This window comes from Ochotona curzoniae, unplaced genomic scaffold (genome assembly GCF_017591425.1).
Source record: "Ochotona curzoniae isolate NIBS_2020 unplaced genomic scaffold, NIBS_Ocur_1.0 scaffold_3208, whole genome shotgun sequence".
In the NCBI taxonomy this organism is placed as follows: domain Eukaryota; kingdom Metazoa; phylum Chordata; class Mammalia; order Lagomorpha; family Ochotonidae; genus Ochotona; species Ochotona curzoniae.
In genome coordinates, this window is record NW_024467106.1 from 30,772,026 (window position 1) to 30,914,779 (window position 142,754).

At 46.8% G+C, this 142,754-nt stretch overlaps 5 protein-coding genes and 1 pseudogene across 7 annotated transcripts; 1 reads left to right on the forward strand and 5 right to left on the reverse strand.

The window, feature by feature from the left end:
- Positions 1 to 1,593: 1,593 nt before the first annotated feature.
- Positions 1,594 to 3,595, reverse strand: CCIN (calicin). The gene has a single exon (XM_040962784.1). It carries the CDS (start codon positions 3,427 to 3,429, stop codon positions 1,663 to 1,665), a length of 1,767 nt encoding a protein of 588 aa, XP_040818718.1. The 5' UTR covers positions 3,430 to 3,595; the 3' UTR covers positions 1,594 to 1,662.
- A 3,955-nt stretch (positions 3,596 to 7,550) lies between these two features.
- GLIPR2 (GLI pathogenesis related 2) lies at positions 7,551 to 27,206 on the reverse strand. Of its 3 annotated transcripts, XM_041004627.1 has the most exons (5): positions 27,114 to 27,206; positions 17,587 to 17,695; positions 17,160 to 17,263; positions 15,261 to 15,338; positions 7,551 to 8,083 (listed from the first exon to the last, which is right to left on the reverse strand). In XM_041004627.1, exons 1-5 carry the CDS (start codon positions 27,124 to 27,126, stop codon positions 7,923 to 7,925), a joined length of 465 nt encoding a protein of 154 aa, XP_040860561.1. In that variant the 5' UTR covers positions 27,127 to 27,206; the 3' UTR covers positions 7,551 to 7,922. The 3 variants fall into 3 exon arrangements, with proteins under 3 accessions (XP_040860561.1, XP_040860562.1, XP_040860563.1); XM_041004628.1 differs by lacking the exon at positions 15,261 to 15,338; XM_041004629.1 differs by lacking the exons at positions 15,261 to 15,338; positions 17,160 to 17,263 and having other exon boundaries at positions 27,114 to 27,196.
- Positions 27,207 to 41,627: 14,421 nt separating this feature from the next.
- RECK (reversion inducing cysteine rich protein with kazal motifs) lies at positions 41,628 to 112,664 on the reverse strand. Its single transcript, XM_040963022.1, has 21 exons — positions 112,463 to 112,664; positions 99,813 to 99,871; positions 95,779 to 95,853; positions 94,770 to 94,806; positions 92,863 to 92,948; positions 91,296 to 91,343; positions 77,233 to 77,266; positions 74,836 to 75,033; positions 70,659 to 70,926; positions 69,356 to 69,535; positions 64,499 to 64,711; positions 62,594 to 62,730; positions 60,274 to 60,414; positions 54,548 to 54,736; positions 52,030 to 52,152; positions 48,931 to 49,102; positions 47,874 to 48,066; positions 46,614 to 46,824; positions 45,007 to 45,080; positions 44,019 to 44,174; positions 41,628 to 43,131 (listed from the first exon to the last, which is right to left on the reverse strand). Exons 1-21 carry the CDS (start codon positions 112,560 to 112,562, stop codon positions 42,907 to 42,909), a joined length of 2,919 nt encoding a protein of 972 aa, XP_040818956.1. The 5' UTR covers positions 112,563 to 112,664; the 3' UTR covers positions 41,628 to 42,906.
- Positions 112,665 to 114,977: 2,313 nt separating this feature from the next.
- On the reverse strand, positions 114,978 to 116,909 carry LOC121144934 (annotated as a pseudogene).
- Positions 116,910 to 128,785: 11,876 nt separating this feature from the next.
- On the reverse strand, positions 128,786 to 129,745 carry LOC121144704 (olfactory receptor 13C7-like). Its single transcript, XM_040963147.1, has one exon. The coding sequence runs from the start codon at positions 129,743 to 129,745 to the stop codon at positions 128,786 to 128,788; it is 960 nt and encodes a 319-aa protein (XP_040819081.1).
- Positions 129,746 to 139,818: 10,073 nt separating this feature from the next.
- Positions 139,819 to 140,940, forward strand: LOC121144605 (olfactory receptor 13C7-like). The gene is made up of 2 exons (XM_040962908.1): positions 139,819 to 140,654; positions 140,817 to 140,940. The coding sequence occupies exons 1-2, from the start codon at positions 139,819 to 139,821 to the stop codon at positions 140,938 to 140,940; spliced, it is 960 nt and encodes a 319-aa protein (XP_040818842.1).
- Positions 140,941 to 142,754: the final 1,814 nt, after the last annotated feature.

Sequence of the window (142,754 nt, forward strand, 5' to 3'; positions counted from 1 at the left end):
CTTGCCCAGAGCACCTGCTCTCTCTCCGACTCCTGTGATGCCTTTTCCAGCCCTGGGATGGATCCTGGAAACCCTAAGGGAAGTGGTGTGATTGGAGCCTGCAGCTTCAAACACGAGCAAAGGGTTCACTTGTCATTGCAGCAGACACCTGAGTGGTGACGACAGGGTTACGGAGCGTGGAACTTTTCACCCATCACTTGGCCAGTGCCCAGGAGATGCCTTGATCCCACCAACCAGAGATTTCTACCCGCTGGCACCAATGTGGACTGGATAGTGGGGCTGCTTGGGATGAACTGGGCTTCAGCGCCCATTGACATGTACAAGAGGTGAATGTGATGTGGGACAGATGGGACCAGTCTGCTGTACATACTGGCAAGCACAGGAACCAGGGCAGGGGCAGGCCTGATGGGGTTTTTTGTGGGTTGCTCCAACTAGATTGCAGCTCCCACTGGTTTATGTGAAGGCCGAGTATGTGGTGGGCAGGATTGGGCTGGGCTCCAGCACCTACTGAATTGCGTAAAATATGGAGCTGGAGACAGAACTGACCCAGCAGTTGCAACTTCCAGCGTGTATGTAGGCTGATTAGGATGACAGACTGTGCTGGACCCTGTACCGGCAAATACACAAGAATCAGGTCTGGGATGGCCTCAGATGAGGTTTCTTTGGCTATTCCCTCCCACCTGAACCACTGGATTCAGAACCCTAACCATGGAGAGAATTGCAGGTTCCATAGGCTGACCATGGAGTGCATATGTCAGAGCTCGGCCTCCTCAGAGGCTCAGAGCAAAGGACAGCATATCCAAATGTACATGGAGAATATGGCAGCACATTGGAGCCTCCAGAGAATACCTGGTACCATGGTAGAGCACAGAGGACAGACCAATTTGATCAACTACCCCAGCTGATCGTTGGCAGTGAAGATCTGGGCAGATGGAGACACTAAGGTGGACTATAGCAGCCAGTGGATTCGGGGGAGATTTCATTGTGATTGGAGTGGCAGGATCGCCAGCAATTCAGGACTGTTGAACTATCAAAACCTCTTGAGAAATTTATGGCGTTGTAAATTTCTGTTTTTCTTCCTGTTGTTGATTTTGTATTGTGGCTTTTCATTTAAGAGGGATGTGTGGTGACTGTGTAATGAGATTATCATGTCCAGATGTGAGGATGCAGTGCAGTGTGCATCTCTACTTCCAGGCCAAAGATGGACTACTAATGACTATTAGCTGTATCTTGACAATAAGAAGCTGGACTCTCTGCCATTGTCCATGCCTGCAATGATGAACATGTGATTGTTTATGAAGAGCCATGCTATAGTAATAATATAGGGGAATTTGGTGGGGGGTGGAGGGGATTTGAGGAGGGAGAATGGGAAATCCCAGGGCCTATGGAACTTTATCATAGAATGATGATAATAATTTTGAAAGAAGTTAAAATAAAACCAAGGCTGGAAAAAAAACCCCAGAGATTTCTTATGTACCTCCACTAGGTACCCTGGAGCTTCCACCTACCAGGGGCCGACCTCGTCTAGCACCTTTCACCTTCGGGACCCAGCGTGGAAACTGAAACACTAGAAGGAATCAACAGGCCACCTTTCTTTCTTTCTCTCTCTTATTAAATTGTGAATAATAATGCATTTACTTATTCTCCCACTTAAAAAGTTGTTTAAATCCTTTGAAGAATCTTGCAAGGAAGCTTGGCTAGACAGCAGGCAGGACAGTCCAGTGCCTCTGGTGGGGGTGCCAGGGTCTTCCACTCGCCTATCTTTTGGTCCAGCAAGTAGGCATTGGGATTGATGGTGTAGTCCTTTGTCTGGACATCATTGGCCGTGGTGACACCCCCGCACACGAACACCTTGTTGTCTCCAATGGAGCAGATAGCATGGGACACATCCAAGGGGCAGTTGTTGGGCAAGAGAGGCACTGAGGTGGTGGTCTTGTTGGCCTTGACCTTCTGCAGGTTGATTTCCACACTCTGCCGGTGGCTATGCACACAGAGGATGTTGTCCTGCTGGAAAGAGAGCAGGGGCCGGTGGTTGAACTCAATGGGAAAGGTGATACACTGGACTACGTCCCCAGTGTTGGTGTCAAAGCAATCTACCACGCCGACCCGGGAGATGTAGCCCTTCACCAAGCACCGCCCGGTGACGATGTACAGGTGCCGGTCACCCCTGGCAATCACGGCGGTGCCGTCCATAGGGATGCTCATCTTCCCTGCCAGGCACCATGCCTCCTTGCGCTCATCATAGCGATAGATGTTGGAGACATACCGCCTTGGGGCAATGCTTCCACCGACAGAGTACACTGTGCCCCCACAGGTCACCATGGTGTGGAAGACAAGCCCTATAGGCAGATCGGGCAGCTTGGTCCAGGAATTGTCATCCATGTCGTATCGCCAGGCTGTTTTCAGCCCCGAAATCTGCTCCGTGGTGCCACCAGAGATGTAGATGTAACGTCCCGCTGCTGTGGCACTCAGGGCCGCCGCCCGATACGGCATCTCTGAGAGCTTCAGCCACAGGTTCTCTTGGATGATGTAGGCAAACACTCCATCGTTGAACTTGCCATGGGCCTTCTGACCCCCGAGGATGACCACCGAATCCAGCAGGGCCCCCTTCCGCTGGTAGCTCAGCAGGCTGCACGGCCGCTCCTGCTTGCGGTCAATCAGGACACTCTCAATCAGCGTGGTGTGGGCTGAGCTGTTGTCCATGCACGTCAGCTTGTTACTGGCGAACATCAGTGTCTTGTTGGAGACAGCATTGAGGTTGATGTAGTTGAAGAACTTCTTGAAATACTTCTCACGTTTGTCCTTCCGGAAGTGCACCCAGTTGATGAGTGCACTGAGGGCCTGGTCTTCGTTGAGTACGTGCAGATTCTCATCCCGCAGCAGCCGGCCGAAGATGACAGGCGGGCAGCGCATGAATTGCATGGAGCCCTCGGGGCTGGCCCAGTAGTGGAAGTTGTCACGAATGCCCGAGTAGGCCAAGTCCGACACCTCCTTGAGCTCAAACAACTCAGCCAAGAAGAGGTAGCGCAAGCAGTTGGCCCGTGAGATGGACTTAATCAGGAAATCATTGCAGTGGATCCGGAGGCGAGGGGTGTTGAAATACTGGGCCCCCCGCAGCAGCTCCTCCACGTTCTGCTCTGAGATGACCACCTTGCCACTGTAGAAATAGTCCAGGAGCTGGTCCACTGTGGATGGGCTCAGGTAGTTGGGGTCGATGGTGATAAAGAGCTCATCGGTGGTCTTCATGTCGTTGCTGGAGATAAGGTTCTTCACCAGCGGGGAGACAGCAGCCAGCACATTGCGATGCGCAAAGAAGACATGGTGGTCCACGGTCAGGGCCATGTCCCAGTACTCTTTGCGTTTCCTCTGTTTGTTCAGATTCTGCAGCACGAAGCTGTTGTAGTTTTTCTCAGTAAATTCCAATTTCATGGTGCTTCTTGCTGGCTGAGACAGATCACCAGCAGGTTCTGGAGAAGAAATGATCTCAGGCCTTTGGGATCCAGATTGATGGGTGTTTGTAGAGTAGCTGACTTAGGGAGGAGTGGGACTGGGGTGGGGTGGGAGAGAGGCTGATGTCATAGAGTGGACAAGGTCATCACAATGTAGGCCCCTGCCCTGAGGCCTTCCTCCTCCTCTGTGCTCACACCATCCTGCCAAGGGCCAGATGCCCTACTGGCATCTGTGGATGGGCTCAGATCCCAGGATCCCAGGAGGGAACCCTGGGGCAGGCTGCAGATCCCACCTCAGACTAACAAACTTCAGTTCTGTTTGGGTGGGGCTGTGGGGACAAGGCACATTGTAGTGGGAGCGAATGGAGTGAGGGGAGGAAAGAGACAGATCATCTAGAAGAATCCACCCAGTTTATAGCAGGGAAACCAGGACCCTGGGGCGAGAAGGGACACACCCAAGGCCACACAGTGAGCTGGGAGCAAAGAAAGGGCCCAGAACCCAAACCTTGTGTGACTTAGAACTTTTCCATCCCTCCAAGAAACTCCTTGGCTCTCCTGGAGTCTCTGGTTCTCAGGCCTTGAACTTGGCTTTCTCTTTCAAGGCTCCTGGACAGCAGAGAGGAAAGGCAATGTCCTTCAGCTCCTGGCCTTTGTGAAGGACACCACTCTCCTTCAGAGTAAAGGGAGATTCTGAGGCAGCTGGCTGCAGTGGGGCTGCCATGAGGCAGCCACACCCTGGGGCATGCAAAGCAGCCTGACTTCTCTGGGTTCCCTCACCGACTGGGGCAGGCTCGGCACACTCCCGAGTTCCTAGTTGTAGAATTTTGGGGGCCAAGTGTGGTCCTAGAGGGGCCGGCAGCTGCGATTCTGTAAGCTTTCAGGTTCCTCATCTGCGAGACTGCAATGATAGTACCCGCTTCGAAGAGAACTGATTCTGGGGCGTGGTGTTTGCCCTAACCATCAAGATGTCAGCATCCCATATCTAGGTTTGACTGCCAGCTCTGCTTCCAATCTCACCTTCCTGTTAATGTGCACCCTGGGAGAGCAGCAGGTGATGGCTCAAGCAGCTGGGTCCCTGCCCCACACATGGGAAACATTGATGGAGCTCCTGGCCCAGCTCCAGCTGTTTGTGAACATCTGGGGGGTTGTGAATCAGAGATGGAAGCTCAAATAAATGAAGATGGAAAGTATCCTGAGAAAATGATAGAATGGTAAGCACGGCTTTTGGCTCGTGGTAAACGTCCACAAATGCTGGCTGCAGATCGCTTGTCAATATTCCTAGGTCGCCCAGCGCCCCAGGGAAGAGTGGATCTCGGTTAGCTGCAGTTTGGTTGTGGGGTTTGTGGACTCCTGGTGAGCAGCTTCTGAGCCAGCTGCGGCCACACGGTGGGGCTAGAGGGTCATTCGCAGCCCCTGGAGTCGGTTCGCTTCGCCAGAACTGTCCCAACCCCGACGGGGGGCGTCTCTTTCAGCTGTGGTTCCGAGCTGCTGCGGGTTCCACCGTGCCAGGGCGACAGTGCAACTCCTCCGCGGAGACCCTGCAATGCAGTCTGCAGGTTCGACGGTGCACAGCCTGCGGGCACGCTCCTGTCTCACCAATGGGGCGCTGAGCCTCAGCGGGGCACGCGCGCCGCCAGAGGGCAGTCTTCTCCGACTCGGGGTGTCCTCTGGGAAGGTTCTGCAATCCCGGCTTCGTGGCCCTGGCCCGGGTCAGGGTCCGCGGGCGTTCCCGGAGTTCCTGGGGGTACATATGTGCAGATGCTGCCCTTGCCAGGAGCGGGAATGGGGCCGGCTGGATCGTCGGCCCCTAACGACCAGGGCAGCCTTTGGGCGGTGGGGAGGGAGCCGGGCGGTTCCACCAGCTCCATAGATGAGCTGGTGCAGAGGGGACCTGGACTTAGGCTCTGTCCCGCCTCCCGGAGTTCTGAGTCCTTAGCCCCGCATGACCCTCAAGCTAATGGCAGTGCCTCTTCCCAGAAAATTCCAGTTTGGGGGCATTCCATGCAGGAGGTGACCACACCCCCTTTGGCTCCAAAGCAACAAGACAGCAAGGAGCTTTCTCGTTAGATGCTTCCAGTCTGATGGGGCCTGGGAATGTGTCATTGTGGAGACCTGAGGGGCCATGACAATACAAATGCATGCCCAATTTCCTCTGGCTGCAGCAAGGACAAGGGGTTTACTCACATTAAAGTTGACAGGGTGAGCGCTTAGGACCTGGGCTCACCCTCAAGCTCTCTGGTTCCCAGAAGGCTGGCAAGGGGTCGGTGCCCTAGTGCAGCTGCTAAAGCCAGCACAACATCCATCCTACAGGGTGCCTGCTTAATAAGTCCCTGCTCCATTTTCAATCCAGTTTCGTGCTAATGTGCCTGGGAAGGCAGTGGAGGATGGCCCAAGTGCTTGAACCCCGTGTCCACATGGGTGACTCAGATGAAGTCCTTGGCTTCAGATGGGTCCTGCTCTGGTTGTCGCAGCCATCTGGAGAGTCAACTAGTGGTTGGAAGTTCAATCTCTAACTCTGCCTTTCAGATAAGCAAATCTTGAAAATAAAAGCTGGTGAGCTGTAGGGTTTGCTACCTCGAAACACTCAAAGTGAAATTAGTGCTGAGTGAGTGAGTGTGTGTGTGTGTGTTGGGGCGGGGAGTCCCCAGGAAGTTCGTTGCCTTGGAACCTTGCCAGGGGAGCCAGGCAGGAACCTCAGCCATGTCACAGCCTCAGCTGTGGACTAGACTCTTCCCATCCTCAGGCCCGACCATGGGGTGGGGGCGGGCATGTTGGGAGCTTTGCCTGGTACTGGAAATCCCATTTCTTTCTCTGTTTCCCCTCTTCCTGTGCAGCTGTAACACCTGGCTTACTCCCATCTGTATTTCCCGTTTGCCACTCAGCTCAGCTCTGGCTTGCTGGGGCCCTGACTGGCACGCATGCTAGTGTGTGTGTGTACTTCCACCCTTACATTCTGTCTCCAGAACTCTTAGTTAAAATTCCCAGTCCACTGCCACTGGAGGGGCTGCTCTTGCATCGCTGCACCCCCTCTCATCAGCTGTGTGCACCTGGGCTCCAAAACTTGGCCCGATGAGCAAGCAGTCTTCAGGGGGATGGGCGGAGGTGGGGTGCGGCTTGAGCTACTCCAGCCAGGCAGTCAGCCTGACAGTCTCAGCCACCCACGGCAAGGGGCAGGAATCACATCGGGGAAGACACGACAGCAAAGATTTCATCTTGGTCGGTATCCCGGATGGAATGAGGGGTGCGGCGTGAGGCTGTGTTCACAGCGCAACCCTGACGTCAAGAGGCTGTTTCCAAGTGTGCCTGCTGGGACTCCTCCTTCCCCTCCCCCGCCTGGCACTGACAAATGGGGAGGCCCTGGTTCAGGGATGCTGAGCTTGGCATCCCGGTTGGTTCTGCCTTCCCCCACCACCAGCTGGGGAGCCTTTGTCTAGTTTGAAGCAAAACACAACCAAATTAGCGTCGCTAAGCCTCCGGTGCAAGACTGGAACACTTGGATCTGTCATACATTCCGGGAGACAGGGAGCCATCACACAGCTGCAGCCACAGCTGCCAGGAACAGGCCTGGGGCCCCGCCTTGTGTGGGAAGGCTGGAGGCCGGGTGGGGGGTGCAGTGAGCTCACCCGGAACCCCTATCCACACTCAGTGACTTCATGCAGCCAAGACCACTTGGCCAGGAGCCCAGACAGCATGGAGGGGCTCTCCCGGAACAGGGGGTGGTCTGAGCCATCCAGCCTAGGGGGAGGAGAATCTCCAGGCCTGACCGGGCTCTCCACAAAGCAGGCACAACACAGTGAGCTCTGAAAAGCTGGAAGGAGGGGAAGCAAGGGTCAGGGCATGCTACTGAAATGTAAAAAGAGGCAAGGGAGTTGAGTGGCTTTCCCTCCCCTTTCTGTCGGGAACCACCCTCCCATGTAGGATGACATCATGTCTTACAGCTGAGCAGTCTCCACTATCGATGGGTGAAGCCCTCGCAGAGGCCAAGGCTCTATGGGAAGGTGCTTCACAGCCAGGTGCTTCCCCACCCCATTTGATGTCACGCTTCAGGGCAGGTTTAAGAGTCAAAAGCATTTCCCAAGAATAGAGGGCAACACAGGAAGATCACATGACATGAATTTCCTTTCTTGGTGTCACAAACAGTTGGAGCACAAAACTTCCAAGGATGGACAGGAGGGGAAAGAAGCTTGTTTACAAGAGCACCAAAGAGGGTTATAAGTTGACCTCCCCTCCCATCCTCCATCCCAGAAAACTGTGGTCTAGCCCTGCCACCAGGGTACATGCGCTTTCTGCTCATTGCTGCAGTAGGAGTGAGCTGGTGCAGGACTGAGTGTCCGGAGGTGTGTACCAGGGATGTGGGCAACGCATCACCCGTGCACACAAACACCCCTGCAGGGACAGACACACAGCTGGGTTTTACGGTTCGAGGCACTTCATGTTCTCAAGTCTCCTGCCTTCCCGGCACTTGGGGTGCAGTTATTTCTTGGGGGGCAGGACATTTTCCTCGAAGAAGCCCTGGTTGACAACATTGCCGGCTGGGAAGTATCTGGCCACCACGAAGGAGGACCCATCGCTCGCCGATGCCTTCCCCACACCCATCTTCTTAGTATTCTTCCACACCATGGCCGTAAAGTGCCCTGTAAAGAGTAAAATGGCCAAATCAGCAGCAGCGTGTGTGCCCTGGTACCATCCTGCCAGGCTTGGCACTGCTTGAGCCACGCCGACCCTGGCCAAGGCCAGGAAGCTGCCCCACCTGCTAAGACGATGACAAAGCCAGGGATCCCGCCAGCTCAGGTGCTGCCACCCGGCCTGGCATCGGCCTCTAGTTCCATTCCCCATCTGCTCTCAGGAGCGGGTATCACGGTAGACTGAACCCACCTCCTTTCTGCAAAGTGTGCTTTCAGTTCCTCTTGCCACCGTGTCTTCTTTCCTCCTGTTCCTCCACCTCACCTGTAAACCTGGGAAGGCTTGAGTGTCCCAGGGCTCAACCCTGGCCTCTCTTTTCCTCTCTCTTTAGACAAGTTCATCTTATCCTGGCTTCCAGTTTTATTCCTATAAGGCAACTTCCAGTTCTGTGTTCCCAACAGTAATGTACTGAACACTTCACTCAGACTGACTCACGGCCCTTGCAAATCTAACTTGGTCCCCTAGAAACCAGCCCTGATTGGACCCTCCCCATTTCCATCAATGATACCCCAGGGCACATCCTCCGAAAGGCAGTCTGCCTTCCTTACTTTCCTTCATGTCCCCCACAACAGCCCACCACCCAACTAGAAGATACACCTTAAGGGCATCTACCCTCACAAGTGCACGCTGGCCACCAACCCCTCGTATGAGCCATCCCAGTAGCCAACTGATGGGTCCTCAGCCTCCACACTCATCCCCTCCAATTCATTTTCTATATAAAGAGCCGGAGTGATCCTACAGGAGCATATGCCACAGCTGTTGATTTCCCTTTGTTCATTTCCAACTGCACCTAGAATGGAAATGAATGTTTTGGCCTATTTGCCAGATCATTTGCCAGTGGTCTGCCAGGTTACAATGCTCTTCTGATGACTGGCAGCTTCTTATCCTTTGGTGTCGACCTATATGTCACTTGTCAAAGATGCCTTTTGCAAACACTCTTATTTAATGAACAACTTCCCCCTAGGCATTCTTAAAAAAACTCGATTATTTATTGTTTATTGGTTGGAGAGACAGAGATCAGTAGAGAGAGTGTCTGTCCACTGGTTCATTCCCCAAAGGTCCGTGTTGGCTAGCACTGGGTCAGGCTGAGGCCAGGAGTCCAAGTCTCCATCCAGACCCCCTGTGTGCACAACAGCAACCGATCCCTTGAGCCATCACCACTCCCCCACAGGGTCTGTATTAGCAGAAGGCTGGAACCAAGGGGTAGAAACCAGGAAGGGACCCTGATTCTCAGCTGGGGGGTCATGAGCACCTCAACCAGCATCTTCACTGCTTCACATGCCAAGCACCCATCTAAGATGTTCCTCCATACAGCCTGTGTCCCCTTTCTAGTGTTCTTACCCTTGACAGTGATACATCTGCTTGGCTACTTAGTATTTCTTAGCTCTTTCAGCAGGCTATGAGTCCCACACTGGCAGAAACCAAGTTTGTTTTGTTCATTAAGGTATACCCAGCAGCTTGGCATTGGCTGCACACGAACAGGACAAAACAAGCTTGCTGAACGAATGAATGCATGGATGGATGGAATAAATGATTAAAAGTCATTAGGTAGACCATTTGAGACTGAGCATCTATCTCCCAATAGCAGTACAGGCCTTCCATAGTGACAGGTTTTTGAGACCTACACCAGGGGACGGCCATGTTCAAAGTCCCCTCCTTGGAGCTGAACAGCTCTGTTCCTTTGCAAGCTACCGCTGTGCTCTCCACACACCTCAGGTGCTTCACGGAAATGTCTTCCCCCCCAGGCTCCCACATCTCAAGCTGCGTGCCCTTCATCAGCAAGCCTAGCCTCCCACTCTCCTCTCACCAGACGCCGTGAGGGATTCTTTGCTTGACACAAAGCCGCTGGATTTAATGGGAGTAGAGGTGGGTGTTCCTCCTTCCTGTCTCTCCATGTGCTTCTATGGCCCTGTAGTGCATTCACTCACCCACACCGCCCTGTCTTCTGCTAAGTACCTGGTCAGTTACTGGGCCAGTGACGTGAGCTCAGGCATCACATCAGAGGTGAGTGAGCATGAAAAAAATGGGGTAGCTGTGGTGGAAGACAGGATAATCATTGTTCAAAAATTAAGCATAATTACAACTGGGTGATGTAGCATAATAATTCTGTGCCTGCAGTGCCAGCATCCCGTTTGGGTGCTGTTTTGTGTCTTAGCTGTTCTACTTCCCATCCAGCTGTCTGCTTATGTCCTAGGAAAGCAGCGGAGGATGACACAAGTCTTGGGCCCCTGTACCCATGTGGCAGACAGGGGAAGAAAGCTCCTGGCTCCCAGCTTCAGCTCAACTCAGCTCTGGCCATTTTGGCCATTTGGGGAGTGAACCAGTGGATGAAAGATCTCTCTCTCTCTCTGTCTCTCCTTCTTTCTCTGTAAAACTGTCTTTCAGATAAAAATAGAAAAGTATTAAAGCAAATAAATTAATAAATCTTAAACAAATAAAGAAGATCAAGAATTGCAAATGATTCAGCAATTCTGCTTCTGGGTGTAGCTCCAAAGTACTGAAAGCAGAGAGTCACCTATTTCTATATCCATATGCATATAGAGAGGTGAACCAGTTGATCCAAAGCCACATACTCAAATACCTATCAACAAAGGAAGGGGTGGGGCTCGGCATGGTAGCCTAGGGGTTAAAGTCCTCACCTTGACCACACTAGGATCCCATATGGTCACCAGTTTTAATCCCAGTAGCCCCACTTCCCAACCAGCTTCCTGGTTGTGGCCTGGGAAAGCAGTTGAGGACCACCGAAAGCCTTGGGACCCTGCACGTGCGTGGGAGACCCAGAAGAGGTCACTGGCTCCTGGCTTTGGATCGGTGCAGTTCTGGCCATTGTAGTTACTTGGGGAATGAATCAATGGACAGAAGCTCTTCCTTCTTTCTTTGCTCCTCTCTGTGTATCTGTCTTTCCAATAAAAATAATCTTAAAAAAACAAAAGAAGTGAACAGAGTGGATGATGATGCAGATTTCAAAGGGAATTCTGATACATGTGGTGAACCTTGGAAACATGCTGTGTGAAACAGGCCAGACATCATGAATAGTGGATGGCTTCCTCTAAGTGAGGTGCATGCAGCAGTCAAATCCATCCAGGCCGGAGATGGAGGAGGGACTGCCGAGGCTGTGATTGGGAGCAGGTGGGCAATGGGTGCAGGTGTCAATCTGAGAAGGTGAAAAGGCTCTGGGGATGGGGGATGCTGATGGTTGTTACAACCAACTCTAGTAAGTACATGGCAGTGTACTCAGTGCTGGTACCTACACCTAAAGATGGTTAGAAGGGGGAACTCACACACACAGCGAGAGTGAGACTGGCATCCACATTCTTCTAACCCTTCAGGGAAGAGCAAAACAGACACTCCCCACCGTGTCTTTCTTGTACACAGTAAAGACTGAGAAAAAAAATGTCCATTGACTAAATTTTGTGTCATTCCTCAAGCCCCATTGAACTCTATTGTTATAATTTTAAAAATCTCAATATGCTGTATTTCTTTGTCTACGTCCACAAAAGATTTATGGAAGTTATTAACTGCAGACACCCATCCCCACAGGTGCTGTCACTGAAATAAGAATGAGAAGAAAAGAGCCCTTAGGGTCCACTCCTTCCCCCACGGGCCTAAAGCTGCATGAGCATCTGTCAGTAAGTGTACCACAAAGAGGCCACGCTGGCTGCCCACCCTCCCTGGGCTCCTGGCCATTAGCAGCCCTGGCAGGTGCCACGGAGGCCAGGGACCCAGTCTCTCCATCTCCGAGAGGGGGGAAGAAGCTCCTGCATGAATCTCTCTCTGGCTGGCAAAACGACGCACACAGTGGTGGGAACGCATGAGGCAGTTTCCCAAAAGATGAGACTAAGCAGTTTCTCCTTTAGCTAGGGAGGCTGTGAGCTGCACAGAGATAATTAAGTTACAAGTATTTACAGATTAATTAAAGGACACAACTTCCTTAGCCACCATCAGATACACACTGGTTTCTAAATCTGATTTACTAATAAGAGCTCTAATTTTTCCCCTTCCTTTCTTCCTTCCTTCCTCCCAGGGCTAGAATCTACACTCATACGTGATACCACTGCCACATGTGGCAGCTTTAGCTATTATGCTACAATGCTGGCTTCCTTTTTTAAAAAACATTTTTTTTAAAGACATTGGGTTCGTTGCAGTAGCCTAGTGGCTAAAGTCCTTGTCTTGCACATGTCAGGATCCTATAAGGCACTGGTTCTAATCCTGGCAGCTACTCTTCCTATCTAGCTCCCTGCTTGTAGCCTGGGAAAGCAGCAGAGGATGACCCAAAGGCCTGGGACTCTGTACCCACGTGGGAGATCCGTAAGAGGCTCCTGCCTCCTGGCTTTGGATTGGCTCAGCTTCAGCCATAGCAGCCACTTGGGGTGTGGATCAGTGGATGGAAAGTCTTCCTTTCTGTCTTTCCTCCTCTCTATATATCTGCCTTTCCAATAAAAATAAATCTTTTTTTAAAAAAGACATCACATTCTCCATCTTGCCCAGGACATAAACTTACTAGAATATATCTTTGGAAGACATACTAAGCAAGTCACAGTATATTCTTGCAAGAGAGGAAAAGATGCAATGATAAAAAGCACGAGTGATGCTTTGTGCATTGCTAAGGAAGAACTGACTGCAGCACAGGTCACAGCAAGACGCCGGCAAGGAGGGAAAGTGAGGATGCAGGTTCACAGATGCCGGCCTAAGCTCAATGGCTCTCCTGGACATCCAAACACTGTTGTCACCAGTGAGAAGGAAGGGTGTCAGAGAGCCCTGCTACAGCGCTGGCATCCCCTCAGAGCACCAGTGCCAGCCCTAGCTACCGGGCTTGCTGGCATTCTTTCTTTTCAGATTCATTTATTTTCATGAGAAAGGGAGAATTACAGAGAGAAGGAAAGACAGAGAGAAAGATCTTCCATCTGCTGGTCTACTCTCCAAATGACCATGCAGGTGTAGGGTCTCAAGGCTTTGGGTCATCTCGCTCTGCCTTCCCAGGACACAAACGAGGAGCTGGATGAGAAATGGAGGAACTGGGCACAATCTGGTGTACATATGTGTACTACTGCTTGCAAGGGGGAAAATCAGCCAATTGAGCCATTGGCTAATGTGCTTTCAGTCCAGCTAATGTGCTTGGGAAACTGGCAGAGGCTGGCCCAAGTTACAGGGAAACCTGGATGAAGTTTCTAAAACCTGGCCTTGCCTCGGCCCAGCCTTGGCTCCTGTGGGTGTTAGGAAGTGAACCAGTGGATGGATGATCTCTCTCTCTTTCCCTTTCTCTCTCTGTGTTGCTATGTCTTTCAAGCAAACAAATCTTGAAAGAGAAGGAGGAGGAGGGGAAAGAAGACTAGAAGTTAGAGCTTGAATGAAAACTTTTCACTCTAAAAAAAAAGAAAGAAAAAATGTTTCACCTTATAGAACTTTCAAGTTTCCTCTCATGTAAAAGTGTTACTCCTTCAGAATAAGCATGGAAACACATTTCAGCAGAATACAGCAAAGGAAGGAGAAGAAACCACTCATTTGGTACAGTGGTTAGGACACCTACGCGTCCCATACGGAAGTGCCCGAGGTGGGAGTCCTGGTTCCTCCGGCTAGCTCAGCTTTCTGCCCATGCACATCCTGGGAACAACAGGTGATGTGGCTCAAGAGTCCAGGTCCCTGATGTCCACTGAGTTCTGGGCTCCTGACTTTGCTCTGATCCAGCCCCAGCTACTGCAGGCATTTAAGCAGATGAACTTGGGAATGGAGGCTATCTGTTGGCCATTCAAATTACACATATTGTCACCGTCACCCAGCAGTGGCAACACTAGAACGACGAGGCATGCTCACTGCCAAAAGCGGCTGCGTTTAAATCCTTATCTCCGCTGCTCCTGTCCCCATTGGTCTAAGCTTTCCTCCCCGCCTCTTTGGCCATCTTTCTGCACCCTTCCTCCTGTTCTTCTTCCTGTACTTTCCCCGTCTCCCTTCTGCCACCCTTCTTCCTGCCCCCCAGTCTTTCTCGTCCGTCTTTGTCTATCTATCTTTCTGTTGTCTGTCACAGTTGTCCATCCGTCCGTCCCGTCCTTCCTTCGTTGTCTGCCTAGCTTTTACTGGCTACTTTTATATCGTTCTCCACCAATCACTTATCCCCGTGGGTCCACTTGGCGCTATCTGATAGGCCAGTAGCAATGACATTGTCATGGGGGGGGCATTAGCCTATCCCTGTGACTTCCTGCTTACCTGCTGGAGAGACCAACCCCACCTCCTGGCCCTGGGCCAGTCGCCATATTGCAATGGCCCCTCTCAATCCCTGAGCGGCTTCAGCATCCCGTTCCCCATGACATATAAACAAGGAAGGGCCTGGGGTGGGAGCAGCTGGCAGTGTGCTTCAGCACCCCTCCCACCCCCATGCAGTCAGATCCCTGAGCAATGGGGGAGTGGGGTGCGCAGATTGAGGGTCTCGGGGAGGCTGAGGCATGGTGGGCCCCGAGGACCTTCAAGGGTACAGCAAACCCCGTTTATAGCAACCTAAGCCCTATCCCCTTGCACACAAGGGGCTATGGTATCTGCTTCGAACCTGGGACTGCCAGCTTAGGAAAAGCCTCATTTCCTTCATAGACTTCAGCATCCCTTAAGCTCAAATGGGCAGAATAAAGCTACAGGCGTGATGGCACTGGTAACCAGTAAGTGGTGTGGAAGTGCATCACCAGGTGCCCACAACCTGCCTACAAGCGGATACTACGGCTGGAGGTTTGTTGGAACCAGAAAACTGGAGACAAGGCGAGTCCCTCCCCATCTCCCCTCCCACCCCACCTCACCACCTCAGCCTCCCGCTGCCTGCTCTGGCATCCTGTGTGGCAGGAAAGCCAGGGCAGATGGTGCTACTTTTGTCCCGGGTCTCACCCATGCAGGCTTTGCAGGAGCCCCTGCCCCAAGGGCCAGCAGCAGGAAAGAGTGAGTGTCTCTTAGAGGTATCACTCCCTCCTACTACTGGAGAAAACCCACCAGAGGTGGAGACCGCAAGTGGCTCCTCCCCTGGCACGGGTGACGGCAAGAGGGAGGGTGGGGTGGCCATGGACTCCCCTCTTCAGTCTCCCTGGTGTACCCTTCTGGAGTCTGCAAGGGTTCTGGGAAAAGCCCAGGAGCCTGCTGGGACCGTGCACTCACCTGTGCCCGAGGTGAAACCAGGCTGCTGGAAATTGTAATTCTTGATCTCACTGTACCATCTGTCGGCCACCTCCTTTCCTGTATAGGAAAGACACCCTCAGAGCTTGCACCCAGAGCCACGCCCGCCCCACCACCGAGGGCCACAATCTGGGGTCTGAGAGAACATCCAGTGCTGAGGCTCCCGGGTGCTTCATCCTGGCATCCAGGCTAAGGACAGGAAGGATTGCTGGCCTGCATCCAGCAGACCTGAGTTTGTGTGTCCAGCCTGCTGTGGACTCGCTGTGCAGTCCTTCCAAGGCCACGCCCGCTCTGGGCCTCTATACCAGAAAGCTGAACAGAGTCCTCCTGGGACCTCCTAATGGTGCTCCCAGGTTCTAGGAGGCTCTGGCCTCTTCTCATCCCACATGTACTCCTGCAGAGTGAAAACAAATGGCTGGAAAGCCAGCCACGGGCCCCACAGGTGGAGATGCGAATTAATTCCCTGGGGGCTGGTGCTGTGACACAGCTGGTAAAGCCACGGTCTACAATGCTGGCATCCCAGATAGGCACCAGTTCTAGTCCCAGCTGCTACACTTTTGATCTAGCTCCCTGCTAATGTGCCTGGGAAAGCAGTTGATAGTTCAAGTGGTTGGGCCCCTGCACCCATGGGAAATCTGCAAGACGCTCCTGGCTTCAACTGGCCCAGCCTCAGACACTGCTGCCACCTGGGAAATAAAGCACTGGATGGAGGATCTTGGTCTCTCCCTCTCTGTAATTCTGCCTTTCCAATTAAAAAAAAAAAGTAATTAAAAAATAAATAAAGGGGGAGAGGGTACACAGCTGATCCCAGGCCTAGAGCTCAGGGCCTTCGACCATAAAGCAGTGAGTCTTGGCTGTCACATGGCAGGCAGGCGTGGCTAGGGACCCTGTCCAAACCCTGAGGTCAGCTGGACCAGGGAGGGTTGCGAGTCTGCATCTCTGGCCCAACCCCGGCTGCTCCTCTGGTCCATGAGCCACACCTGGGCCTGCCTTGTTCCGGAAGCATTTAGGACAGCTGGATGCCTGCTTCCTTGCTCAGACCTCCTGGAAAAGACACGTGGATGACGGCATTTTTCAAAAAGCTCAGCCAAAGATCCTGGCATGCAGGATAGGGAGCCAGGGCTTTGGAGGTCCCTGACTTACCCCCTCTTTCCATGTCTCCCTCTGGCCCTCCTGCGTCTGCTCCAGGCTCCGGGGAGCTACAGCCTGTGCCTGGCCATGGGCTGCAGGCAGAAGGGGGTACAGCTGGGTGGGGAGCCCAGGGCGAATGGTGCTGGAGGTCTCAGGGATGTTCCTGGGGACTCCCAGGAATGCGAGGCCAGCAAGGAGGGAGTGAGTCATGCTTTCTCCCCACTGGGGCTTACAGGAAGTTCTGTGGAACGGGAAAGCTCACGCTGCTCTTGTTCCTGAAAAGCCCTGCAGGAAGGGGAGCCAGCGAGCTCAGGAATGTCTGGTCAGCATGGAGGATCACTCCACCACTACAAAGCCAGAGACCAGGGTTTGTGTTTCCAAAGTGAAAATAGCCCTGTTGTTTATCACCAGCATTGTTAAAAATTAAATTCAGAAAATTGTGAGGAAAGGAGGATGAGTGGAGAGTGAGGAGGTTTTGTGGCAGCAGCACGGGAGGAAGGCTGGTCTCCCTCCACTTCTCCACTCCCGTCCCCGCCCCCGCCAGGCCCAAGCAGATGGCACGTCTGACTCATCTAGCTGACCCTGAGCTGGCTGGCCCTGAGCCAGCCAGCGAAACACTTAGGGAGTTGAAGTCAGCTTGCAGCCCATTCCAGGAATTCAGAGTTTCTCCTGTTCCCATGGAGGGTGTGGGGGACAGAAGGGTGGTCGTAGGAAATCCCACCCAGGCCCAGGGCTGGGGTCGCAACCCACCTGTCTGATCGTAGGATGCCCATGCCAGGTTCTCCCCACATTGACCGCGACTGGATTCTGGGCTGTGTTTGAGGATCCTTGTGCTGGCCAGGGCTTCGGAGTACCTGCCAGAGTCCATGGGGCTAGATCAGAGAGGGCCCCCCTTGGCCAAGCCTAAAGGAGGGGTTGCAAGGCCGAGCCTCCATCCCCTTCTGCTTTCATAGAGGAAACAGGGGAGCATCCCGCCTGTATGTGTGGCCTCCAGCAGACCCTTTTACAGAGGCACAAACTGAGGCTCCAAGGGAGCTGCCCTGGGGCAGGTGGCAGAATGGTGTGATTCAAGCCTGGGTTGGATCCAACACCAAAACCCACACTCCAGGGAGCAGTCCTGGCATTTTCCCCATTGGTGACAGCAGTGGCATCCCCGGGTAGGGCTGGGGGCACTCACTGCTGAGCCTCTCGGTTGAGCTTCTTGCAGAGCTTTAGCGGAGGGACACCGTGCTGCTGCCGGTACTCATTGTGCGCTTTCAGGACCTCATTATTGAACTGTTTTGAAGCTGAAACGATAGCAATGCGGGAGGGGCTCAGTGCAGTGAAAAGACCCTCGTAGATGAGGTAAATGGTATACGTCCATGCAGCTCCTAGTTCGAGGCCAGCCAGAAGGCCCCACCCTACATGCTGTTCGTCTTGTGTCTGTCCTTTGCCACCCACATCTCCACATAGGGAGACCCTGTGATGCTGTGAGCTCTCCCCGGCCATGCTGGAGAGCTGGGTCTTTATCCAAGGTGATGGTGAACCTCGGGCAGGGCTATGGTGGGGTGATGATGTGGTTTATGCTTCTGCAAGACTCTGCCAGTGGCTGAGTACAAGGCGCACAGGAGGTGCTGTGTTGATGTTGAAGGGCTGGATGGTCAGCCCTAGGACCCCTGAAGGAAAACACCTGGGAAAGCTGGGGTATCTCAGGCCAGCCCCATAGTGAGGGAGGGAACCTGGAAAGGCCTGTTGTAGGAAACTGTGCTAAGCTGGGGAAGAAGGACGCCCATCCCGGCCTGGAGAAATCAAGGCAGTGAAGGACAATCAAGGAAGAGAGCTTGAGGGAAGGGCAGCACTGAGGAAGCAGGGGCAGGGAGCAACATGGGAAAGAATGTGGTGCTGATTGGGGTGGGGCCATTAACTGGGTCCACAGCTGCAGTGGGCTAAGAGGTGGAGGTTTTGCCCAAATTGGTCATGATCTCAGAAAAAACAAGGTCAAAGGGGGCTAGGATTAGGGAGAGAAGAAATAGGTAAAGACAGGGCAGGCAAGGTCAGTAGTGGAAAGAAGCTATACCAACTTGGTTCTGAAACAAAACCCTATTGATTAGTTATTCCCTGTTTATCCATCCAACACCTATTCAAATCACCCATTCGTCCGTTCATCCATCCATGCATCCATCCATCCATCCATCCAGCATTTAACAAATAACATCCACTCATTCAATATCTCCTTTCTATCCATACAATACCCATTCAGAATAACTGGCCCATCTGCCAACTATCATTCATCAAATATCATCTCCTATCTGTCCATTCAACATCCATCCCCAAACCACCCATGTACCCATCCATCCTTCAACAAACATCATCCATCCATCATCTAACAAATAGCATCCATCATCTGCAATCTAGCCATCCAACACTCATCCAAAACCAATCAACCAACCACCCACCCTTCAAATACCACCCTTTCATCATCCAATACTGTCTATCCATCCCTCCAGTCTTCATCTAATACTCATCCATCCACTGATCCACCCTGTGGCCAGCATCACCACCCACCCATCCTTCCATCTCACATCCACCCCATTCCAGCCTACCCATCTACCCATCTGCTCTGTGAGCATCTCCCCTGGGCCAGGCCCTATGGTTGTATTCTAGAGGTCCAGAGACAACCCAGCCATGTCCTGCCCCCGAAAAGCTCACACACAGAAGGGACACAGCCTTGTCAACAGCCAGCAGCATTGTGACAAAAGCCAAGATGAGTGTAGGTACAAGAGGAAGTTGGAGGAAGAACAACCTAACCCAGTCTGCAGGTAACCCCTGATGTGAGCGCTCTGTCCTGGGTGGGCAGGATTAGCTAGGCTGAGACAGAGAGGCACCTAGCACTGGCCTTAACAGTCTAAGGGCACTCCTCCAGGGAGGTGGGATGAGGCCCATCTAGAGGCACTGAGCCTGTGCCCTGAGGGTTGGCTGTGGGTGGTGGCCGGAAGGGTGTGAAGCTGAGTGTGAAGGAAGGGGAATACTCAGTGCCCTGCTGGGGTCACATCACCATCTTGTTAACCTTTCCCTCAAGGCTAAGGACAAGACCTGATAGAAAACCTCTTCCCCCTTCTTGGGGCCAGATACTTGGGGACTGATGGCTTTCAAAGAGCCTCTGAGGGGACAGGAAGGGCCACTCCTCATCTCACCCTTAGGGAGAGCCCTCAGAGAGGGAGACTGTCAAGCCTGCATGTGGAGGAAGTGGTGGTTCAAGTGTCTGGTGTGTGTGTGTGTGTTGGTAAAGAGGGAGTGGTAAAAAAAAGCTGGGGCTCAGCAGCCTTGTCACTGGGGTGAGAGTAATATGGGCTGGGGGAACTGAAACCCCAGATTCCTGAGGTTTTGGTTGACAGAGATGAGACATGAACAAAAGCTGCAGGTGTTGACTAAGCTGGGGCAGAGGGCAGAGAGAAGCCTTCAGCTTGTGTGTAATCAAGAGGTGGGGCAAGCCTGTGTTCCTAGGAAAGACAGAGACGTCAGATGTAGCGGGAGAAAGAGGAAGATATTGTTGGATGAGGGCCAAGTTTCAGATCCTGCAGGCAGCTGAGGCTTGACCTGCTTCACAGCAGCATGAGCACCTGTAACATGACCAACTGAGCTTTCCAATGGTTAAGGTGGCACCTTTTCTGTGATGTGTTTTTGAACCACAAAGAGATGTCAAGGTCAACAAGTGATGCAGCTGCAGTCACAGGAACATTGGAAAGAACACTTTAGGAGGACATGGTGGATGGGAACGGGTGGGCATCTCATGAGTGACAGGGTCAGGAGTCAGCAGGGTGGGGGATGGCAGAGTCCACGGGACCCCCAGGCGGGACTGCTTCAACCAGTCTATGTGAGAGACAGTGCCCATCTGAATTTGTGTTCCTATGTGAGAGAGGAGTCTTAGTAGCGGTACCAGGGTCATGCATCCTGACGAAGACCAGACCTTGGAGGATACTGGTGAGGCCTCTGATGAATTCTGGGGTGTCCTAGGGAGAAGCAGGGGGTGGTGGTGCAAAAGGCAAGCTGAGAGATTTCTAGGCAGCCTAAATAAGGCCTTTCTGAGCAGTGCTAGGGGCTGGCACCCCAGGTAACGAGCTAGATGGAGACCACATGGTCCGTTCCCTTCCAAGTCGAAACTCCCTTAAAGTCTCATGTGAGAGGAGGCAGAATGAACAAAGAGCTTCCTGAGTTTCTCTAAGGAGATGGAAGGATTACAACAATCATATATCCGGGCAATGGCATGGGACAGCACTGAGTGACAGGCTTGACAAGGACCACCCTAAAGTTCTGTCCAGGTCCAGTGTCTCAAGCAGGACATGCAGGAACTAGCCCAACACCAAGAGACGCATGAGACTGTGGGATGTATACCAGAGTGAACCAGGGAAGGCTGCCTGGAGGAGTTGTTCCTAGTTCAACAGGCATAAGTTAAGGAGGCAAAGGGCATGGAAGCGGCCAGAGGAAAAGAGACCCAGGCATATCCTGGAGCACTGAGTGAGAGGGGGAAATTATGGGAGCAGGTGGATAGCTAAGGTGAGCCCAGTTTTTAAAAAATTAATTATTTTTTATGTATTTGAAAGGCAGAGACACACAGACATAGAAATCTCCCATCTGTTGGTTCTCTCCTCTCAAATGCCTGCATTAACTGTGATTGGGGCCAGGAACCCAGAACTCAATCTGGGCGCAAGTAGTTGGACCATCACCCAGTACCTCCCAGGGTGTGCATGAGCAGGAAGCTAGACAGGGAATGCCACTGGGACTCAAACCTAGATACTATGACATGAGATGGGTGTGGCCCCGATGGTGTCTTTACCACCATACTAGACACCTGGCCAGGGGTGCCAGCTTCAAGGCAGACTCTGTGTGGGCGTCCATGTGCCCTGGACCCCACAGTGCTACAGGTGCTGCGGGCTCCCTGGCAGCAAGGACATAAAACGCTGGTACAAACTGGTCACTGCACTCCCAGGAAGTGGGAAGTGACCAGAAACAAAAGTGAAAGTGCCTGGGTTCGCTTGGAACCCAAGCCAGGCCTGAGTTCCTGGAAGCAATGGCAGGGTGTCCTGGCTGGAAAGCGGGGGTGGTGGGGGAGGACAGCTGGACCCACAGTCACACCAGTCACACCATGGGCAGTCACAGGAGTCCTTTCTCACCCTGGCAGGCGTCATAGGCCAGGTAGCTCCTCCAAGATCATCCAGCAAGTTATCAGGGGTGACCACACCCAACAAGAGGCACACCCAGCTTCTGCAGACAAACCTGAGAACACTGATAAACAAAAGAAAGAAAAGGAAAATCGGCCCAGCCCCTGGACAGGCAGGGAGAGTCCAAGCAGCCATCCATGATGGAGAAGGGCGGGGATTACATCCTTGTTTCTTTGCAGGAGGGCAGGGGGAACTGAGCAGGCAGGCGAGACAGGCCCAGGTGCCCTACTGGCCAGCCAGTCCTTCCTAGGTGAGATCTTAGCAACCTTGGCCTTGCCCATCTTTCTGACTAGGAAACTGAGGCTTGAGAAGGGAACTTGCCTAAATTTCCACAACTCCTCCAGGAGTGGACCCATCACATCCAGGGGGACTGATGGAATGTGGAGCCTGTGGTCTGACCCGCTAACCCAGGGGACAGAAGACAGACGAGGATGCAGATGGTAACCTAGGAAACAAAGCAACACACAGACCCTGGGAGGCAGGCGCAGCATAGCCTTGGGGTTTCTGGAGGAGAGAAGCGGAAGAGGCTGATTTCTCAAGAGCCAGTGGGGGAGGGAGGAGGCGTGCAGTGAGGGCACACCCGTAGCGACAGATGCTGCAGGAGTTACAGGGGGCAAGTACGGGGCTGCAGCTAAAGGTCAGAGCTGTGGAGGGGCTCCCTGGGGCTGAGGGAGGAGGCCACGTGGGCTCTCTGCCAGAGTGCAGGCAGCCACCAGAGAAGCCCAGGGCAGTCAGGGGTCAGCGCAGGAAGTGAGAACAGCTTCCCCCAACCCCCAACCTTGGCAAGAGGCTGTGTGGTCTCGCCTTTTGGGCAAAGCTGGTTCTGCCTGTTTCTAGTGAAGAAAGTATCAAGTTGATCATTGGGGTTAAAAAAAAAATGTATTCCAGATGGGCAGCTCCTATAAAGTGGAAATTCAAGAGGCAAGTCCCAGCCCTTCCCAAGCCAAGTGACCTACTACAAGTGGCTGGAATACACTGTGCCACATTTTCCCCATAAATGAGCCCGGGGTGGCCAGGACCCACCTCGCAGGGCTATTGTGAGGGCTGAAGGCACTGATGCACACCGCTCCGCTCCCCCCCCCCCCCCCGCCCCGCAACACACTCTCACTTCTGCTGTGCTGGTGGCAGGAGATAGGGGCAGAGGCATGCTGTATTTCTTAGAGATGATTAAGAGGGCTTGGGGGAGGGCCCAGCTCAGCCAAGGTCAGTGGCCAGGGTGGCAGATAGGAAAGTAGGCAGCTGGGGAAGCAGAGAGCCAGAGTATAATCTAGGCTTGCTCACTTGGCTGGTGGGGTGTGAGCTTGGACTAGGTCTGTCGAGGTATTAATCCTCCCACCATCTAGAAAGCCGGATGGATTGCAGTCGCCTTGCACACAGTTAAAACAGCTGGCAGCACCTAGCGGTCTCTTTATCTGACGTGCAGGAGGCAGATGATGGACCATCACTGTTACTAGGGCAAAAGGCTTCCTTTCTCTGCCTGGTGTAACTGTTGAGTATCCAGGCTTCTCAGAGAGACCAGGGCTGGGAGCAGGCTCTAGGAGTTTGGACTCTAGACTCCCTACAGAATAGTCAGTGGTGTGAGAAGTTTCAAGTCATGGCCTTTACCCCAAGCAGCTGTGGGTGTGACAGAGGCTAAAGATGAAAGGAGTGCTGAATGGCTGGACTGCAACACCCATTGGTTCCAGTGGAAGTCGGGGCTGGAAACAGAACCTACCCAGCAATTGCAACCACCAGCTGATCGGAGCAATGGACTGTGCCAGGCCCTGTACTTGCTAGTACATACAAGAATCTGGGTCTGGGAACACCTCAGACAAAGTCTCTTTGGGGATCTCCCCAATCGAACTGCTGGACTCAGAACCCTAACTAAGAAAAGAGAGAAAACAGAACAAGTCAACCAACCACCTCAGCTATATGTTGGCAGTGAAATACTGGGCAAACAGAGACTCTATGATGGACTATGCCAATCAGTGGATTTTTCAATGACCTCATCGTGCTTGGAATGGCGAGATTGGCAGCAATTCATAACTACTGAACTATCAAAACCACTTGAGCAAGACCCTCGGAGCATTCCCCACATCAGGGACCTGGAGTGGGTGGGAGACTGGGTGGGGCTTCTCCCTTAATATCCCCCTTTACCTCAGATACATGAAGGAAACAGTATGGAAATAATAGTCTTACCCACTTTCCTATAGCCCTTGAGCCTTTTTACCCTAATTAACTATGTAAAGATTGTAAAAAACATAATTTAAAAAATGGAAATGAAAAAGAAAGGAGTGCTGAGTAAACTGAGTCTCAGTAGAGGCAGGGACTGATCCCTTTAAAAAATTATTTATCAAAAAAAATATATATTTATCTGAAAGGCAGAAGAGCAGAGATCTTCCACCCTCTGGTTTACCCGTCAAATGCCCACAGCAGCTAGGGGTAAGCCAGGGAGAAGCTAGGAGCCAGAAACTCCATTTAGTCTCCCATGTGGGTGGTGGGGACCCAAGTTTGTACTCCTCTTACGCATTAGCAGAAAGCTGGACTGGAAGCACCGGTAGCTAGGATTCGAACTGAGCATTCTTGTGATGGCTGCGGGCATCCCAAGTGGTGGCTTAACACACTGCTCCACAGCATCTACTGGCTTACAGTGGTCTCTATGAATCCCATGGAGCCCTGTGCAGAAGCATCTCTGTGGGTGCCACCTGCCACATGGATGCAGCCAGCAGCCCCAGGCTGAAGGGCTTACTGGGCCTGGGTCACTTATTTTCTCTTAGGGACACTTGGGAGAGCTTATATGTGGGGGAAGACAATTAAAATGCATGTTACAAGGGAGCTAGCCCTGGGCTAGCAATCTGTGAGGCTCTTGTGTGTGTGTATTGAGGGGACGGTGGTAGCATTTAATCCAACTGGCTCTAACCTGCTTCCTGCCACCAACCCCGGGCGCTTGCTAGAAGTCATCCTCCTCTGAGAGAAGCCTCCTGTCTAGTCTCCAGTCCTACATCACTGCCATTTCACACCTCTGACCCTGACTTGTCAGCAAATCTGCCCCTCTTCCTCTGCAGTCAGCTCACCAGCAGCCTGGTCCTGCTGCTTTTCCATCTAGCCCTGCCTCTCTACGGTACCCCAGGTTCCAGCTGACAGAGCCAGGGTTCCCTAGACACGCTGGGCTGGCCCTCCAGCCCCTTTAGGAACCTGCGCTGAGCTCCCTTGCAGATCTCCCACTAACCCCGTACTGCTGTCACCTGAACCACCTTGCAGCTGGAATCACTTCCCACCTCTTCTAGAGCCATATGGTGCCTCTTATCCCCTTATGAGCTCATTCATTCATTTTCCCATCCCAGGGAACACTGCTGATGGGATAAGGGCTATGCCCTCCCCAGCATGGGCTTCACACCGCTAGGTACACAACTGGAAGATGGTGAGAGGGAGGGATGAACAGACAGGACCATGAGGCACAACTGAATATGAGCAGCTCAAAGGACTGAGAAGCTGGGGCGAGTGCAGGCCTGTTGAGGCACAGCCACACAGCCTCCACCTGTGGTGCTGCTGTCCATTTCAGTGCTGATTTAAGTCCCAGGTGCTCTACTTTCACTCCAGCTCCCTGCTAGTACACCTGGAAAAGCAGCAGAAGATGGCCCAAGACCTTGGGCTTGTACACCCCCTCAGGAGACCCAAATGAAGCTCCTGGATCTTGGTTTTGGCTTGGCTCAGCTCTCTAGCTATTGAGACCATCTGTGGAGTGAACCAACAGATGGAAGTTGTATCTCTCCAATAAATAAATCTTTTTTTTAAATGCAACTTTACATACTTCATTCCCCAAGAAGAGATTCCCAAGTGCTTTCCCATCCATCCTAGGTGGCCTCATCTCTGTATACACACACCTATGATTCTACCCTGTTCTAACTATAATAGCCCCCTCTTACCTGCAGTGTCGCCTCCTATGGTTTCATGGCCATCCCTGGTTTGAAAATATCCAAATCGAAAGTTCCAGGAATAAGCAGTTCATAAATGTTAGATTCCTCACTCCAACCCACTCGTGGTGAGTCATCCATCCCTCCGGCACTTCCACACTCTATGCACTACCTTCCTCCCCGCCCCACCATCACTCAGCAGCCACTTGGCTATCGCATGGACTGCTGCAGTATTGCATGGCCTGCGTTCAGATCACCCTTATTCTACTGAAGGTGCAAGCGAAACCCCAAAGCGCTTTCTCTAAGGGTGGCTTCACAGCATCACAAGAAGGGTGAGCAGGGGGAATCCGGCATTTCGAGACCACATTCACGTAATTTTATTATCTACCTTGTTGTCACTGTTCTTAGTTATTGTTAATCTCTTATTGTCTTTACAAAGTTCATCATAGGTGTGTGTATACAGAGAAAGCAGCCGACAGAGTTCTGCTAAGACCATCCCTCGGACATCTTCTCCTACTGTGAAAGAACCTGGGCATTCCCCAGGGCCACCGTCATTGTCCGGGAGGGCAAGGAGGCACAGAGCAGCAGAGTTACCAGGGTCAGGGCTAGCCCCGAGCCCCAGGCTCACTGGTTAGGAGCACTGCCAGGGAAGGCAGCAGCTCTCAGCGCTGGCATCTCCAGGACCTGGAGGCGGGACGCAAGAAGGGTCTTAAAGCTCCCCCAGGAGGCTGAGGACCCCAAGGAAGCGGGACGCGTGAGCCCCTTCAATAGCTGCACCGAAGAACTGAGCGGGGCTCGGCGAGGCCCAGACCGCCACAGGGAGGCCTATTAGGAATAGGCAGAATAGCACGCGGCTGGGCCGCTCCTCCGGGAGAGCCAGCTTAGGAACAGTGGAAGTGCTGAGTGCAAGTCAAAAACCAACTAACCAACCAACCAAACAAAAAACTCCGGGGGAGCAGAGTGGGGGTGGGTGGGTTAGGGCGGGAGGCACCCCGGTGCTAGCCTCCGACAGAACGGCCAGAGTGGAGAGCGCAAAGAAGCGGGGCTGGCCAACTCCCAGATGACCAGCAGGGAGGCTGGGGGCTGTGACCTTACACCCAACGACACCAGGAAGGGACCAAGCGTAGCCTGGCACGGCGGGGGCACTGGGCGCGGCCGTGGGGAGGCTGAGCGGAGTCGGGGGGCGAGGGGGGGGTGCGGCGCAGGATGCTGTCACTTTGGGGACTTTCCCCTCTCACTCCATCCTCCTCCCGAAACAAAGCAGGGGCAGGACTCACCCACGCCTCGGAAGCCCTCCCTGACGCCATCTCTGGCCGACTGCCAGGGGGACCCTCCCTGGGGCTGCCTTCGCTCCTTCTCTCCCGGCCAGACCGCCACCCGCCTTCCTGGCTGCCCCGGAAACTGCCCGTCCGGCGCCTCTGGGCATCTCTATCATAGCGTGCCTGTATCCCGCGCTCTGGGTCCCGCATCGCAGCCGGAACCGGGTCAGGCGCGCCCGGGGCCGCCTAGCTCCTGGGACCCTGGTCCGCCGCGGGGCATTGCCCGCCAGAGTTGCCGACCTGGAGATCCTGGGTCCCCCCTGCCCGGCCCGCCGGGGCCCCTCCTGGACTCACCTGACTTGCCCATGGCCGGCTAGGCGCACTCCTCGCTGGGTGTCCGCTGCGCTCCGGGCCGGCCCGCGCTTTACTGGCCCAGAGGGGCCGGGCAGCTGCAGTCCCTCCCTCGGCACCGCCCGGCCCCTGCCTTTTAAGGAAGGCAGAGACAGCTGCGGGCGGAGGCGCTCCGGGCGGATTTGAGGGTCGCTGGCGCTCGCCCTCCCCCCCAGTGGACCCCTCTCCTGATGCCGATTGCCGGGCGTGGAGAGAAGCCCACGCATCTGTCACTCGTGGGGCTCCCGGTGAGTCTTCGACGGCTGCCACGCCTCGAGGACCGCGAAATTCACGGCTGCAGCATGACTGGGGGGTGAGGATTCATGCTACCCCTGGCTACACTGGCCCCTGGCATTCAGTTCAGATCCGGGGGTGTCCCCTTCCCCTGTGCAGTGGCCTTCGGCTGGCAGGTCGTCCGGTTTTAGGGGCGGGAAGGGGGGTGGTGATGAGCACCAGCCGACATGGAGCTGGACCCCATTGACCTCTGGGATGGGGGCACACCACAGCTGGGACCTTGTTGACCCTGTCCCATTGACCCTTGTCGCTCCCCAGACTAAGTCCAGTTCCCCACTCCTGAAGTGTGGCTCTGCAGTCTGGGATTCCCCAGTTCCTGCCTTTGCCTCCGGCTATTCCCTTAGCTGGTTGGCACAAAGCCCCATCCCTACCCATGCCTTGGAGCTTCCAAAGGTCCAGCCTTTTCTGGCCTTGGTCCTGGGTCAAGGCCCTGGCCACTGTGTGCAAAAAGCACTTGGGTGAAGATGCAGGCTGGGTCTCCTCAGAGAAAGTCCTTCCTGGGCAAGGAACCCCTCCTCCACTCTTGCTAAAGGGGCCACCTTAAGACTGCTCATGAAGATCCCCCGTGAGCTGGTCTTCCAGGGGGTGGGTTTGCAGATGTGCAGTAAAGCAGCATCAGGGCTGGCACTGCCTTCTCTGCTCCTTCCTTCACTGCCAAGTCAACACCCTCGGCTGCGTTTCAGCACTTGTCCTGTTCAGAGTTGCTCAAGTGGCTTCCAGATGGAAGGAACATCCGGTGCCGGGTATTGAGCGAACCCGCTGTGACATTCAGCGTCCTTCCTGTTTTGCCCACAAAGCCCCGTGGAACTGATCAGAAGGACTCCCAGATCGGTCTCTAGAAAGTGCCTTCCGTGTAACCCAAACTCTGAGATCACAGTGGAGGCAGACAGCTCTTGTCTGCATGCAGAGACCCTGCAGGGACTGTTTCTTGGTTCAGAGGTGAGGCCTGAGAGGTGGGAGGGCTGACAAGGGAGGGGCCAGAGTCCCAGCATGGGGTCATCTGTGGAGTCTACAAAAGGGGTACTGCTGGGTGCTCTCAGGGTAGCCTAAGCACCAGGCATGTGGTGGGGACAGCACTGAAATGTATCTAGTGCTGTAAAACAATTGGAGCTGGCTCAGACCAAAGCCGGAGCAGGGTGTATCTTCCAGGTCTTCCCACATGGATGCAGGGGTCCAAGGACCTGGGCCATCCTTTGCTGCTTTCCCAGGTGCATTAGCAGGGAGCTGGATTGGAAGTGGAGCAACTGGGACTAGAACTGGTGACCATATGGGATGCCAGCACCACTGGTGGCAGCTTAGCTCACTATGCCACAACATCACCCCAGTTTTAGCTCTTCCATTAATTTTTATCGAACATTTAACAACCCTTAGATTAGGGTGGGAATCTTAAAAAGAAAAAAAAAAGGGAAAAAGAGAGAGAGAGAGAGAGATCCCCTGTCTACTGGTTCACTCTGCAAATGGCTCCAATGGCCAGTAGCAAACCTTAAGCTGCTTAGATGCAGGGACCCAAACACTCAAGCCGTCCTTCACTGCTTTCTCAGGCCCCAGCAGGGAGCGCGATGGGAAGTGGAGCTGCCGGGACATGAACTGGAACTCATATGGGATGCTGACTTCGCAGACAGGGCTTTGCTTGCCACTATATGGGTCCTAACAATTGGCTTTTTAATGTTTTGAGTTGGCTGATCCATCAGCCTGTTATACATTTCTGTTTATTCTCTCATTTCTCTTAGTTATATGGTGGGAGATATTAGTCTGTGATTAATTCTCTACTTGGTCATGTATTGGTTTTGATGTTTTTGGTTTGTTTTTTCCTGCAGACTTTGGGGTCAGGATAACTGGTCTTGTAAAATAGTTTGAAAAGGAGTCTGTTTTATGTTCCTGAAGAATAGTGTAGCATGAATATTATTCCTTTTTCTTTTTTTGAGCTTTATTTTTATTGGAAAGGCAGATTTTACAGAGAAAAGGAGAGACAGAGATTTTCCATCTGCTGATTCAGCAATGGCTGGAGCTGAGCCAAGCTGAAGCCAGAGCTTCTTCCGGGTCTCCCACGCAGGTGCAGGGTCCCAAGGCTTTGGGCCATCCTCGACTATTTCCCAGGCCACAAGCAGGGATCTGGGAGGGAAGTGGAGCAGCGGGACATGAACTAACCACCCATGTGGGATCCTAGTGCTTGCAGGCTCTGCTTCCCTAAGGGGCCCTGCCGTGTGGCTCCTGGAGGACGCGTGCAGAGAGGTGAAACCCCTGAATGGGGACGTACAGGTTCTTGTCTGAGGGTCAGTAAGGTGCTGCTGTCTTCTGGATTCCGCCCTCCTGCTGAAAACGAGTAGTTTTTTGCAGTCTATTCAGTGTCACTTTTTCTTTTCTTTTTTTTTTCTTTGCATTTTCATCCTTTTTATTGGTGATTTTGTTGTTTAAAATATTTCCTGGGGGGCTTGTCATAGCAGCCTAGTGGCTAGAGTCCTTGCTTTGCACGTGCCAGGATCCCATATGGGCACTGGTTCATGTCCTGGTGGCCTTGCTTCCCATCTAGCTCCTTGCTTATGGCCTGGGAAAGCAGTTGAGAGCAGCCCAAAGACTTGGGATCCTGCGCCCACTTGGTAGACCTAGAAGAGGCTCCTGGCTCCTGGCTTCAGATCAGCTCCGCTCCGGCCATTGCAGCTATCTGGGGTGTAAATCAACGGACGGAAGATCCTCTCTGTCTCTCCTCCTCTGTATATCTGACTTTCCAATAAAAGTAAAATCGCTTAAAAAAAAAGTTTCCTGGGGCCAGTGTTTTGATGCAGTGGGGGTAAGATGCTGTCTCTGAGCCCCAGTTTGAATCCTGGATGCTGTGCTTCCAATCTAGAGCCCTGCTAGTGGACTTGGGAAAGTGATAGAAAACCACCTTGCCTCCCACATGGTAAACCCAGGTAAAGCTCTTGGCTCCTGGTTTCAGCCTGGCACAGCTCCAGCCATTGTGGCCCTTTGGGGGAGTGAACCAGCCAATGCAGCATTGGTCTCTCTCTCTCCCTCTCCCTCTTTTCCTCTGTCTCTTCCTCTCTCTGTCTTTCAAATCAGTCAATAAATTAAAAAAAAAAGATGGCTCCCAGGGGCAGGCATTGTGGCTAAGTGGTTAAGATAGCACTTTAGGTGTCTGCATGATATATCAGTGTTTGGGAACAAGTCCCATGCGTGCTTCTGATCCAGCTTTTTGCTACTATGCATGGGAGGCAGCAGAAGATGGCTCAAGTTACTTGTGTCTTTGCCACCTAGGTGGAAGACCTGGATGGAGCTCCTGGCTCCTGACTTTGCCTGGCCCAGCCCTGGTCATTGTGGGCATTGGGAGAGAACTGACAGATGGAGATGTGGTACAGTTCATCATGCAACCTGTGTCCTGAGACAACACCACACCGTGCAGAAGGTGTCTTTAACTAGAAGTGCAGGAGGCAAAGGGCCTTCTTGATGGCTGATGGGAAGTTATGACGAGAGGCTCCCAGCAGCCTGAGCCCGTGCTGTGGTGCGTCCCGGCTGAGTCAGAGCCCCTGTGATTTTCCAAACGTAACTGCCATGATTGGTGAGGATCAGCTGTGCTGTTTCTTGAGCCTCCACAAGACCCAGCTTTTGGCTTCACTGATTTTTTTTTTACCCTTTTTCCTGTTTATGATTTTGTGGATTTACCTTTTGTGTTCAATTTTTTTTTGTCTGCTTCCTTTGGGTTTGATTTGGGTTTTTGTTGTTGTTTGTTTTGTTTTGTTTCAGTTTCCTTAGAAAGAAGCTGAGATTATTGATTCTAAATCTTTCTTTTTTGTTTTTCTAACCCAAGCATTTGGCATGATAAATTTCCTTCTGAGTCTGGCTTGAGTTGTATTCCACCGAGTTAGATGCTGTGTTTCCATTTTCCTTCTTTGTTTCTTTTTTAAGATGTATTTATTTATCTGAAAGGTAGGCTTACAGAAAGCATTGAGAGTGAGAGAGTGACTCTTCCATCTGCTGGTTTACTCCCTCAGAAAACTACAGCAGCTGGAACTGGACCAGGCTCCAGGCTTCAGCTTGGTCTCCGACATGGCCCTAGCATGAGGCCGTCTTCTATTTGTTCCCCAGGCAGGGGATGGGTAGAAGAGGTTCAGCTATGACTTAAACCAGTGCTCCTATGGAATGCTAACATCTCCAGTGGTGGCTTAACGGGCTGCGCCACGGTGCTGAGCCCGTTTTCACTGAACTCATTTTCACTGAGTTCAGAGAAGTGCCAATTTTATCATGATTTATTCTTTGGTTTATGAGTTTTTAATGAATGAAGGCAGCAGAAGATGACCAGTGCTTTCAAGTAAATAAAATATTTACTTTCAGGTAAATAAAATATTTTATTTTTTTAAAAAGGTAAATGATTACTTTCCCAGTATTTGAAAGCTTCCTGATATCTCTTAGTCACTGATTGCTCCCGTTATTTTTGTTGTAGTCAGCAAATACATTTCGTATGAATTCACTGCTGTTCACATTCACTGAGAATTGCTTTATGGCCAGAATATGGCCTAGGCTGGTAAATATTCCCTGTTACTTGGGAAGACTGGGTCTTCTGTTGTTGCTAGAAGAAATAGGCCAGATTGGCTAGTGGCTTTTCCCATGTCTCATCCTCCCTGGCTTCCTGCCTGCCTGTCCTGTCACTGGAAGGTGACATTGGGGTCTTCAGCTGGACCTGCAGATTTGTTTGTTTTTTCTTTAGAGTTTATTATCTTTGCCCCATGTACTTTGAACCCTTCTGTTTGAAGTGTCAACATTTATGCTTTTATATCACCTTGATAAATGGATTTTTATCATCACGAAAGGCCTTTGTAATATTCCTTCCTGTGAAATCTACGTAGTTGGATACTAGTACAGTCGTCCTAGCCTTATTTCAGCCAGAGTTAGTAAATTCACTTGATTTTCAGCCTTTGTTTCCTTCTTTCAGTGAACTCCAAAGACTTCTCTTACACAGCAGCATGTAAGATTGCTTTTGTGTGTTTTATGGAATCATAGCTTTACTAATATGTTTATTTGAAAGGTGGAGTTATGGGGTGGAGGAGAAAATGAGAGAGAGAGCTCCTCCATCTGCTGGCCTACTCCCTAAATGGCCACAAAGGACAGGGTGGGGCCAGGCTGAAGCTTCTCTGGATCTCAGACATGCGTGCAGGGCCAAAGACTTTGGACCATCTTCTGCTGCTTTTCCAGGTGCATTACTGGTGCCCATGCCAATAGCTTTACTCACTAGGTCAGAATATTAGCCCCAGTTTTGACATATTTTAAGGCTAGATATATTGAGTGGCATGGAAACAAACAAGACACAGTTTGCAAGTGCAGCTTATTGTTGTATTGCATTTTTTTTTTAAATGGAATGCTCTGTCAAGTATAAAAATGCAAACTTGATAGGAGCGATCACTTTGGATGAGTTACTTGACCGTTTCCTGCTCTATAGACAGGACTAGTCACAGTCCGTGTCCCACAGGATGATGGTGAGCACCAAGCGTGTGCAACTGTCAAATACTAGTACGTGGTGCATAATAAGCACTGTAGGCATGTCTACTACTATGTTTCTCTTTTAACTTTTGTTTTTTAAAATTTAGTTATTTGAGAGGTAGACACCCAAATGCTCGTTCACTCCCCAGATGCCCAAGGAGCCTGGGACCCAGTCCAGGTCTCTCCTGTGGGTGGCAGGGACCCTTGTGTCTGGGCTTTTATCTGTTGCCTCTTAGGGTGCACATTAGCAGGAATCTGGAATTGGGTACAGAACTGGGACTCAAAGCCAGGCCCTCTGATATCATGTGTTTTATCTATATTTAAAACTGGCAGCTTGGGCCTAGCGTGTGGTGGTTCAATGGCTAAATCCTTGCCTTGATGCGCCAGGATCTCAAATGGGCACCAGTTCATGTTCTGGCTGTTCCATTTCCCACATAGCTCCCTGTGTGTGACCTAGGAAAGCAGTTGAGGATGGCCAAAAGCTTTGGGACCCTGCACACATGTAGGAGACCTAGGGGGAAGTTCCTGGCCTTAGATTAGCTCAGGTCTGGGCATTATGGCCAATACTACAATTGAGCCCACATTGCCTCCAAACATCTTGTTATGTGCCCACCTTTGTCCTGGAGCTTGCCCTAATATAAGTAATGTTTTCCTTAAGAAATGACTTGGTGGGTCTGGCACAGTGGCCGAGCAGCTAAAGTCCTTGCCTTGAATGCACCGGGATCCCATATAGGCACCGGTTCTAATCCTGGCAGCCCTGCTTCCCATCCAGTTCCCTGCTTGTGACCTGGGAAAGCAGTTGAGGATAGCCTAAAGCCTTGGGACCCTACACCCGCATGAGAGACCCAGAGGAAGTTCCTGGCTCCCGGCTTCAGGTTGGCACAGCACTGGCCATTGTGGTCACTGAGGTATGAGTCTTTCGATGGGGGATCTTCTTCTCTGTCTCTCCTCCTCTCTGTATATGTGACTTTGTAATAAAAATAAAACAAATCTTAAAAATGAAAGAAATGACTTGGCAATATCTTGGAAACAGATGACAACTGTGGAGGTATAAGCAGTTTATTTACCACACAACCTCGAACTGCTGTATCACATGAAATGATGCATTTTGGCTTCCCACCATGTAGAGCAGAAAGTATATGGGGCATCTTCTAAAGGGAGACAAACGCTGTGAGCCTTCACAAGAAACTGGTTTGAAACTTCTACCTTATGGGCATTTATATTTAGGGAAAGAAAATAGTTTATTAAGATAAAAAGAAGTTTCTTGTAAAGGCCCTGTTTGTAGAAAGGCTGAGTTGTCTTGATCTTTTTCACTGCCTTTTAACAAAAGAACAAAAAATAATTGAATCAGTACTAGGTGAAGGTGATAGTAATTAATGCATGATTGATTATAAGATTTAGTAAAGAATCTATGACATATGCCTTTATAAATTTCTCTCCTACACAGGCTTTCCTTTTAATCTTGTATTCTTCATATTTTAAGTAATATTAGTTTGGGCTTGGTGAGAATTGATTTTCGATATAAGCAAACCACCCGTCACTATGTAACTGCATGTGCTGCCAACGGTGGAGTTCCTGGCTTCAGTTGGGTGACTGCAGTTTGAATGGATAACGGTTTGCTGAAAATGTTTTCTTTGAATAAAATAATAATAATGTTTTTTTATTATTGTTTTTGTATTCCCTTAACCATGAAGCACAAATGAAACAATTGGATATTGTGCAAAAGCTTGTGATGATTTCTGTGTAAATAAAGAAGGCAGCTTTTTTGAGTTGTCCATTATGACCATCATGCTATAGTGGTCCACGTCTCTTCCTTGCCGATCCACACATCCTTTGCAAGCTCTCAGTCAGCTGGAGCTGGTCTCTGGCAGACATTACAAGCTGTGTGTGTGTTACTGATTTTTCTACATGTATCAAAAGGGGCCTTCATCTCACTATGGAGAACAAGTCCAGACCCACTGCTGCCGGAACACTTGGAGAGCCAGGAATCAGCCATGGGCTTCTGGTTTCTTGGGGTGAATATTTAAGCAGTAGAGAACTACTTTTTGCTCCTCACTAACTGCTTTTTAAAGATTTATATTATTTTTATTGGAAAGGCGGATTTACAGAGAGAAAGAGAGAATGATCTTTGCTCTGCTGGTTCACTCCCCAAGTGGCTGCAATGGCTGGAACTGAGCTGACCCAAAGCCAGGAGCCAGGAGCTTTTTCTGGGTGTCCCATATGGTTGCAGGGTCCCAAGGCTTTGGGCCAACCTCCAGTGCTTTCCAGGCCACATGCAGGGAGCTGAATGGGAAGTATAACAGCTAGGACATGAATTGGCACCCATATGGGATCCCGGTGCATAGCAAGGTAAAGATTTAACCATTGAGCCATTGCATCAGGCCCCCACACTGGTCTCTAAAAGTGTATTTGTTTATTTTAATCTTATTGGAAGAGTGACACAGATCTATCTACCTATCTATACATCTATCTAGAGAGAGCTTCCATCTGCTAGATCATTCCCCAGATGCCTACAGCAGCCAAAACTGGGAGCCAGGAACTGCATCTGGGTCTCCTCGTGGGTGACAGGGGCCAAGGCGCTTGAGCCACCACATGGGTGACAGGGGCCAAGGCGCTTGGGCCATCACTCTATCCCCTGCAGCCTTCCAGAATTGCATTAACAGGAGACTGGACTAGAAGCAGCGTAGTTGGGATTTGAACCAGGCACTCCCACAGAGGGTGCAGGTGTCTCAAGTGGAGGCCTAAGATGTTATGTAAACTCCTCCAGACTGAATCCTGGGCAGCAGCACCTGCTGGGCTAACGCCAGTTCGCTGGCTCTATGGCAGCTTCCAGAAGTAGAGCACACAGTATTTCCCCTGCCCCCACTCATCATTAGGCAAGGATCTTTTCCTTTATTTTATGAAGTTTTATTTTTCCAGATGTACATATTATTGGTCCTGTGCATGTATCCTCAACAGCAGCCAGAAAATCTCAGTGTGAAGAACTGTGAACTCTAGGCTGGAAACCCTCTTGGCTGATCCTCCACTCAGGAGCTCCAGAAGGCTGCCTGGCCTGGGACCTGCGGATCTTCAGTCTTGGTGACTACGGCTGGAACCTAAGCTTTGAGATGGGAACTTCCTTACAGGGGATGTGGTAAATGCATTTCCAAACAACACTGGGGTATTGAGTGTGTCCTGAACCTTGCTTTTGGTTTGCCTCCCCTTCTTTGATCTTGCCTTTAGTTTGTTCAAGGGGGTCTTTACTTTTTAAAGATTCATTTGTTTATTTTAATATGGGAAATCACTTAAAAAAAGATTTATTTATTTTTATTAGAAAGGCAGATCAGATTTATGGAGCTGGAGCTGAGCTGATCTGAAGCCAGGAGCTTCTTCCAGGTCTCCCATGTGGGTACAGGGTCCCAAGGTTTTTGAGCCATGATCTACTGCTTTTCCACTTTGTAAATAGGGAACTGGATGGGAAGTAGAGCAGGTGAAACACCAACTGGCGTTCACACAGGATCCTGGTGCTTGCAAGGTGAGTATTTAGCCACTGAGCTTCATGCAGGGCCCTGAAAAAGAGATCCTACATCCACCGGTATGTTCCCCAAATGGTTGCAATGGCCAGGGATGGTCCAGGCTGTAGCTAGGAGCTTCTTCTGAGTCTCTCATATGGATGACTGGCCCAAGCATTAGGGCCATCCTCTGTGGCTTCTCCGTGTATATTAGCAGAGAGCTGGATCAGAAGTGGAGCAGCCAGGACATGAAGTGGTGCCCATATGAGATGCCAGCCTTATGTGCAGCAGCTTTACCTACTATATCACAATGCTAGCTCCTGGTCTTCATTTTTTTTGGCCAATTTTTCAGCATCTTTCTTGTTCTTGTCCTTGAGCAGCATGATTCAATAACATGGGATGCAGCCAAAGCTGTACTTAGAGGAACATGTATGGTATGGTAACTATGAATATAGGCTTTGAGTTAGGCCCTAGTTCAAGATACCTTTACTTCACTTCTTGAAGAAGTAGGTGCAGACCATTCTTGGTCATTGGTCATGTAACAATTATTCCAGTGGAAACTGCCAGTAGAAGAGCTTGGAACACAAGGCTTAGGTTGTCCTAGTCCTATGGGATACTAAGTGTAAGATATAATAGACATAGGTAGTGTTTGCTAGATTTTAACAAATTGCTGCTTTGTGATCTACTATTCCTGTTCCTGTACAGGAAACATTCCTCTCTTAGGTCTCCAAATGGAAGGAAAACCCTTCATAAAACTGTGGTAATGTGTGATGTCTGGTAACTTTGGATGAACCGGAGGAAGGGTGGGAGGTCAATAGCAGGAAAGTAACAACCAGGTGGTGTGCCCTTGTCCTCAGAGGACCCACCTGACTTTCCATGTCATGAGACCAGAAAGATAATGTGGCATTGGGGCCCTAAGGCCTGTGAGAAGAGGGCAGAGAAGGAGTGAGGGCAGGAAGGAAGGCACAGTCAGGGGTCTTTCCTCATCTTGGGTGGTGTAATGGAGTGAGTCATTAATGTCGCACCTCCTTTCCTTGGCTCAGCTCAGCTCAGCTCAGCAGTGCCCTGGCCCATCTTGCTGGGAAGTTTCTCCTTGCTCCACTTCCTTCCCCAAACTGACTTTGCACCCCGGAAGACAGACTGACACAGATACTGCAGCAGGCTGCCTGTCCTCGTGTTTCTAAGTGCGTCCCCAGTGCGAGCAGTAGGAGGCGGCCAGAGACAGTGAGGGAATGCTGATCCCCCACACGCAGTGGTCTCCGTGGGGCCTGCCACCAGCCTCACCTGTTGGAATCAGGAAGGCAGTGTGCTGTGTTAGCCCTTGTGGCTTCCCTACACCTAACACAGTTTTATAAATGGTCCCTTTATTAAACACGAATCCTAATTTAGGTGGCTGCCCATAAGAGCCACAAGGGTCATCCCACAAGGGTGATGGTTCAAGTCCTGGCTGCTCCACTTCTGATTCAACTCCCTGCTAATGCAGCTGGGAAAGCAATGGAAGACGAGCCAAGAGCTTGGGAGCTCCCACCCATGTGGGAGACCAGGAAGAAACTCCTGGCTTTGGACCAGTCCAGTTTTGGATATTGCAGTCATCTGGGGAATGAACCAAATGTCTGTCTCTCTGACTCTGCCATTCAAATAAATAAATCTTTAAAAAATGAAAAAACAAAAAAACAAACAAAAAAACCACCCCTAGATAGAAATTTGTTTCTCAGGGTTCTGGAGACCGGGAAGGCCAGAACCAAGGTAATCTGGATGCTGGCTTGGATGACTTTCTGAGGTGTCCCCAGGGCTCTGGCCTCTTTATAATGGGTCTGCCATGGAGACCTGACTGCCTTCCAAAGCACTGCCTTCAGAGGCCATCACCTTGGGGTTAGGATTTCAACGTGGGCATCTGGATAAGACACAGGCCTCCACCCTACAGCAGAGCAGGAGCTATGCTGGTCATAGTCTCCTGTGCCATGTGGCTATGGTTGCTCTGGGTATAACAATTCTTTCATTATTAGTGAGTCAGGCTAATTCATTTTTGTAACAGATCACCTACAAAGCACCCTGTGTATGATTCCTGGATTCTGGTGGCTGATATGTATGCACTAGCCCTAGCTGTGTGCCTGGCCTGCTGAGTGTCACAGGGGTCTCCCACATGGGTACAGGGTCCCAAGGCTTTGAGCCATCCTCTACTGCTTTCCCAGGCCACAAGCAGGGAGCTGGAAGGCAAGCAGAGTAGCCAAGACATGAACTGGCACTCATATGGGATCCTGACACTTGCAAGGTGAGGTTTTAGCCACTGAGCCATAGTGCTGGGCCCGGTCCACTGCTTTTCTAATAAACAATCTAGTCATCCTCTCACGCGAAAACAGCTGACTGCCTCCCCCCCGCAATGCCACACACACACAAAACCTAGGTACCCTCACTCATCTACCTCAGGGTGCTGTGAACCTATAGGAGCCATATATGCCAGGCAAAATATGTATCACTCCTAAGCAGCAACATCAGCACCAGCTTGTGGCTCCCTCCTTCCTGCTTTGGGAGGACACTGAAATGGGCCATGGAAAGAAGGTGTTATTACGAAGAGTTGCTCTTCAGCCACTGGCATGTGCCTGATCTATGGCTGGGAACAAGCCCGGCTGGGGAGCTAAGGGGACACCCTAGCTGGATTGAGGTTCCCACCAATGGGTCGGAGTGGGCGTGATTGGGGCTGCGTTCTGATCAGGATACGGTTGTATTCTTCTTGCTAAGTGTGGACTGGTACTGGACGCAACCAAGCCTGGCCAAGACTGCCAACACCATCGTGCTCTGGAGGACCAGTATATGTGATGGACTAGCCAAGTCTCAGCCCCTACCTGAGCCATTTACTGTATGTGTAATGGATGAGACTGGCGGCCTGAAACATTCTACAGTAAAACAAGATTGGTTGAAGTCCATCAGGAAAACCACTGTTCCGGCCTGGCCCCGATGCCTAGGGCTAAAATCCCCGACCTGAATCGCCAGGATCCATTATGGCGCGTTTTATATCCGGAAGCTCCACATCCCTTCCACTCCCTCTTGGGGCCTGAAAGCAGTTGAGGATGGCCCAAAGCTTTGGGACCCTGCACCCGCATGAACCAGAAGAGGTCATGGTTCCTGGCATTGGGTTTGCGCATACCAGCCGTTTCTCACTTGGGAGTGAACCATCGGCGGAAAAGATCTTCCTCTCGGGCTCTCCTCCTCCTTATATGCTGACGTGTGTAATAATAACAATAAAACCAATTTCTGCTTGGACAGAGGTGAACTGAGTAGGGCTGGCTCATACCACTCGAATGCATGAAATCTGGCAACTGGAGAGTCTGATGGAGAGCGATGGCAACTCCCTCTGCAGGACACAGACCTGCTGTCTAAGCATCAGGACATAGGAAGGGTAACACCAAGAGTCATAGAAAGTTTCCTACTGGCAGACACTTGCATGGTCGGGCAGACCAGGCTGAATCAGTTCACTCAATCCACCACAAATCTGACACCAAACAGAGCGAGGATCGAGCCAGGTTTTGTGTTAGTGACAAAAACCCGTGCACATTACGGAATGCCAAGTGAGGTTAGCCTTACCGAATGTGACCGCAGCCACCCCACAGCGACATTAGAGACCAGTAAGTGAGGGCGGAGCCACAGAGGAATATGGGGGTGCGCCCCGGCTGTATACTACGCCCACTGTGGCCTCATGTAGACTAATCAGGAAAAGCCAGGCTGGGCTGATAGTTCCTACCGTTGGCATAACTTACAATTAAAGTGGTGTAGGTTGGTGGGCTTAACTGCAGCATCAGTGCAAACTGGCACTGGGGCAAATTTCTTCATGTCAAACCAAGATAACCACCCGGATATGCATAACCTGGAGTGGAGAGGCCGGGGAGGACATATGGGCTCCCTCCTCTTAGGTTACCACTCCCACAGAGGCACGAAATTAGACAGCTGGGGGGCTAACAAGAGCACCCAACAACATCGTTAGGCTGGATAAGTTGATTGTGGTAGATGAACAGCTTAATACCATTGACATGTAGAACCTAATGAAGTGGGACAAGACGGACTATCTGCTGCAATCACCGGCAACCCAGGCAGGCCTGGTTAGTTATTGTGGGTGTTACACTATCTGCTGCCTCCCACTGTTATGCGAGTCTATGTTACAGCAGAATCAGGCGAACTGCAACACCCATGTTCCCATGAAATCGGGGCTGGAAACAACCACCCACAATTGCAACCACCAACTGATGGGGACATGACGGTGCCAGCCCTGTTCTTGCCTATACATACAAAATCTGGTCTGGGAACACCCAGACAAAGTCTCCTTAGGGATCTCCCCAATCGAACTGCTGGACTAGAACCTAAACTAAAGAAGAGAAGAAGACAGAACAAGTCCAACCAGACCACCTCAGCTATAGTTTGCATGAAAAACTGGGCAAACGGAGACTCTATTGATGAACTATGTCAACATGGATTCTTCGAAACGACCTCACGCTGTAATGGTGAGAATTGGCATCAATTCATAACTGCTGAACTATCCAAAACCAACTTGAGCAAAACCCGTCGACAAGTCCCCTCATCAGGACCGAGGGGTGGAACTGGTGGGCTCCTCCCTAATATCCCCTTTACCTCAGATACATGAAGGAAACAGTATGGAAATAATAGTCTTACCCACTTTCCTATAGCCCTTGAGCCTTTTTACCCTAATTAACTATGTAAAGATTGTCAAAAATAGAATTAAAAATATGGAAAAGGTTTAAAAAAAATAGAGTTGCTCCTGACCCACAGTGGATGGGCGACGACAGGGAAATCTCTCCCACCACAAGCCCCGCCTCCTGCCGAGCAGGGCACCTGACCTAAGCGGGTACAACCTGAGCTGGGCCATCAGGCCTGGCGCTTGTCCTGTCCTCACGGGCTCTGTAGGTGACTCCTGCCTGCCACCGCCTGGCCTCTGCCTAGGGCCAGCTCTATTCTAATGGTCCATCACTGCTCTTGTAGTCCTGGGCTTGGGGCAACAGCACTGCATGACTGCTTATTCCAGAGCCATGGATTCGGCTCAGCCACCCATGCCTGAATGTTTCATTCTGCACCCCATGTTATCCAAAAGGCTGAGAAGTGATTCACACTGCTTGGAAGGACGCAAGGTCATATAAAAGTATTTTTATTAAAATAGAAAAGCTTTCTAGTATATTGCATTAAAAATATTTATACATAAAAGAAAAGCAATTGCAACAAACATGCTACATCAGCTCGAGATATTCCAAAAGCTTTAAGTGCCCACTTTTCAACAACCTTTTGGTATAATAAGCATATCTTTATATATTTCAGAGGGTACATATAATACTGAAAAAATACTTCATGTAAAAATCTAAGTTCAGGTGCACATAAACAGGTATTTCATTGAATAGCTTATTTGAAACTGTGAAACACATTCAAGGCATTTAATTTCAGACAACATGCAAACAATTTAATCTTAGCTTGACATTTTTAAATATATAAATCACAATTCTTTATAATTCTATATCAAAAAAGACGGAACTCTTATCTACATTGTGCACATCCAACAAAGCAAGTGTGTCTTCATGAACGGAAAATTCCAGGTTCCCACACGTGATTGTCGCTTTACAAATATGGCTATTCCCCTTCATCATAGAGTAGTGAGGTCATGTGTCAATCACACACACCACTGGTTGTTTCACTTTTTGGCAGTTATCTAAAGTAGCAGCAACTGGTTTAAAGGTTGATGTCTAAAAAATTCTCAATGTAGTGAATACTGAAAAGTATATATATATATATATGCATATATATATGATTAATATAAAACTGCATAAGGCAAGATGCTCAGATGCAACGTAGCTTGTCCCTTTCACAAACATCACAGACGCAGATTGGTGGCCACTGAGATTGTCCCTCCTGACACAGCATTAGCTGAATGCCGTCCAGGCAGCTTGCTTGAGCCTAACATGGTAGATGGGGCCCTGAATTTGGGAGAGCTCATTCCACTTTGCCTGGTGCTTCTGGAATGTCCAAGGTGCTGTAGCTTTATGTTATAGTATCTACCATGGCAGCTCTCCCACCCTCCAACCCTGGTTTCTAGATTAGAGGAGGTACTTACCCAGAAACAGATATGGAGTGTGTGGGGGTCGGTGGAGGCCCAGATGCTCAAGACCTGGCTGGAGTGAGTCAGCTTGCGACAAAGCAAGCAGCCCTCTTGGCAGTGCTGCACATACTCACTCCGTGTGCTGTGGAGTGGGGTGCCCACCTAGTAAACGGCTGTAAGCATGGCAGAGTGACCCACCAGAGACGGCCTCCTCCCTTGGCACTCCTCCTTGCACATTAGTAAACTGCACAAATGTGGACACACCAAGGAAGGACATTCTGGGGGGTTGGGAGGGATTGGGGATGATGCGGGGAGAGAGCTCCTTCAGCACTCTGCAGCTCCAGCCCCCGGTCCCAAAGGTCTTCCCCAGGTGGAAACATGAGGTGGAGGAATATTTCGCCCCAGTGGGCAGTCAATTCTGTGTCCAGAGCAAATGCAATGTAAGGCCCAGGCTGAGGAGGAGGAGGAGAAGGCAGAGGCAGGGTGGGCTGGCTCGGGTGCTGGCTGCTGGCAGGCTGCTGGAGATCTGGACCTGGGAAATGATGAGGGCTGAGAGTGGGACGTGGGCTGCCAGCGTGGGGCTGTCCGAGTTGATGAGGGACTCGATCTTCTCTGCTTCTCTGTTGCAGGCCTCAATCTGAAAGGGGAGACAGGACCCTTTAATGTCAAGTCCCAGAGCCCAGGAAAGGTCAGGCTGGACAGATGCTGCTTGGTCCCAGAGTAGTGCGGCCTTGGCCTTGCAGTCTTTCTTGGGACCGGGGACTGGAGCTGCAAAGTGGCTGAAGGAGCTCTCTTCCCCCATCATCTGATTATGCCAGAATCACGGCAGGGTTGGACACCAAACTCACCTGCGGTGTCTTAATGGAACCACTGTTTCCTGTGTTCTGATCTTGAACACTGCTCAGCCCCACGGAGACGTGGCCGCTTAATGGTGACATGCAGCCACAAGTGTATCCTCCAGGCCACCGTGCAGTGACTCACGGCCAGAGGATGGTCCTCTAGGCCCACTTGAGCAGGAGGCTGAGCATAGATCAGCCACCATGGGTCACAAACTGCCCATCATCCTCTTCACTTGCCCCCTGCCCCTTGCTACCTGGCTGCTGATAGGTGGGACCCATGAGGGACGGGTAAAGAAGAAAAACAGGGACCACATGAGTGACTCTGATGCCCTAGTGGGATGCAGCCCTGAGATCAGAGGCCACTGAGGCTTTGTGGCTGTGTGCCCCATGCCAGCACCATCTCCCACTCCCTCAGCTGCCTGGCCTGTACAAGGGTGGACGTTACTCCGGTCCCTGCCATCTCCGCGCTTGCTCACAGAGGCTTTGTATTCTGATTCTGTGGCAACTCTGTGCCCAGGCCACAGCTGTTCGGACGGTTACTCAGCTGCTCAGCCTTGGTCATGCTCTGCCACCATTTTCCGCAGCTGGCTGCACACCTACATTTCTTCACTTGGATGCTTTCCTGCTCCTGGCTTCTCTCCCCCGTCTCCTCCCCCAAGCCTCCCAGCAGCCTGCCGAAGCCCACCTGCAGGGCTTTGGGGAGGTGATCAACAGGGGTGATGAGGATCACGAGCTCCGACTCGATGCTCAAGTACCCAAACACGTCACACTGGGGCACTGACACATGCGTGCGGATTTTCTCCAGGATGTCCAGGACCGTGATGGGCTTTTTGTTTGTTACCTAGAATGAGAAAACAGCTGCCAGAGGGAAGAATGTGAAGATGTAGCCATTTGGGCCTGATGTGGCAGCCTAGTGGCTAAAGTCCTTGCCTTGAATGCTCTGGGATCTCATATGGGCGCCAGTTCCCATCCAGCCCTGCTTCCCATACAACTCCCTGCACGTGGCCTGGGAAAGCAGTCGAGGATGGCCCAAAGCCTTGGGACCCTGCACCCACGTGGGGACCCAGAAGAGGCTCCTGGCTTTGGATTGGTTCAGCTCCAGCTGATGTGGTGGCTTGGGAGTGAATCAATGGAGGGAAGATCTTCCTCTCTGTCTCTCCTCCTCTCTATCTGATTCTCCAATTAAAAATAAATAAATAAATCTTTAAAAAAAAATGCAGCCATTTCATGGACACAGGACTGGTTATCCAGCTAGGAGGCAGTGCAGGCTGCTGCCTTCCCAGGGCCCTGCTGCCACAGCCAGGAGTGACAGCCAAGAACAGGGACAGAGAGGACTGCTCCAGGGAAGTGCTGGGCTCTGGGTGGTCCCCTGGGGGGGAACGGGGACTGGGTTAAAATCCTATGGGAATCTACCACTCCAGGCCACTGGGCTGTGCCTGTGGCCTCTGACCACAGTCACCAGGCTAGCTTGCTCAGAATGAATGAGGCGTGCACATGTGGGTGACGGAGGGACAGAGCACAGGCCCAAGCCTCACTCCTATTGCTTATGAGTCATGAGGTCTTGGGCATATTTGATTTCTAAGGACTCATTTCTTCACCGACAAATAGGACAAAAAACATACTAAGTTTGAGCAGTAAGGTTTCAGTAGGACTAGGCATACAAAGTTGTTTACCTTTGCAATAGTATCTAGTTTTTCTTGGTCATATAAAACTCTCAACATCCCAGCACATAACGGGCAACATGCACCTGCAGGACAGAAACCATCCATATATGTTCACAATTAGAAGGGAAACATCAACGTGCCTGGTGACACGATTGCCCCTCCTCCCTCTGGAGCCCCTTATTTAGCCTGGTTCCCCACCAGCCTGGGGCCTGGGAATCGAAGTGTCCCCCAAAGTCCTTCCTCCACCTCTGCTTTCATCTGGCAGAGCCTCTCCTGGGGAGGAGTGGAGGAGATGGCACAGAGGGGGCCCGCCTCTCCACGGACACTGGCCGGAGCTGCTCTCCCAGAGCCCCCTGCAAGGCCAGGCAAATGCGTACATTGCATCCCGTCTGACTGCAAGAAAAAGGAGCTGGCACTTTAAGGATTCCATGAGGGCTTGGTTCAAGTTTAATTTATATGGCAGAGTCAAATATGACACTACATTTTATCCCAACAGAGATCACTGGCCATAACCCAGGCTCTCGTGATTCCATGGGAAGCTATTCGTCACAGTCTATATAGTAAGACTTTCTCGCTGATCCGCAGCTAAAACAATTCCAACCAGGCCAACTGTCTTCTGTTTCAATGTCAAATGTCTGTATCCATCAAAACTTCAATTATATATTAATTATTCATGAACTTTATAAAAAGCAAACATTATACATTAAAACTAATAACCCTAATTGTTGTAAATATTTCTTTATCTGGTATCTGGTATAAGATTTTGCTTTAGAAAGGTTACTACATATATTTAAAAATTTATTTTGGGAGCCAGCTTGGTGGCTTAGCAAGTTAATCCTCCACCTTGTGGTACCAGCATCCCAAATGGGTACCAGTTCGTGTCCCAGCTGCTCTACTTCCCATCCAGCTCCCTGCTTGTGGCCTGGGAAAGCAGTTGAGGATGGGCCAAAGCCTTGGGACCCTGCACCCATGTGGGAGACCCAGAAGAAGCTCCTGGCTCTTAGCTTTGGATTGGCTCAGCTCAGGCTTTTGCAGCCATTCGGGGAGTGAACCATCAGACGGAAGCTCTTCCTCTCTGTCTCTTCTTCTCTCTGTAACTCTGCCTTTCAAAGAAACATAAAGTAAGTCATTATTTATTAATTTGAAAGGCAGAATTACAGAGAAAAAAAGGTGCTATAAAGAGAAGCAGAATCTCTGCCTTTTGCTTCGTTCCCAGATGGCTGCAATGGTGGGGCTGGGCCAGGCTGAAGCCAGGAGCCTGGAACTCCATGCAGGTCTCCCATGTGATGTGGATGTAGCTGCTCAAGCGTTTGGGCCATTTTCTTCTGCTTTCATGGAGTTGTATTGCAAATGGAGCAGCTGGGACTGCTGGCATTGTTGGTGGTGGCTTAGCACACTTGTGCCCCAACACTAGCCATATTATCTTAAAATTACTAGACTAGATTACAATTAAATTGACAATAGTTTTTTTAAGGTCAACCCAGAATAATGTTAGAGTTGGTAAGAATCACTTCCAGACTTTTTGAAGAACTGAAACAAACCAGCCAGCTAGCTCTTCAAGGTGACTTGTTCTCTGGAGGCAGAGGGCCAGTCCTCCCTGCCCCACGCCTGCCCACCTGGCGGGATGACGGGTTCGCACCCAGCTGCTGCCAGGGGAGGGCACCTCACGGCAGCACACTCGGCGATGGAGCTGTGCTCTGACAGGACGCCCACAGCCAGGCAGGGCCCATAGTAGTCGACTGCCACGCGCTCCGAGTAGGCGGCGCACACGCTGCTGTACGTCTCCCCGTTGTGCCCGCACACGGGCTCCGGGGTCCTGCAGAAGGGCTGAGAGCAAACACATCGCGGTCAGCCTGGGCACCTCTGCGGGCCACCTGCCCTAACCCATGGTATAGGGCACGTCTCTCCGTTCCCAGGACGGAAAGCAGGCTCAGGCATGACACGGGGCGGGGAGCCCCCCTAAGTGTCAGACAGACCCGTGACTTTCCCTCAGCCTCTGTGGGACTGACGGTGATGCGCACTGTGTGAACTGACAGGAGGCCAACCCCACCGCGGGCATCCCTCCAGCCCCGGCCTCGCCCACACCTCTCCTGTGCCTGGTAATGAAACAAGATGGTTCCTCTCACAAACGGAGGCTCTGTCATCTGCTCCCGCGTGAGGAGAGGGCAGAGATGGGCGGGGCAGACAGACCTGGGAGCCGCCTGGTGGACCGGGAAGACCTCAGAGAGAAACCAGGGCTGGAAAGAGGAAACAGGGAGGAGTTCAGCATGCAAGCCTGAGATAGGTGCAATTGGAACAGAAACTTTGTGAGAGAGAACAAGAGTAGAGGGGACGAGGTGACTGGATTTAACGAGAAACAGTCAGGTCAGAGATGGGCAAGCTGTAGGCCAGAGATGCTCCCTGACCAGGAGGAGGGGCCGGCAGGAAATGAGCATCGCACAGGGAAAGTCCCAAGAAAGCATCCTTGGGGTTTTCTTTCTAACTTGAATAGTAATTCTGCTACCCTCAAAGACAGGGAGATGAGCTGATCTAAAAGGTTGGTGAGTCTTTGAGAAAATGTCAGTGACTTTTCAACACCGCAGAGGGGGCTGCTGTGCAGAACCCTCTGTGGGCTAGCTGATCTCCCTTTCCTCCTGACTGACCTCTGGCGGGTAAAACTGCAAAATCCTCAGAGAATGACAAGGGGTCACTTTCTATTCTCGCCCACATACTACATGTGTTCAGCAACACACATGAGCAAGCCCTCTTTCCTGAACTAGAAGAAACAGCCAGCCCTCCCTGTGGTGGAGGATGGGGCTCTCCCTGTTGATTCATGCAGAGGCCTCGCATGCCGCTCCAGCCCAGTGCTTTCTGCTGTGTCGGTCTCACCACTGTACCTGGCACGGGCCTCGGTAAGACAGGCTTTTCCCTCTTTGGTATAAAGTGCAGAGATTGTTGTGTTCCACGTGGTCTGTGTCACAGACGGGGTCACGGACCTGGTCACAGGCCAGCTGTCGTGGCACACACTCGTATTGGCTACATCCAAATTTAGCAAAAGTCGTCAGGCAGACCTGTGGCTTGGGTACACATCTGAAAAAGAGAAAAGCAGCAACATGAACACCCGTGGGTGCAGGACTGGGCGGGCGGGCGGTACTGACAGACCACTGGGTGAAGCACGGGAGGTTGGGGGAGAGCAAGAGAGCAAAGGAGAGGCTGCGCCCAGGGGGCTCACTCAGAGAGAGGGAGGCAGGTAGACGAGCCCGCACGGTGACCAGCCAAATGCTCATGGCAGTGAGTTCTTTTCATTAGGGATCCTGGAGACAAAGCCAGGAGGAAGTGGCCTTCTAGCTGGGCCTGGAGGGTGCGCAAGGCGTAGGCATGCCAGGTGGAGGAGGCAGCATTCCAGAACACAGATGCTGGTTTCTCAGCTGGGCTCGCAGGAGTCTACCATAAGGAAAGTTGTCAACCAGGTCCTGAAGAACTCAGGAGTCTGTGCTACAACATCAAGCAGCTAATGCTGGGCTGGCCGCCAACCACCTTGCCACTATGGAGGGGTCTGGAAAGAGCTGGTCCTTGCCTCATTCTCAGTCCCTATGGCCCTCCACAGGGCCCAGGGGCATGCTGTTTTTCTGTTTGCCTAATTTTTACAGGAGATATACATACACAGCTTTCCTTAAGAAGACCTATGAGGTCCCAGCATGGTAGCCTAGTGGCTAAAGTCTTCACCTTGCATCCACCAGGATCCCATATGGGTGCCAATTCTAATTCTAGCTAGTCCACTTCCCATCCAGTCCTTTGCTTGTGGCCTGGGAAAGCAGTGGAGGATGGCCCAAAGCCTTGGGACCATGTACCCATGTGGGAGACGTGGAAGGAGGCTCCTGGCTTCGGATCTCATTGTTCGTCTGGCACAGGAGAGAAGCTTTCTAAGTTCTGCTTTTCTGTTGAAGCTCTTACCTTTGAGTTCTTTGGCAGGGGTTAGGATGACATGGATTCTTTGAGATGCATGATCCAAACTCAAACTGATGATCTTGGAGCTTCACACAGCGAGCAATGCAGGCACTGGGGTAAGTACGTCCGTTCTGCCCACACACGGGGACAAACTGATCTGCACAGTTACAGGGCAGCCCTGAAGCAAGGAAACAGACTCAATGGTATGCACTGAGGAGAGTTCCCTTCTCTCAGATTTCCCTATTAAGGCAAATCATTAACAGCTGTAGGAGGTCTCATGGTAAAATAGAATTGTAAATTAAGTTATTACAAATTAACTTTCTTCCTACCGCTGGCAAAGTTTTTGAAAACAGCTGGACTCCAGAAAAACCTTTGTCCCTGGATGGCTTTCCTGTCCTTTAACTGCTGGCTCATGGAGGGTTTGCAGACCCTCACTCCAGCTGGAGACCATGTAAACAAGGCTATATGTAGGAAAAGTAAAGGATGATTTCCCAGTCTGGCACAGGAAATGTAGAATTTAGATGTTTGAAACTGGCTTAGAGGATTTATTTTTAAAAATATTTATTTTTATTTGAAAGAGTTACAAACACAGAGAGACAGAAAGAAAGATCTTTGATCCACTGGTTCACTTTCCAAATGATTGCAGTGACCAGAGCTGGGCTGATCTGAAGCCAGGAGCTTCTTCTGGGCCTCCCATTTAGGTATAGGGTTCCAAGGCTTTGGGCCATTCCCCACTGCTTTCCCAGGCACATCAGCAAGGGATCTGGATCAGAAATGGAAGAGTTGGGACTCAAATTGGTGTCCATTTGGGATGTTGGTGCCATAGGCTGAGGCTTAACCTACTATAGTATGGCATCAGCTCCTTGGGGGGATTTCTTGAATGTTAAAGGTAATACCCACTACAAAACAAGGCAGAATCTGTAAGCTCCTCTCTTCCACTCTCATCTCCTTAGAAAGGAAGAATAACAACAAGATGTTTTCGGTGATTACTGTAATTTTAAGACTTTGAAATTTTTATAAGTGTCTTCTCTCTGTGTCATGTTTGGGCAGAGGTGTTGAGTCCCAAGGAACATGGTGCAGTTTGGGAGAGGTAACATCTCCTTAGACTGCCAGCTAGACATGCACTGACTTAACTTATCCAAGGACACCAAGGGCCGTACATCACAGGGAACAGGCTCTTCCTAGCTGCAAAGTTTATTCTTTAAAAATATTTAGATGTTGCTATGGTTGGGGTTTGGTTTGAGTGTCCCCAAGCCTTCATGGGTTGACATTCAACCCACCTCATGAGATACAAACAGTGTGGAAACTCAATCTCATTTTACAGTAATAGAGGTGAGGCCTTTGGGAAAGATAAGGGTCAGAGGAGGTCATCAGGGCAATTGGATGTTGGTGGGCTTGTAAGATGAGGAAGAGAAATATCACACACGCCTCTGTGCTCTCTCTGGTCATGTGACATTCTGTGCCTACAGACACACACATGCATGTCCCTGCTCCCTGTCTCTTGCCATGTGATGTTCTGGGCTGCCTTGGGACCCTGCCAACAAGAAGGCCATCACCAGAGGAGGCCCCTAGACCTTGCCTCTCTAGAACCATGGGCCCAAACAAACCTCTTTATAACGTAGCCTTCCTGATGCATTTCATTCCGGTCATGAAAAAATGACGAATATACATGATAAAAATACAACTCAAGTTTTCCTTATAAATCTTTAGTCCTTCGTCTTCCCCATATCCTTCTATGGTTTCTCTAAGTAGAATGAATTGTCCTCATCCAGAGGAAAGCAAAGACTACTCATAAAAGAGGATGATAACAGCAGTAAAAAGCAAGCAGGGAATGCTGGCGCTGAGCAGGGGATAGGACTGGGTACTGTTAGCCCTTTTACTTCCCCATCCTGCGCTGTTCACGTCTTAGTTCTCATATCCTCTTTCATTTTCCAATTGGTTGGAGGCAAAGATTGGTAAATCCGTCTTCTCTTCACCCCCCCATTAATCCCTGCTTCTCTTCAGGTTGTAACTTCCAGTCACAAAATGAAGTCACTTTGGTTCAGACCTGCATTAGTTTGCTAACCTGCTCTTTATGCTTCTGTACAAAACGCATTGCTAGTTTCCTGTTTTTTTGGGGCCAGATCACAAGGAGTAACATGCCCTGCCAGCAATCCTTGGCTCCACCAATCACTGTATGATTTATTCACTCACTGTCCTCATGGCAGCCTCTTGCAGTTTCTGTAGCGCACCCAGTGTTCCCACGGCAGCCTCCTGTGGCTGTCCAACTCATCTGGTTCCCATGGCTGCATAATTCACGCTTTCTATAAAAACCCATCTCTCACCTCGGGATCACTCTCTGAAGGAAAGGAGAGCTGACCCCAGCCAGTTGGTTTGTTTACCTGCCTCCTCAATAAACTTTGCTGCTTTGCAGAGTTGTCTGGGCTGCACTTCTTGGGGAGAGGCTCAGGTAGGATACAACAGGTGTTTACGAATTCCAGGGAGGAATCAGATGGCCATGCAGCAGCATGAAATGGAGAATAAGGGTGGGAACTTAGTGCAGAGTACTGCACCTCTGGTAAAAATGAGAAACCAAGAGAGGCCAGTACACTGTGCTGTTAGTGTTGACAGTGGCAACTTTGCAAAATAGCATCCCACGTCAGCTTTCCACTTCAGCTGGTCTGAGCACAAGGCCAGCAGCAGGCGGCACAGCAGAGCCAGAAGAGTAGTACTCTGGGATGCTGTTGGTAAGAGAAAAAGTGACTCTGAAAGCTAAGGTAGGCAGAGGGAGAAGGTGATAAGAAAACTTGGGAAATACATGGACATTTTTGGCTATTGTGGTAGAAATAAGTGGAGGTATTTTACCAGGTAGAAGAGTTCCCTCCAATTAAAACCATCCCAGTCACTGGACTGTTCTTTCTTTCTCACAGACGTGCAGAACACTAGTGCTGGCAGTGCCCCCAGGAGAACAGCTGAATGCCTTCAGTTCATGGAGGATGAGGCTAATCTGCAGAGGGGGACAGTGTCTTGCCCTTGGAGTCTGTGTTCAGTCGGCTGTGCACATGTGTGGCTGAGGCAAGATGAGGGGAAGTCGTTTGGAGCCGCAATGGGCCCGCAGGGCCTCACCTGTGAAGCTGCGTCGATCATCTTCCGCACTGTGCTCACTGAGGCAGAGGCGTTCAAAGCACACCAAACTGCCAGCAAAGCAAGAACAAACATTGCAGTTGATCTTAAAGGATGTTCCATGACCTGGGACAAAGAGAAAGAGATTATTGACCTATAAGCATGCACTGAGGAACTACAGCATGAATCGCAAAGCTTTAAGATGGAAATACTTGAAAGATGACTTTTGAATATAAAAACTCAGGCATTAAATCTGGTATTTATACTTCTTAGTGTGTCCTGTTCTTCCTCTAAGCCCAGAAGAGCTGGCCTGGGCAGCATGTGGCCTAGCCCCTGGGAATTCTCTTGAACCTCAAGGACTCTTCCTCTCCTCTGGACTTTTGCTCATCTCTCAGGCCAGCCCCAATGCCATCTTTGGATTTTGGATTTGAAGCCTGTCATGAAGTCCTGGCAAGAACGATTAGCTCCCAGAAGAGCACCTGAGTCAGCAACTTTTTGTGGCTCAGATTCTCCACCATCTTCCATGACGGCACTCCCCTCCCAGTGTCAGCCCCACAGGCATTTAGCCACTGAACAGAAAGAGTGATTTTGTTTTTCCTAAGATATTTCTGGGACACAGGATACCTATCTTCACATTTTAGCCAAGCAGAACATGGATTAAAAAACAAATATGTGACTTTCTCTAGGTGTAGAAATTTACAAGTTTACTTTAGCCAAGGGCACTCCTGTACAAAATCTCACATGAAGGAAACCAAAGCATATCAAAGCTAATCATCATGGTCACTGGGGTCGGAGACTGGAGTGAAGATAAATGAGCAGTGGGGAGGAAGCAAATCCTCATAAGTGACATTTTACCATAAATTTAAAAAAAGATTTATTTATTTTTATTGCAAACTCAGATATACAGAGAGGAGAGACAGAGAAGATCTTCAGTCCAATGATTCACTCCCCAAGTGACCACAATGGCCAGTGCTGCGTCGATCAGGAGCCAGGAACCTCCTCCACGTATCCAAAGTGGGTGCAGGGTCCCAAGGCTTTGGGCCGTCCGTGACTGCTTTCCCAGGCCACAGGCAGGGAGCTGGATGGGAAGTGGAGCTGCTGGGACTAGAACTGGCGCCCATTTGGGATCCTGGTGAGTTCAAGGCAAGGACTTTAGCCACTAGGTCATGGCGCTGGGCCTTTATCATAACTTTTGAAATAATATTAACATGGACTGTTGTTAGATCTATTAAGCAAAAGATGGTAAAGGAAACAACAGGAAAGCAAGACTCTACAAGTTTCAGGGAAAGCTATCAAAGGGCTCACTTTTCAATGTATTCCCAAACTCCTGACCAACCATGTAACTCCTGTCCTTGCTTGCTTCCCAAGGTGTGAGAGTGGAATCTCATCCCAGGAAGTGGGGTGCAGTTGAGGGTTAGGAAGGAGGGTGCCATGTCTCTGCCTGGGCAGGGCTTTGGGTCAAGTAGGCTTGGGGCTGGACCCTATGCAGGTTACTTATGATCTGGGTGACCTCTTTGAGCCTCAGCTCCCTCTCCTAGGGAATAGGTAACAGAAATGCATCTATCAAAGCAAACCTGGAGGATTCAAGGAGATGAGGAAGGCAAGATGTAGCATTGCGCTTGGCACATGATTACAGTGAAACAAGTGTTAGTCAACCACTAACCTCTTTTTTGAGGGGACTTCCAAGAACGTGCTATAGAAGTCTTAGTGTTTTGTTCATTTCAAAAACACTGCCCAGAAAATCCAATGTGTAATCTTTGGTGAGAATTCATTCAATGTTCTTCTTACAAAGTGAAGATCACCAATGACATATTAAAATAAAAAACAAGGGCAAGTGTTTGCCTAGCAATTAAGACTCCAATTAAGATATCTTGGAAAGTTGGCATTGTGGCATAGTTGGTTAAGCTATGGCTTGCAACACTGGCACTGGAGTACCTGTTCAAATCCACTCCTCTGTTAATGTTGCTGAGAAAGCAATGGATGATGACCCAAATATACAGACCCCTGCTATGCACATGGGAGCCCGGGATGAATTTCTAGGCTCCTAGCCCTAGCCATTGTAGCCATTTAGGTAGTGAACCAGTAGATGGAAACTCTCATTTTCTCTCTTTTTTTCTTCCCTCTTTCTCTTTTTCTTCATCACTCTGTCTTTCAAAGAAAGAAATTAAAAAAAATAAAACCTATTTAAAGATGCAAAACACACCGGTGTCACACAGTGCAGGGCCTGGGTTTGACACTGGGTTCAGCTCTAGATTCCAGCTTCCTGCTAATGCACACCCCGAGGTGGCAGTGATGGCTCGAGTACTGGGTTCCTGCGACCCATGTGGCAGACCTAGATTGACTGAGTTTGCAGCTGCTAGCTGCAGCCTCAGCCCTAGGGCCACTGCCGACATGGGGGATGTGAACCGTGATGGGAACTCCTGTCTCTGCCAGCTCTCTGCCTCTCAACTAACTAAATATATTAAAAATACAATTGAAATATTTTTAAAAACCATGGAAACAAATATAGTTTAGGACTTACTTTTTCTTTTCCCTTCAACAATACAAGACTTCTGGAGGTCTACACAGTGTGTCTCCATACAGTTTTCTAAGAGTCCACCTTGCCCACACGAGCAGATCTTGTAACAACCAACTTCCCCTGCAGACGATGGCACCTGGATTAGAGTCCCTTGACGGACGATGAAGTCAGAAGCTTCTCCCAGTTTGCAACCTGTGTAAACAAAAATTGTGGAGAGATGGCATTAGTCTATGATATTGTTTTATGACCTTAGACACACCTTATGGAAGACTTGCAGGTATTGCAGAGCTAGTAAATATTATATAATAGGATGAAGAAATTGTTTGGGGCCCGGTGCAGTAGCTTAGTGGCAGGCCCAGGAAAACTCATTTTCTATCTTGAACATTTATATTTTCTTATAAGATGATCTTCAGGGGTTCGGGCCTTGGGGTCGGGGGCAACTGCCACTCCCTACAGTGTGGCAACTGTGGGGGGTGCCCCTGCCAGGTCGGCCCCAATGCTGGGGACTCACACCAAAGATACTGCCGCAAGGCAGTGAACAAGTCCTCGGCCTCCCCCAGGGCGGCCAGTGCACCAAGTGGTGCCAGGCTTTGATTGCTGGCCGCCTGGCAGGGTGAACTCTGGGGTTTTCAAGATATGTAGTTGCTGCCTGGGGTCACTCATGACTAAGACTAGTTTGAGTGTAGGTGAGAAGTGAATTTTCGGGTATTCTCAGTGACAGGGTCATGAAAGATTTAAGCATGCGTGGGGACCAAGACCTGGTGGTTTGGAGGGAAGTATCCAGAAGATAATTTGAGTTAGACAGATGCAACAGCTCAATTATGAATACAGAGATGGGATACTAGTATAGAACATCACTGATCACCACACACTAGTCTACACCAAAGCTATGGATGGGGGCCTCTTTGGCAGTGTTAGGTACCATTACCCGACTGAGGGGTGGAGTTGTGGAATGATCACATTTGGCAGGATCAAGACACTATCCAGCACGCAAGAGAACTTGGCCTGGGGGTAGACTCTGTGGGGTTGTGTGGGCCCAACCCTTTGGAATACAAGCCCCCCTGGTTAGCTCGCAAGCTGGGGTTGCAATGGTCTAAGCTAGGTGTGACCATGCCACCTGCCATCACTCATGGGTAAAGGAACCCACAACCCTACCTAAAGGGTAGGTCAAGGCAGCAGCACCCAAATGTGCACCTTTAAACAGGATGTGAGGTGGGCCGGGCTGCCACTGGAAGGGGGCAGAATGGGCAGGGCTGAACAAACCTTAACCCGCAAGAAACAACAGAAATCAGGTTGGAGCACAGCTCATGCCATGTAGGTCCTTGCACATACTGATCTGTGTGAGGCAGAGGCACTAAGCCATAGCATCCAAGGGGCCAGGACAAGTGAGGGGTTCTGCCAAGCGGAGACAGAACAACCACCGGCCTGCACCTGATCTATGGCTGAGAATAGGCCCGGTTGGGGAAATAACGGGACACCCTAGCTGGGATGAGTTTCCCACCAAGGAGCGCATGGGCTGGAACTGAGACTGCATTCTGATCACGATACAATTATAATCTCCCTTGGCACAAGTGTGGACTGGGACTGGAAGCACCAAGCCAGGCCAGACTCCAACACCATCTGGTGCTCTGGAGGACCGGGGAGAGATGTGTGACAGACTAGGCTAGATCTCAGCCCTTACTGAGCCATGTGTGAGCTGTGTGGGGGTATGGAAGAGCCATGGCTAGGTTGAAATATTCAACAACAAGAACCAGCCTGGGTTGAAGGCCAGTCAGGAAAAGCCACTGTTCTTCCTAGGACAGGAGGTGAACTGAGTAGTGCTGGCTCATGGACCCACTGGTATGCGTGAAATCTGGCATTGGGAGAGGTTCTGACGGAGGAGCTTGGGCAACTCCTCTGGCAGGACACAGCCCCCTGCAGGTAAGCGCAAGAAGCACAATAGGGAACAACTCATAACAGGCAATGGAAATTATCCCATTGGCATACACATGGCATGGGTTGGGGGCAGACCAGGCTGAACCTGTTCACATTATCTTCTGGTGAATCCGAGCACCAGAACAGAGTGTGGGTCGAGCCAGGTGCAGTTGCAACACATACCAGTACACAACAAGTAATGCCAAGGTGAGATGAGCCGTACCAGATGTGGTTGCAGCACCCAAACAGCACAGGTGACAATCGGGGAGGAGGCAAAGCCGACAGAGGAACGTGGGCTCCCCTGCTGGATAACTACTTCCATTGGAAAGCGTGAATTGGGATAGGAGCAGTTCAGACTAGGCAGGGCTATAGCACCTGTGGGCCTCATGATGAGCTGACTGTTCCGACTGGTGCAAGTAAAAATTAGAGTGGGTTGAGGGGTGTTTGGGCTTAGCCACAGCATTAACTGGCAGAGGCTGGTACTGGGAGCTAATTCTGTCAAGTCAAATGCCAGAACCACCTGGAGACTGCATAATCTGGGAGTGGGTGTGGCCTAGTAGGGAAATAGTGGGCACCTCCCTCAGGGTTACCACCCTCACTGGACAGCACGAAAACCAGGTTAGGGGCAGGGGTGGCTAGACAGAAAGGTACCTGCCAGTAGGTGTATGGGCTGGATAATAGTTGGTTGGGTTGAACTAGGCTTCAATGTCCATTGACGTGTGCGAGAGCTAAATGGAATGTGGGACAGACTGGACAAGCCTGCGGTACATACTGGCAAGCATGGGAACCAGGGTAGGGGGCAGAACTGGTAGGGGTCTTGGGGAGTCACCCCAACTAGGCTGCAGCTCCAACTGGTTTGCATGAAGACCGAGTATGAAGTGGGTAGGATCGAGCTGGACTACAACACGAGGAAGACGGGGCTGGAAACCGAACGGACCCAGCAATCGCAACAACCAGCATGTGCATAAGCTGATTGGTGTGACGAACGGTGTTGGAGTCTGTACTACCAAACTCACGCAAGAATCAGATCTGGGATCATCTCAGATGAAGTTTCTTTGGATATCCCTCCAACTGAACTGCTGATCTTGGAACCCTAACTATCAGGAGACTGTCAGCCAGTGGACTCTGAATAGGTTTCATTGCGGTTGGGACGGTGAGATTGGCAGCAATCCAGAACTGATGAACTATCAAAACTGTATCAAAACTCATGTTGGGGATCGGGAATGGGTGGGAGGTTGGGTGGGGCTTTTCCCTTTGCTACTCCCCTAACCCCAGATACAGGGAAAAAATGATTATATTAGTGTGGAAACAATGATATTACCCACTTTCACCCTGTAGCCCTTGACCCTTTGTACCTTAATCAACTAAGATTATTAAAGTTAAAAAATAAATAAATAAACAAACAACAACAAAAAAGATGATCTTCAGGGGGCCTGGCACAATAGCCTAGTGGTTAAAGTCCTCACCTTGAATGCACCAGGATCCCATATGGGTGCCAGTTCTAGTCCCAGCAGCTCCACTTCCCATCCAGCTCCCTGTCTGTGGCCTCGGATGCAGTTGAGGACAGCCCAAAGCCTTGGGACCCTGCACCCGCGTGGGAGACCCGGAAGGAGCTCCAGGCTCCTGGCTTTGGATTGGCGCAGCACCAGCCATTCTGCTCACTTGGGGAGCGAATCATCGGATGGAAGATCTCTCTCTGTCTCTCCTCCTCTCTGTATATCTGACATTGCAATAAAAATAAATAAATCTTTAAAAAATGAGATGACCTTTAGGAAAACAAGGGAATCCAAAATCAAACTTCATGTCATGGAGCTGGTATTTTGGTGCAGTGGGCAATGTTGTTGCCTACAAGGCTAGTATCCCATACGGGCACTGGCTCGGGTCCCAGTTGCTCCATTTTTAAGCCAGCTCCTGCTAATGGTCTGGAGAACCCAGGTATCACCTTGCTGTCTTGTGGGAGCCCTGGATGAAACTCCTGGCTCCTGGCTTCAGTGGACCCAGGCTTGGCCACTGCAGCCATCCAGGAACTGAACCAGCAGGGCGGAGATCCCTGTCTGTAACTCTTTTCAATAGACAAATAAATAGGATATATCTTATAGTATTAATGCTAATATGAGACATGGTTTCAATTGGGAAGCAGATGAGAAAAGTAAAATGGGTTTACAAGCAAGTGACACAGAGTAAGACTATAAAAATTCTACCTGATGGAGATCAATGTACATTCTACTGAATATGCCATTTCTCCATATACCAAGGAAAAGGAAACATAAGAACATTGGTACATTGGTCAAACATTACAGCATGAGAGAAAAATACAAAAAACGTGTTCCAATCTGGGAGTGGGAGAGGCCTGGGAGGGAAATAGTGGGCTTCTCCCTCTTGGGTTATCACTCCCATGGGAAGGCACAAAAACCAGGATAGGGGCTGGGGTGGAATAGGGTGTCGGACAGACTGGACTACTGCTACACATACTGGCAAACCAGGGTAGGGGGCGGGCCTGGTGGGGGTTATTGTGAGTAGCTCCGACTAGGCTGCAGCTCCCACTGGTTTATGTGGGGGCCAAGTATGTGATGCTGGACTGCAACACCCATTGGTTCCAGTGGAAGTCAGGGCTGAAAACAGAACCAACCCAGCAACTGCAACCACCAGCTATCAGGGTGATGGACTGTGTCAGGCCCTGTATTTTCTGGTACAAACAAGAACTGGACTGAGAACACCTCAGACAAAGTTTCTTTGGAGATCTCCCCAATTGAAATGCTGGACTCAGAACCCTAACCAAGAAAAGAGAGAAAACAGAACAAGTCAACCAACCACCTCAGCTATATCTTAGCAGCGAAACATGGGGCAAACAGAGACTCTATGATGGACTATGTCAATCAGTGGATTCTTCAAGGACCTCATCATGCTTGGAGTGGTAAGATTGGCAGCAATTCATAACTGTTTAACTATCAAAACCACTTGAGCAAGACTCTCGGAGCATACCCTACATGCGGGACCTGGGGAGGGTGGGAAATTGGGTGGGGCTTTTCCCTTAATACCCCCCTTTAAACATGAAGGAAACAATATGGAAATAATAGTCTTACCCACATTCCTATAGCTCTTGCACCTTTTTACCCTAGTTAACTATGTAAAGATTGTCAAAAATATAATTTAAAAAATTTAAAAACAATAAATAAATAAACATATCAATTAAAAAAAACCTGCTCGGGCCCGGCGCGGTGGTGCAAGTGGTTAAGTCCTCGCCTTGCACCCCTGGGATCCCATATGGGCGCTGGTTCTATCCCGGCAGTCCCACTTCCCTTCCAGCTCCCTGCCTGTGGCCCTGGAAAGCAGTCGAGGACTGCCCAAAGCTTTGGGACCCTGCACCTGCGTGGGAGACCCGGAAGAGTCTCCTGGCTTCGGACTGGCATAGCATCGGCCATTGCGCTCACTTGGGGAGTGAATCATCGGACAGAAGATCTTCCTCTCTGTCTCTCCTCTCTGTATATCCACCTTGCCAATAAAAAAAAATAATAATAATAATTAAAAAAACCTGCTCAAGTTCGTCTTTTATAGTTAAGAACCCTATAGTTCACTATGGCAGCGAAGTTTTAGGTTGACACTATTCATTTACCATTTAAATGGCCATTGAAAATTCTCTGTGTCTTTGTCTTTTTCTGCTCACATCTATTGAGAAAGCCTCAAACATTACAGGGAACAATGCAGAAAAAAACACCCCTTACCATCTCACTCCAAAGATACCTCCTCCCACCCTGGAAGAAACGCCAGCTGCCGCTGGCCATGCTCCTCCCCAGCCACACCCACCTGCCTCTTACCTTGGACACAAGAGTATGGAAGGCAGGGGTCTCCAGAGGGACAGCCTTTCCGATTCACTTCACAGAGCTCATTGGCTGGGCAGGGATTAGGGTTACAGGGATGAGTCACTTCTTCCACAATGTTACCGAGAGTACTTGGTCCTAAGAAAAAACCCCAGATTAATGTAACCAACCTAAAAGAGGAAAAGAGGACTGCAAATGATCTGCATTAATTTTGGCTGGAATGAAGGGAGAGCTCATAAGCACCCGACAAAGCCTGATTCTGAGATACTACGAAAACACTCCTGTTATCCCTTGCTGGTGCATTTGGCATAAATGTACACACAGTAATTCATCTGTTTGTTACTGACACCTCCAATATATCTGGCAAAGTTCTAGGTACTGCAGACACAGTGACGGACAGAACAGACAAGTCTCTAACAGAGTTTACACTTGGTAGAGAAACAGACAATACATACATGCATATATTTTGTGTTCACGTTCATAAAGGAAGGTAATTATAAGCAATAAGCAGCAAAACAGGATAGAAGGTGCATGTTTTAGGTAAGTAGGTCAAATAGGTGCTTTTGTCTACAAGGGATAATTCAGCATGTTTTAACACAGATTAGAATCTATCATGATAATATGGACCCCACACCATGATTATGTTTAACTTTTGAAGTCACTATCAATGAAGTCTCAGTAATACTCAATATACGTGACATCTAATCAAAATTTTAACATTCAAACAACAGTGTTTCTAAATGGTTGTCCCACTGAAATAGCTTCCTTCTGCAAATACATCTGACTTCTGGGGCTGGTGGGGAATGCATTATGCTTCCACCTGTGGCACCTGCATCCCATATGGGCGCCAATTTGTATCTTGGCTGTTTCACTTTTGATTTGGCGCCCTACTATGGACCGGAAAAGAAGTGGAGAATGACTCAAGTTCTTGGGGCCCTGGCACCCATGTAGCAGAGTAGGAAGGAGCTCCTGGCTTCTGGTTCGTATCAGATCAGCTCTGGCCATTGTGGCCATTTGGGGAGTGAACCAGCAGATGCGAGATCTCTCAGTCTCTCTTTTTCTCTGTAACTCTGCCTTTCAAATAAAAATGAAATAAATATTTTTTTTTAAAACAAATCCAAATATATCTGACTTCTGGAGTACCTACAGTGTAGGTGAATACATGAGTTTTGTGTGCTTGGTTTTAGGTCGGACTCAGTCTCTATGAGTCACAGATGTAGTATAAGGGCTCTTGAAGTTATGGAAGCTGAGGTGTTGGCCTATTCAAAGATGCAGAGAGCTAGTCATGCTCTCATTTTTGCTCTGTTGGTCACAAAAACTAAGGATAACACTTTGCTGCTCTGGAGAAAAATGTGTCAGATGCTACCAGCTACATGTCTACATCCATTTTCTTTCCCCACTTATTAATAGATGTCCAAATTTACTAGAATGGAAATGGCCCCAGTTAGGAATGTAATCTTTCCCAATTTTTCTATAACATGAGCTGGCCTATGTTTGTTCATGTCCGTTTGCTCTCCCCTTGCTTTTCTCCATCTGGAGCTAAAACACAGCAGCTGGAACTCCTACAGCTGTGTTACAACCAAACAGCAAAGTAATCCTGATGACAGAGCCAGGTGCTAAAGGTGTGTGCTAAGGGATGCCATAGCAGCCCTGGATCAACTGTTTGGGGTTTTCTTTTGCCTGTCGCAGTTTGCAGTCAAGCTAGCAGCACCACTGCCCTCTGGTGGCAGCCTAAACACTCTCTTTAGGCTAACTACTCAAGAGTTGGTATTTGTTATGCCCTGGTATCCACAACACAGTCACCTCACCGCCAAGAAACTTGACTCCAAGATTCCTCAATGACTGCTGCAGTGCTTGGCAGTTCTTGGCGGACAGAGGCAGAAGTGGTGGCCATGAGCTCTGTTTCCATGTTCTAACCCACACTAGCATTCTTTAGTCAATAGTATCGAGAGGAACGTCTAAGCCAATGCCTGGCTTAGGTCCACATTCATCTGATGACAATAAAAGGTGAATACTCCCTAGGGGAAATTCCACTTTCTGGTTATTTGATGCAAGGAAAGAGCAATGATATTTGAGAATGTTTGTCCTTGATTCACTGCTCAGAGTTCCTGCCTGACAAGAGTTCATGCCTCCTGGCTGATAAAATAATCCTCCTGCTTAAGTATTTTAAGGTGGCAAGTTTTTCTTGGACCACACTGAGATGGCATCCATGAGCCACTTGTTCTCAATAGACAATACCATTCTAAAAACAGAACTAACCACCCAGCAAGGACAGAGAAATATCTGTAATCTAAAACCAAATGCGCCAGGTGCTCACTGAGGTATGTATCCAGAGGTATGCAGCTCTCTAGGTCGTCCGTGGGTGAGAGGAGCTCACAGATGCTCTCGGCTGTGTGGTCTTCAGGGAATTTGCTCTGGTCTCCACACTTCCTGAGAATCTCCACACAATCTGATCTTGAAAAGAAGAAATGCACATGAACTTAGGGTGCAGGGCTACTGATCCATCAGTATCTCTTCTGCTTATGAAGCTCTCCAGGAAGTGAGTTTTCTGAATTTCACGTTCTGTAGTTGTCTGATGGAAAACAGAACTGTGATTCTTAGTGGAGCAGCTGGGATAAGTCCTAACTCTCACCTGAGCTCAAAGGCTTTGCTTGAATTTTGGACTCATCACCTGAACAAAGCCCTCATGGAGAGCTGGAAAGTAATTAGTCCTGTGATCTCAGCAAGATCGGCTACCGAGTCTCTCACTGGTTAAAACCAGGGGTTGTATTGAGGAACCGTGCATCTCTGAAAGTTTCATGTACGACACTCTTTTGTACATTAGCAATGCTTTGCTACCTTTGGGTACAGGTCTACTTCTAAATAACTGGTGTTTTTGACACAGCGATGTATCTACTCACAACCTTGTCAAATTTTAACCAAGAATTGTTTTATATAAATGGACACCATATAAATAGGTCACTTGTTGTCTTTTAGTCCTTTTGTATCTGCTTTTTTTTTTTTTTGTAATTTGTAACACACACTCATGATCCCCATGTATTTTATTAAGTAATAAGACAGGGTTTGATACATTTGTAAGAAAATTTTAGCCTTATAGTTATTACGTCTCTGTGGCTTTTCACCATCTTGGAAAGGAAGTTACAGCAGCTAGTCTGATGTGCTCTCTGAGAAATCACACATCCTTTATGCTTGTTGGCTTCCTTTCTGCCCCTTCCCCCTCTTTAAACAGCCTTTTAGTTATCAACATTACATTATCAGCATTCAGTTAGCAACACTGGCCCGTAACAACTGGAAAGTCCACCACTTAATTTTTTTTTCTTTTTGTCTTCAATGAGATGTGATCCTGAAGTTTTCTGTGCTAGCAGTTGATACATTTTTCACTTTTTGGACACTCAGTTGTTGTAGCTCACTATCTGCCTGCTCAGGTCATCCCCAGGTCATGTCGGAGCAGATATGGACTCTGCTTAAGGTTGAAATAATCTGAAACGATTCATCAAGTCCCCTCCCAGCCATATACTAACACTTAGGAGACAAATATGAACTTGGCTTTGGGGAAAAATATGTTTGAAGACCAGCTGCCACAGGCTGTTCTGTAGGCAAAAGCTTTTTGATTCACTAACCGTAGCAGCTCTGCTTTTTCCTTTCTCCTAGATTTCCCATGCAAACATTTAAAAATTGTTTATGAGGAGCAAGCCTTGGTGGTTATATTCACCAACTCCCCCAATCATCTAATATTTGTAGAATTCCTACTGTGAGATTATACTAATCCCTATAGAGGAGAAAAAGAGGAAAAAAAGAGGAAAAATGGCACAAAGGCATAATGAGGAATGAACTTCTGTTTAAGGAGGATAAAGTCTAACAATGCAAGACAAGCATACAAGTGAAAATATAAAAGTAGCATTGTGCATTGGAGGCACTTAATAAATTTATTGTTTCTGAAATTAAGTTCCATAAGAAAAGTAAATCTAAAAAAAGTATTAAGGACAGCTGGAGAAATCTGGGAAGACTCCACAGGAATGTCTGGTATTTGAGAGAAAGCAGGAACGTGCAGTGGGCAAGGGGAGCTGGGGGGATGGGGCTTCAAGCAGCAGAGTGTGGGCAGGAAAGATCTGCAATGTGGGGGTGAGCAGGAAAGCAAGTGGTGGGAGAGAAAATCCTAGAGGGACTCTGAGTCATGGGTGGTCAGGACCCAAACCAAAGAGCCACAAGAAAAGAAACTTACTTGCAGATAATATTTCCCCGGGATTTACTGTGACAAGGTTTGATCTGCAGTGAACAGGCTATCGCTTTCCACATTTCTGGCTGGCATTTCTTAATATCAAGAACGGGGATGCTGATGAATGGCATCTTGATGCTTCCTTTCTCCCACAGCTTCATGTCATTCATGGCTCCTTGATCCGACTGTGCGTTACAGCTCCTGAAAAGTTCTGTTGGCCTGAAGAGGACAAAGGCCAGAAGGGATCAGGAGGCAAATATTTTTTAGGGTCAAGTGATGTGTAAACTCCTGACATACACTTTCAGATTTCTTGACGAGGAAAGCATATACGGCTCATCAAAGGATATCGCCTGATTTTATGAAGATTCAAAAGACACCGGCACGAAGACTGACTGCATGCCTTCTTTCTGGATGCACAGTTTTGTAACACAGCTTGAAATTTCAAAATGTGCTGGGCAGGACTATCATATCCAGAGGGTCCCTTTTCCTTCATTTCACGCAACTAATAAGTCTAAGCTTTAAAAAATTGAAGCATAAATACATGTATCTAGTAGTATTGTTACTTTAGTAATTCTACTTCAGATAATAAAATTTACAAGTATTAATATTCAAAAAAATTGAAGCATAATTGATTCAAAACCTTCATAGATATTTAGATTAGAAATTAAAATGCTGATTTTACAGTGGTTATTCATTTATTTAAAATTATAATAGGCTCATTACAAGTGAGTATAAGATGAAAAATAACTACATTTCACAAAACAAAACTTAGAAGAGTAGTTTTATTTTTCAGTTTTGTGAAATCTCTTTAATATCTGGCTTAATAAGAGAACTGGGTTTTCACCTCTGCGTCTATATTTGAAGCAACTTAGAGAACTGTCTAGGAAACTCTAACATTCACTCTTGTGAGAATGAAAGTAAGCCAGGTAAATGACACCTTACTGCTGTCATGAAAATGCTTCTGAGCTCATGAACCCCCAGGAAAGGGGTGCTGGAGACCACACACATGCTGGTTTATCCATTCACCCGCTTGTACACACCATGGTGGCTTCCGTGCCTAGGAGTAGCAAGCACTGTTGGGTCACAGGGTGGGTTAACTCTCTAAAATAACACCAAACTGTTTTCCAAGGTGGTTATGCATTTTACACTCTCACCAGCAAGCAATGTATGAAAATCCCATTTATTTTACATGCTTGTTAAGTCCTTTTAGTTCAAGCCATTCTATTAGTGTATAGACGCATTTATTGGATTTACATTTCACTGATGACTAATGGTACCGAACACGCTTTCATCTGATTATTGGCCATCAGATATGTTGCTTTGAAAAGTACTGAGTTGGGGCTGGTGATGTGGTATAGTAAGCTAAGCTTTCACTTGTAGTGCCAGCAGTCCCCACATGGGCATGGACTGGTGTCCTGACTGCTCTATTTGAGATTCAGCTCCCTGCTTATGGCCTGGGAAATCAGTGAAGGATGGCCCACGTTTCTGGGCTCCTGTATCCATGTGGGAAGCCCAGAGGACATTCTGGCTCCTGACTTCAGATCAGGCCAGCTCTGGCCATTGTAGCTAATTGGAGAGTGAATCAGTGCAAGTTCTCTGTCTCTGTACAACTCTGCCTTTAAACAAAAAGAAAATAAATAGTTTTAAACGAGTATTGAGTTATAATGGGCACTGATTCGTGTTCCAGTTGCCCCACTTCCCATCCAGCTCCCTGCCTGTGGCCTGGGAAAGCAGTCAGGGACGGCCCAAAGCCTTGGGACACTGCACCCACGTGGGCTTTCGGCCATCCTTGACTGCTTTCCCAGGCCACAAGCAAGGAGCTGGATGGGAAATGGAGCAGCTGGGACACGAACCAGTGCTCAAATAGGATTCCAGTGCTCAAATGGGATTCTAGCACTTGCAGGCAAAGGCTCAGTAAAGTTAAGATTCTTGTCTGACAGGAATTGTTTTCTCAAACCTTCAGGGATTCCAGTTTAGAGTTAGTAATCCTCTATTGTTTCTAGAAGTCAGCTGTGCTATTTATTGTGATTCCATTAGATATAACATTTTACTTACTCTGCAGCTGATTTTTAAGAACATTTTAAATTTACTTATTTTGATTTTTATTTGAAAGGCAGAGAGACACAGAGATAGAGGTCTTCCATTCACTAATTCAACTTCCTAAAGACTCCTAACAGCTTGGGCCTGGCTAGGCTGAAGCCAGGAGTCAGTAACTCAATCACGGCCTCCCCCGGAAGCTGGAGCTGGGAACAGAGACGGGACTCAGACCTAGGAGCTCCATACAGTATGTGGACATCCCACAAGTCATCGCACCCGTGCAACACATGCCTGCTCCCCTTCGGCTGACTTTAATATTTCCCTTTAAATTATTCTCTTTTAATATTTAGCTTTCAACAGTTTGACTATATTGTTCTAGGTGTGGGTTTTCTTTGTATTTATCTGATAGGGATTTGAAAAGCTTACCCAAGATGTGGGTTACTGTATTTAGTCAAATCTGAAAAACTTTCAGCCAGTGGTTAATCAATTATTCTGATTCATTTCTTTCCTTCTGGAGTCCAACTGTACATGTTACATCACTTACTCTCTTTGTGCTCCAATTCAGCTAAGTTCTACCGAGCTATCTTTGAGATCACTGTTCTTTTCTTACGATGTAACCAACCTGTTGTTCATTTCTTTCAATACATTTTTTATTTTATATATTTTCATTTCTCAAATTTCTACATAATTGTGTTTGTGTGTGTGTGCGCGTTTTTATCTCTCCTTGAACTCTCCAAGTCTTCACCTGTATCACTTCTTTCCCTCTAGGCCTTTTAGCATGTTTATCATAATTGCTTTAAAGCCCTTATCTGCTAATTCCAGTATCTGGGTAAGCTGTTGTTTCTTTTTCTCATTTCTGGTGGTTTCTGTTATATAATAAACACGATGCATGTGTGGGATTCAGGATTTTTGCTGATCTTCTCTTGAAGAATGTTCATTTTAGCAAGCAGTCAAATAATTAGCAAATACCTTGCCTCTTGCGGAGGCACGGTTTCAGCTGTCAGTTTTAATCCTTAGACGTGATCTTTACTCCCAAGGTGTGGCCCTTGCACGGTTTCACTGAAAAGCTCCAGGTGTTTATTCCCATTGTACATGGCATGATTTGAATTTCAAACAGCCCAGTAAAAGGTGGCTGCTAAAATCTATATTCATCTTACTTTAGCCTTCCATCCCCTGCTTACCTCAGGGTCCTTGTCGTGACACTGAGGAGCTGGGTAAGGATTCATGGGGAGTTCACCTACGGGTCTGAGAATGTCTCCTTTTCTGTTTCCTTCCTTTGGGGAATTTTCCCCTCCGACATCCAGCCTTTCTGGCAGCCCTGAACTCTGACCTCCAGCTCCTGAGCCCACGGCTGCTGCTTTTTGCTTCAGTGCTTTTCCTCACTAGCGGGCACTGAGAGTGTCCATGAGGGAAAAGTGAATGAATGTGGCTCTTGTTCGGTGAGGTTGCTGTCTTTGAAGCAATGCCACCCCTTCAGCTTTTGATTGCTTTTCAATGCCTTCAAATGCAGCTGCTCTTTTCTATTTTATGCAGGGGTATTATTTTCAGGGGTGTTATTCTGATACAGGCTACTCCACTATTATCAGAAACCAGAACCATATGCTCAAGGTTAACTTCAAACATGTCACAGAGTTCAAACTGACTTGATCTCTGAACCAGATCTTTATTGGCTAACACTCTATCATCAGTTGTAAAGACATCTCAATTTTCCTACTCGAAGTAATAATCTGAATACTTTTAATGGACAGGATGTGGGTTAGTTTGAGGTAAACATCGTCTGATTAAAATCTCTACAACTTCCTTCTAGCCCAACCGAATGCGTCTCTTCTGCCCTCTCCAGCTCTGGGCTGCAGACCACAGAACCTGTCCCATCCTTCAGAAACTCTTTCTCTCTGGGTTCCCCAACAGGGAGCACCCTCACTGCATGCTTCTGGATATCCCTTCACAGTTGTCCCTTCAGCCATTAGATGTGGATATGCAACCAGGTTTGGTTCTTGGTCATTTTTCCTACTACATGTGACACATAAGAGAAATACTTATTTGAATGTTTCTGCAAATAAATTGTTTTTAAACCAATGTAAATTTTACTTTTTAGTATTGTATCGGGCCCAGCGCTGTGGCCTAGCGGTTAAAGTCCTCGCCTTGAACACGCTGGGATCCCATATGGGCGCTGGTTCTAATCCCGGCAGCTCCACTTCCCATCCAGCTCCCTGCTCGTGACCTGGGAAAGCAGTAGAGGACTGATTCTTTGAATTCCACAAGTTTGTAGTACCTCTAGATTAGAAGAGACTTTGTAATAGTGGTTATTTTCCCTGAAGTGATTTACCTGCTGGAATATCATGACATCATGGAGTGGGCGCACTGAGGCACAAGGTGTTACACCATCACCTGGGATGCCTGCATCCTCTATCTGGGATTGATCTATACCTGGGATTGCGTCCTACCTCTGCTTCTGATTGTTTCTTTCTAACGCAACCCAGAAGGCAGCAGGCGATGGTTTAAGTTAGTGGCGCCTTTCACCTGCTGAGGATTAGGATAGGATTCCAAGCTGCTGGTTTTGGCTTGGTCGGTCCTGTCCTGGCTTCTGTAGGTATTTGGGGGAGTGAACCAGCAGATGAAAGCTCTCTCAAGCTTGCTCTGTTGCTCGGCCTTTCAAATATATATAAACAAATGACTAAATATTTAAAACTAAAAATGAAATAATAAAAGTTATAATCACCTTTTAACCCAGCAGGAATAAAATCAGAGTGAAGTTCTGTTCTCAAATAAGAGCCAGACAATTAATAATAAAACATTTTCATTCCATTTACAATGATTTAGTCTTACCTGTTGTTAAAATTAGTACAGTAAGTAAGATTTCTACAGCCCAACTGGCAAGGTTCCCGGACATCCGCTAAACAAGTCAACATGGACACCTCTACTGGATTATATTCACAAAAGCGATCAAACTCTTGCCAGCTTTGTGTATTGCCCCAGCTCATGCTATAAAGTTTAGTGCACAGTTCCCTGAAACAAAAACACAAATGCAGGAACACATATGAGCCGAATGTAACTTGCATAAAACTTAAACCTTATGACTGACATACTTTGGAAAAATATGCCCCCAAAAAGTTTAAAAGATAATCATTTCCTAGGACATAGGATAAAAAAAAAACCCATCTTTTGCATAGTTTATTCTTCTTCTTTTTTCGTTTATCATTCTCTTTTTGCATGATGGGCAGAAAGTTCTGTATTAAATTTAGTGCTTGATTACAGTATTTATAAATATTTAGTTCCTAGAACAATTATTTCCCCACTGCATTTTCTGACCTTTTGTTACACTTAAAGAAAACCCTTTCTGTGGCCTTCCAAAGATGTACTCAGCATCCCTTCCACAAATTCATTTTTCAACTTCTACTAGCAATCCAACAGCTTTATTTCTAGGCCTGATTTTTACCTCTAAGCTCTTTTGTGAATTTACTCCGAATAATTTTCAGATTATTTTCTGCCTTTGGTAAAGTTTGATGATCTACTCAAGGCACATATTCTGCTTAAGCTTTATTCAGTTTACAAACCACAGTAAATATAATTTCATTCCTGGTATCTCATACTCATTTTGCTCATTTTAGGATGCCCTATAAGTGGTTTCCCTTTCACCCCAAATCTCTCTAATATAGCAAACTTGTTTAATCTGATCTCAGTTATCTCCATTTATTCTTGTCCCTAGATGGTGTTTTCTCTATCCTATATTTGAATTGTTTATTTTTCATCCCTACGTGTATCACCCAAATGAATGCTAACACACTGCTACCTAACTTTGGTTGTAAATGCTAACCCAGGCTATCTACTAATGCATGAATGTTTCAAGTTTCACAATAAAGGGAATATTTATTAGATGTCAGATTAAAACCTCTTCTAAATCATAAGCTTACTTGAAAACCCATGCCATGGCAGAATTCACACTTCAACACGCTTATTTATTGCCTTATCAATACTAAACTTCCATATCTATAACATATTCAGGAACAATTAACTAGATGAAAGATATTATCTCTTCTAAATGCTAAGCCTATAAAACACAAGATGACATATATTTGCTAAGTTTAACTTTTTTTCTACTGCTTTTAATTCAGAAAAATGAGATACTGACCTACATGTTGAGGTGTTTGCCTTAGAACAACAATGTAACTTGGCCCCATCCAGGCCTGTCGAGGGGGGCGGGTGTACGGTGACTCCAGGGTGAACAGACTGCGAGCTCTCCAGGAAACACTGCCAGAGAGGATCCTGTGGCAACGGCTGGGTCTTACAACCCTCGATGAGACCATCAACGATCTCCATCTCTGTTTTCTTAGACATCAGAATTCTCTTGCAGGCAGTTTGGCAAGCATGGTCTTCAGCTCTGTCACAGCAATATAAACCTACATTTTCAGAATATGAGTGGCTTAATTAGTTGGTTTTATATCATGCCATGTTCAAAAGAGAACAGGGCAGTACTGCAGAAACTATTAGCAATTCAGTCAATATCTGCAGGGCCTACCAAAATCTCCTATTTCTCTGCAGTGTAGCAAACAGATGAGGAGCTAAAACTGACAAGGCATCTGTTAGCAGAATTCACTATTGTCTCGTCATGTGCTCTATAACACCATCCTTACAAAAGTGAAAGGCCATCCTACACCTACTGAAGCACTCCTGTGAGAGGTCTTTTATATTCTTGGGAAAAGGTCATGCAGCTCAAAGTACATTTATTTGCTACTAGTAACAAATGCTAAAAGCATTTATGTACTTGACTTGAAAGAAATATGGCAAGAAACACAAATACCATTCATTACTTTGTAGCTTTACTAGGAAGTTCTCTTATTTTTACCCTCTTTTCAAAGACAGATAAGCTGATAGATAAGCTAAACATGTTATAACTCAAATAATATAATAACAAAATACACCAGTTTATGGAAAAGAATGTTTATTCTGCATCTGTGGGATGTTCTCTACATATCAACTAGACACATTTAATCCATGGTACGGATTAGCTTTATTGCTTCTTTGCTGAGTTTCTGTCTAGTTGATCTGTCCATTGATGACAGTGGAGTGTTGAAATCTCCTACTATTATTGTACTGGAGTCTATGTATCTCTTAAGCTCCATTACCAATTGTTTTAAAAAGCCAGGTGCCCTGCCTGGTGGGGGTTATTGGGAGTTGCCCCAACTAGGCTGCAGCTCCCACTGGTTTGCGTGAGGGCCAAGTACGAAGTCAGCAGGATCAGGCTGGACTACAACACCCATCAGTTCAGTTCACGTGGAAGACAGGGCTGGAAACAGAACTGACCCAGCAACTGCAATGACCAGCATGAGTATAAGCTGATTGGGGTGACGGACTGTGCCAGACCCTGTACTGGCAAGCACACACATGAATCAGGTCTGGAATCACCTCAGATGAAGTTTCTCTGGAGATCCCTCCAACTGAACTGCTAATCTCAGAACCCCAACCATGAAGAGACTATGTCAGCCACTGGATTCTGAATAGATTTCATCATGCTTAGAATGGCAAGACTGGCAGCAATTCAGAACTGTTGAACTATCAAAACTGCTTGAGCAGGACCTTTGGAGTGTGCCACACATCGGGGACCTGGGATAGGTGGGAGGCTGGGTGGGGCTTCTCCCTTTGTTTATCCCCTGACCCCAGATACAGTGAAAAAAAGCGATGATATCAGTGTGGAAACAATGGTCTTACACACTTTCCTGTAGCCCTTGGCCCTTTGTACCCTAATCAACTAAGTAAGATTATTTAAAGAAAACAAACCAACAAAAAAGCCAGGTGCCCTGGCATTGAGTGCATAAACATTTCCTATAGTCACTTCTTCCTGTTGAATTGATCTTTACTCATAATTCGTCTTTTAATAGTTTTGTATTAAAGTCGATTTTACCTGATATTAGAATGGCTATACCTGCTTATTTTTCCATTGTTTCATTTTCCATCTGTGTGTATCTTTGTTGACGAGGTGCATTTCTTGCAGGCAGCAAACAGATGGGTCTTGTTTTTACTTTTGGTTTTTTAATTGGAGAGTTTAGACCATGTGTATCAAAGGTTCTTGAAAGAAGATGGTCTGGTCCTACTATTGTAACATAAATATTCCCACTGTTTGCTTCAGATTTCCTTTGTAGCTTTACTAGGAAATTACCTTGATCATCTCTCATTACAGTAATTATAATTCTCTATTTCTATGTGTAACACATCCTCAAGCATCATCTGTAGAGCTGGTTGGGTGGCTGAAAATTCTTTCAATTTCTGTTTTGGAATGTCTATTTTATCTTCACGTATAAAATGTGAGCTTTTCTGGGTATAGTATTCCGGGTTGGCCATTTCTTTCTTTCTTTTTTTTTTTTTTTAAGATTTATTTTCTATTGGAAAGTCAGATATACAGAGAGGAGAGACAGAGAGGAAAATATTCGTTCCACAAATTCACTCCCCAAGTGGCTGGAAGGGTCAGAGCTGAGCTGATCCGAAGCTAGGAGCTAGGAGCCTTTTACGGATCTCCCACGTGGGTGCAGGGTCCCAAGGCTTTGGGTTGTCCACAACTGATTTTCAAGGTCACAAGCAGGGAGCTGGATGGGAGGCGAGGCCTCCAGGATTAGAACCAGCGCCCATACAGAATATCCCAGCATGGTCAAGGTGAGGACTTTAGCCGCTAGGCTACCACGCTGGACCCAAACCTGGACTGCGTCTCTTCTAGCCTGTTTCTGATGAGATATCAGTTATAAGTTTGACTGCAAATCTTGTGAAATGAATCTGTCTTTTCTCATGTACACATTTTAAAATTGTTTTGTTACTGTGGAAAGTTTGATTATTTTGGGTTGTGGTGTTAGATCTTTTCTGGTCATGCTTGTTAGGAGTTCTATGTGTTTTCTATACATTAATATCCCTTTCTTTCTGATTTCATTATTATTTCACTGAATAGGCTTTCCAACCCATTCTCTTTCTCCATGCCTTCAGGAACTCTTAAGCACATGTTAGGTCATTCAATAGTGTCCTATACATTTTGAACACTTTATTTTTTCGATTTTCTTAATTCCCACATTTATTTCTCATTGGTTCTGAGTGGCCTTATGATTTTTTTTTTTTAATTCTTTGTCAGCAATTCCTCAATCTCTTCATTCTAAAATCTAATTGTTTTTTGTGTTCCTTTGGGAACACATATTGTCCTCCTTGTTTGTGCTGCTCATGCTATCTCCTTTTATTCTTACGGACTTGTGGGTTTTCTCTGATGGTTTTATCTTTGAACTCCCCCGTGGCTTAACGGAGCAGCTGCTCCTTTAGCGGATATCCAGGGGTGTGTGCTGGGAGTGGGTAGTGCACTCGGCTCAGTGCTCGTGGGTGGCACGGGAGTCCAGGGACTACTTAGGTCTGGTGTGGTGTCACCTTCTTTGTCCTCACAGGGGAGTCAATGCTCCTGATCGTCAGTGTAAACACAACCTCCCCTCGTCTCTGTTAGGTTGACTGATGCCTGCAGTTATGATATGGTAGCTAAAACCCCCATGCCAGCTCAAGTATCACACAATAGATCTGAGCAAATGACCTGTGTGCCCGAGACCTAGGCAGCACCTAGGTGTACAGCACCCTGCCACGCAGCCACAGAATTCCCACACACACAGTATGCTAAGGGTCTGCTCAGCGCCACCAGGCTGCTGCAGCTTTGGGAAGAAGGCCTTTCCCCATGTCAGCTACCTGTGAGTTCTCTGCCTTGGCAGCTTACTCCCCAGGCTGTGGCAGGCTGCTCACTCCCTGGGGAGTGTATGGCTCCCTGCCTGGCCTCCGATCTAGACTCGAAGTCAGCTGGGAACACAACTTATTTTCTTGACAGAACCAGCAACACATGTTCACCATATAGGGTTAAGTTGAGAGCCAAGTGTACCCTGGAGCTGCTGCCATTTCAGGGTGTCCCACGACCCAGTGCAGGAGCCTGCCGGCTGATCACAGCCTCTGCCAAGAGGGTGCCTTCTGCTCGCCAGTGGGGGCACTCAGCAGGGAATGGAATCCCTAGACCCAAAAGCTGTGATATGTATTTAAAATTCTAAGGTCTTTACCCAATTTCCCTCCAAAGTATCTGTACTAAAGAACTCTCCCACTGTCAGACTAGGGAATTCTCATATCCTCATACCTTTGACACCTTTAAGCTGTGACAATCATGACCAATTTGCCAAATCTAAACACCAAAGAAAGTCTGGTGTCTCCCAAAGGACCCAGATTACAGACAGCTATAGGAATGGACAGATTCCTTTTTTATAAAGTCTTTCATCAAAGATTAAGATGAGAAATACATCCCCTTTACTTACTATCTGTAGGGTTCCTCATCGGGTAAGATTGGGTATAATTGTTCACACAGTGTATTAGTTGTGGACTAATAGAAGCACAATAATTTTCCACTGCTTTGATCTGAGACGGGCCAGGAGAAGAATCTGTTCGAAAAATAGCTTGGCAGTATTCTCGGCAGTTTGTGTGATGACCTGCATAACTGCAACAAACTGAGCCCACTAGGAGGGGAGAAATAAAAAAGAGAGAGATGACAATGATATGGACATTAATGTTAACATGAAATCACCATCTTGATGAACAGTATGTCTCTGATTCTGAGAAATAAAACCATGCCATAGAAGATCTAAAGTCAGCTCTACTGCAGGACAGTCCAGGGCACGTCCATGTGCTCCCTGCTGTGGGAAAGCCCCCGCTGAGCTGCAGCAGCGCTGCTCCCCTGGGAGAGTCTGGATGCCTGGGGAAGTGTTTCTGATGACCACAAGAACTTGGGGACTTGTGCTGACCCTCAAAGTACAGGGGTCAGGGCTTCTAAATGTCTTGCAATGCTCATGGGGTGGGGGGGGGTTGTCTTACAACAAAGACCCTCCCCAGTGCCAAGAGTGCCCAAGTTGTGAACCACTGACACTTTTTTTTTTTCTGCTAGATTTTGATAAGCAAAGCACAGCAAACAAAACCAAGATACAGGAAAGCTTTACATGCCTCATGTTTATAAACCAGGACCAATAAAACCAACAGATATCAGGATCATAAGTTTGACAACTGTATTTTTAAACTGAAATGGAATTGCTAGATCAAGAGCTATGAAACAGAAATCCCCAAAGTTCCATTGAGCTTGACCATCTTCAAGAATGTGTCTAACCAGACAGTCTTCACCTCACAACTGATAGGACTTGCTTCAATATTGAAACATAGAACTCCACTCCAAATAGGCCTTACTCTGGATTTGTGCATTTAAGGAAGCAGATGCAGTGAACTGCCATTTAAATTATCTGGGAGAGTCAGATGAACAGCTCAGGTTTCAGATGTAGGGCTTACACTCATAATGGAGGAAAATGAGACCTCCCGCTGACACCATTGGGGCATCTGGAGGTGTGACGAGAAAGGCAGACAGGATATCCCTGATCATTAATAGAGATGGATATGGAGGAATCAGAATTAGGTTTCTGATGAATTTCATAGATCAATGAGTAGGAAATTCAGGTGATTTCCAGAAATAACCATAATGATAGAATCATACACAAATGAACGTGACACAGGACAAGCTTTAGTTTCCTGGGCTAGTAAATTGCTTCATATTTATTATACTAAGTGAATGTTTAAGTTTGTTCTTATTTAAGAGGCAGAGAAAGGGAGAGGAAAAAAAGAGAGATTCCATCTGCTACTTCACTCCCCAATTGCCTGTAATGATAAAGTTTGGATGGTTTGGAACCGGGAGCTGGGAACTCAATCTGTGTCTCCCATATAGACGGTAGGAATCTGATTACTAAGCCATCACCATTGCCTCCCAGGGTCTGCAAAAGCAAGAGGCTGGAGCCAGAGACTGACTCCCAGGGACTGCCAGATGGGATGCAGGCATCCTAACCAAAAGGCCAAACACTTGATCCATCAATGTTTGGCCTGAAATTAGTACAAACTTACCATGACTATTGCTGAAGAGTTCATTTCCCATTACATTACATTTATTGCTACAAATCTCAATAAGAATAAACTGGGGGCAATTGTGGTGGGGGCAATGGTGAGGCTAGAACAGATAAGAGGATGGGACACCTGTTTTGATTCCTTTAATAGACTGGTTTTCTCCCCATATGGGAGGACATAAGATTATGTCTGTGACTTGGGGAAATCTTGAACTAAGCCCCAATCTGAAAGGGCAGAAGTAGTGACACCTAGTGTTTCTTGTTATTCTCTGATACACTCCCACCAAGCTTATCTAAATGTTTGTTCCTAGGAAGTGTTTGCCATGGCTAACTGGAATGTGCTTTATCAGTCTTGCCTTGTTCTTCCTTCAAGACCTGCCCAGCCACCAGCTCCCTGAAGTCACCCAGCAGGATTTGATCCTTCCTTGCTCAGAAAGTAAGGTAACTGGTGACACCATTTCAAATCCTGCCATGTCTCAGAGTTCTTTTCATAAAGGCATTTTCAAAATAATTCTGTTTGCTGGGCTGCATCTTCCTCTATCCCTTTAGCTCTACTTTCTGCTTTAGAGATCTGTAATTAGGACATGGGAATTGTTGGGATACATGAATGAACATCTCAGAGAAAAGAGCCAGTCAGAATCTTGCTGGGCACATTCCTTCAGAAGCCTTACTAACATCAGAATGCTACAAACATCGGCAATGTTTACAATAGCTAATCATGTTCTGTAAATAGTGCTTTTCTCTTTGAACTGCTTGTATGATCATTGACAATATACTTACTTTCATTTCTGCTAATGCAACTGAAAAGAGCATTCTGTAATTAAAGAAAAACAAATAAACAGACATTAACCACCAGGCAGAATTTCTAATTTTATTCCATTATAGATTACACGGAAATCAGGGTATCAAACTAATTCTTTTCTAAGTTCAAGGCTGAAATCCCAGAAGCTATGAAATTAACCTGGTAAAAGGGAAACGATCTTCTAACACATGTTGGAGATCAAGACAGCTACCCCAAGCTACAAACTGAAAACATTATAGCAAAGCAAGTTTATGTAAAGCTGTGTCAACATGTTTTGGGAAAGCACTATAATGTATAGCTCTGTTACTTCTTGTAGCATATAAAACACTTTCCAAAAAAAATGACCCAACAAAGGACAATTAAGAAAATATACATGTCCTCTAACCATCGCACCTGAGCGTTCAGAGGACCCAAACAATTATTTCGTTCTCAAAAGTGGCCATACTCTGGCCTTATGTCCTACACTACAGAATCAGAATGTGAAGGTGGAATATAGAACAAAGCTTCACAGATAGTTCTTAGGTGGCCCTCTTGGGACCAGATTCTGGGAATTTGTCTGCCGTTTCATGGTTGCAGAGACTGCTTGCTTAGCTGGGGAAAGACAGGAGAATACCCCAAGTCACAGAGCAAGTCAAAGGCAGAGGCCAGACTAGGATCAGTGCTTTTAGAGCTCTCAGATTACTGTTCACATTTTTTCTCAGACTCATGGCTTAGATCAAGTGTAACTACTGTTCACCTGTTACTGACATCCAATGTAAGGAATATAAGAGAAAACAAGAAGCAAACAAGACAAAGACTCCTCGTCTAAAGCTAACTGGATATTCAGGACCTGTGTGTTATTAGATTATATCACTCACAATCAAAAAAGGCAAGTGCAATTAAGTACACCCTGTTGAACTGAGATAACTTTGGCTTTTAGTCACAGCTAAATTACAAGTTGGTTAGGTGATTTGGGATTTTAAAAGATCATCTTTACACATAAGTACAATCTAGCTTCAAAGAATCTTTTACGTAGTTGTGTGATGTTATTCTGCCTTCACTTTCCCCCAAGTAAATAACATTTAAGAACAAGCATAACTGATTTATTAAATTTAAAACAAAGTCAATCACAACATTCACAATTCTTTACGTCCAAGTCTGAAAACACACAAGCTATGAAATAGCAATTGATAAAAGAGAAATTGTCTTCCATTGCACACTGGAATCAAGATGGTCACCCTGAACCACTGGCCTCATACAGGAGGGCTCAGGAACTCACTCAGGGTGAATTCTTCTGCCAGAGACCTCATTAGGAAATCTAAGAGTAGTGGAAAAGCAAATATTTTTTCTGGACCCGGTGCGATAGTGCAGTGGTTAAAGTCCTCGCCTTGCATGCCCAGGATCCCATATGGATGCTGGTTCTAATCCCAGCAGCCCTGCTTCCCATCTAGCTCTCAGCTTGTGGCCTGGGAAAGCAGTTGAGAACGGCCCAAATCCTTGGGACCCTGCACCCGCCTGGGAGACCCAGAAGAAGCTCTTGGCTCTTGGCTTCGGATTGGCACAGCTCCAGCTGTTGTGGGCAGCTTGGGGAGTGAACCATCGGAGAAGATCTTCCTCTCTGACTCTCCTCTTTGTATATCTGACTTTGAAATAAAAATAAATCTTAAAAAAAAAACATTCCTTGTGTTGTTTAATAATGATATCATTTATCTCTCTTCATTCATGTTTCCTTATCTTAATTTACCTTTCCAGCTCCCCATTACAACTAACCTTCAATTTGGGTTCATTGGTCTCAGGACCAAATCTAAATCTATGTTTAAAATAATCTGCCATCAATTGGGGGATACAATTTTGGCTGTCTAATAAACTGGTTGTTCCTTTTTTGTAACTGGATCAATGTGTTTGCTATCTTAGTGGCTATTCTGGGTTGCAAAGCCTGATTGCCATTTTTGGCAGTCTTCTAGTTATTCTTAAAGTCTCCAGAGCAATAATTCTCGATTCAGGATGAATTTTTTGCTCCCTGGGGGACATATGGCAATGCCTCGAGACAGTCTTGGTTATCACAACTAAGAGTGCAAAGTAGCTCCTGTGATCCCACGAGTGGAGACAACTGCACAGGACAACTCCCCCCCATACCCAGCAAAAGATTATCCAAACCAAACATCGCTAGTACTAACTGTATATAACTATAGCCCTACTCCAGAGACTTACACATTTGTTCAAGTTGGATTTGAAAATAAAAATGCTGCTCTGAGTCACCATCTGGATCACTGTTTCAGAGAGGTACTAAAGGACATGAAACCTGAGGAATGTGAGAGGTTATCTAATCCAAGTTTCTTATTTGACAGAAGCCAGAGACAGAGGTTAAAAAGAGGGAATATGATGGACTCCAGCTTTCACCCACCAATAGCAGCTGGCAGATGATGGCACACAAACCAAATCCTGCCTGCTGCCTATCTTTGTTAACTAAAAGCTTCACTTGATTCAGGCAAACATATCTGTTTGTATATTTTACATGGATATTTCATGCTACATATTGTATAATGACAGAGCTGAATAGACAGAAACCATGTGTTCTGCAAATCTAAAGTATTTGCTTAATAGAAAAAAATTTGCCCACCTCTGTAGGAGGAAAAGGACACGATTGCCTCCCTGGGTGTCATACTTAAAATTCTGAGTGTGACATTTAGAGGCATTCCTCAAGTATCTCCCATTTGTTTTAGTGTTCACTGGAACGCCTTTCATGCAAAGGTGTGTTTTGTTTTAAATATTCATTTATTTTTAATTAATATATATTTTTCTTCTATTTGAAACACAGAGAGATCCCCAACCACAAGTTCACTTCCGAAATATGTGCAACATGTGGGGGTAAACCTCCAGAGTTAGCAGCCCAGAACACAATCCGGGTCTCCCGTGAAGACGGTAGGGACCCAGCTACTCGAGCCATCCTCTGAAGCTACAAGAGTGCGTTGTAAGCAGGAAGCTAGAATTGGAAGATCCTGGATTCGAACCTCACTCTGACATGGGATATCTTCACTGTCAAACACCTGCCTCTTGAATTTGAACTAACAACTTTCTACATTTGCTCACAGCAGCATCCTTAGTATTAAGAAATATCATTTTAAAAACATATTTACCCATTTTGACTCAAAAGAAGTTTCCTTTATTTTGATGAAGTCATCAGTTCTATTACACCCACCTTAATTTCACAGACTAATAATGAAAGTGTGACTTTGATAAGACAGCTGAATTTATGATAGCTCAATTTATCCTTTCACTGCTTAAACTATGGCTGACAGGTTTTAACACAAGCAAATAAAGCTAAAGCATTCACTCACAGTTTCTTCATTTCTTAGGTCAGCCAGTCTGGAGAATGATTCCTAGCTAATCAACTAAGTCTTTTGGATATCAGATCCCTCCTGGTGGCAAAAGCTCACCAGTTCCCTGTTCAATGTCCACTGGTTTTAGAGAAGTACCCCAAGCCCTCCCATGCGGCTTCCTCTCGAGGGAGGGATCCTGGGGCTACACCTGAGCCCCAGCCTCTGCGGGTCCAGCCTCTAGCCCAGGGGGTGGGGGAGGTGGTACCACAGATGGATTTTACTCTGGAGTGACATTTTCCTAACCGTTCTGTCCTGTCCACTTTCTGCGGTCCTTTCTCTGTCTGCTGCCCTTCCACTACTGGCTACTCCACCTCCCTCTCTCATTCACAGTGAGAAAGAGGATGAAATAACATCATATAAATCTTGAAAATTAAAAAAAAAAGAGCCAGGTATGGATTTTGGATATTTTCATCATTTTTGGACCAAGGCCAAAAGGAGCACATTTTATGAACTGTTATTCAAATATTTCTATTTCCATTTTTTTTTAATTTAATGAGGCTACTAGTTAAAAGTAAAGAGGCTACTTTGTTCCCAGGATCTCAATAAATAGAAATTTGTCTGCTTTTCACAGATGGATTGCAAGCTCCTATTTTGAAGTTTTGCATTTCATAGAAGGAAGCCAATTAATCATCTGGTAAGTTAGAGAGGTTAAATAATTGACCTTAAAACGGACAGGTCTCCTATCTTCTTTTCCTTTTGGACAACAAGACTGTTAACTAAAAGAGCTTATTACCAGGGCTGTGGGTGGCATAGTAAATTAAGCCTCAGCCTGCAGTGCCAACATCCCATGTGGATGCTGCTTTGAATTCCAGCTTCTCCACTAACCACTCCTGTTAATGTGCTTGGGAAAGCAGTAAGAGAAAGCCTAACTCCTTGGGTCCCTGTACCCACATGAGGAACCCAGAAGAAGCTCCAGGCTCCTGGCTTTGGATCTACCCAACTGTGGCCATTGTGTGAGGAAACCAGAGGATAGAGGATATCTGATCCTTCTTGTTTCTGTAAATCTGTCTTTCCAATAAAAATAAATAAATCTTTGTTGTTTTTGAAAGCTTACTATCATGACCTATCATAGCCCTAAACAAGTGAATCTTCCATTTCTTCAGCCTCTCAGATAAGACATGCCATTCCAGTTGTTAAATATGAACTCTCAATCCTGAAATGAGATTGATAGATAAAGTCTGCTCATTTTCTCATTTTCACCAGAGATTGTCTAAGCAGCAGAAAGCAAAGTCATAGGAAAGTAACATCTGAAGAATAGCACAAGGTCTAGAAGACAGCCTCGCAGAGTATGTGCTTGGGCAGACTGACTTCAGCAGTGGTCCCAGTTTTCCGTGTATCCTCGTGTCTATTGTGTACCCTTTAATGCTGGACTTTTCATGTGATTTGGCCTGGCAGATATTAGCAAGCACGAGGCAAACTGGAACCTGAACACATAGATCCACGTTTCCGTATCCTCTTTTGGACTCCTGACACTGTCACAGGAACATGTTTGAATTAGCCTGCTAGAGAATGGGAGAGACACCTGCAGGAGAGCTAAACAGACTTAGCCAAGTGTGTCCTAGACCAGCCAGCCCTGGGCTGATTGTGGACGCACCAGTGAGCTCATGTGGAATCATTTGAGCCTGGCCAGAAACTCCATGGCTGGCCCTTAGATTCAGGGGAAATAGTAAATTGTTACTGTTTAGGCTTTAGAAGTTGGGGATGGCTTATTATATAACTTCAAAGTACTTTGTCTACTCACTCAGAGAAAGCCTAAATCATAGATATGTATACAGGGCTTCAACAGAAAACTCAGTTATTCTGAAACAATGAATCTTGCACAATTCCATTGCTCAGAGTGGAAAACGGTTCTGTTAAAACATTCTGTCTGTGAAAGCACTGATACTAGTACCCACTTACAAGCCACAACCTCTGTTCATCTGTTCATTCTTACCTGCTCTGTGAGGACTTAACCCTGTAAAAGGTTCTTCCTTCCAGGGTCTAATGTGTTTTATGCAGGCTTCTAGCACTGTGCTTGTCTCATAGTGTTATAATGGACTATCTGGATCTCTCTTCCATGGACTAGAATCAGCTTTTTGCAGATAGTGGCTAAATCTTTTTATCTTTGTATCCTGAGAATGGTCCCTGGTGTGTATTAAGCATATGGTTAGGGTCAATGAATGCTGAATGAATGAAGAAGTGGCAGATACAAAGACAAGTGTATGGTATATTTTTTTAAAAAGTAGGAAAAAGTACAAGTTTTAAGGATGTATTTGTATATAGTATTGTGGATAGATGGAGAGGTAGAAAAAGTAAGGTAACATCAATTGGATTGATTTGGTTATTCCAATGGCACATCAAAATATACACTTCCAATAGTGGTTCAGGCACTTATAAGAAGAAGACAACCAAGGAGGTTGTGGAGTTGTCATCATGGAAAATGAAGCTTTAGAAGTAGATTAGGCTGCTTGAGCATAAAACTCAGGCCACTTAGGGTCACAGCCTAATCTGACTCGATCAGATTTCCCTTTGGGGATGACCATATTTAGGCAAACTCTGAGAACTAAATTGAGAAAGAAATACACTAACAACAAGGAGATTAAATTGGAATTACTTCCCTCTCCAAATGAGCAAATGTGACAAGACAAAACAACACATATGTGGAAGATGAGCAAAGTTTTATACAATCTCAAGCCAGTACTGCAGGACCTAATCGGTTTCGCTCTTTTTGGAGCTCATCAGCTGCAGGTAACGGCTCATATCTTCTCCCATATGATTCTCAACACCACTTTACTATTCACAGTGTTCTAGTTAGTATATCTCGGCAAATCTGGGTGTTTTCTGAGCATGAACTAAAAGACATTTTACATTTAGGCACTGAAGGCTTTGCTGGGGTAAAGCACCATATAATTTTTCATGGTTGTGGTTAGGATCCCATACAGTGAGGGGTGAAAGACAATACAGCTGATCACAGGCAAGGCTGTCATCGCCATGCCAGGCAGGTTTCCCTCTTCTTTAGTGCCATCACAGAGGAAAACTCAATGACACTAAGGAGCCACTGGACATGCAGGTTCCTTTTGGTCCTGCCACCTCTTTCCAATGTAGCTCTAAGCTGGACTCTTCTCACCCCCTTTTCTTTTAGGATCAAGACTAATTTGGAAGTAAATGGAACAAATTAAAACATAGTATTGTCATATACAGTAAAATTATATGCTGTGCAGCCTGGGTGGGCAAACATAAATATACACCATACACTGGCATCGAGAGGCAGAACACAGTATCCAATAAGGCATTATTTGTGGTAAAAGAAGATGGAGGAGAGCTATATATTCACGTTTAGTTTATATGGATAAAGTATATCTGGAACTCCTCAGAACTGGGTGGCTACACTGCAAGAGGACTTTATTATATTCAATTTTGAATTTTGAACCATATGACAATCCAAAGCATGAAACTTAGCACACATCTGTAACATTCTCCCATGTACTGAGCTGTGTGTTGACAGGTGGTGATGAGAGAACTGAGTCTAAAACACACAAGGCTGACCACCTTTGTGTGATCTAATAGTCTCGCCTTCTTGTTATCTTAGCATTCTTACAGAATCAAAGCCCCCATTCAGACAATGTCTTAGCAGGATCAGTAACTTTTCAGTTCAAAACTTAACCGCCTTAATATGTTAGAAAACATTAGTCCTCATAAAATGCCTCCTATTGACTTTTCTTCATAGTCTCTCACCTCCCTTTATTAATGAAATAATATCAAACAATTGAATGATACCAAAAAAGGGGGATAGGGGATGAAAATGCCATCTCTGGGAAAGATATAAAGAAGTTGATAGAAGAATCAGTGAAAAAGTAAGAAATAAGTAAAAATGTAAAGTCTGCTGGTAAATTTGTGCCTTTGCACTTGAGCAGCCAAACAGCAAATACAAAGGTAATTACACTGATGGTCATTGTGTTAACTGAATGATAGCTGAGGTTTGACATCATAAGTATGAAATGGATTTGAGAGCCACAAACTAAAATTTAAATCACCACCTTACAGCCATTCCTATATCTCTGGAAATTCCTTAGCTTCACATTATTAGTGCTCTTCATTTTAAGATCCATTTTATTAACGTAAGGAAACAACTTCTCTAACATTATCACTCTAAAGAACTATACTATAATAATGATATAGGGGAACCCAGAGGGGGGGGTGGGAATTGGGGAAGGGATAAGGGAAATCCCATGATCCTTGGAACTGTATCATAAAATGATAATGATAAAAATAAATAAATAAATAAAACATTATCACTCTAATGCCAAAGTCAAGGAGAAGATCAGGAGATTCCACTATATTTAATGCCTAATTTTACTTCCTCAGAAAATAGCCTCATAATACAACTTTGTTCTAACTTTCTGGATTTTGTCCCTAATTCCTACTTACTGCACATTAGTGCAACATACACTTTCCAGATACAACAGAAATACTCCCATTCTTACCCCTCCACCCCACATAACTGCTCTCACTTTACCTTCATATCCCATGCTTGTTTACATAAGTTCTTACTCTTCATAGGTTTAGCACAACATTGCTAACACTTCACCTCTCATCACCTTAATAGTAATATACATTGTATGTCTCATCCCTTATAGAAAACATGATTTTATTTTTACTTTTAGTTCTAATCAGCCACTACTATGGCAATACCTGTTTACAGCCACCATGTATTCTGATTGTTGCTGCCTGTTTTCATTTTAGCTGTTGAATGCTTTGTATCATTTCAGGTTCTAGCACCACACATCCTTGGACCCTATGAGGACTAACCAATACTTCTATGTGGGCTAAGGAAAACATACAAAGAACTCATCACTAAACATTTAAACATGTAGACAATGTCAAGCCAATGGTTGCTTCTGGTAGCTTGGTGTCCTTCAATAACAAAATATTATTATTTCACCAGGCATGATTCTTAAAGAAGCATTCAAGTAATGAAAGAAGTATCTCAGGTATGGTTCAGAAAAGAGCTGCAGATTTAGAAGGGAGGTCGTCAGTCACTGCAGAAATCGCCTCTACAACAAGTGAATCCAGTTAGGTCTGTCTGAACTGAACATTTCCTGGGATGGAAGCATTCCTTCTTTTGAACATTTCACCCCATTTCACTGGTTGGAAATGTAAGATCAGCATCTGGCTCCTTCTCTTTTAGTTCCCTAAAGCAGCAGTTTTCAAAAACCTAATTCTCTTTTCTATACTTTGTCTTTCACGAGCTTTCATTCACTCTCAAGGTTCAGGGTTACTTCACAGCTAACTAACTGTAGGCACTGTATCTTTCCTCATTATTAGCCTTGTATTCCTAACTGAAGATCTCACAAAAGACCAACAGTTAATATACTTCAATGTCTTTAAGCCTCCTTTGCAATCTATAAACTAGTATTTCTGGGTACTTTAATTCTATTTTTAAAGTAGAATAATTCACTATTATTGATTTGCTAAAACCTGCATGTTTTAACTTATCCACATTTTGATTCACTTTATATTTTTATATTTTGACATTCCCCTTTACATCTGAATTTTTCTATCTGAAACAGATCTTTCAGAACTTAACAGAACATTTCTTTCTTCCTTTCTCTCTTTTTTCTCTCTTTCTTCCTTCCTTTCTTTTTTTTTCTCTTTTTTTAAAGGGTCCTTGATGGAAATTCTGTTTTTGTTGCCTGGAAATATGTTAATTTTGCTTTCTTTCTTCAAAAGCATTTTTGGTAGGTAACAATTCAAGTTTGGCTGCTGCCTTCCTTCAGAACACTTGAAGGATCTTTCCACTGGGTCCTGTGGCTATGGGAGAATCCGTTGCTGGTCTCCTTTGAAGGCAATGTCATTTTCTGACTGTGTTTATCTCTGGCTTTCATGTGCCTTTAATGTGCAGGGTGTAGATGTTTTGAGCTCTGATTGGGGATTTGCTAGTTTCTTTAAACACAGCCTCTGTCCACACTATTTCATTTTCTTCTAGTACAATAATTAGAAGAGTCTTTTACTCTTTGAAATTCTCTTTCAGCCTCATTACCCTCTATGTTGGTTTTCCATATAATATTTTTTTAAAGATTTTATTTTTATTATTTTTTTATTGGAAAGGCAGATATACAGAGAGGAGAGACAGAGAGGAAGATCTTCCGTCCGGTGATTCACTCCCCAAGTGAGCGCAACGGCCAATGCTATGCCAATCCAAAGCCAGGAGCCTCTTCCGGGTCTCCCACGCGGGTGCAGGGTCCCAAAGCTTTGGGCCGTCCTCAACTGCTTTCCCAGGCCACAGGCAGGGAGCTGGAAGGGAAGCGGGGCTGCCGGGATTAGAACCGGCGCCCATATGGGATCCCGGGCGTGCAAGGCGAGGACTTAACCACTTGCGCCACCGCGCCGGGCCCTCCATATAATATTTTTAACTTCATATTGCAATTCACTAACTTTTTAAACTATATCAAAGCTTGCTATAACATTCATTCCCTGTGTTTTTCAATTATCATACTTTTATTGTTTGAAATAAAATCTTTTATTTCTTTGGTTCTTTTCCAAATATGTGTGCTCCTTGTATTTTAAAGATTATTTTCTTTCTTTTTTAAATTTTATTTTTAATGTTAATAATTGAGAGGGATGTATGCCCACGTGGGCCCCTGATTAGGGTGGGGAGGGTCAGGTCCGGAGGAAGGTGGGTGGGACACATATTTATTTCAATTCCGCTGTTTTTGACCTGTGTCTGCAGGGAAGGACAGGGAGAGGGCCACTCCTTGCTGTCAAACTACATCAGCACCTGGGGATGGGAGGTGGTCCTTTGATGATGCACAGAGATTCCACCGTGGAAAAGTGTTCAGAGGGTGTGACTTGAGGGTTTCAATAGCCCTGAGATGTTGTCAGCATTGTTGATCCAGGATTGAGAAATACCTTATTTCTTAAATATATCAAATACTTTAGTCTGCATCTGAAAACTTTTCTAGTTGAATATTCTCAATCTGATTCTGCTTGATATTTTTACTGCTGGCTTTTGTTTGATGAACCTTGTTTTCTGTGAATTTCGTGGTTTCTTTACTTTGAATTTATTATTTTTCTTAAAACTTTAGCTCTGGAAATCCCTAAAGGTTTAGGACCAATTTCTCTGTGTTAACTTTTCTAAATCCTTGGCTTGGGGTTTTATAAACAGTCATTTAATATGAGTTTAGGCTGTGAACAAATGAAGACCAGTGATTTTTCAATTGAGAAAACCTAAAAGCTTTAGAGAAGTCATTTCCTTGTAGTCCACTGGAAGGAGAGGAGGTGAGCTTATTTCTTTACTGCCCTAATACTGAGGATTTAAGCTCTTTGGATCTCCAAATATACTGGTGGGAATGGGAGTGAAATTCAATTAAATTTTTCGTCTTCAATCAGAACAAAGGATTCGTCTCCTTACTTCTGAGTTTTATGAAGCTCCATAGTTATCAAGATGTCTTCCAGATGCCTTCTTTAGTGCTTTTCTTCCCTGGATATCTGCCTTTCACTTAGCTTTTAAGGCATGAGAATTCCATAAAATTTTCCAGAGAATTAATCCAGCATCCGACATAACAGCTCAGTGGCCAAATCCTCGCCTTGCATGTGCCAGGATCCCATACAGGCACCAATTCATGTACCAGCTGCTCCACTTGCCATTCAGCTTTCCAATCAGCTTGTTGCTTGGGAAAGCAGTGGAGGATGGCCTAAAAACCTTGAGACCCTGCACCTGCATGGGAGACCTGGAAGAAGCTCCTGGGCTTCTGGCTTCAGATTGGCTCAGCTCTGGCCATTGTGGTGACTTGGGCAGTGAACCAGCGGATGGAAGATCTTTCGCTCTGTAAATCTGCCTTTCCAATACAAATAAGTAAGTATTTAAAATATATGTGTATAAATATAAAAAAATTAACTCAGCATTTTAAATTGTTTTCATGTGGCGGATGGATTTAGGCACTAAGTCTGATCTGCTGCCAGAATGAGATGTTCTAAGTAATTGTAGCTTCAAAGATGGAAGACTGTTATGCCAGGAAAATGTGCTTCAGAGTTTAAAACTATTTCTATTTCTTTGAACAGCATCTCCTACATTCAGTCCATCACAAGAAATCCTGCTGATGGATTCTGCCTTCAGATTTCTGATTTATTTTTGAATATCTGATTCTCCTGCAGTCATTCTATTTTGCTTAGTTAACCTAGAAGGATTTGGGGGATGTAAGACTTGGTTTGTCAACAATTAACAGATTAAAGTTCCTAAAATATTAACTGGTATTATTATTTGTAATTCTGATCTCCTTTTATAGACTCGTCATTATCATCCTCTACTTAATACTAGGTTGAACACCAGAATGACATCCTTCCAGAATTTAATCCCACCCTGCCTGCCTAAGCACAGAGTTGTATTCAAAACTAGGCCTGTCCTTCCCCACTGAAAAGGCCACATGTACCTTTGCTAACATGTTTTTGATCTATAGTCTTCTTACCCAAATTATACCAATTCTTCCTGGTTTCTCTCGCTGCAGTCTTTCCTGATAACTCTTAACAAGTGTGCTTTGCATTGTGATTTCCCTGAGCTCTTGTTATAACAGTATATACTTTAATTAGGTTGACTACATTTGATGTAATTCTTTGAAGTTAGGCTGTAAGCAGCTTAATCACAAGTTTAATTTAAGCCTGACTCTGAGGTTTGTCCTCTTTCCAAACTATAAAACTGACTCTCCATTTTCAAAAATATTTTTTGATTTACATAAAAAGAAATCATATTTCATAAACTCAGATGTAATAATGTTTCATATTTAACTGTTTAATTTTAGGTTTGCTAGAATAAAACAATCTTCAGTGACATTACAGTTTCTAAACTTTACTCATTTCATAAAGTAGCAAGGGTCTTAGTCCTCTCAAACAGAATTCTGCAATAAAGACAAACATTATATTCTCCAAAGGGAATTACTCACTCTCTGAGTTTCAAACTACACAAAATCATCCTTCAGGATGAATGCCACCCCTGAAATTGTAGGCCTAAATGAACAGCTTACACATTTAGAAATTTACCTAGGGACCATTTCAGTGTTAAACAAAAGATCCTAAAAGTCTTGTTTTATAAACCACTTTGATACTGATAAACAACCAACATAGTTAAAATAGGTTTAATTATACCAAATTACTCAATTCACTTTCTAACAGACTGGACTTCAACAACTATGTCAGGAACTATTATTTGGGGCTTACAATTCAGAACACTCTTCACACATTGATGCGCTTGCCTCTTTTAAATTTCTGAATAATATATAAGAAATCAAACAAGATACTGAATTATATTAAATAACTTGAGGCCAGCTTTCAGTACAAAAATAAAAAACCCCTCCTGCCATTTAGACTTTTAGAAAACAGTTATTTAATTCTATGCCAAATAAAGGAGGACAGACTAGCCAAAGTAAACTCTTGTTAATATTTCTACCATAGGACAGTGTTGGTCTTTCTTACCTGGCCTGTCCCGTCCTTCATCAACACCTACTGGAAGACTTCCTAGGCAATGCAGAAGTCCAGACAAGAGAAGGGAGCACACTAAGATAATGGAGGACAGGCTACAGGAGACGGCAAAGTCAGACATCAGACGGGAGAAAAGAAGGAATTGTCATAGTTAGCCAAGTTGTTCAAGAGAAACTAAAACTGCTTATTTCAAAGGTTGAGATAGGAAGAAAAAGAAAAAAAAAAGAAAGACCTTTTACTTCTTTGTAGCAAGACTCCTTTTAGTAAGAACAGAGAGAAGCTGCAGTTAATTTGGAAATCTACCTTCAGAGGGACAGATATAACTTAGCAAATGATATAAAGGGACAAAAGATCAATATGACACTACAGCTTAAAAATGTTAAGAGATATAATTATGCACTTTGAGAAAAGGAAAAAATCAGGACTATAATACAGAATAAGTTAACACAGTTATTTCTTTAAAAAAACACAGTCTACTACAAGTAACAAGAATTTGATGTTTACATGTAAAAATGATGAATGAGGCATATGTACTTATATATTTAATTACATGGCCTTACACTATGAAAAACAATGAAATTGTCACATTTAACAGTGGGGTTCTTGAACCTGAACAAAGCTTTTCTATATTAGGGACAATCTTGTGCATGTATTTAGATACTACAAAATACCTCCATGACAACACCCAAATCTCTTGTTCAACTACACAGCAGGAGAGGATCCTGCCCCTGGGAGACAAGGTCCAATATAGCCTTTGTAACGTGGGTTTTTTTTCCTCTCAAAGCAAGTAAGAAGAATGCTAGGAAGCCTGAAATCACTCACATTAGCAGTGTGGTTTTGCTTTTTTGCTTAGTCTTATGATTACAGATAGTTTGTAAAAATGGACAACAAGATGCGCCAACCAATAGGATATGGGGCAAAAGAAAATAGAGAACCTAAGAAAAAATATTTTATAACCTTGGGTACAACCAGTTGCTTTGTTATGAAAACAGGTTAAATCCTTTGTATGTGAAATGCAAGTATTTCTGTAAAATTAATAATTATGTCAATAAAGACAAGTTAAACTCATAACATTTCTAAACAAAGTAAATGACGTTTTGTCAACCTTAAATTTTTTGTAAGGTAAAAGAGAATCTATCTACAAGCGAATTCTTCTTTAAAATGTTAAGCATTTCTATCAATTCTGCTAATGTCTGAATACTCTACACAATTTTTTTCAATAAGATACATACCTCATATTCTTTTCTGCAGATTTTGGAAATATCATTCTTTGAAGATGCCTAAAAACCAACAAATTTGTCCATTAACTTATTATATATATACAGTTCAATGTAGGACCAAAAAAAAAAAAAAGACCCACAAATTAATACATAGTAATTGTTGGTAAACTTTTATTTTCTCAAGGAAAAATTGTTGCTCAAGTATTAAAGCGTTCTTAAAGTACAACAAACAAGTCTCATACAATTTTTTAAAAACAAATATTAATCCTAGGACCTACCCAATATATTACAGCTTCACTCTAACTTTCATGGCTTTAATCGCACATAATAATACAGCCCTTTTGTTATTTTAGAAACTGGATGACTTTGAAGGAAATGTAAATCAGAGATTTTTTTAAGCTGAATTCCAGCTGCAGCTAATTTTCTTGTGAAGCTCTGCCAGAGCACTTATGTTTGCTTTTGCTTAACCCTGCTTACTCTAAGTTCTTACATCAGACATTCTGATTCAGTTTCTCAAAGTACCACATACAATGGAATGAGTAACTAAAGAAAGCATGCTATACACCAGGCAGTTAACAAAAGCTATCTTCATGTAATTCTCTTAAGAGGAAGATGGTATTATGCCTGCTGTAGATGATGAAACTGATATTCAGAGAAAGGGCAAGTTATTATTAACTATATTTGAACTTGTATTTTCTATAAAAGCAAACTAAAACCAAGTTGCTAAAGAGTGGTATTCTATGGATCAGCTTTCACTTAGGGAAGCAGGCTTTGGTACCCTTCTCCACGTCTTCCTGTTCTGTTGCCTGGGACTATGCCATTTAGAATATGTCTGCTGATGAGGATGGGGACAGCAAAAAGCAGGAGGGCTAGCAATGGCTTTATGGCCACTAGTTGTACCATAGCTCAAATCCTCCACAACTCAGCTTCACCTCAGTGTCTGGTGAAGAGCAGCAGATACAACGCCATGTACTGTCCCAAGAGCGTCGTCCAGCACAGTACAGTGTGTGAAACTAAGGGTGACATTCTGTCTCAAATACTCTTACCCAGAAACCAGTCTCTAGAAAGAAAAAGTTAGAGAAGGCTTTCTAGCTGTACGATAAGCTTCTCAATTAAATCTGATGTCACCATTTGGAATAGAGAAGTCATGAGGCCACTGGGTAAACCACCATGAAAAAATGCAAAATGCAGAATTCAGAGGCATAACCTAAACTAGAGTAGCACTGATTCAAAGAGAAGTTATAACTCAATCTAGGAGCCATACTCACCTTAGGAGCAGAGAAGGGATATGAGAACATGCTCAGCGTAAACCATGATGAAAGAGAGAGATTCTTTCTTTGCATCCAGAGACAGGGAAAGATAAGAAAGAATAAAAGAAGACTGAGGGTCTTATGTGCAGTGACCACAGCTGAAAAAAGCAGCAAGTCTACAAAGAAATGGTCTATGTAAGAAATGCCGTAAGTTTCAGTTTTGGGGGTTCTCCTCTTCACAAGTTCTGAGTGTAAGGTCTAAGACATATGTGCAGCTAAGACCCAAACCACACTCCATAAGACTTAAGAGCCTGATTGTTGAGTGTTACCTGCTTGCATGCTTGTCGACACTCCAAGGCAATAGCCAGTTCACAGCAGCCTAAGCCAACCCAGCCATCAGACTTCTTAAACACACCTTCAAACAAAACGTTCAATGTTTTGGTCATAAGTAGTGACAAAGACAAATAGAAAGCCCAACAGTTCCACAGATACCACTAAAAATCAAAAGCAGTGCCACAGAAAAACTAGTTCAGTCCCAAAATAACTAAGCTGCTCCCTTAACTAGGCCATCCCGGTGCTCAGCTGTCTCTTTAGGCTCCCTCTCAGAGTATCTATGAGGCTTTTTCTCTTTTTTCCCTTGCCCACCCTAAACTCTCTTTCAATAATTTTTACTGTTGGAGAGGTAGTGTTCCTATCAGAGGACATACAACATAACAAAAGCAAGGAAGAGATCTTCTTTACTTCTTAAAAAAAAAAGATCACCTTTAAAATTCATTTGAAAGGTACAGAGACAGTGATCAGACAGATCTTTTATCTATCGGTTCACTCCCCAAATGCCCAAAAAAGCTGATGTCGGGCCAGGAGTCAGGAACTCAATCAGGTCTCCCAAAAGGGAGGTAGGGTCCCAAGCAGTTGACCCTTGACTTGTTGCTTCATAGGGTGTGCATGAACTGAACGCTGGGATCAGAAGTGAACCTAAGTATTCCATTATGGGATGCAGACCTCCCTAGCAGGTGGAATGCCAGACTAGGGAGTTGAGGTTTCACTCCAAGAAAAGTGGATATTCCCTGATGGATTCTTTATGAAGAGGGAGGAGAAGATTAATACAATGTTATGAAATATCAGTTACAATATTATAATGTTCTACCCAAAGTGTAACACTAAGGATTTGAACTGAGAGTGGACAAGATGCATGGACGCTTCTGTAAGGCAAGAGTAAATGGAACTAGAGAGAAAAGGGAATCAAAGGCAATTTGATGGTTTTCAGTTGAGTGTCATTCACAAGAGGGGCAGTTATGAGTTTGATTTTGAATTTGCATTTCAGATGCTACGTGATGCAGAATTCCAGACAGACATAACTCTAGAAAGTCTAGAAGTCACAAACAATAATTTAGAGTTGAGAGTTACCTTCCCAGAGCTGACCAGCTGGTATTCTGACAAGAAATGTCAAGTATCACGATTATCAGCACCTGCTTATGTGAGCATGAGCCAGAACGCCAACCCCACACTGCACCAACTACAGTTGTTACAACAGGCAAGAGGAGGAAGGTTGGAGAGGACAACTCTAGGCCCAAGGGGGAATGCTGGGAAGTGGTGGTCAGTAACATCAAGGACTGTAGGAAAGTTCAAGAGGAAATACAGATGGTTTCTCATAATGGTTTGACTTGGGATTTTTAAACTTTATAATGATACACAAGAAATATTTATTTAGTAAAAACCACACTTCAGATTTTTATCTTTTCCTGAGTTAGCAATATGGTGTATGATACTCTTACGATGCTTGGGCAGTGCAAGTGATCCATGGCTCAATCCTGGGGCTAAATACTGACACTCTATAGTACGCTATGTTGCTAAGCTAGGACATTCAGTAGGTGGGTGTAGGAAAGGCACTTTCATTTTAGGATGCTTCCAATGTATGATGGGATTTTCAGGATGTAATTCCAGGTTAAGTCCAGGAGCATGTGTACAGAGAAAAGGTCAAAAGATGGCGGGACTAAGAGATTCCAGTGATCTTTCACAGCCTAAGCTTCAGTAGAATGATAGGAGTGGAGACCAAGTACAAAGCTAAGGATTAAATGAGTGACAATAAATCAAACATTTGAAAGTTTAAGTGCTAGAGGAGAGGAGAACACAGAAATTCCAGAATAAGAATTAAGTTAGTCCTGTGACATGGATTTTACATAGACAAAATAAGTTTCTAAGTTAAAGGGCTAAATGTTAAAACTCTATGGCTTACCTGGCACAGATGAATTCATACAACTCCAAATTTCAACCTAAAATTGTAATCACCAAAAAGTTTATATGCACAAAACCAGTTTCCACATATGACAATTTCTACAGAAATAACATACAGCTTATTTGAGTATGGGTATCTCCTAACTGTCAATGCTTTAGGATTGCAGGCCTGTTAGGTATCCAAGAATGGAAAAAAATGAAAGCAGAGATTTAAAAATATCTCACTCCTTTCCAATTTTCCCAACTGAGAGCACTAAGAATGATTACTCATTGGACTTCATTTGCAAGTGCACAGACAAGTTTCTGCAGAGTAACTAAAGGAAAACGTGTCATCAAGAACTGTTAGATCACAAAGTTTTTTCCCTTTCCTCATAATACAAGCCACCAAGTACCAGGATGCAGAAGGGCAAGCAACATGTTTATGAGGATGCCAGATGAAAAGATGGGACTATGAAGTCACATAACTTCCTTTAGTCCAAATTCAACCTTTCAAAAATCAAAATAAGTATCAGACCTGGTTATTATGACTTTTATAAAATTAGTCAAAGTACATTAAGTAAAAATTGCAAACTCCATATAAAATATGATGAAATTTTAAATATGCAAATTTAAATATTTGCATTTAAGATTTTTGGATTTTTAAAAACTTATTTTAATATTATTATTATAATTTTATGAGCTTGCAATGATGGACATATGACTGTTTATGAAGAACTATACTATAGTAATAATATAGAGGAACTCAGTGGGGAGAAGGGGCTTAGGGAGGGGGCAGGGGAAATCCCGAGGATTTTAGATTTCTATTATAGAACAGACAATAAAAGCAGAAGACAATTTGGTATCTAGCAATCTGTATGAAAACCTTTCTATTTAGTTTGACCTAGTGCTTTAGTTTGACCACAAATCCTAATCACATTAAAAAAACACACACACTTGCTAAATCTAAAAGTAACTCATTACTTGGTTTCATTTACACAAAACCCTCTAAATTTAACGTAAGTAAGACATACCATTGTTTCCGGGCAATAATCTGGGGCTCGCAGCAACAGATGTTTTAGTCGAGATTCACTTTTTGAAGAGAATATCTATGCGATTAAAAAAAAAAGGTTTTGTGACATCCTTTATATAAGAAATAAGTTCTTAGATGAAATTTTTCCTCTCAATTTTTACCAGTTATCTAAAATATTTTCAACTTGCTTTTATAAATGGAAAACCTTTGGAAGAATCTAAAATAGCTGAGGTAAGTTTTTTTTTTTAAGTTTGGCAAACAATCATGAAGGTTCAGGGGCTGGTGTTACAGGACAGCATATTAAACCTCTGCTTATGATGCTAGCATCCCCGTGAGTACTGGTGTGCGCCCCAGCTGCCCTCCTTCCAAGTCCGCTTCCTGCTAGTGTACATGGGAGAGCAGCAGAGGATGACCCAGGGATGTGAGTGCTGACCACCCACGGGGGAGACCAGGATGACACTCCTGTTCCTGACTTGAGCTCAGCCTAGCCCAGGCTGTCATGACCTTCTGGGGAAGTGAAACAGTCAATGGATGACATCTCTCTCCACTCTATCAAACAAATAATAATAATAATAATAATAAAAGTCCAAATATAGTAAGGCTAGATCCTTTTGTATTGATCGAAGGTAGAGGATATCGGGTTACCAACCTGTGCGGGCAGGGGGAAGGAGAGGCAGAAGACTAAGAATAAAACAGAAAAGGGAGGAAGGAAGAAAAATCTATCTAACCTGTTATATAAATTGCTTTTAGTTAATAAGTTATGATATAAAGTAGACTATGGAGCCCAGCACGATAGCCTAGTGGCTAAAATCCTCACCTTGACCACACCGGGATCCCATGTGGACACCGATTCTAATCCCAGCAGCCCCACTTCCCATCCAGCTCCCTGTCTGTGGCCTGGGAAAGCAGTCAAGGACGGCCCAAAGCCTTGGGATCCTGCATCCTGCACCTGTGTGGGAAACCCAGGAGAGGCTTCGGGTTCCTAGTTTTGGATCAGCTCAGCTTCGGCTACTGCGGCCGCTTGGGGAGTGAATCAATGGACAGATCTTCCCCTCTGTCTTTCCTCCTCTCTGTAAATCTGATTTTGCAATAAAAATAAATAATTTTTTTTAAAAAAAGAAGTAGGCTATGTTATACCATCAATATTGGTGAACATCAAATTTGTAACTAGCACCATAGTACATAAATTCTCCACAAAATAGACAAAGCCATTTTTAATGCAGAAGCTGAGGAACAGACAAGGTTCACTCGATAGACTGACTCACTTCCAAACTGGGGTCTCAGTAACTTATTCATCATTTCATGTATTAGACAGACCTACGTGGTGATCTGCAAAAAGCTGAAACTGTAAAATACACAAATGCAAGGAAAAGTGAGAAAGGATTTACCTAGTTGACTTGGAAGCCATTTTTCTTCAAAACTATTAGTGATCATTTATATGTGGAAACAGCTAACATATCAGCTCTCTGCAAACCCACATTCACAAATGTATTTAGGCAATCACCAAAAATGACTTCTAATATCACAAAAAGAGACAACCAGAAACAATACAAAGAAAGTAAAAACCTCGCCTTATCTGAATCTCACCAAGCCTCTTTCTCATATACAAATTAATCTTATATCAGTTAAAAAATTCAGCACCTCAGCTTCTTCAGTCATTCTTCATTTGCATTTCATTTGGCACAAGTGGTTAGTGCCTATTATATGAGCACAGAACATTTTCATCACTGTAGAGAGTACTATTGGACAACTCTGCTCTAAATTTAACTACCAACTGCTAAGAAGTACTAAGGGAAATTCTACAAGATGAACCACCAAATTTATTCATAAATAAATTGCCAGGAGAAACTTAAAAATTAAGATACATGAAAAAGGCATATAACCAATTGTTGTACGTATATTTCACTTGGATCCTTATTGAAATCTAAAAAGGGGAAACTTTCTGAATTAAGAAACTGGAATAACTAGAAACTCATTAAATACTAAGTTTTTCAAATAAGTGATAGTGGTATTGTGGTTATTTTTCAAGTAATTATTTAAATTTACACTCTTGGGCCCGGCGCGGTGGCGCAAGTGGTTAAGGTCCTCACCTAGCACGCCCGGGATCCCATATGGGCGCCGGTTCTAATCCCGGCAGCCCTGCTTCCCTTCCAGCTCCCTGCCTGTGGCCTGGGAAAGCAGTCGAGGACAGCCCAAAGCTTTGGGAACCTGCACCCGCGTGGGAGACCCGGAAGAGGCTCCTGGCTTCAGATAGGCATAGTATCGGCCTGTTGTGCTCACTTGGGGAGTGAATCATCGGATGGAAGATCTTCCTCTCTGTCTCTCCTCTCTGTATATCCGCCTTTCCAATGAAAAAATAATAAAAATAAAAATCTTTAAAAAAAACAATAAAAAAATAAAAAATAAATAAATTTACACTCTTAGGGCCTACTGTGGTAGTCCAGTGGTTAAAGTCTTCGCTTTGCATGCACCGGGATCCCATATAGATGCTAGTTTGTATCTTGGATATTCCATTTCCCTTCCAGCTTCCTGCTGTGGCCTGGGAAAATGGTAGAGGATGGCCCAAGGCCTTGGGACCCTGTACCTGTGTGAGAGACCTGGAAGAAGCTCCTGACTCCTGGCTCCTGGCTTCAGTTCAGCTTAGCTCTGGTTGTTTTGGCCACTTGAGAAGTAAATCAGCAGAAGGAAGATCATTGTGTATCTCCTTCTCTCTGTAAAATCTGCCTTTCTAATAATGAACAAATAAATCTTTAAAAAGAAGATATTGCTTTTTAAAAAAGATGTATTTACTTGAAAGGCAGAGTTAGAAAGAAGGAGACAGAGAGAAAGAGACAGACCAAAGGCAGGAATTTCATCCGGGGTTCCCATATGAGTGGCAGGGCTCAAGAAACAGGGCCACCTTCTGCTGTTTTCTCAGATGCATTAGCAGGGAGCTGGATGGGAAGTGCAGCAGCCAGGACGAAACAGTGCTCATGTGGGACACCAGGAATGTAACTTACTGCACTACAGTGCCATAAAAAGGCTCAATCTGATAAATTAAGATTTTAAGAGCAAAAAAATTAATTAATTAATTTAAAAAAAAGATTTTAAGAGCAGCTGAAGTTTGAACACTTACTTAATCTTTACCCAGATATATATCTATACATTATAAACATTTTATAACACTTGCTTATTATTATTTTGACAAACCATTTTATCTATTTATTAAAAAGATTTATTTATGTACATAAAAGTTGGGGTCACAGAGAGAGGGAGAAATAGAAATATCTTCCATTTGCTAGTTTAGTCTCAAAGTATCGGAAATGGCCAACGAGGAGCCATGCTGAAGCCAGGAGCCTAGAGTTTCATCCAGGTCTCTCACATGGGTGGCAGGGGCCCAAGCACATGGGTCATCTGCTGCCGCTTTTTCCAGGTCATTAGCAGTGAACTGGATTGGCAGTGGAACAGCCAGGACACAAGCTGGCATCCATTTGGGAAACCGGCACTTCAGGCTTTGGCTTTACCTGCTATGCCACAATGCTGGCCACATCTTAGAATTCACTACAGACATTACAATCTTCCATCCAAATCCTAGCAAGTATCTCCTAATTATAAGGATACCCATCATACTTTACTACAACATATTTCAAATTCAGGATCATAGCACTGATAGAGTGCTACTAATGAAAATTCAGCCCATTTCCGCATTCAACCAAGGATGGCTGTCACACTGTTTGGCTTTCCTATTGCTTTAGTTTCATTTAATGTGGAACTGTTACTTAGTCTTCTTTTTTATACTGATATTTTTAAAGAGTACAGGCTATTTCTTTTTTTAATTGAGGAATATTCCTCAGTCTGGGTTTTCCCAATTGTCTCCTCATGATTCAGGCTAAATAATTTTTTTTTTGGAACCCTATATAAGACACTGTATTTCTTTTCAGTACATCACATCAGTAGATATGTGTCAATTTGTCTCACTACATAAACCCTGATCGCGGGTCAAGCTGGGATCTAACAAGTTTCCCCATAACCTTTATAATGATTATTGAAGCTTACCTGTTCACACACATCGCGGCACATCTGGTTGTCCTTGGAGTGATTACAACACAGTGCACCTAGGAAGAAACAAATGTTTGATGTCCCATTACTCAGCACAACGACTAAGCTAATTTAGATGTTTATATTAGCCACGCACTCAATAGAATTTATTATCATTCATTTTTTTAAGTTTTTGAATTTCATGCATTTTTATTTTTTAAATTTTTATTGGGAAGGCAGATATATAGAGAGGAGGAGAGACAGAGAGGAAGATCTTCCATCTATTGGTTCACTCCCTAAGTGGCCGCAACAGCTGGAGCTGAGCCAATCCAAAACCAGGAGCCAGGAGCCTCTTCCAAGTCCCCTACGTGGGTGCAGGGTCCCAAAGCTTTGGGCTGTCCTCGACTGCTTTCCCAAGCCACAAGCAGGGAGCTGGATGGGAAGTGGAGCAGCCAGGAACAGAACTGGCGCCTATACGGGATCCAAGCACATTCAAAGCGAGGACTTTAACCTCTATGCTATCGCACTGGACCCTATCATTTATTTTTTTAAAATATTTATTTTTAGGGCTCGGCGCAATGGAGCAGTGGTTAAGGTCCTCACCTTGCATGCCCGGGATCCCATATGGCCGCCGGTTCTAATCCCGGCAGCCCTGCTTCCCATCCAGCTCCCTGCTTGTGACCTGGGAAAGCAGTCGAGGACGGCCCAAAGCTTTGGGACCCTGCACCCATGTGGGAGACCCGGAAGAGGCTCCTGGCTTCAGATCGGCACAGCACCGGCCGTTGGGCTCACTTGGGGAGTGAATCATCGGACAGAAGATCTTCCTCTCTGTATATCTGGCCTTTCCAATAAAAAAATAATAAAAATAAATCTTTAAAAAAATATATTTACTTTTACTGGAAAGGCAGATGTACAGAGAAGAGGCTGGCCTACTTTCCAAATGGCCGCAACAGCAGCAGAGTCGATTCAAAAACAGGAGTCAGGAGCCTCTTCCAGGTCTCCCATTCACGTGCAGGGTCCGAAGGCACTGGGGCCTTCCTCCACTGCTTTCCCAGGCCACAAACAGGGAGATAGATGGGAAATAGAGCAGCCAGGACACGAACTAGCACCCAGATGGGAAGACAATACTGAGAGGTGGAGGCCTAGCTAGTTGAGGCAATGTGTCAGCCCCATTTCATTCCTTTTGCTGCACCCTTTACTGAGTATCTACTCCAAGTCAAGGACAGATTAGATCCTACAGACATGGTCTCTGCCTTCAAGGAGCCTGCTGTCTAGCAAGGGAGACTGTTATATGATAACAGTAGCACTACAGATCATGTACTTTCCATATTTCATGTATTATCTTATTCAGTGCTTATAGTCCCTCTATAGACTAGATTCTAGTATTGTATTATAGGTTACTAAGTTACTAGATCTCGTAACCAACAACACAAAGTCAACTAATATATGTGAATTTTGGTTTTGGACAGGATGATTTTCAGGTTCCTATGAGACAGCTAGACGGAAATCCCAATAAAGTCGGAGATTCAAGCCTGGAAAGCAAATAAATAAAGCCAAGTCCAAAGATGCAAGTTTGGAAGTTATTAGCATAAAGGAGCTATATGAAACGGATGGCACTGATAAACGAGCATTTCTAGCAGGAGGCGAACATAGCAGCAGATTCCAAAGAACAGCAACATCTGACCTGAGAAAAAAACAAGTAAAGAGACTCAGATGAACACTCAGACATGTGGGCCAACCACAAGAGAGCAGCATTTCAGGAGCGGAAGCAGTGTCATGAGCCCCAAGAGTGAAGTTAGGAGGACTTGCTCACGAGAAGGCCACCTGACGGCCTTCAATGTCCTCTGTGCTACTGAGGAGTCTGCCTGAGCTAAGAGAGCACAAACAGTGAAGAACAGAGACTGAAGGGTCACAGGAAGCACCCCCTCAACTCCTGCTTCTATTTTTTTTTTTTTTGAGTGAGAAAAAGTGGGCCTTTATAGGCAGCAGGAGAGAAGTCCTGCTTCTCTGACAGATGACAAACCAAACGCATCAGATGAGCAGGTGTCACCCTTGGACGGAAGCAGCAAATCCCTCTTTCTCCAAGATATTTACCACTTTAAATTTTGTGAACAGATTATTAAGGCCTTGACTTATTCACTCAATAATCATGTGTTTCTATTCCCACAGAGATTACATTCTTGGGAAGAAGGCAGATGCGTCTGTATACATACATATATATGTGTACCTATATATATATTCTTAATATGTATGTGAGAGAGAATATGCAGTAGTAAACACTATGGCAATAACAAAGCAGGTTAAAGAATAGATGTGTCCAGCACCATGGAGTAGCACATTAAGTTTCTGATTGAGGCACTGGCACCAAAATGGGTGTGAGTCTGAGTCCTCCCTACTTTCTCAACCAAATTCAGTACAAAAATTATAGAGTTGAGGGGCCAGTGTAATAGCTCAATGGCTAATCCTCCACCTGCAAGCACCCTTATCCGATATGAGTGTTGATTATCCCAGCTGCTCCATTTCCCTTCTAGCTCCCTGCTCTTGGCCTGGGAAAGCAGCCAAGAATGGGCCAAAGCCTTGAGACCCTGCACCTGTGTGAGAGACCTGACAGGAGCTCCTGGCTCCTGGCTTCAGACTCTTCAGCTCCGGCCACTGTGACCAGTTGGGGAGTGAATCAGCAAACAGAAGATCTTTCTTGTTGTTTCCCCTCCTCTCTGTAAATCCGATTTTCCAATAAAAACAAACAAATCTTTTTTTTTTTTTAAACAAGACAAAGTGAGTGGCAATAGCAGGCTAACTCCCTCCCTTGTTGGTGCCAGTTCATGTCCTGGCTGCTCCATTTCCAATTCAGCTCTCTGCTTTTGACTTGGGAAAGCAGCAGATGACCAAAAAGTTCTTGGAATCTTGCACCTATGTGGGAGATCTGGAAGAAGCTCCTGGCTCCCAGCCTAGACTAGCCCAGCTCTGGTCACTGCAGCTGTTTGGGGAGTGAACCAATGGATGGAAGATTGCTCTCTCTCCAACCCTCCCCCTCTTCGTCTGCCTCTCCTATATAGTTGACTTTCCAAGTAAAATATAAATGAGAGAAAAGGAGTAAAAATATTGTATTTTAGGTACCTACATATGGTACAATGGTTCAAAAAATATTTTTAGGGACTAGTGTTGGCCAAGTAGGTTAAGCTGCCATCTGCAATGCCAGCCGCCCATATCGGAGCGGCTGTCATGCTTCTGACACAGCTTCCTGATAATGCGCCTGGGGATGCAGCAGAAGACGGCCCATGTTCTCGAGCTCCTGCCACCCAGGTAGAGAATGCAAGCGAGGTTCCTGGCTCCTGGTTGCAGCTGGACCCAGCCCTGGCCACTGCAGTCATTTGTGGAGTAAACTAGAAAGATACAAGATGTTTTCTTTATCTACCTTTCAAATAAACAAACCGCTAAAAATATTTCATTTAAAAGATACTTATTATTATTATTAAACTAATAAACATTTATGCGTGAATCTATAAAGTACTTCAGAATGTTCATGGGAAATGTGCGCCTTCTCTATGTGGTCTCTGGGTGCTCGGGGACTCTGGAAGGCACACCCCGCCCTCAGTGTGAAGTGAGTAAGCCTATACACAGTGCCTCAACAGAAAATCACCTTTTAATTCCATTTTCTGGGAACTTTTTGAAGTACCTTCACACACATATCCTACAACATAAGCCTCTACTCAAATGAAATAACACCATTTTGGTATACAAATTAGGTAATAATTGTGCTTTTTAAATTACAAGTATGATTGACACGGGGGAAAAACAGATGAAAGAAAAAATGAGTAAAAGAAATTCTCTTTGGATCTTACAAACAAGGCTTCTAAGCTTGAAAGTAGAAATCTTTTCTCAGAAAACAATGACAAGGTTTGATATTGGCATATTACTATGGCTTTCATTTCATAAAGGACCAATGTGGAGGTAGCTGTGACTACTGCTTCTAGGAGAAAAGGTGTTTTTGAAGTTCTAAAAATAGCCTGAAGAACTTGAAAACATTTCACTAAGTTTCAGTGCCTTGTGTGGCCCATGCTCTCGTTCGGGGAGGCTCTCCCAGAGCGCGTCCATCTCCTCTGCCCCGCTAACCCAGCTACCCGCACGGCGTTGGCAGAGCCTCATCAGAATGGAAGGGCAGGCGGGCACAAGGCTCTCCTGCAGGAGACGGATATTCTCTTCTGAAGTGCTCCAGCAGCTGGCCTCTTCTGTCCTGAACGCAAGGGTCACGCGAGGGCAGAGAACCAGCTGATCACGAGTACTCATCAGTCAGGATGACACATGGTCTCAATAAGCACAGGCTGAGCAAAAGGCACAGCACCGGCCAGACAGGCTTCTCGTTCGGGTCTGGGGATTTTAAAACAGTTTCTTTGTGCAAAATTCCATTTAGAACAGAAACACAAAACTTATGTTACAATCAAAACGACAATAATATAAACACCAATATAAAAGTCTATTTTTCTGTTTCATGACAAAGGTCAAGTTTTCAGAAGAAGGGCCGCCAAAGTTAAAGCACTTCCTTTTTCATTATGAAAACCACTCCAAATTTAATGATCTACACTCCTTAATATCTTGCCACAATCTTTGTTGACATTTTGGCATATTTCCTTCTGGTCTGTCCAAAAACCTTTTCTGTTGTTTTTGACCAAATCAGATGAAAGAGACAGCCTGAAGTCTTTTGGTAACAACCCCTGGCCTCCTCCCCCTAACCAAGCACATGTCCAGCCTTGGAGGTCTGCGACCCTCACAAACACACTGGGCCCGCTGCTCCATTTTATCATCCACACCACACTTTCAACCTCAGCCATGACTGTACTAGTACATATTCATCTTTTGTTGAAATAATAATAGCTTATTAGAACCTCCCACACTATATATATATATTTTTAAAGATTTATTTAGTTTTATTGGAAAGGCAGATACACAGAGAGGAGGAGAGACAGAGAGGAAGATCTTCCGTCCGATGGTTCACTTCCCAAGTAGCTGCAACGGCTGGGACTGAGCCAATCCGAAGCCAGGAGCCAGGAGTGCAGGGTCCCAAGGCTTTGGTCCATCCTCAACTGCTTTCCCAGGCCACAAGCAGGAAGCTGGATGGGAACCGGGGTTGCTGGGATTAGAACTGGTACCCATAAGGGCTCCTGGCATGTTCAAGGTGAAGACTTTAACCGCTAGGCTATTGTGCCGGGTCCAACGCTATATATTTTCAAGAAATAAGTATCTACAAATAGGCATCTATTCATCTTTATTTTTTAAATCAGCCTTTATTAAGGATAGAGAGCGAGGAATTCAAATGCAATTAATGTAATTAAAAGTCTTTATCTTTTTTAGAGCAATTAAAATGGACTAATTGGGTCATTCAGCTATGACAGTGTAAAAGAATCTCTAAGACCCCTTTTTATAAGACGATGAATTCTAGAAATGTTTTGTTTTTATAATTTCATTCATTTCATTGTGTTCTTCAAGTTTAATACCATTTCTTCTCAGAAGATAGACTGAATTAAGGTAAAGCAATTCTAACAGCACTTATTAAAGACACACAGATTAAATAACTTTAACTCCAAAAATCTGTAATTACAAACTTAACAAAAATCTCCCCAGCTGTAGGCACCTTGTACCTAGGTGTTAAACACTGCTGGGAGAAAAGCAGTCAATAGCTTGTGGACATTCTGGGCATGGTTAATGCCAAAGTTATGTAACTATACCAGTATACCAGCATAGTTGCCAATTCTTTTCTTTTCTTTCTTTCTTTAAAGATATGTGGGGAAGATGGAGAACACCAAGGCTGGGATACAATGGCTTCAGTCCCAGACAGGGTGCGGGTAGGGGTGGCTGCAGATTGCCTGGGAAAGGGGTCTGGGAATGTGCTGAAGTCGGAGTGGCTGAGGACATGTTTGGCAGGGGAGGAATGACTTCTGGGGGCTTCCATGGACCGGCCACTGCACTCACAGGTAGGCAAGGGAGCTGAGGTGGGTTAGATGGGGGAAGCTGGAAGGCCTGTTTGGGTCAGGCCAAGGCACCTGCCTATATGGAGACGTGGGATGGACTAAGCAGCATCGCCTGCCGCTTGCTGACACACGCAAAAGCTGGGGCTGAAGGGCATGCCTAGTTGGGCTAGGCCACAGTACCTGCCTGTGAATGTTGAGGCAGAGGGTGGGCCATGTCAGGCTGGGCCAAGCACCCACCAGAATGCAACAGAACTGGATCTGGGTGCACATTTTGTAGGGGAATTAGAGTGTGTGTATCAGGACTGGCTTCAGTTGCTCACACCTGTGCGGTGGACAGTATGCCCAGATACACACAGGGTTCCTGACAGATAGCTCATCTAGGCCAGCAGAGGATGCCCAGTGCCTCTTCAGAGGACAGAAAGCAGAACAGGTTGGCCCACTCTCCTGGCCAAGTTTTGCAGCAAGTATCTAAGTCTGAGGATGCATTAAGGTGGACTTGCCCAGCCAACAGACCTTGAAAAGATTTTCTCACCCCGGCTGAGAAACAAAGCTGGTTGGTTATATCTCAGAATTATCAAAGCCTTCAAGTCTCTAATACATCATCAAATGTCTGTTCTCTATCCCCAGGTGCTGATGTAATTTGACAGGAGGGAGCAGCTCCTTCCCCTTACCTTACCGCAGACAAAGGAGAGAAAAAAACCTGAAACATTTGTCTCACCCACTTCCCTCCATATCTCAACCCTCTGAGGCCAGTATGGACAAGCATCCCTCTCAACGACATAAGCAATACAGATGTCCACCGAATGAGGAATGGATAGGGTCTTTATCTTCTTTAGAGCAAGACGAGGATTTTGGCTGCTAGGTTATCGTGCTGGACCCTAATTAAATCTTTAATACAAAATCAGTGTATATAAGTAATAAAAATAAGACCAGATTTTTTAAATACTATATTTTTTTAAAATTAAAATGACCTTTTCCTGTTTTCAACTCAGATTTAGTTTTCTCTCTCAGTAAAGTAGGAGATTGGTATCTGTGTGTGTGTTCTAGTCTACCATTTGTAGCAAAATGGTCCCAACTAGAGACCATTATGCTCAATGAAATAAGCTAATCCCCAAAAGATAAATATCATATGTTCTCTCTAAAGCAACCTCCATGTAAAATACAAGATAAATAGATACAAAGGTAAACATGTATATGCATAGATTCTCATAGATGAACTCTGTAATGGAGACTAGCCTACCAGGAAGTGAAGATGCATTGTAGTATGCATCTCTACTCCTGAAAGGAGAATTCCCTATAAAACTATTAAATATACCTTGACAATAGGATACTAGACTCTATCATTTGTCTACACCTACAATGCCATGATACACTTAAACAGAAGACTATCAGACTTGTGACTGTTGCTGAAGGACTATACTATTGTAATAATATGGAGGGACACAGTTGGGGGATGGAGGAAGGAAAAGGGGGGAATCGTATTATGAAAAATAACAAAATAAGGAAGAATGTTAAAAGAAAATTTAGAAATTGTTTAAAAACTAATGAAAGTCAAAATGCGATTACTAAAAACACTGTTCGTTAGGCTTAAGAAAAATTACTGTAACCTAGAAATATGCAGGCAGAATCATACAATAATTTGAAACATCAAGGTTTGGCTGCCGGTCTTGGCCACATGTGTACTAAAGATAGGCAAGCGAGCAGGAAGCACATGCTCCAGCCACATGCAGAAAAATGCAGCTTCTAAGACCAACTAGCACTTTAAAAACAAGCACACACCCTAATCTAAAAATAAGAAATATCCATAGAATTACAGGATTTTTTAAAGTTAAAAGGAATTTTGCCACAGAAGCCCCCCCCAAAGCTATAATTCAATCTGGTTAATGAAAAGCCATTCTTGTTTCTTTTTCTAAAAAAAAAAAAAAAGCAAAAGAAAAATCCCTCTAATTCCGAAAGAATTACTTAAGCAGACTAGAACACACACACAGATACCAATCTCCTACTTTACTGAGAGAGAAAACTAAATCTGAGTTGAAAACAGGAAAAGGTCATTTTAATTTAAAAAAAATATAGTATTTAAAAAATCTGGTCTTATTTTTATTACTTATATACACTGATTTTGTATTAAAGATTTAATTAGGGTCCAGCACGATAACCTAGTGGCCAAAATCCTCATCTTGCATGTGCTGCGATCCCATATGGGTGCTGCTGGGTGTCCTGGCTGCTCCACTTCCCATCCAACTCCCTGCTTATGGCCTAGAGGATGGCTCAAATCCTTGGGCCCCTGTATCCACATGGGAGATCTTGAGGACGCTCTGACTCCTGGCTTTGGATCTAGCCATTGTGACCATGGGGGAGTAAGCCAACAAATGGAAGATCTTTCTATCTCTCTGTAAATTTCCCTTTCAAATAAAAAAATAAAAATCTAAAAAAATAACAATCTTATCTTTACTTATTTGTTGATTTTCATTTTATTTGAAAGGCACACAGACAAAAAGAGAACTTCTACCAGGTGGCTCATGCCTCAAATGCCCACAATAGCCCTAGAACGCCTGCCAGGCTCCCATGTCGACAGCATGAGCACTCGGGCCATCAGCTGCTGCTTCCCAGGGTGTACATGAGCAGGAAGCTAGATGGGAAGGGCAGCAGGCAGAGCTTGAACCAGGCACTGCAGTATGGGATGTGGGCATCCTTTCAAGCAGTGATGAGAAAATTCTATTTTTATCTGAAAGGCAGAGTTACAGAGAAGGAGGGACAAAGGGAGAAAGAGAGAGAGACTTTCCACCTGTTGGTTCACTCCCCAAATAGCCACAAAGGCTGTAGTAGATGAGCTAATCTTGAGATAGGAACCAGAAAATTCTTGTGGGTCCTCACGTAGCTAGAGGGTGCCAAGGTCCATCCCCTGCAACTTTTCCAGGTTATAAGCAGGTGGGATTTGGATGGAAAGTGGAGCAGCCAGGACTCAAATTTCATACTTCAAAAGCCTACAATAACTTCCTGTTAGGCCTAATTTTCCAAGCTTTTCTTCCAGCCTTTTGTTCCCTAAACTGTTATTACTTTATTAAAAGAAAGCCTGTACTTATTTACCTGAAACTGAGCCTTCTTCCTGAAATGCTACTGCTGCCTTGCTACTGATTCCAACCCCAGACTTCTTTTAAGGCTCGAATCCCCGCCCTCCTAAATCTTAGTGTTTTCAGCAACACCAGGCCAGGCTAAAATTGCAGTGATGTAACTTCCAATACAGCAGGTGTTTGGATCTGTAGTTAAGATGCTGGGCATCACTGTCCCATGTCAATACCTGGGCTTGGTCTCTGGCTCTGGCTCCTCACTGCAGTCTTCCACTGATGCAGATCCTTTGTGGTCCAAATAGCTGGATCTCTGCTAACCACAGGGGAGACCTGGATTGAATTCTGGCTACTTGCTCTGTCAGTTCAGTGCTAGCTGTGCTGCCATTTAGGAAGAGAACCAGCAAATGAGCCTTTTCCTCATCTATCTGTCACTATGTCTTTCAAAAAGCCTAGGGGAAGGGAAACTATTATTATAATCAGAATCAAAATAAAATTAAAAAATTTATTGGGCCCAGCACAGTAGCCTAGTGGCTAAAGTCCTTGCCTTGCACGTGCTGGGATCCATATGTGCACTGCTTCTAATTCCAGCGGCCCCACCTCCCATCCAGCTCCCTGCTTGTGGCCTGGGAAAGACAGTTGAGGAGGCCCAAAGCCTTGGGACCCTGCACCCATGTGGGAGACCTGGAGGAGGTTCCTGGCTCCTGGCTTCAGACTGACACAGCTCTGGCCGTTGTGGTCACCTGGGGAGTGAATCATCGGATGGAAGATCTTCCTGTCTCCTCTCTGTATATATGATTTTGCAATAAAAATAAATAAATAAATCTTTAAAAAAAAAAAGAGTACAGAAAGGGAGAGGAGGGAGAGGTAGAGGCATAGAGTCTTCTGTCTGCTGGTTCACTCCCCAAATGGCCAGAGGGGCCAGTACTGGGTCAGGCCAAAGCCAGGAGTCTGGAGCCTCTTCCAGGTCTCCCCCATGGGGTGCAGAGCTCAAAGAACCTAAGCCATCCTCCAGTGACTTCTGAGGTACATCAGCAAGGAACTGGATGGGAAGTGGAACACTCGGAACTCGAACCGGCATCCATATGGGATGCCAGTAACACAGATTGTGGCTTAACCACTAGTGGGCAGACGATCAACCAATGAGCCATCACATGGGCTTCTGACGGCTGGCTTCTTACTACTTTCCTTCAGACACGCATTTGTGTTCTGTAATTTAAAAATTTATTCCATTCTTTGTCAGGATTCTAGGGGATTACATAATTCCTTAAATGTCAACTTGTTGAAATTAGGCCCTTCATGTACAGCTTTCCCTCATTTGTACTGTTACATAACATCTTAATCAGAAACAGAGCATTCTCAGGTGCTGTGACCCGTGAATCCTGTAGTGTAGGGTCCCTTCTCATGAGATCATGGCTCTCTCATCGCCATTTCCCACAAACAGGAATAAAAAGGGCAGATAAGACTTGGAAAGCCACACAGGAGGGGACCTTAGCACCCCATGGAGCCTTGTGCCACACCACACAGGAGGGGACTTTAGCATCCCATGGAGCCTTGTGCCACAGCACACAGGAGGGGACCTCTGCACCCCATGGAGCCTTGTGCCACAGCACACAGGAGGGGACCTCTGCACCCCATGGAGCCTTGTGCCACACCACACAGGAGGGGACCTCAGCACCCCATGGAGCCTTGTGCCACAGCACACAGAAGTTCCCAAGCTTGACCGGGGTAAGGAGAGAGGAGAGCAGACAATCTGAGCAGGAATACAAGCTGGCCCTTCACTGAAACACAATTTAATAATTGTGTTCTCAATCTGTTTAGAATGGAATATTTTCTGTACTTTCTACAAACCCACAGTGGAAGTCTTTGTCCATTCTATCACTCAATGTCCTTTTTATAAGGAATCAGACAATATATGTAGTAAGGGAACAAATCTCACTTTCAGATCAAACTTTGAACTCTTTTTTTTTTTTATGAAATGGGACAAGCCATGTGTTGTCATGGAGTTTCAGAGTTTGAAGGGTCATTAGAAATCAACTTTCCTGGCATTTCCTAACTTGAGCTCTAGGGGTTATGAAGAAAATGAGTTCTGAAGAAGCAAGATTCACCCTTCAACGATCCTGAGATATCATTCATACGCCATGAAAGTCACCCGGTTAAAGCATCAACTGTTGCTTTTCGTATAATCAGAGTTGTGCAACCATCTCCTGTGATTTTTGAGCACTTTCATCATCCAAAATTCCAGGCCTGTTAACAGTCATTTCCCATTCCCCTAGCAACCGTTTTTCTTAAATCATAGATCTCCTTGGACCCTTTACTGTCAATCTATGTACTCTGTGATTCTGTGAGATGCAGCACCATGTGCAGTGTTTCCTAAGCACACATACTAACATTTCAGGCTTGCTATGCTAAATGTTATACATTGTTAGTTCAATGAATTCTCATATTACAATCTCTAAGATACTACATATAATAAATATTAGACCTCAAAATCAGTCAATTAGGAGAGAAGAATGAACAATTAGCACTCCATGGACCATAATTTTGTAAATGTTTTCGTGCAATCTCATTTACTTGTCAAAAGAGAATAGGATCCATTTAGTTCATGTAGCCAAGAACTCACATAGCATTTGCCTTCTCTTTTTTAATTTACTTATTTGTTATTTTTAAATTTTTGTTTCTGCTTTTTTTCCTCCTCCTTTTCTTCTTTAGTTTCTTAGCTTACTAACAGCTAAATCTTGAATCTAATTACAATGAATCGTCTTACTGTCGGTTCATTTCCTTTCTCCAAATATCTTTATTTTAAAAATCTTTCATGATAGCTTGTAAACTACCTTAAAATCTCCTTGGAGTTGGTTCTGGTTTTCCCAGATGTCTCTCCCATCAGCACCATCTCCATCACTTTTTGCAAATACAAACCTCTGCCCCTTTTAACGTCTGGCAGGGGTGACCGCTGTCCCTGCGTGCCCCCAGGGCCCTCCCTCGCCTCTGGACACCAGTGCCTGGAAGTTCAGCGCCTTGCTGGAAGGCAGGAGTTGGCAGCAACTCCGACAGCCCAGCAAGTGACAGGAAGCCCTGGGCATTGCTATCCATCCTTGCTTTCGTTCCTCTCCCCGAGCCTGCCAGCCCGGGAGAGCAAGTTTCACCTAGGACAAGTGGATGTCTCCCGCCAGGGCCCAGTCCAGCGAGCCCCAGCCGGGGTCCAGCAAAGAACCCCAAGAACTGGTCGGGGCCGGAAGGCGGCTGCAACAGCCGAATCCCCCTACAGTCCTCGCGACGGGTCCCAGCAAAGGCATTTCACCCTCCTGTGATTCGGTCGGGCGGTCAGGGTGGCGCCACGGCGGCGGGGACCCACGCCGGTGGGTGACAGACAGAGCCAGGCCTCGAACCCGGGTCATCGCTCCCCGGGAAGAAGCAGCTCTTCGGGGCGGCGAGCCAGAGCGGAGCGGGGGAGGGGGGGTGTGGTCCTCTCTCGTCCCACCTCGGCACCTCGACCCGACTGCCGAGGCCAGCAACTCCGAGTCGCCAACAGACCCGATGTGGGTCTGGGGGCCGCGCGCACCGCCGCCCCCTGCCCCGCGCCATCTTGGGAGCGCTGAGGCGACCGCCCCGAGCCGCAGCTGCCGCGGTTACTCACCCGGACTGCCCGGGGCCAGGCCACCTGCCACCCCCGCGACCCCCGCCACGGCCAGCAGAAGCAGCAGCCCTCCTCGCACGGAGCCCGGGGCGGTCGCCATGTCCGGGCCGGGCGGGTCCGGAGCCGCGGGATGCTCGGACCCAGCCTGGCAGCGCCGCAGCCCGCTGGCGCCAGGCCCCGCCCCCTGGCGCCCTGGCGCTCGGGTGATTGGCTGCGGCGCGCGCAAGCCCCGCCCCTGGGCCGCACTGAGTTTCCAAAAAACCTCCTGGGGGTGGCAACGTGCCTGGGACCCCGGCTCTTTGTTAGGGCCCAGCTGTGGGTCGGCCTGTGTGGGGCCCGGGATCCTCCGGCCGGCCTGTGTCCCTGGCGAGCGGTCAGAGACGTCAGAGCCGGAAGGGCCGTGGGGACGCGTCTGCCACCTCCCGAGATTCCTCAGGGGGCCGCCGAGGCTCTGAGGGGGCGCCGCCCAGCCCGCCCCACAGGCGCTGACCGAGTCCGAGTGAGGCTGAACCCGGAGGGCTCCGCTCCCTTCCAGTGCCCTCGGCGGGCCTCGCCACGTCCTTTCTGACAGAAGGCGTGTCGGGCGGCCGCCCTACCGGCTCAGGGCTCCGCCGCCGCTGGCACGGTCCCCCCATAGTTCATCCTGCTGGGCACAGGGAGACGCGGCGGGTCTTTGCTGGGCTATTCCACACCTGTTCTCGGAGCTGTGTGTGTGTCTAGAGCCTTGAACAGCAGACTGAGCAGTTCCAAACTTTGTTCTAGAGACGTTTTCAAGGTGGATCTCCACCCATGGTACCCATTGTCAGGAATGAAAGGTCCGCTAGCTGCGTTCTCTCTCTCTCTCTCTCTCTCTCTCTCTCTCTCTCTCTCTGTCTTTCCCCTTAGCCCCGTCTCTTTAAATTCCTGAATCATTGCCCCCTTTTCCTACCTACCTTTTTCCTTGCTTCTTAGTTCTTTTTACAATGTTTCAAGTTCCAATTCTTTCACTGAAGTTCATTTATTTGCCTTCTGTATCATCCAATCTATCCTCTCTTCTGAGTTGAGGGAAAGAAATCGTGAGTTAAGTTACAACACTTCCAAAACGTTCTCTGATGACAGATCTTATATGTAAAGAGAAAAGGTAAACTGAGGCACAATCCAGTTACAAGGAGTTGATTTGAGCACCCAGCCAATTATGAATTTGGAAACTCCAAACCAGACTATGCCCTGACTCCATCTTTATGTTTAAAGTGGTTTTCCAGCAAAAATTATAGTTGGGTCTTGCATTTCTTAATCTAATCTAGCAATCTCTTAGTTAGAACATTTAGCCTTTAGCCAATATCATTGATAGGATTAAGTTTGTTATCTTGTTATGAATTTTCTATTTGCTCTACATGTTCTTTTTTTTAAGATTTATTTTTTAAAATTTTTATTTGAATTACAGAAAGGGAGAGACCTCTTGCTCTAGAGAGGTTTTCCATCTGCTGGTTCACGCCCCAAGTGGTCACAATGGCTGAAGTTGAGTAATCCGAAGCCGAGATGCTGAGTCTCTTCCGGGTCTCCCACGCGGGTGCAGGATTCCCAAGGCTTTGGGCTGTCCTGGACTGCTTTCCCAGGCCACAAGCGGGGAGCTGGATGGGAAGTGGAGCCGCCAGGACACTAGTCATTGTTCATAATGGATGTGGAAGGTTAGCCTGTTACATATACCCAATTCTGTTTTTTCTTTTTTTTTTTCCCTACCATTTGACTTGTTTAATGTTTCTTCACAAATGGTGAAAAGTACTACAGTACAGACAAGGAATAATCATAATTTTGTGGCCAACATTATAAACATGGGTTTATAAATGTAAGACATTTTGAGAGAGGAGTTAGAGTGGGTAGTAGGCAGTTAGGGTATTCTGGGTCCCTGAGTAAAAGAGAATTTCCCCACCATGTCTTGAACTCACTCTCCCAGGGACAGGGGTGCTATTAGCATATCAATTCCCCACCAGAAGTATCGGCCATTACCTCCGGCCACTGTGGGAGGGTCTCAGGCCGATCTCTTTATCATTGAAAGGAGAGCAGGAAGAAGTAATACACATCTGCCCAAGGCCTGGAATGTCCTATGTCTGGCACCTCTGTGGCCTTTTGTCCCAAGGCCAGGTACCATGGAAACTAGGAATTTTCTTTGTTCATGGAGAAACATCTTTGAGGGAAACCTTTAAAAGGTGCATTTCCCACCATTAATACGGGTTCTCATTTTCCTCCCGCCACTATGGCAGAGCACTAGGGTTCTTTTTTACTTTTCCTCCTGCCACTATGGCAGGGGGTAAGGGTCCTTTCTATCTCAAAACCCCCTCCCGTCGCTAGGACGGGAGTCTTCTTTTCTCAGCCTTTCTAATAAATCCTGCTTTAAAACTAAACTGTGTCCGCATGAAAATTCTTCTTTCCTGCGAGACAAGAATTTGAGGTTGCTGCCATACTCGGAGTCAAAATTCCTGCAACAATTTTTTGGTTTAAAAAATGCATCTGATAGTGCAGCTCCCGTCTCTGTCTACTAGAGTTGGTCTCTGCGCTCCTGACAGTGTTCGCTTTTATCCATTTTCCAGATCTTCCATGTCCACCTCTTCTTCTTCCCATCTGTTCCATCAAAGGTCCAGGGGTACCACCCAGACCACTTTGTCTTTCTCCACTGAAGCCACCTCAGTCCATGCTCCAGCCACCGTGGAAGCCGCCTCTATCTCCATCACGGCGCCCTCTGAATATCCACCTGGAACACTGCAGTCTGTGAAGCCACATTTTCTACCCCGTGTACTGCCAGGGTTGTCACTGGGGCAATGGTTGGTAGCGGTGGAGGTGGGGGTTTGTGGTGGGAAAAACGGTGGAAGGAAGCCTTCAGGCTTTGGGACCTTACACTGGTTGCATTCTGTTCTCTAGGTGAAATACTGGTTTCCACAGTCCACAGGGGGACACTGCCAGTTCCCAGCTCCGTGCTGGATGTTCTCTGCTTTAGGGGTTTCCCCGGGAGCACTGAGGTCCTCTGGGAGAGTGGGAAGCCACCTCTGCCTCCTCCATGGCCTCCCATGTGACCTCTGGGCTCTCTAGGCCTTCCAGGCCCTCCTGGGCCACCAGGACATCTGCTCAGTGGGGGCAGCATTTCTCAGCCCTCCCCGGGGCAGCATGCCACCCGGCATGCTATTCATTGGAAGCTTCTTCCAGGCCAGAGACACTTGAATTTGTTCCCTTGAAAATCATTCCCATCAAACTACTCCACGGTAGCCATGGCAGTCTTCATAGGACACTGTGGCATCCCTCTAGGGCTTTCCTGCTTCCTTATCCAGGTATATGTGGATCATGGATTGTTCATCTTAACAATGCAATACTGCTTAGGGCACAGAATGGTAGCCTAGTGGCTAAAGTACTTCCCTTGCACACTCTGGGATTCCATATGAGTGCCGGTTCTAATCCTGGCGGTCCCATGTCCCATCCAGCTCCCTTTATGGCCTGGAAAAGCAGTCGAGGATGGCTCAAAACTTTGGGACCCTGCACCTGTGTGGGAGACCCAAAAGAAGCTCCTGGCTCCTGCTTTGGATTGGCTCAGCTCCGGCTGTTGTGACCACTTAGAGAGAGAATCAGCAGATGGGAGCTCTTCCTCTCTGTCTCTCCTCTGTATATCTGAGTTTCTAATAAAAATAAATCTTTTAAAAAAATGCCACACTGCTTAAAGAAGTCTACCAGGTCATCCAGTCACATTATGATTTAATCTTTGCACATAAACTGCACTGTTGTCAGACTCTTTATCCAGATATACATGTGGGCCTAGAGCAAGATCTGGTCTTTCATCCATGGATCCACCATGTTTATTAAAGCTACCTCGCTCTCCAGCACTGCCCATTCCATCGCAACCTCCTCTCCGCCCGCCTCTGCTCGTGCCTCCTTGATCAAATCCTCTTCTTCCCCTGCCCTGGTTATCAGGGCCATTCATGCACTGGTTCTCTCATGGTTCAGAAAATCCTCCAGATTCCTGTCTGTAGACCACCCCATATAACTGGGGTGGTCCTGTCAGAGTGAACTCTGCTGTCTGTAGCTGCTGCTCTATTGGCTATATTGGCTTGGAGCCTGGCTGTGAGAGCCAGTTGGTCGGGGGAGGGAGTGGGAAGCTGCTGCCCATAGCTGCTTTGTTGACAGCTACTCTGCTGTCCATAGCTGCTTGGCTGCCCGTAGGTGCTCTGCTGAGAGTAACTGCTCTCATCATAACAGTCAGCTGTGAAGAGGAGTAGCTGTTAGGAGGATAGGATGATGATGCAGTGACTGGCTGCATGGGGAAGCTCCCAGGAACCCGCAGATAACTGAAGTTACCTTGTCCATATCCTAGGCTGAGCTGGTTGTAACCCCGCCCCCCCACCGGTGCTAGGATCAGAGGAGGAGTAGGAAGCAGAGGGGTGGGGAATCGGTGGAGGGAGAAGCAGCCTGCAAACGTCCTTATCATCTGTGTTATCTGGTCTCTCCTTGTAAGCTGCTCTGATGTAGTCCTGGGACTCCACCCAGACAGCCTAATGCAATTCAGTCACTCCTCAAAGGCCTTGCCTTCAGACACCATAATCTGTGTTTCCGCCTTGAGTGCATTAACCATTAGCAGGAATCCATTAGTCATTAACATAAGGCTTAGGGCAACAAGCTTTTAACTCGTGAGCCCTGGTGGGACACCTAAGCCAATATCCAAACTGCAGCATTGTTTGTTTTTTTTAAAAATAGGGAATTCTAGGTTGACAGATATTTCCCCTTCTCAGTACTGTATTATTATTTATTAGTTGAAAGGCAAAGAGACACTGGTTCACCCCCTCCCAATGCAACAACCAGAGCTGGATTAGGCCAAAGTCTCCTTTGTGGGTGCTAGGGACCCAACTACTTGAGCTGTCACCTGCTTGCCTCCCAAGGTGTTCATTAGCAGAAAACTGGAATTGACAGAGAAGCTAGGACTTAAACCCAGGCGCTCTGATGCAGGTCCAATGTGCACTGGGATGCAGATGTCCCAGGCTGTGTCTTACTTGCAGCTTTTCCTCCCTCTCTTTCCCCTACTGCCACAGCTCTTGGAAAATGTTCCTGAGGGATTTTCAGCTTGCATAACTTTTACCAAAATGTCTTCTATGATTCTCATCCCTGTTCTGCCATCTTTCCCTTCTAGCTGCTTTGAAATGTTTTACTTACTTGTTTGATTGAAACAGAAGAAATGAGAGAGAAGAGAGACTGATCCCTTCCACTGTTTCACTCCCCAAATGCCCACAACAAATGGAGCTGTGCCAGGCTGAAGAGCTTGCAGTCCAGAGCTCAGGCCAGGTTTCCCACACGGGTAGCAGGAACTCAACCATTGGAGCCACGGTTGCTGCTTTTCAGGATCTGCATTGGCAGGAACCTGGAGTCAGGAGCTTAGGCTGAGACTCTTACTTGCTACACCCCATTATATAGAGGCACTGATTCTAGACCTGCTTGCTCCACTTATGATTTAGCTCGCTGCTTGTAGCCTGGGAAAGCAGTAGAGGATGGGACTGCACAGTAGCCTAATGGCTAAAATCCTCACCTTGCATGCTAGGATCCATGTGGGCACCAGTTTGTGTTCTAGCTGCTCCACTTCACATCCAGCTCCCTGTTTGTGGCCTGGGAAAGCAGTTATCATGGCCCAAAGCCTTGGGTGCCTGCGCCTATGTGGGAGACCTGGAGAAGATTTCTGGCTCTTGATTTTAGATCAGCCCAGCTCTAGCTGTTGTGGCCATTTGGGGTTAGAAGCATTCTGTGTGTCTTCTTGTACCCAGATTTTGAGATCCCCAGAAATCGTGAGTGTAAAGTCAATGCAAACGGGTAAAGGCGGTTTGTCCAGGCCTGCCTGGGCTCCCAACTGTCATTCATATAGCAAGTATGGACTGGACAACCCCGAGGTTGGACAGCACTGGGTTTTTAGACACTTCAGGACAATTCCACACAATTACACAGTCATCATTGGTCAGTTCAACTGTTAACTTTTATTTTTTTAAAAAGATTTATTTAGTTTTTACAAAGTCAGATATACAGAGAGGAGGAGAGACAGAGAGGAAGATCTTCCATCCGATGATTCACTTCCCAAGTGACAGCAATGGCCAGTGCTGTGCCAATCCGAAGCCAGGAGCCAGGAACTTCTTCTGGGTGTCCCACACGGGTGCAGGGTCCCAAAGCATTGGGCTATCCTTGACTGCTTTCCCAGGCTACAAGCAGGGAGCTGGATGGGAAGTGGAGCTGCCGGGGCTAGAACTGGTGCCCATATGGGATCCTGGGTGTGCAAGGGGAGAACTTTAACCATACGCTATCGCGTTGGGCCCTACTGTTAACTTTTAAAAAGAGCAAGTTGGCAGGTTTCTATTGACAAACAGATTTCAAAGCAAATTGGGAACCAAGGGAAGCTATGGAGCAATGGCTATGGGGACATACTATGAGTGAGCAAGTCTTATCTAAAAGGCACACCAGGGGTCTTTGCCTTGAGGAATGCTCTGTCATTGTCTTATGCCGGCTGCTAGGCCTGTGAGCTCACACTTTCTTAGCTAAGCAGCAAAGCAGAAATTACAAAGGCAGAAATATTGCAATTAGCAATGAGCAAAGGGTAAGTGGTTGGGATCCTGACTCTGGGGTGCCTCAGTCTCTCCTGTCTCTAATCAGCCTTTCTACTAAAAATACATACATCTTTAAAAAAAATTACTGTATTTTCTCATTTCATCACTCAATAAGAAACGTACATTTTGCTGAACCAAGAACATGCTCTTGAGGTGTACTCCGAAGGCCTGGCTATCACTGCAGTGCAAAATGGAAACTTTAAAAATAGAATCAGGGCCCATCGCGGTAGCCTGGCAGCTAAAGTCCCAACATTATACACACTGGGATCCCATATGAGTGCCTGTTCATGTCCTAGATGCTCCACTTCCCATCCAGCTCCCTGCTTGTGGCCTGGGAAAACAATTGAGGATGGTCCAAAGCTTTGGGACCCTGCACCTGCACAGGAGACTGGAAGAAGCTTCTGGCTCCTGGCTTCGGATTGGCTCAGCTGCAGCCACTGCGGCCACTTGGGGAGTGAATCATCTGATGGAAGATCTTCCTCTCTGCCTCTCCTCCTCTCTGTATATCTGCCTTTCCAGTGAAAATAAATCATTTTTAAAAATAGAATCAAATAGAATTTGTAGACCTAAAAACAAAGAAAGATATGTGCTCCAACCAGCAGAGTCGGTAACATGAACAGGGAGAGGGTCTGGGGATGAAGCACTGACAGGAGACCAGTAATGGTACAAGTCCCTGCCAATTCTCTTATTGCCCCTTCACTTCTCCTTATATACTCTACCCCCTCAAGTCCTAATTTAGCCAGCAAATTGGATATAGATGAGTCCAATTAATCTAGGTGTTTTTAGCTACAAGCCCAGTTCCTGTTCCTGCCCAGCCCAACTGAGTGCTAATCAACTTCTTAGCCCACAACAGATATGGAAGTTGAAAATTCAGCACCAGGGAGGTCAATTTCCCTGGTGGTGAGGACACTGGCTAAGGCACTTATAAGCCACATTGAACTATCTGGGTCTGAATCTACAGTTCTAGAGTGAAGCTTCCTGATAATGCAGACCCTGGGACTCAAGTGGGGGCTCAAGCACCTCGTTTCTCCACCAGAGAAAGAACTGGGCCTGATTCAGCTGGGGCTATTTAAGGACATCTAGAAAAAGCATTAGCTGATAAAGTCTTCTTTTTGTCTAATAACAAACATTTCAACGCATCGATAATGGCAGAAGAAAAGACAAGCACACTTGAAACTAAATTAGTAAAAAATATTTGGGTTCAACAATGGGAATAGGGGAGGGAGTTTGGAAGAAAAGAAGCAAGTTTGCAGTAACTTGTGGGTTAATAGCAAGAGGTCTTACATATACGTCATTGGAATCCCAGAAGAAGAGGAAGAATGAGGTAGAAAAGGACTGACAGAACCATAGTTGAGGTGCTGCTGCCAGGTCACACTCTGGTTGTTCCACTTGTGACCCAGCTCCCTGCTGGTGGCCTGGGAAAAGCAATGGAAGATGGCCCAAGTGCTTGGGACCCTGCCACCCATGCAGAAGACCGGAATCAAACTGTTGGTTCCCGGTTGTGTCCTAGCATAGCTCTCTGACTGTTGCAGCCATCTGGGGAGTGAACCAGTGGCTAGAAATTTTCTTTCCATCTCTCCGTCTCTGTAACTCTAGTTTTTAAATATGTAAATCTCTCTCTTTTTAAAATCATAGTTGAACATTGTTCAAATTGGGTGAAGAACATCCATTTTCAGACCCAGTAAGCTGAGTGCCCTCCAAGTTGGCTAAATACAAGGAAAATTCTACCCACCCACATGGTAGACAAAATACTGAAAACCAAAGGCATCGAGAAAATTCTTGAAATCAGCCAGAGAAAAACGATGATTATAAGAAAATAATGCACGGACGAGGACCTTCATTTCATCGGAAACAATGGAGGCCAAATCTGACCAGTTCCATTGCTTCCAGCCTGGTGCAAATGGCCACATCCCGGAAGCTCCAAGGGCTTCCTCATTGTGACTTCCTCTGGCCTTTGTTCACAGTCTACTCGTAATTGACAACGTCTGCTGATCCTGGTAAGTAGCTCAGCTCTGATCCTGAGAACTTTGCAGAGAACAGCTTTGAGTGCTTCTTAAGGTCTTGCCTGCCTGACTTTCCCCTTTGGCCCATCTGGCTTCTTCTGTTCTTGCCTCGCTCTTCGATCTGTTCCAGCCTATCCTGATCTGTGCCTTTCCTTAATTGCTCCACATATTATCTGCTTTAGGACCCTGGACTTGGTGTTCCCTTTTGCCTGTAATTCGTTCCTTGCAGTCATTTGTAAACCTTCCTTCTTCCTTTTTAAGCCTTAGCTCAGATGACCTTCTTTCCTTGCCTTTCTTCAATTACAATTCAACCCCACCCCAGCGTTCCTTTCATCCCAGCCACATTCCATCCATTCCCTTCCCTTCCTTTTTCTCTTCTCTCATCTTCTCTTTCTGTCTTTCCCCTTTTCTTTCTTTCCCTCCTCTTCCCTTCTCTTCCTCTCCTCTTTTCTCATTCCCTTTCTCCTTTTAAAAAATATTTATTTTCATTGGAAAGACATTTACAGAGAGAAGGACATACAGAGAGAAATATCCTGCATCCTCTGGCTCACTCCCCCCAGTGGCCTCAATGGCCGGAGCTGAGCCAATCTGAAGCCAGGAATCAGGAGTTTCTTCCAGGTCTCCCACACAGATGCAGGTTCTCCTGGATTTGGGCTATTCTCTGCTGCTTTCCCAGGCTACAAGCAGAGGGCTGGATGGGAAGTGGTGCATCCAGGACACGAACCAGTGCCCAAATGGAATCCCAACACTTGCAGGTAAAGGATTAGCCTATTGAGCTATTGTACTGGGCCTACATTCTGCCTTTTCCAAGCTACTATAGCCTTCTCGTTTACTATACAGATGATATTATACATGGACACACTTGCCTATGTTTCTGTGTCTGTCACACTATTGACTTCCCTGATGTGTGGGCTGTTCACCATCTGTCTCCCTACTTCGCGGAGGGCATGGGTTCATGTCTGAAAGCTAGCTTTGTTTCTCATTATTTCCTGCCAAGGAGACCGAATCTCTGAGAAAGTGAAAATACTTTAATTTTAGGAAGAACGCAGGAGTTTCCAAAAAATGTTTTCATTAAGTCAGCACACACACATTGTGTCCTGGAATTTATGTGTGATTGATTTCTGATGTTAATCTTTAAATGGTGGAAGTTTTTGTGGCTTTGTTTGGTCCAAACACGTTTTTGTTATTATGAATTGACTTCTCTCAGTAGGGAACAGTTGTTGGAGATGTGATCATGCTTGATTTTATATATGTATAGCAGGATGATATTGTGAAATATTAGTGTATTTTATTCCCGGTAATCCTTTCATTAGAGCAAGAACATGAGGACACATCCCGTGGTTCTTTAGGTTAGAGATGACCATCAGAGCAGAAAAGTAGACAAAAAGAACAATTCCAAGATTTGGGGCTAAAAAATAGACAATTGAGGGCTGTGTTGTGGCATAGTGAGCTAAGCTGCTGCCTGCAATGCTGGCATCTCACACTGGCAACTGATTTGTGTCACAGCTGCTCTACTTCCAATCCAGATCCAAGACAGTGGCCTGGAAAAAGCAGTGGAAGATGGTTCAAATACATAGACCCCTGTCATCCACGAGGAAGACCTCTTAACTCTTGCTTGTCCCAGTCCTAGTTGTTGGGGCCATCTGGGGAGTGTACCCGCAGATAGAAGACTCTTCTCTCTCCTCCCCCAACCTCCCCTTTCTGTAACTCTAACTTTCCAATCGATCTTTAAAATAATAATATTAATAGCAATAATAGAATTACAGGAACAGTGGCTTTGAGAGAAGCAGCTTTTGAAAGAGCAAAACCTGGTCTCACAAGCTAAGGACTTAAAGTATTTTTTATAAACAGCAGGCATGGATGAATCCTATGGTCAGTCAGCTATGGTCCCTCCCATGACCATCACTCATCACTCCCCACCCACTTGACCCACTCTGCTTTGGGGGGAAGAGTGACAGATCACTGCAGCTAGTACACTGCTCTGGGGCAGGATGTAGGGCAGGAGCTGTGCCCACCTGGGGATGGGATGGTGGGACTTGTCTGTACATTCTGCTCCATCTTGCTGTTCACAGTAGCCTTAAAAAGCAGTGAAAACATGAAGAAACTTCTCTTGATCACTAAAATTTAGAAAAAAAATTGGTTCACCAAGAATACTTGAAATTACTCAAAGAAGTAGCAAGCCATATTTATGGTGCATCCTGATACTATTTATCATCTGATATGGTTTCTATGGAACCAGTTACACATTCACTTGTCGTTCAGTGGACTGGTTGCAGAGGAGAGTATGTGCCAAGCAGAGGATTCAGAGCCTTACTGGCTCTTAGTTGAGAACAGGGAGCATGCGTACTCCTTTGTGTGATTCTATGTGAGTACCATGCATCAACCTGAATTCAAAAAAAGAGCAGCACCGGGGTCAGCACAGTGGCTTAAAGGGCTAAGTTGCTGCTGCAGTGCTGGCATCCCAGATGGACACCTGTTTGAGTCCTGGTTGCCCCACTTTTGATCCCACTTCCTTCTAATGCACCTAGGAAAGGAGTGAGGGATAGTCCAACTGCTTCGGTCCCTAACCCACATGAGAGATCTGGAAAAGCTTCTGGCTCCTGGCTTTGGTCTGGTCCAACTGTTGCAGTCATTTCTAATGGAAGATCCAACTTCCCGCCTCTCCACCTCGCCCCGCTCCCTGTCTCCACTGCACCTTCTTGCTCTCACTCTCTCTAACTCTGCTTTTCAAATACATAAAATAAATCTTTAAGAAAAAGAAAAGTAAGAGGCTGGTGCTGTGGCTCAGCTGGCTAATCTTCCACCCTGTGGTGCCAGCATCCCATAGGGTACTGGTTCATGTCCCAGCTGCTCCACTTTTGATCCAGCTCTCTGTTTATGGCCTGGGAAATCAGCAGAGGATGGCTAAGTCCTTGGGACCCTGCACCCATGTGGGAAACCCAGAAGAAGCTTCTGGCTCCTGGCTTTGGATTGGTTCAGCTCTGACCATTGAGGTAAAAAGGGGAATGAACCAGTGGACAGAAGATCCTTCTGTCTCTCCTTCTCTCTGTAAATCTGTCTTTCCAATAAAAATAAATGTATTTTTAATAAGGTTATCTAGAGCATGTATAAATCAAATGCTGGCGGACCTTGAAAACCTCCTTTTGGGAGAAGTGTGTTTGTTATTATTTAACCAGGCTGTATCAAAGAATTTAGTACAATGTCTATTTGCACATATCTATTTTAATTTTAAAGTCGTCATTTTTTCCAAAACAATGAATCACACTGTCTTGCACAGATGGTATAAATATGTCCTTCTGTTTTTCCAAGAAGCAAGAGATACTCAAAAGCCAAAAACCAGGTGAAATCTGGAACCCTGAGTCTTAAAAGTTGTTGAAGTTTTAGGCTTTGGTCCTGGGGACCTTTGCCAGGTTTGGGGAACACATCAGTAGGCTTGCCATGCTGAGGACTTGGCACGCAGCAGGAGACTCCCACAATGCAGAATATCAAGATATCCCACAATGTAGAATATCAAGACCCCTCTCAGATTTCCAAGAATGTCAGGAGCACCTTCAAGTTTTAGGAACTTGGAGAGATCCCCAATGGCAGGTTCAGAAGCGTCCACCAGAGGGCAGGATAGCAGCAGGTGCTAGAGCCACAGCCATGTCAGACCTGCATTGACCTGGTAAATCAGATTAGGAATTTGGGGTGATTGCTCATGAATTATGGAAGCAGTGAATGGAAGAAAGCCCAGAGGAGACCTCTAATCAGACAGTGGCAGCTTGAGGAGAGAAATGGAGTTTCAGAGGGAAGGAGATTTAGCCAAATGCTCAGCAGTGGCAAATGGGGTTGGAGCCAGAGTAGGCAGCCTGATGCTGAGAGCTCCTCTGTGGAGGCAGGGCAGCATGGGTCCACCAGCCCAGACCTAGAGGGATTTGGGGGTGATCTCCTTCTCCCATTCCCTTCCACTTGCTCTTTGAACAGTTCTCCTATAGGCTCTGGGAGTACTAGAAACAGCTGCTGTAATAATTCAACTTGGCCTGGTGGGCAGAGCCTCCAGTTGCCGCACTGGCATCCCATATGCGCATTGATTCTTTTTTTTTAAAGATTTATTTTTATTGGACAGTCAGATATACAGAGAGGAGGAGAGACAGAGAGGAAGAGCTTCTGTCTGATGATTCACTCCCCAAGCAGCTGCAACTGTTGGAACTGAGCCGATCCAAAGCCAGGAGCCTGGAGCTTCTTCCAGGTCCCCCACGCAGATACAGGGTCCCAAGGCTATGGACTGACCTCAACTGCTTTCCCAGGTCACAGGCAGGGAGCTGGACGGGAAGCGGGGCTACTGGTATTAGAATTGGCGCACATATGGGATCCTGGTACTTGCGAGGTGAGCACTTTAGCTGTTAGGCTATTTTTGGGCACACACATTGATTCTAATCCTGGCTGCTCCGCTCCCATCCATCTCCCTGCGTGTGGCCTGGGAAAGAGGCAGAATGACCCAAAGCCTTGGGACCCTGCACCCATGTGGGAGACCCAGAGGAAGTTCCTGATTCCTGGCTTCTGATTGGCTCTGCTCTGGCCATTGCTGCCATTTGGGGAGTGAATCAGCAAATGAAAGATCTTTATCTCTGTCTCTCCTTCTGTCTCTAATTCTGCCTTTCAAATAAAAAAAATCATCAATTGAAAAATGATTCAATTCAGATTGTTTATAGCCCCTCTGTGATACTCAGGGTGGTGGTGATGGTGGGGGTGTCCCAGGTTTAACCTTAAAGCCAAAGGCATCAGTCTTCAATGGGAACAAGCAGGACCAGCTTTGACCAGACTGGAAGTCCTAATGGTCTCTGAGTATACAGCCAGTGCCGGCTGGAAGCCACTGTCTGCTCAATGAATTTCCATCCTAACTTGTTCATTTCTGCTCTCCTAGCTGTAACAAGCACTTGAGCAACCCCAAGCAAAATTTTCTCTCATTTTCCCCAAGTAACAATAGATTTGGGTTGATGAAAGAAATCACCTGAAATTCAAGAACAGAAGTTGTAATGAAATTGTGGCTCTTCGGACTTGAATCATACTGCGCTCAGAAATGTTGAAAGAGAAAGAAAATGTTGAACTCTTTGTGGGAGAGCCAGGCATTTGAATCAGCTCCTGTGGTATCCTACGGCTGACCACTAGGGGGACAATACATCAGTAGGGCTCATCAAAAAATTAAAAGAGCTGCCATAGGATCCAGCCATACTACTACGGCAGTAGGATTGATGGAAACAAAATCAGTGCAAAGTCCAGCTCAGCCTGTCATCCACTTCAGCCTACGCATGTACCAGTGGTCACATTTGTTGGGTCAGTTTTGTCTGTAACCCCATCTTTTACGTAAACCAGTGGATGCTGTGGCTCAACCCAATCCTGCCCACCACACACTTGGCCCTCACACATGCCAGTAGGAACTGCAGATTAGTCAATTGGCCCCCCCCACACAAAACCCAGACCTACCCGCAGCCTCGGTTTGTGCGCATGCCAGTATGTGCAGCAGACTGCTCTGGTCTGTCCCACATCACATTTGATTCTTGTACACATCGATGGGTGCTGCAACCTAGCTCAGCCCAACCAATCCCATTATCCAGCCTACCCTTATGCTTGTGGGCATTACTGCCTGTCCAGCCAGGCCCTCCCCCAGCCCTAATTCTCATGCTCACCAATGGGAGCTATAGCCCATCAGAGGGGTGCTTACAACATCCCTACTAGGCCCCCTCCGACCCCTGGATCTTGCACTTTCCAGGTGGTACTAGCCTCCCCTTCCCACCCTCCCTTGCCTTGTCCCAGCACATGTCAGCTGATGCTGTGGCAAAGCCCAACAAGCCTGCCCTTGCTCTGACTCCTGCATGTACCAGTAGATACGGTCACTTAGCCCAGCCTGGCTCTCCCCCAACTCAGCTCACATGCAGGCCAACAGGTATTGCAGCCCTGCTCAGCCTGGTTCACCCCAAATCCCAGCTATCATGTTCACCAGCCAGAGTAGTGGCCAAGCAGGGTATCCCCCTACCAGGTTCCCCATCCCCTAGGGTCTTACATGTATAGGTAGGCGCTGTGGCCCAATCTGGCATGCCTGTTCTAGCTGCTGTACTTCCAATTTGGCTCCCCGCTAATCTACCTGGGAAAACAAAGAGGATGGCCCAAGTGCTTAGACCCCTGCACCCACATAAGAGACCTGAGTGGAATTCTAGGCTCCAGGCTTCAACCTGGCCCTGTTCCAGTTGTTGCAGCCATCTGGGGAGTGAGCCAGGAGATGAAAAATTTCTCTCTCTCCTGCTCCCCACCCATTCTCACTTTGTTTTTCAAATATATAACATTTTTAAAAATTAAAAAATAGTTTACTTCTGGGCTCTTTCTGAATACACCAGTTCTAATACTTCTGAGCAAGCACAGGTAGGAAGGGCCTCAGCCACAACAGCAGAGTGTGGACTGGCTGAGTGTGACAAGGACTTACAGTGAAATTGGGTGTATCCAGCACCAAGTCTTGAAACGGCAGCCTCTGGCCCCCAGTCATCCAGGAAGTCCACATAGCGAGTTTTTTCACTTCCCTAAATAATTAGCACACACGTGGTTGCTGGTGCTGCAGGCAGGGCAGGCCATTCCTGGGAACTTTTATCTATTTAGAAAGATAAGCTACCACTGTTTAAATCTTCCCAATGTTTGGGTTAGGAGCCCCATTGTGATTGTCTTTCTTGCCTGCACAGGTCAAAGGGCTGTTGGAGGGGCAGCGTCATGGTGTAGAAGACTACTCCTGATCCTGCAAGTGCTGGCATCTGATATGGGTGCTGGTTTTTGTCATGGCTACTCAAATTTTGATCCAACTCTTTGCTTATGGCCTAGGGAAACAGTGAAGGATGGTCCAAAAACACATACCCAAGCTCTACTGAACACCTCCTTGGGCGCCACGGCAGTGGGAGGGCTCTCCTGGCTGCTCCAATGGATTGACTCAGCTCCAACTATTCCGACAACTTGGGAGTGAGCCAGTAGGCAAAATATCTTTCTCTCTGTCTCTCCTCTCTATAAATCTGCTTTTCAATAAATATAAGTAAATCTTTTTTTTTTTAATCCTACATTTTGGGGATTTTCCTGCCAGCATGCTGCCAAAAATACCAACGAAGGTGAGGCGATGCTGTTCTGCAGTTGCAAGAACCACTGGAGACAATCTGATTGAGCATGACCATTTATTGTAATGCAAGTGCAAGCTTATACAGACAGAAAGGGGAACACACGGGTGGGGGGCATCTCTCAACAGTGCTTCCACCAAACAATGGCACTATAATCGGCTAGAAGGCATGTCTGGACCCTCTAGTCGTGCCACAGGTCATAGACAACACTCGCAGCTGGCAGGTAGGCTGTGGGTCGTGTATACCAGGTAGCAGGCATGTCCAGGGGCAATCTCCAACATATACATCAACAATACTTCACAAATGTACACACTGCTGGCGGCACAGGCACTAAGGTTGCACAAGGTAGCTGTGGTAAGTTGCCACAGAAGTGATACACAAAGCCAACAACTAGCCAGGAATCAGGTTCTCTTTGCTCCTATGTTCTTAACTTAGAAGCTTTTATGGCCCCTGGAGCAGCTGCAAGGGTTGGGGGCAACGGACCAGTTTATGTTTAAACTGACAAGGGCCTTGGAAAAGTCCCCAGTGCACTGCAAATTACTGTTTTCCCACAAGCGCAATGAGGAGTTGGACAGTCTAGCTGTTGGAAATTCTCTGTCACTTGGGTAGGTGTTTCTGACTCACCAGGCCCTTCATTGCAGCCTTCACGTCCTTGTTCCTCAGGCTGTAGATGATGGGGTTAAACATGGGGGTCACCACCCCATAGAAGAGGGAGATGAGTTTGTCTGCCAGGTCCTGCTTGTCTGCCCCCAGGGGGTCCTTAGATTTGGGCTTCCCATACATGAAGAGGATGGTCCCATAGAAGATGATCACCACAGTGAGGTGAGCAGAGCAGGTGGAGAAGGCCTTCTTCCTGCCCTCAGCTGATGGGATCCTCAGGATGTTGGAGAGGATGAGCATGTAGGAGACAAAGATGAGCAGGAGAGGGACCCCCAGGAACATCATGTTGGCCACTGCCATGCTGATCACATTGATGGAGATGTCGGTGCAAGCCAGCTTCAGGACAGCCAGGATCTCACAGGCGAAGTGGTTGATGACATTGTTCCCACAGAAGGGCAGCCGCATTGCAAGAAATGTCTGCACTACAGAGTTGGTGATGCCAGCTGCCCAGGAGCTGACAGCCATGGGCACGTAGGCAGCTTTACTCATGATCACAGGGTACCTGAGAGGGCTGCCGATGGCCACATAGCGATCAAAGGCCATCATGCCCAGGAGCACACACTCTGTGGCCCCCATGGCAAAGGACAGAAACATCTGCCCGAAGCAGGCAGAGAAGGAGATGGTTTTCCTGGGGTTCAGGAAGCTGTCAAGAATGAGGGGGACAGAAGAGGTGGTGTAGCAGATGTCCAGGAAGGAGAGGTTGGCCAGGAAGAAGTACATGGGTGTTTGCAGGTGGGGGTCAAAGACAGTGACCAGGATGAGGACCCCGTTGCCCAGCAGGATTACCAGGTACATCAGCAGGATGAGCACGAAGAATGTCTTCTCTAGTGCAGGGTGGGCTGAGAGGCCCAAGAGTAAGAACCCCAGCACAGGGGAGGTCTCATTGACTCTGTCCATGGTGTATCTCCTCTGACATTTTCAGGAACTCAGTCAACCCAACATCCTCCTCCTGCTCACATTCCAGGGCAGTCAGGCCAAAACCCTCACCTCATTGCACAATGGCACAGCAACCCCGATGGTGTACTCATCTGCTAAACAATACAATGGAGTTTACAACTTAACTTTGGTTTTAAGTCAGAACAAACAGGTTCATTCAGGCTAACCTTCTTGTAAAAGACAGAAAAATTAAGACAAAATAATGCCAAACTTGTGGGAAGCACTGGAGACACGAACAGCAGGCATGGGATCATTAATTCTAGAAAGAGCAGGAGCCTGGGGAAGGCAAGCCAATCATGGGGGTTGTGTTTCAAATAGGGCCTTTGAGGCTTATGGAGGGGCCTGCCAGGGTGTGTGGGTACCACCAACAGCCCCTGGGGGTAAGCAACAGGCTTGAGCCCCCGTGAAAAACCCCTAACATAGCTCCCTGTCTTCACCAGGGAATCCCAAAGGGCAGCATGAGAGGAAGAAGGCAAAGCAGAAGGAAGAAGGCACCAGCTCGGATTTCCCTGCAGCCCCCAGGTCAGAGAGAGCTGTTCCCAGAGCTGGTGGGGCTCCCCAGTAGCTAAGAGAAGCAAACTACACCCCCCAGTGTCAAGACAATGAGATGAAACTGCTGGCATGCATTCAAGTAATCAGGTACACAAAAAGGTAAGACAACATGAATGCGCACCAACAGAATAAAACAGAGAAGTCAAGTGTGCCCATGCTCAGACCAGGTCAGAGCACGATGACTGTTGTACCACCTGCTGAGAAGCCTGAAGCCCAGGTCACCTTGACATCCACAGCGTCCAGGTCTGAACATTCAATTGGTGCTTCGGGATATTTGGAGTAAACAGGGGGCTCCTTGGGCACCGGGACCATCCTGGATGAGTGTCTGGCTACACCTGCCCTGCTCCTCTTCCTCCACTGGCCTGCACCAAAGAACTGGCACTCCTAAGACTGTTGGCAGAGCACGCAGTCCTGCTCTGTGGCTGTTCCTTCTCAGAAGCCGAACTTGTTCACTCCTCAGTTCTCTAAGCGCTACTAAGCATGTTTGCTGGCCCAGAGCAAAATTTGTAATTCTGAGAGTGCTGGACATGTGCTTTTATTTGTAGTATAACCAAAACACGCACATGGAACAGAAGGTTAAGCTGCCACCTGTAATGCTGGCATTTCATATTGGAGGGCCAAGTCGAGTCTCAGCTGCTTTGTTTCCCGACCAACTCCCTGCTACTCTCTCTGGAAAGGCGGCAGAAGATGGTGCAGGTGCCTTGGCCTCTGCTGCCCATATGGAAGATTGGATGGGTTCCAGGCTCAGGCTTCAATAGGGCTCAGCCTAGCTATTGCAACCATTTGGGGAGTTGACCCAGCAGATGGAAGATCTCTCTGTGTCCCCTGCCTCTACTCCTGTAACTTTGCCTTTCAGATAAATGAGTAACTCTTTCAAAAAAAGATACTCATGATTTCTCAATTTTCTGAGTGCAAGAGCTGTCAGTAATGTCGGTAATGTCAGTTCCTAGGCTGTCACAGGGGTGTCCCTCCAGGAAAGCTCTGTGTCACTCATCTGCAGGTACTCAGCACATAGTACTTGTGGGGCCACAAGCATTCCATTCAGGTTAACAGATATTTTTTGAGTGCCCTGGGGCAGACCAGGTATGGGAAAACAGTCCTGAAAGGCAGAAGCCCTGACCACTAAGAACTCACAATCTAGTGAGGGGTGGGCAGTGTTTGGCTTCGTGGTTAGGATACCCACTCCCCACTGAGAGTGCCTGGGTTCCACGCCCAGTGATGCTCCGAGTCTAACTGATACAGACCTTTGGAGGCAGTGGTAATGGGTCAAGAAACTGGGTTTGTGCCATCATATGGGAAACATGGGTTGAGTTCCCAGCTTTCAGCCCACCTCAGCCTCAACCCCTGAGGGCCTCTGGGGGAGTGAACCAGTGGATGGGAGCATTTTCTCTGGTCTCACTCTGTTCTCTCTCTCTCTCTCTCTCTCCTCTCTTTTCCTCTTAAATAAAATAATTTGAAAAAAATCTAGTGGGGAGGGGCATATCAACCTAATCTCCATCCACAGTGCCAGCATCCCATATGGACACAGGTTTGAGTCCTGGCTGTTCCACTTCTGATTCAGTTCCCTATTTATGGCTTGGGAGAGCAGCAGAGGATGGTTCAAGTCTTTGGGTCCTGTGCCTAAGTGGGAGACCCAGAAGAAGCTCCTGGTTTCTGGCTTTGGATCAGCCCAACTCTGGCTCTTGGGGCTATTTGGGAGAGTAAATCAGTGGATGGAAGATTTTCTCTGTTCCTCTCTCATCCTCTGACTTTCAAGCAAAATAAATAAATCTAAAAAAAATAATTTATTGGGGAAAATAATCATGCGACCAATTATATCTTCATCACCATTATCATCTTCAGCCTTACTAATAACCAATGCCTACACCAGGAGCTCTTAGGGCAATCTGCTTGTTTCTCATGTTAAGAAACATTTACTGCATTTTTGCTAGTACCGGTGCTGGTCTTGGCCCAGGGATACAGGGTTCTTGACACCCTGGCAAGGATCAATGCATTCTGGAACAGTTGACCTTGGATACTGAGCTGAAATCTGCTTGTTATTTACATCTGACCCTGCCACCAAGTGCCTCCAAGGGCAGTTAACCGTCTGCCACAAGACAACCCTCAAACATGCAGAAAGCATTCGGCTTCAGCAAAAAATACCCTCTTTTTTTCTAATCCTCAAAAACCACAGCTATGACTCTTAGAGGTAAAAATAGATCATCCGGGAATCGACTACAAAAGCTGACACTGAGAATTGTCCTCAAGCTCGCAGGTGGCCCCTGAGTTGCAGTAAGACAGCCTCCCCCCACACGCTCTCACATCCCACGTGGACCAGGTCTCCCACCTCTCCCAAAACTCTGAAGGGAGTCCCTGTAGTCATCATCTCTGGATTTGGAGACTCAGCCCAGTGCGGTGCTGGGCCCTGGACCCTGGCGGTGCAAAGGCTGGAACCAAGGAGGACCAGCTGAGTGTGAGAACCCTGTGAGGTGTGTGTGCCTGGCAAGCATTGCCTACACAAGGGTGCGATGAGCCAGATGGATCTGGCCAGTGAGAGTGTCACCCCTCTCTGATCAAGGCAGAGGAAAGGAGCGGGGCTGTGCTACTCAAAGTTTTGCCATTTCTGGGGCCAGCACCATGGCTCAACAGGCTAACCCTCCATCCAGTATCCCGTATGCACTCTGGTTCATGTTCCGGCTGCTCCATTTCCAATCCAGCTTCCTGCATATGGCCTGGGAGGCAGCAGAAAATGGCCTGAGTCCTTGAGAACCTGCACTCACATTGGAGACCCCGAGGAGGCTCTTGGCTCCTGACTTCGGTTCAGCTCAGCTCCGGCCTTTGCCCTTGCTGCCCCTATTTAGGGACTGAACCATAGGATGGAAGATTTCTCTCTCTCTTTCTCCTTCTCTCTCTTTGTGAATCTGACTTTCCAATAAAAATTAAAAACTGGTTTTTAAAAGAATTCATTCCCCAAAATTTGCATTTACCTTTCTCAGCAACTTGGCCAGAAGAACATCAGTGTCCTAAGAGCTGCAAGGAAATAGCATGTCAAGAGGATCCGAAGCACCAGCTCAGGACTCAATAAGCGTGACAGGTGGACACGCGACAGGTGAAGGGCCTGGCCAGCCCTCTCCCCTCTGCCTGTCTTGTGTGGTTTGTAAAAACAAATTCCACAGGCTTGGCCATTGTCCCTAGAAGACAATTAAATCTGTTTGTTCTTCAGAACCATGTTAATCCCTGAAGTCATTTAAAGTTTGGAAAGTGAGTTGTTCTCAGAAACTTTTGTATCCTACTGGGATAACGTCCCCAAGACCCAATTATGCCCAAGGCTCCCAAGAAGTTTGCTGCCTGCTTCTTCTTTCTCTTCTGTGATGTTTTCTTCCTCTTTTCCTTCATCTCTCATCTCCTCTCTCCCTCCCTCCCCCACTCCGTACAAACCCACCTGCCTCCCTTCTCTCTCCTTGCCTTTTTTCTCCTTGAACATCAAAACTTCCTTAGGGGCCCAGCGCGATGGAGCAGTGGTTAAGGTCCTTGCCTTGCACGCCCGGGATCCCATATGGGCGCCGGTTCTAATCCCAGCAGCCCCGCTTCCCTTCCAGCTCCCTGCCTGTGGCCTGGGAAAGCAGTGGAGGACGGCCCAAAGCTTTGGGACCCTGCACCCGTGTGGGAGACCCGGAAGAGGCTCCTGGCTTCGGATCGGCATAGCATCGACCATTGCATTCACTTGGGGAGTGAATCATCGGACGGAAGATCTTCCTCTCTGTCTCTCCTCTCTGTATATCTGCCTTTCCAATAAAAATAAAAAATAAATCTTAAAAAAAAAAGAAGCAGTAATTAAAAAAAAAATACAACTTCCTTAGCAGAGTTCATCAGCCTGCTGATTGGGGATTAAGTGGTCGAAAAGATCCCCACGTCTTTTTGTTCTTTACTGTAGCCAGGCCCCATCACCCAGTCTGTGCCTGTGCTATGTTTCGGGGACATCTGAAGCCAAGATTTCAACTCTTCCTCTAAAATTTCGTCTAATTGGATTAGGTTCCTCGAAGCAACTAGCTGTGTTCTTTCTGTGTCCTCACTGGCCGTCCGGCTGAGTCACTGTCCCCTCTGCTGTCATCTTCGTTTGTGCTCCAGGATCCCCAGGACAGGCTGGGATCAGAGCATGGGTCCCTTCCTTCCTTCAGCGACTGTGCAGTGACCGGTTCTGCCTGTGGGGAGTGCACCCTCTGGTGGCAGGAGTGTCACACAACAAGATAGTCACCACGCAGGGAAGGTGGTGCCTGGAGGGAGAAGGCAGAGGATAGGAGTCCCTGGGAAGGTGACCCCAGGCCTGTGCAGTGTCCTTGGTGACTAGTTCTTACTAGCTCATCAATTATGCATATCTCCTCTCAGTTCCCATTCAGTGGCTTTTGTGGGAGCTTGAAATTGGTCATGGTGAGAACATTTACACCTCAGAAATCAGCAAATGCTACAGGATCACGGTATAGTGTTTTCTAAAATTAATTAATTTATTTGAAAGTCAGAGTTACAGAGAAATGTTTTATCCACTGGTTCACTTCCCAGATGACGGCAACAGTCAGTGCTAGGCCAGGCAGATAATAGGAGCTCACCTAGCTGCCCAAGCACTTGGGCCATTGACAGGAAGCTGGCTCTGAAGCAGAGCATCTGGGACATGAATCAGCACTCAGAATGGGTATCAGCACCCCAGGCAGTGGCTTTACCAGCTGCACCACAATGCCAGCCCTGCAGGTCGTTCTATGCCAGTTTTGCAACTCCACCAGTACACTGCGGGGATGCAGAATGGCAATGCAGAATCAAAGCAGGGAAGTGGGCAGTAGGGGCTGTCAAACACACACACGTGGGAATGAGCACTGAGCTGGCAGTGACCAGCAGGGAGCAGTGACCAGCAGGGAGTAGTTGCTGGGGCCTGAAGATGCCAGCAGAAACAAAGGTAGAGCAGCTTCAAACTTTCTCCTGTAAGGCACGGGGAGACTCGGATGGGATTGTAAGTAAAGGGATGGGATGATCATATTTGAATTGTTAGGTTGGTTAGGAAAGAAGGACAAGAGTTAGGAAAACACTTCAGTGAAGGGTGGAGTGTGGACTGGGCAGTGCTAGAGGGAGCATGGTGAGGACAGGGAGATTCAAGAAATGCTTGGTGGACTGAAACACACAATGTCACATTTCGTTAGGATGATGGCGATACCGGTAACGTATTAACCAATTGCTGAGAAGAAGATGAATCCATGAGGGGCGTGATGGATTTGAAAGGCTGTGGACCATCCAGGGAAAGATGGGGCAAATCTTCAAGCCGAGGGTAAAGATTTCCTACTTGTCCTAACAGGAAGGTGCAGGCAGCAGTTGGAGGAGGGAAGGAAGGGGAGGGAGGAGACGTGGGGTTACCTGAAGCAGAACCCTGATCTGAGGGCTATGGGGGTAACCGGTTAAATCTAGAGCAAGCTGAGTGGGGTGGAGTGGCTGAGTCCCTCTCCTCCTTGCCCCTGCCCCAAGCAGGGACCAGAGCTTGGAGACATAAAGCTCAGCCAGAGAAGAGTCCACGGAAGCCACGGAAGCCACTCAGATCCCTGCAAGGCTCACGTATTTCTCCAGGAAGCCCCACAACATGCCTCAAGCCTTGAAAAAATCCAGAAGTGAAGGAGTGTGTGAGGAGTGACTCAAACATTACCCCTGAAGGCCCCAGCCTGTCTGCTTCCCCTAGGTCGCCTTCCTCAAGATTTCCACGACCTTCAGGCTAAAATTTTGTTGTCTGTCAATCGCTGTAACTTGGTTAACTCTGTTCCCACCAGGCTGGCGCCGTCCCTGACAGCCCTCTCCACCAACCCCTAGCAGCCCTTCCCCCTAATCTCTGCCTACCTACCAATCCCCTGTGGCTCCGACAAGCCTATCCTGTCTCACACCCTGTCTCACAATGCCTCACGCCCTGTGACGCCCACCTCTGGCCCCAGAAAAGGTGTGTGCCTCTCTTCCCTTGGCGTGCTGCCCCTTCCCCTGCTCGGGTCCTTCTTCGTCTTGCCCCCTTCCCATCCCTGGCATCCCCCTCCTGCCACCACGGCAGCAGATGTTCCCCTTTTCCCTCTCTCTCCCCCGCCTCCCCTCCTGTCCCTACCCTGCTGGAATAAACGACCTCCTCGGTGCCTCGCTGCATCTGGTATTTTGGTTTATCGAGGCAAACTTATCCCAAAAAGAGAACTTAGTTGTGCCAAAGGACTAGTAGAGTGGAAGGCATTGTTTAGGAACCCAGAGGTCAAAGGCAGCAGGTGTCATGCTGTAGTGGAATGTAGGTGGGTCCTTCCATCTGCTCACCATCTTCTACTGGTTCTGTGTTGCTTTTGATGCCACCTATGTGAGCTTTTCTGGACAGCATGTGGGCATCCTCTAACTGACTTCTGGCCCCCTGAAGTTGGCTCAGTCCCCACTGGCCAGGGGCTCAGTCTCACAAGATGGCCCTTACAAGTCTAGGCCACCCAGTCTTCTCATTGACCAGCTACAGTCATGGGTGCTCCTGCAAACCCCTCCTCACATGCAATAACTTTCTGTGACCAAAACCACTTGACTTTCGTTGAGTGGTTTACCATAAAGGACACAACTCAGCAAGAGGAGTGTGGAAGAGTGGCTGTAGGGCACGATGCAGGGGAAGGATGGAGCTTTTAGGCCCTCCCTGCCTGCACTGCTCTCCCCGTCCCTCCACATGCTCCCCGCCTGGGAGCTCTCCCAGCCCTGTTGGCTTGGAGGTGTTCATGGTAGTCACTTTATGTATGCAGCTTGACTAAATCATTGGCCATTGTGAAAGAACTCAATCTCCAGCTTCCTCTGCTTTCTGGAAGTCCAGGGGAAGGCTGAATGTTACCAACCCCCTAATTACATGACTGGTTCCTCAGCTAATGACACTTTCTGGGGGTCCACCAGGAGTCACCTCATTCGCACAAACTGTATGATTGGTCCATGAGGTTTGTTAGGAAGCCAAAAGGTCTTCCTGTCACTCAGGTCACTCAGAATATGATAGGGGTTCAGGGGTTCTGTCCCAGGACCTGAAGATAGAGATAAAATCCACATGATTTGCTATATCACAGCATCACATTGTCATGTCTGTCTCATAGCCCTATTAGGACTATTAGTGGGACAAGGTTTGGGAGACCAATGTTGGGTATAGCGGGTGAAGCTGCCGCTTACACCCCATGTTGAAGCACCAGTTCAAATCCTGGCTGCTCTGCCTCCCGATGTAGCTCCCTGCTAATGAGACCGGGAAAGCTGTGAATGGTGAGCCCTTGCTATCGGTTGGGAGACCAGGATGGAGTTCCTGGCACCTGGCTTCACCCTGGTTCAACTCTGGCTGTTGAGCCCATTTGGGGAGTGAACCAGGAGAGGGAAGATCCCTCTGTGTCTTCCTCTCTATGGCTCTGCTTATCAAAAAATATAAATAAATAATCTTTTTCTGTTTTAAGAAAGATAAGATCTAGAAACAAATTAACAGCAACTCTTAACGTTAACTCCTCTCCATTATGTCAGATATAACAAACCCAGTCAGCTGTACACGCCTCAATCCTAGAAGCTGTGTTCTAGTCGTGGCTTTACTTCTGCTCAGCAGGCTAGAGCTTGTCTCAGAGGGTGGAGAGGTAAAGGGCAGAAGCCACCAGCCCCACAGCCACTGCATCATCCAGGCCAGATGGCTACACCGCTTTCTCCTCCCATAACTTCCTTGCAATCCTCAAGACTCGCTGTGTAGGGGAAGAAAAAGATCTTCTACTCATCTTAAATTCATTGGCTGGGGAGCCTATCTCAAGAGACAAATAAATGACACAAGGGCACCGCCAAAGGAAAGACCCTGAGAAACAGTTAGACCTGGATGCTTTTTGTTTGTTTTTATAGAAAGTAAAGAATGAGAAGTAGTGGGGAGAGTGACAGGGCAGTAAAGAATGCACTCCTTGCAATAGCCTCGGGGGACAGCCTGTGTGTCTGGGTTCCTCTTGGTCCCATATCCTGGGAGACAAACTCAGGATCTGCGCTCAGGGGAAACTCAGAAAATTCTCTGATTGTTGTGACCGGCCTCAGAGAGGGAGAGAGGACATGTCAGAGAAGCCATGCTACGTATACTGCTTCTCAAATGCCTTCAGCCAAAAATATTGGGAATGCCGAGGGGCCGCATACTGGGGTCTTGGTCCTCTGAGCCGCTGTTGGTTCTTCTCTGTCCTGCATTTCCCATTGCTTTCCAGTCCCTCAACCTGATGAGTTCCTCGTAAAAGTCTCTCCAGGACTACTCTCTCCTCCACTGTGCCTGTGGTTTCATCCTGGACTCGTTCCACTTGCTCCTCTTGGCGTCCAGCTTTCCGGGCAGCTTCTTGGCCGTGTGCAGATGACTCTACTCTGTGGGCATTCTCTGATGACAACGTCCTATTGGGAGTCATCAGTGACCACCCCATCCTGCCCTCCCTGACCATCTACCCCAACTCCTTGGTGTGTAGCACAAGGTCTGACACATTGGACATGGTTGTGGCACAGAGGTAGTGTGGAATGATGGGCAGGTAGGTTGGGGGAATGGAGAAAAGAAGAGAGAGAATGAGCAAGCATATTGGATCTACGGGAGGAGAAACCTGGGCAGCCTGGAAATCTGACCCAAATTTTCTTGGAATGTTTCAATCCCTGAGGCCCCAGCCCTTCTTCCCCTCTGGATTTGTTGCCAGCGATAGGGCCACACTGAACCCATTGTTGTGACCAAAGCCCAGGAGAACTCTGAGTACTTGCCACTAGGAAAACCTTCCCAATGGAGATTTCCTTGAGTGTAGCATTCACTTTCAAGCTCTGCCTAATTGGGCCTGGGAGGTGAAGTCTAACTGACAAGCCTTTCACCTAACTTTAACTTCAAATTGCCTCTGGGATAGGGCCAGGGCCCCAGAGCGATTGGGGCCCTCCAATCCAGAGAGACTCCCTGTGGGATCCTCTGGGGAGCAGGGTGGAGCATAGAGAATTGGTCTGGGGAGCAGCGGCCAGGCACAGTGTGGCGTGGCTTGCACCCATGGGATGCAGTCTTTTCCAGGCTGCAGCTCCTATCTGAGCTTAGGCATGTTGAGCCAACCTTTTTCTCCTCACCCTTCCACACTCAGGGTCACTTGGCGATATGGGGAAATGAGATGGCAGTCAAAGCTTGAGTCCGTCTCAGCAAGAGAGTGCTCCCACATTGCTGGGACAGCTTGGAAAGACAGGGCTTGTCTGGTGGGCTTGGTGCTGTGGTAATACCCAGGTGGGCAGGAGACTCAAGAAGCAGCCACTTGTTGTGGAAGTCTTCCCCACTCCCCTGGCCTGCGTTCCTGCAAGCCATTCATCCAGTCTAGACCGCATCCTAACCTGGTACTTGCAGAGCGGGGTCTGTAGCCAGCTCTAACTTTGAAGGCATCTTATTGTGAGCCTCAGACACTGAACTCTAGCAAACCATCTAACAGGAACAGGTACTTTCGATCTTTCAGGGTTCCTAATGATGAAAGACAGGTTTTGACATGGAAGAATCCAACCAGTCTACAGTGACAGAATTCATCTTGCTGTGCCTTTCAGCCCACCCTGCACTGCAGAAGACATTCTTCGTGCTCATCCTGCTGATGTACCTGGTAATCCTGCTGGGCAACGGGGTCCTCATCCTGGTCACTGTCCTTGACCCCCACCTGCAAACACCCATGTACTTCTTCCTGGCCAACCTCTCCTTCCTGGACATCTGCTACACCACCTCTTCTGTCCCCCTCATTCTTGACAGCTTCCTGAACCCCAGGAAAACCATCTCCTTCTCTGCCTGCTTCGGGCAGATGTTTCTGTCCTTTGCCATGGGGGCCACAGAGTGTGTGCTCCTGGGCATGATGGCCTTTGATCGCTATGTGGCCATCGGCAGCCCTCTCAGGTACCCTGTGATCATGAGTAAAGCTGCCTACGTGCCCATGGCTGTCAGCTCCTGGGCAGCTGGCATCACCAACTCTGTAGTGCAGACATTTCTTGCAATGCGGCTGCCCTTCTGTGGGAACAATGTCATCAACCACTTCGCCTGTGAGATCCTGGCTGTCCTGAAGCTGGCTTGCACCGACATCTCCATCAATGTGATCAGCATGGCAGTGGCCAACATGATGTTCCTGGGGGTCCCTCTCCTGCTCATCTTTGTCTCCTACATGCTCATCCTCTCCAACATCCTGAGGATCCCATCAGCTGAGGGCAGGAAGAAGGCCTTCTCCACCTGCTCTGCTCACCTCACTGTGGTGATCATCTTCTATGGGACCATCCTCTTCATGTATGGGAAGCCCAAATCTAAGGACCCCCTGGGGGCAGACAAGCAGGACCTGGCAGACAAACTCATCTCCCTCTTCTTTTTTTATATAATATTTTATTATTATTTATAATCAACAATAAATATATAATATTTGTTCATTAACATATGTACATGTTTATTTATGTCTAATCAGTTCAGCCACTGTGGAAAACAGTATGGAGGTTTCTTTTAATTTTTAAAATATGGCATCTCCCTCTTCTATGGGCTGGTGACCCCCTTGTTTAACCCCATCATCTACAGCCTGAGGAACAAGGATGTGAAGGCTGCCGTGAAGGGTCTGGTGGTGCAGAAAAGCTGTACTGTTAGGTAATGGCTCTCTTGAGAACCACAAGGCTGAGCACTGCTAGGTGAGGGTAAGTGGATTTTAGAGCTAAGTTTTCACAGTGTGGTCCATTAGCCAGAAGTATCAGAATCACCTGGAATCTTACTCAACATACAGTGTCTTGGGTCCCACTGTTGGTTTACTCCACTTCTTTTCATGACACAGAGGCTGATGAAAAGGAAGTTGTCTATTTTCCATGGGATTTGGGGAATTGAGACTGGGGAGAATCCATATAAAATATGCCCTTCGTGAGCAAGCCAACTGCATTCACAGCATCTGCTGGCCAGTCCTTGCCACTGAGACCTGTAGCTTGCTGTCCAGTTGTCAGCTTGGCTGTTCTGCCCTTGTTGCGTCTTGCCAAAGTACGTAGAATAGCACAGTAATATGGGGAGTTAGGGCACAGACCCATGGAGGAGGGGCAAAGCAGGGACCACCACAATGTGAGGGAAGCTGAACCTGGGAAGTGGACCCAGACCTGCAGCAGAGCAAAGCTGTAGTCTGGAGCAAGACAGCTAGCTGGGCAGAGCCAGAAGGGCTGAGCCAACTCATGCACTCACATTTCTGTCTCACAGTCTGCACCCTGGGGACCCCCAACCTGGGGCAGTGTGCATGCACCATTGCTCAAGTCACACATTGGATCTCTTTCCTCAATCTGTGGACACCATCAGTCTTTAACAAACACCGTCGGGTAAGGCCAGGTAGTGTTGTGGTAGCATTAGAATCTTAGGAATTGACCTTGATTAGATTCCAGTTTCCCTATTCACTGTGTGTTCTGCTTCGCAACCCCAGCGGGGTATGGGCTTGGTACCTAGGTAGCCTGTGGCATACACTGTCTGGCATACATTGTCTAGAGAGTTTGTTTTAATTGGAAAGCTCCAGCATTCCTGACTATCTTGTTTACATGTTGCAGCAATGTTCTGGGTAACAGTTGGAATGCTAAAATCTTTCCAAAATCTGCAGAACATTCGACCACATTCAGTCACAGCTTGCACAAATGTTTGCTTTTAACAGTTGGCTTTGCGGGTGTGTTTGGATGGCAGTTAAGATGCCAAAATCTGGGCCCAGTACACTAGCCTAATGGCTAAATCCTCTCCTTGCATCTCCCAGGATCCCATATGCGTGCCATTCATGTCTCAGCTGCTCCACTTTCAGCTCCCTGTTTGTGGCCTGGGAAAGAAATAAAGGATGGCCCAAAGCTTTGGAATCCTGCACCCACATGGGAGACCTGGAAGAAGCTCCTGGCTCCTGGTTTTGGATCAGTTCAGTTCTGGCCACTGCAGCCACTTGGGGTGTGAACCAGTGGACAAAAGATCTTTCTTTGTGTGTCTCCTTCTTTCTGTATGTTTATCTTTCCAATAAAAACAAATAAATCTTAAAAAAAGAAAAGGTGCCAACATCCTACATCAGCATGTCAGTGTTTGACACGCAGTTCCGACTCCTGACTCCAGTATCCTGCTAATCCAGCCTTTGGGAACATGGGCTCAGATCATTGGATTCGGGGCTGGCGTGGTGGCACATTAGGCTAATCCTCCACTAGCAAGCACCAGGATCCTTTATGGACACAGGTTAGTATCCTTGCTGCTTCACTTCATTCAGCTCTCTGTTTATGGCCTGGGAAATCAGTGGAAGATGGCTCAAAACCTTGGGGCCCTTCACCTATGTGGGAGACCCAGAAGAAGCTCCTGGGTACTGTCTTTGGATCGATTCAGCTCTAGTTGTTGCAGTCATTTAGGGAGTGAATCAGTGAGTGGAAGCTTTCTCTGTCTCCATTTCTCTATAAAAAATTTATCTTCCAAATAAAA

Bases quoted from the DNA above. Each gene is read 5' to 3' on its own strand.
- CCIN (XM_040962784.1), bottom strand. From the start codon at position 3,429: ATGAAATTGGAATTTACTGAGAAAAACTACAACAGCTTCGTGCTGCAG.
- GLIPR2 (XM_041004627.1), bottom strand. The intron at 15,339-17,159 runs GTGGGTTGCGAC...TTTCCTATACAG, and splicing joins GGCATCCTACGATCAGACAG to GAAAGGAGGTGGCCGACAGA. The intron at 8,084-15,260 runs GTGAGTGCACGG...TACTCTTTACAG, and splicing joins TGGTTTCACCTCGGGCACAG to GGCACTTTACGGCCATGGTG.
- RECK (XM_040963022.1), bottom strand. From the start codon at position 112,562: ATGGCGACCGCCCCGGGCTCCGTGCGAGGAGGGCTGCTGCTTCTGCTG. The intron at 92,949-94,769 runs GTAAGCCATAGA...TTTTGTTTGAAG, and splicing joins TATGAATTCATCTGTGCCAG to GTGTGTTTAAGAAGTCTGAT. The intron at 52,153-54,547 runs GTAAGTCCTAAA...TCTTTGTCCCAG, and splicing joins TGTTGAAGGGAAAAGAAAAA to GTCATGGAACATCCTTTAAG.
- LOC121144704 (XM_040963147.1), bottom strand. From the start codon at position 129,745: ATGGACAGAGTCAATGAGACCTCCCCTGTGCTGGGGTTCTTACTCTTG.
- LOC121144605 (XM_040962908.1), top strand. From the start codon at position 139,819: ATGGAAGAATCCAACCAGTCTACAGTGACAGAATTCATCTTGCTGTGC. The intron at 140,655-140,816 runs CATCTCCCTCTT...TTTAAAATATGG, and splicing joins CAGGACCTGGCAGACAAACT to CATCTCCCTCTTCTATGGGC.